The following is a 144179-nucleotide window of genomic DNA, read 5'->3' as shown; positions in this document are numbered from 1 at the left end:
GTGTTTCTTTTAATTTCGTTTCCACTCTTAAAGGTTTTAATTGTGATGTGCGCCCCAAACTCTTCTCAAGTCTTCCCTTCCAATAGGGCATTACTTATTTATTTACTTTTTATTTTACAGTTTATTTATTTATTTATTTCGAGAGAGAGAGACAGTGCACAAGCAGGGGAGGGGCCGATAGAGGGAGAGAGGAGAATCCCAAGTAGCTTCCACACTGTCAGCACAGAGCCTGATACGGGACTTGAACTTACAAACCTTGAGATCATGACCTGAATGGAAATCAAGAGTTGGATGCTTAACTGACTGAGCCGCCCAGCTGCCCCAGTAGAGAATTACTTCTAATTGCCAGCATGAACTACTCCTGAAAAGTAAGCAAGCTAGACAGAAAGTAAGAGAGAGATTCACTTCCAAACCACTTCATAATTTTGTCAGTTTTTGGTTCTCCGTTTGGCAGATTTTGCCTGTTTACATGGACTTTTGTACATATAAACTAGGAATCTGTGTAAGAGCTTTGAAATACTATATCAGCGATATGTTTAGTGTTGTTTGAAGTCTGTATTGTAATGATGAGAAAAATGGGAATCGCTTAACTTCCCCTAATGAGTCATGTAATTGAAAATACACTCAATTTAAAAAAGTAAATATTGTCTTTGTTGCACATTTGCTATAAAATAAGCAAAGATGAGACAATATTCTTTTGGAGAGACTGAGTAGAAATTTCTCAATTACTTTGAATTTATTATCATTTCTTTCAAAAGAGATTTCAAGAGAAGAGCAATTTATTCAATCTTAAATTAACTGTGGGAAATACGGGCATAGATGCTTCTATGTACCCTATGGATACAGCAATATATGAATGCAAGATAAATGAAATCAACAGCAGGCTATTCTCAGTCTAATAGGTCCTTAATGAAGGCTCTTTGCATATGCATCAACTTCTTTTAAAGGACTATTTGGACGTTATATTTCTAGTCCTTGCAAAAGCTTGTCAAAAAGATTGTACAGCAATTTTTCAAAGGATCACTGAAAACAAAGTAAATAAGAAGTTGCCTGAAAGGTGAGACTCTTAATGGATGAACATTACATATGTTTGACTCCCGAGTAGAAACAATCATGACAATTCAGCATTTCAAAGCAAGCAGGGCTATTACTAAGGCTGAATTTAGATGGCGAAAATAAGAACAATCTTTATCTTGCCATAATTTAGATTAAAATACATGAATATTTCTCTTGGTGAGATAATTTATAATAAATGCTAGGAATGTGTGTTGATATTATTATTTTACTAAAACCTACTGAAAATAAAAGATGGAATATTAAAGACAAAACTTAACATGTATAATAACACAAGGTAATATTTTCTTCTCATTTTACAATAGTTACCTCAGAATTATGTTGTTGAGTATTTTGTAGATTATTATATTGAGAAATCTTTACATTTTGAACATAGATTTTTTTCTTTTTAATGTAGTATAAAAATAAAACCCTACCCTAAAATAGGAGATTTTAACTCTTTTCAGAAAAAATAAAAGGGAAAATCACATTGAAATCAATGATTGTTCAATCAGGAATTTCTGCATGGCAGTTACTGTATGGAATATCTGACAGTTATAAAATACACTATGCTTTGGGGCGCCTGGGTGGTTCCCTCGGTTAAGTGTCCGACTTCAACTCAGGTCATGATCTCAAGGTTCCTGAGTTTGAGACACCCCCCCCCCCCAGGGGATCTGTGCTGACAGTTCAGAGTCTGGAAACTGCTTTGGATTATGTGTCTCCCTCTCTCTCTGAGCCTCCTTGCTAGCACTCGCTCTCTCTCTCTCTCTCTCTCTCTCTCAAAAATAAACATGAAAAACAATTTTTTAAATATAAAATACACTCTGTTTTTTGTTCAAAGACCTAACAACCATCTTATTGAGCCTTATTATCACATTTACCTGAATCTACTCTTTTCTCTGAATACTAAATAGCTTAGGAAACAAATATTGTTTAATGATATAATTAGCCTAAACATTGCCCAACTTTCTAACACATTCATTGTAAAGCATATACAACCATACAGCATATACTAATCTCACAACAGGCATGACATTTTAGGAATGGGATAATTACTAAAAATCTGAGTGTAAAGTATCTTGATTTGCAAATACAATATTTACAAGAAAACAATTCTGCTGTTGCAGTATTGGACATGGAGTAACAAATAGTTTTTTTGTTTTTTTTTTTAATTAAGTTTACTTATTTATTTTGAGAGAAAGAGAGAGAGAGACAGCAGGGGAAGAGGAGAGAGAGAGGGAGATAGAGAGAATCCCTAGCGGGCTCCACACTGTCAGCACAGAGCCCCACATGGGGCTTGAACTCACGAATCTTGAGATCATGACCTGAGCCAAAGTCAAGAGTCAGACGCTTAATGGGCTGAGCCACCCAGGCACCCCAACCCATAGTTCTTTATAGAGCCAAAGCATTTTAAAGACTTTATTTTCTAAATCAGGGGTTGGAAAACGATGGCCAAATCCATCTTGCTGCCTGGTTTTGCAATATGTGTCAACTCTGTCTTGCTGCCTGGTTTTATAAATAAAGTTTTATTGGAACGCAACTATGATTGTCTGCTTATGTGTTGTGTATGGCTGCTTTCATGCTCTGGTGCAGAACTGAATTGTTGTAACAAAGACAATATTGCTGCTATGCCTAAAATATTTACTATCTGGCTTCTTATTGAAAGACTGTGCTTATCACCTTTCTAAATCATTATGGAACACTAAGGCAACATCAACAACAACACAGACCACCAAGGTTGAACTATTGTGTACTAGTATACCGATCAAAAAATCTTACCACATCGTTTATATTTTGTATTGCTTTGTAAAATTTATAGTCTGACTGAAGACTGAACATTTGTCTCTGTGTGACTTGGTATCTATCTTAAATTTTTCACTTTATTTTTTTAAGGTGATCTTTGTTAGTGAAGTCTTTGGATATATGCTGTGGAAGGTGGGATTATAATTTTTAAAATATGTGTAGTGTGTGTCATATTTATCCCCCCCCCCCCCACATATCCTTCCTTTATATACTGGAGACTTGAGATTTTGTTTTAAGAGGACCTTGTGAAAAACTTTCTATTAAGAACAAGGATACAAATCTGCTCAAAAATAATAAATTATTAATTTAAAATTCTTTTTTTTAAGATTTTATTTTTAAGTAATCTCTAAACCCAACATGGGGCTTAAACTCCCAACCCTGAGATCAAGAGTTGCATGCTCCTCTGACTGAGACAGCCAGACACCCCTTAAATTTCTCTATGTTGTTGTAAACAAGTCTCTAGAAATGATAGAAGAGTTAGAAAATATATGCTAATTGGATTTGCCATTGCCAACGGGATTTCCTATGAAGCTCTTCTCAATGGAGAACATAATAATCTCTCTATCATTCAATATAGGAAGAAGTGTTCAAAAAAGTGATACAGGAAATATCTCTGACATCTTCTTACTACAGCTTAAGGGTCAAAAAATAAATTCCTTGGCAAAAGCTAAAACATTTCTACATAGAGGGCATGTACTGAGCTGGCTAGTAATTAACATATATTTGTTTAGTTTGAATGCTTAAGTGAAAAGATTTTTCTGAGAAGAAAAAGATAAGTACAAGTAGTAACATTGGGTTGGGAGAGAAAATCTCAAGGCATTAGAATACTATTAAATATAAATAAGAAAGAGAGACTCAGAAAGGAAGGGTTATTGGAGAGACGTGAACAAAGAGCTGAATGTGGTAATGGTGGCAGGATGGAGTCTAACCAATTGTCCAGGAGCAGAACACCTTAGTCAGTGCATACTGGGGGCCCGAAATGAATACAACAAGACAAGGACAGACATGGAGGTACTTCCGCTGGGGTGTAAAAAAAACACATAAAAATAAAACATATTTTTATATTTCTTCACAGAGTTTTCTAGGCAAATTTCATTGCAATTGTCTTAACGGACAGACCTTTTAAGTTAAAGGGTGATTTGATGATCAGACATCTCTGAATAAACGTACCTCCCTGGAAGTAAGTGCCTATGTTTCAAGGGAAGATGAGTCTCGGAACCATGGAACCATTCCAGGGACTATAAATCCTGACATGCTGCTCCTATTCCCATCCTGTAAACATTTATTTTCATCTCATGGAGTGACATCCCAGGATTATTCTCTCTCTCTCTCTCTCTCTTTCATTTCATTCCCTTACAGCTATCACTCCCCTTTAGAAGCTCTCAGAGTTTCGACTTCAAGGATCATCACCTATATGGTCCAGAGATAACATACAAAATCTGATTTTCATCATATTGCCACAGAACAGAGAAGGGATTGGGTCAAGGAGAACCAGTGCATTAATGATAAGTAATATTTTTTTCTGTCCCTGCCTAAATTCTCCAATGTTTAAAATAATGTAAATACATATGGATATTGAAAATATATCTTATTTTTTCCCATAAATGAAGTCATGAGATCATGGTTTCAGAATGAGTTGGAGCTGGTAAAGTAGGAAGCTTAAGGTCAGACGTGTAGGCTTTCAACCTGGTACCCCATGGTGAGGGTGGGGATCACTCTTCTGGGACAGAGAGCTTCCTAGCACTTGAAAAGTTTTGGTGGAAGGTTAAAGTGCTCAGAGCTATACAGATTTGCAGATTTGCTCCAGCAGCACTCAGGCAGGAACTACAAATCTTAAAACCAGCTTACTCAGAGCGTTCACCATTTTCTTTTTCAGGGTGTATCTAGCATCGATTTGATAATTCTGTTTAGGTATATCGAAGACTGATTTGAATTAACCACTGTGTATAATCTGAAGTTTGCCTTCTGTGAAATGTCTTTTGTTCGTTATCGTCAATCAGAAATTTTGCCCCTTGAAATTGTTTCCTGTGATCCTTCAAATTTTGAAAATATCTTCCATGTCATTTAATAATGGGAGCTTAAATAATTAAAGCAACGACCTCATTTAAAAGACTCTCTCTCTACTGTTCAACCCACTTGGCCTTCAATTACATTCTAACTAACTTTGTCCTTTGCAATTTGGAAGTAATTATACTTTCTTCAGGAGACAGAAGCTACATAGGAGATTTTTGGCCCTGTTCCCATGTTCTTACCAAAGAGTAGTTTTTTCCACTTTTTTTCTTGTTTAAAGCTTCTCTTTTTAAATTTCCTGTTAACTTTTCATAAATTTCATACCATTAGTTAAGCTTTGGAAAATTATCCCTGAAGATCTGTGCCTTGCTTTTGATTTTATTCTTCATTCTTCTTCCTGTATTTGGTCAGGTCCTTTTAAAATCCTAGAGCTGCTTCTTTCCTATCCATGCCTCCTTCCTTTATCACAGAGCCAGCTTTTGCTTGCATTTTCTGAATTTTACTTTTTATTCTATTTGCAGTTTTATTTTCTGACCCTTTATTCTGTTTTAAACAATCAGACCGTAGAATAATTCCCAATTGCTGTCCAAACTTTTTGATACCCACTTTTCTAAATGTAAGCTAAATACCTGGTGAGGTTTTGTGTCCTCTGTCTTGTCTTCTATACATCCTTCATCAAAGAATCATGGCCACAACACATAATTTTTCTTCTTTGGGATTTAAGCGTTTATGATTCTTGGAGACTGATTTCCTATGTTTGCTCCTTATTGCCTATTCTGAAGTCTGCACTCAATTTAGCTGGGCACCATTTAACAGTGCACACTCCCTTCTCTCTGTGAGCTCTGTCATGCTGTCCCGTTCACTCATGACATTGAAATTGCCCAATGGTCCAAGTAAATTAACCAGATTTCCTTACTACAGGATTTTTGAGAGACTCTGATCCCTCAATGTGAAAGAGAGAGAGAGACTGTACCACAACATTTCCAAATATAGTAGAATAGCTCTTTCTTAGGGGAGCCAATTAGGTATCAGTGTTTGCCAAATTATAGCATGAGAAAGGACGATCTAGGTGTCTCTGGAGTAGGCCTTCTGTTAAAGCTAACCTTTGTAAATTTGCTGAAGTCTAAAAAACGATCACTTAGAAGTCTCTTTCATTTGTTGAGCATCTTTTAGTAACTATATTTTCATTCTTCTTTTATTATTGTGTTTTTAAAATTTCATGTGAGAAGTAAATTTACTCTAAAAACCTAAAAGAAAAGGCTCTTGGGGAAACTTCTTTTTGATTTCTGTGCTGGATTTTTTCATTTTGTATTTTTTACTTTGGAGACTTCATGTCTTTCCCATAAACATGAGAGTGGAGATGTACTCCTGACTGATATCCCTCCTTGTACCAGAAGGAGAAATTGGCACTTATCAGAAATACTTAGTTCCACAATCCATGATCTTAACTATACACAATGTAACTTAAAAATAATTATTTAATAGATCTCACTTATTTTAAAAGCCTCATTTATCCCAGAAAACAGAAAATGAATCTGCACACTTTGGGGTAAATTGAATCAATTCATATTCCTTCCTTCCTTCCTTCCTTCCTTCCTTCCTTCCTTCCTTCCTTCCTTCCCATTTTTTTAATGTTTATTCATTTTTTTGAGAGAAAGAAAGACAGAACACGAGTGGGAGAGGGGAAGAGAGAGAGGGAGACACAGAATCCGAAGCAGACTCCAGGCTCTGAGCTGTCAGCACAGAGCCCGACATGGGGCTTGAACCCACAAAGTACGAGATCATGACCTGAGCTGAAGTCGGACACTTAACTGACTGAGCCACCCAGGTGCCCCCCTTCCTTCCTTCCTTTCTTTTTAATTACTCACAGTTTAATTCAGTAGATTAGAATTTTATCTATACTTCTCCCTTCTCTGAATTGATTCCAGATTCTATGATGTGAGGAAACCTAGTCAATAATCTTGAAGTGACTGTGTATGTAAATTCCATGTCTTCTGAAATCTCTCAGTCTGCAGCCCTCTGGTCTCCACTCCAGGATTAGGTCCATCTCTTTTGCAAACTCTACCTTATTATACAAGTTAGGGTATATCCTCAATCATGTGATTTTGGGGAATCCATAAGTCCGTGCTTTAGCAACAATATAATCTTAAATGTTTATACTCTGTCAGTAAACTAGATCTTAAATGTTCTCACCACAAACAAGAAATGGTAATTACGTGATGGGACAGAGATTTTAGCTAAAGCTCAGGAGGTAATCATATTGCAATATATAAATATATTAAATCAACACTCTGTACAGTATAAACTTATACAATGATATATGTCAATTATAACTCAGTTAAAAAAATAAGGAATTAGTTTTGTCTTCATATTTTCCACGGAACGAGTTCCATTTCTTACTTCCTATGCCCTGTCTCTGAGTTCCCTGTCTTCTGTTGTATTCTCCCTGGTTTTCATCATTGTTCCTAGGGATGAGAATTATTGATTATTGCTTAAGATGTCCCAGATTGCCTTTCTGTGTGTACCAACACTTTTCTTTGTGACAGTTATTACCCATTTATTATATCTTCTCTCCTTTGCTTTGTGCATCTTACATTTAAAGCCATGAACTCGTGGAGAGATTGGCTTTATCAATACTCAAGTTCAGATCCTGTATAGCAGCTGACCTCTGACCCACAATCTCTGCAGCAACTAGCCTGGGAAGCCACCCCAGGACCTCCACAGCCCAGAACCACCCAGGCTTGATTAAAAACTGCTGGTTTCCATAAATGTTGCCCCCACTTCCAATTTAGGATTAACTAGAGAAAACGCAATACGCACTCCTAACCAATCACGTAAGATGTCCTGTTTCTTGTTAGCCTATTCCGGTGTCCCCCTGCCAACAATCATCAGTCAGGATAGAACTGACACCTTCTCTCTGTTTTTCTTTTTCTTTTTTTTTTTTTTTTTTTTCACTTTAAAGCTTCCCCACTTCCTCATTGCCTTTGGGACCTTGTAAAATGGAAGTGATGTGTGGCTGACTCCTTCGAACAGCAAGCTCCTAATCATTTTTTGCTTGTTCTCATCTGGGTGGTCTATTTTTTATTCCTATCTCAGATTCAGGATTCCAGCCCATCACAGACTGTGATGTCAATAATGGGGAACAGCACAGGTCAAGGGGGCAGTGGCTGAAGACCAGCTCCACTCAGTTTCCCTAATTTAGTGCTTTGGTTCTTGCCTTAATTTCCTATGGCCAAATGCTCGCTCTGCTACACAGTTTTAGAAAATGTATCTTGGTCTGAAAGGGCTTATGTCTGGCTCTCTTTTCTGTCCTGTTCGCTTCAGGACTGGAATTATGTTCTGCCTCCTTATCATTACAAGGACCGGCAATCAGTCTGAGTCCCACCTGCAGCGACTATATTTCATGTCCAGACTTCCCTGCAACTCACTTGCCTGATTACTTTGGATTTGAGAAAATACTCTTTTTGTGGAGACTTCTAATACTACCTTCCCTCCTATTTGGGAAGTTTGGCTACACCGTGGACTCTGAGAACACCTGCTTTTCCTTTGCAGATGTAGAGAATTTCACACTGAGTTAATAACCAGCCCTTTCAGGGTTTGCTCTTCAGTCATTCCCGTTTGTATCTTCTGATTTCGATTTTCCGGCTAAGCTGAATATCTGCTAGCTGAACAATGATATTTTCTGGTAATTCCTGACTCCCCAAGTATTTACATGTCCATTATATGGTTTTAACTTGACTTTACATTTCCTAAGTCCCATTATTTTTTTTTCTTGAGAGTTGGTCTATTACTTCTTGGCTTTACCATTTTGTTACTCCAATATGAAAGTATTCTTGCTTCCTGTTTGACGCGTTATAAGACGTACGATTAGCCCTTTATTCAGTTGCTCCTATAGCAATATAAACACTCTATGTATTAAAAACATTTTTCAACTTGAGATGGTGGTAGCAATCTCCATGCCAGGTATTAAAGGCATTCCTTATCATTAAATGTAACTAAATTATTGGCTATTAGCTTCTTCTCATTGAACCTGTCACAGGAAGGCAAGGTCATCTTGAGAATCTATAAAGTAAATACCAAAAGGTTGTGGTTTTAACCACAGAGAAGTTAGTAAAACTCAGTAGAAACAACATGATCTCTGTCATTTTTCTTGCCAAGTGCTCAATATACCTCTCTATATCACAATTTAAGCATTTATAGAAATAAGTCTGTTTCTTTTCTATGCTTAATGTTGACTTTCAGAAAAAAAAATATGCCCCATTTGACATTCCAAATGTTTTCTCTTGGCTGTATTGCACATTTATTCATGCAAGATACAAAGTTTCTGATGAATCATCTTGCTCTTGAACCAGATTACAAAACATTCATAAATTTGGCTTGGAGTTTGATATATGTTAATGGACAAGTGACATTATTCATCTTAAATAACCATAGATGTGAAACAATAATAAAAATAATTGTTACTTTAATATTATTATTGCAGACAGTGGGATGACTCAGTCCTTTGGGCACTGAGTCAACCCAGACAATTCCTCATGCATACAGCATCAGGAACACAAATTCTGTGAAAACCATCACCCCTCCGATGCATTCTTGTTCTCCTTTCTTAATGATGACCAGAAATGCAGAAATCTGTCATCATTGTCTTTCCCTTGTCTCCCTCCCATATCCTAGCCATCCCAAATATTTCTAACACATTCCAAGGGTCACTGGGAAAGGGCTTAATGTGTAGGTACTTCTAGATGGATTGGCCGCTAATGACTGATAATACTGTCTGTGGAATGGTGATAAGGTTTATCCAAAATATTTCTGTAGTAAGTAGGAAGCTTCTTCAGGCACTTTCTGGGAGGTGATGGGAATGAGATGAACAATGCTAGCCGTTTCCTCAGAGCTGTAAACATCACCAACATGGCTTTCAAAGATAGTTTTAATTTGTAAATCATTTATTGTTGAATGTAAATTAAAAATCAGATTGTTGATAGGAAATTATAAAGTAGATATGCATATGAATGCTAATGTAGTGCTTTTTAAACAGTTAGCATTCAGACGCAACGGGACTAGTGTAATTTAATGTCTTCAGACATCTATGCACATTTTTTATTGTGGATCAGTTCAAAATGTCTTAGCACACGAATCTCTATAATTATAAATCTTATTAAAATTCATCACCAAATGATTCTGAAATACTTTTTGTTCATTCCCTTTGAACTAAACAATTCTTCTCTATCTGATGGCAGGATAAGTGATTTCTATGTAAAAGTTTCCTCAAATAATATGCACTATTCTCAACTATAGGAAATTATAGATGCAAATAAATCACTTTCTGAAATTTCCCATTCTTTTGTTTTCCTAAGACAATTTCAGACTTGAAAAATAGCGTAATTTAAAGTGTCTGTCCACTTTTTCTGGGGTGTCACAGGTTTCCTGCTGATACTCACTTAAGCTTCAAAACTCAAAATGTTTCCTGGAACCTACTCATGATAGGATCACCATACACACACTTATTGACCTGGATATTTTTTTTTCCTTTGAAAATAAATGAGAAGCTTTATTGTGACATCTTCTGACTCAGGTACAGGGCCTGGCATAGAAAGTTCTAAATAAATATGTATGGAATGGAATTAGCAGCATAATAATGCTTCTAGTGAGATGTTTTCTACTTACTTTATCAATTGAATGCAATGAAATGTTTCCCCCTATAAACAAAGACTACCCAACTTTTTTTTTATTTACTTCTATTTGTTGATATGTATAATTATGTGTCTGATGGGTACACATAAATCATTTGTTTATAAGCCATGAGCATACACGGAGAGATTTTACTAGGAAACACATATTAATTCTGACTATGATTTTGAAATTGTGCAGTAGAGTTTGCTAATAACAATATTGTAAACAAAGCCTGGTTTAAGAATATAAGTAGCAGACATTGTTTAATTGTGGAAGCTAGAGATGTATCAACTTCAAAAGAATCTGGAACTTCTCAGGATGGGAACAGGAACACTGGAGGTGGGGAGGCAGAGAAAACTCCATAGCAATATTGCACAAGCGTCTTTTTGCGATCTCATTCAGATTTACCCAAACTTTACCTAGCTCTTCTTTTTCAGTAATAAAAAAAATTAGACCTTAAAGAGTGATATAAGATTAATAATACTTTTTACTTCATTTTTATTTTTCTTGACTCAAAACCTCTAGGAAAATAAGAGAAAAATATGCTTTGAGACTTAATTTTCTAAAAATTTACATAGTTTTGGAAGAGGGCACAGATTGGAAACAATATGGAGTGGCAATAATTAGATGTGGGAAAGATTCAAAATGTGCAAAGAATGGAGGCTGGTTCGAAAAGGATTGTGTGGGGACAAAACACAACTTAGATAACAAGAAACAAAGGAAATGTCATTACGGAGCAAAAGACCCAAACTCCTTGTGTTTGGTGATAAAATTTACTGAAAGTTGCAAATGATTCCTTCATTTTGTGTTGGATATATACAAATTAAGTCCCTGTGGGTGAACAAAACTTTCTGAAAATTATCCTGACTTCCCCTGACTTAATTTAGGCCATGGTAGAATATTCTATACCAATTTCATTACATAGCAAAATGTCTTGACTTAATTGAGCAGAAGTCAGGTAGAGAAGCCCTTCCTTCCTTCCTTTCCCCCTTTCCTTTCCTCTTCCATTCCTTCCTTCCTTTCTTCTTCTTCTTCCTTCCTTCCTTCCTTCCTTCCTTCCTTCCTTCCTTCCCCTTCCTTCCTTCCTTCCTTCCTTCCTTCCTTCCTTCCTTCCTTCCCCTTCCTTCCTTCCTTCCTTCCCCTTCCTTCCTTCCTTCCTTCCTTCCTTCCTTCCTTGTTCTTGATTTATCAAAACTAGTTTTGGTTAAAGTGTACATTTGAGATCCAGAATATGGAGTATAGAGCAACTACAATTTAGAAGAGGTGTGTGGAAAAGTTGATAATACCCGAGAAACCAAACCATGGACATTCAGCTCAGGATTTTCATCCTTTCACTCAGTGCCTTGAAGTGATTGGTTTTGTTTTGTTTTCTTTTTATTTTATATGTGTTTGTTTGCTATTTATACAATTTCTCCATATACAAGATTTCTTTCTGGATCATTGGTAAGTTCCACAGCCTTTTGAGCTATGCCCATAACATACTCGGGTTTTTAGGAACAACTGTGTGCAAACTTTTTCCAAGGTTTCATGAAGAATATAAAATTATTGCATTTGAACTGCTTAGAATTTAGTAAAGAAGATGGAAATAAGTCATATATTAGCAGGGGGAATATCTTGGGAATTCAATAATTCCCCTTTTTTCCCTCCAGTACACTGAGAATCCATATTGTATTACAGAAAGATCCGTAAGAGTCAATTTTACCTCACTGTGTATTTATAAAAATATTAGAGTTAACTGTCAGCATAAAGCTTTTTGCAAAGATGTAATTTAAGGAAAGTATTCTAACTTTGATCCAAACACACACATTATGGTAGTCAGTTCCCCCTTTGTGTTTTGTAGATCCAAACCCTGAGATCTGAGTGACAGAAAAGTTCTGCTTGCGCCTGTATTTGCGTTTCAGAAAACAAAGAATTCATTTAAAAAACATATGTCAAGAGCCAGAGCTAAATGATTTCTTTTTATGTTTGGCTCAGATTAAAATGGGTTTGAATGTAATAAAGACTCCTTTAATACCATATATTTCTATGCATGACTTTAAAGCCGTATTCAAAGCAATGAATAAACATTAGGGAATACAGACAATAAGGGAACGTAGACTATGGAACAGTAGTAATATCATTATGCTCCGGCTTCAGTCTTTGAGGAGAAATCAAATAGAAGGTATAGCTATGAGTTATTTAGAAAATCTAAACAGAAATTTTATAACTTGTTGGAATTTTAAAAATTGAATCTTCAATATTTTGATCATTTTAGCTATTATTTATCTTACATCTGTAAATCTATTTGTAGTACAATAAAATGAATTAGGTCCAAACAAAGAAGAATGTTAAAGAATGGTGCCAGTGAATTTAAGATTTTTACTTGGCTGAATAATAAAACTACTTAAGGTAGTCCGATGTTCAGAACATATACATTTGTATTCATTTCTTTCATCACCAGGAGCATTATATCTCAGATTTATGTTCAGCTGTAACATTAACGCTTTTTTCCATAAGAGTAGGTGTCTAGAAACAACGATAGGAAAGAAAAAAAAATCATTGATTTATGGGACAACAGCAACAGAAAACATCTAATGTTTATATGTTGGCCTTCATTTTCCTTTGATGTTTCAGGTTTGGAGTTGAAGGTATTTATTTTTATGCCATATGAAATGGTTACTCTTTGAAATATTCTGAATAGATCAAATAGTTCATTCCTTGAGGGCTCTTAGAAGTGGGGTTAGACACCTGGTATTTTAGAGTATCTAAGTTTTATGGGTTTTTTTTTTTTTTAATATTTTAAAGGTTATCTCAGCTCTAGCCTTAGATCCATTCATCCAACAAATATTTATCGAGTATGTAATTGGTAGTAGGAACATATTGACGGTGGATTCTGTGTTGACATTACTTATGTCTCTTTACAAACCCTTTTGTAAACTTATCCATCATATCCGTGATTGCTAGGCTCATTCTTTCAAGTCAATAGGCAATTAAATAAACTCATTTTTTTGAAACGATGTTAGGAAAAAAAATCTTTTGTCCTCCTCCACTAAATCTGCCCCTATATTCCAAATAAATAAACAGTATAGATTATCTAGATTCTTTGGCAAGTCAGAAAACAAATCAAAGTAGCTTAAACTAATGCGTGTGTGTGTGTGTGTGTGTGTGTGCATGCATGTACACAAGCAATTTGTTTTTGTTTCTGTTTTAAATACCTGATAATGGCCTTGCTGGATCCATTAACATTTATATTGGTCACTGTGATTGATCTTTTGTCTTGCTCCTGGTTTGGCTCTCCCTTTGGCTCACAGTTTTGGTCTCCACCCTCAACCCAGACTCTGTACCTGTTCCAATGGTTATATTCTCTCTTTCTGCACATAAACCTTCTCCAGTTGTCAACAAACATGATTGCGAGCTTGTGCTATCCCAACCTAAGGCCTCAGTGAAGAGAGATTATTTTTTCCACTGAACAGATAAAGAATAAAATCTCAAAGACTCGGTATTGATCTAGATGGAGTTTCATGCCCAGTCCTTGGATTTTGGTCAGTTACCTGGGACACTTTGTCTAGCCATGGACTGAGCACCCCTTCCCGTGGCCAAAGAGAATGGTAGTAACGTGATTAGCAACAATGCATAGCATAAGTTAAAAAAAAAAATAGTTGCCTAATTGAAGTGGGCAATTTGGTTACCAGAATAAAAGGGTTATGTCTTAAACTGGATACATCAGAAACAGACCCTGGGATCAGGTTTTGGACTGTGTCTTTTACCTGGGAAGATGTTTTTACCTGCAGAGGCAGAGAGGCCATAACAAATTGGCCCCGTGACAGGATTCTAGACACCACCCTCCCACCACTATGGGCCTTACTTCTCTTGCTGTGATTTGCTAATCTGCTTTATGGTAAGGATCAGCCGCAGCTTGTGCTTTGAGCTGTGTTTCTTTGTGCTGCATTGTTGAGTTCTACCCCAAGAGCTATTACAGATTTAGTCACACCTAAGGCCAGCGCTCTGAAATTACTTGGCACTTGGGTACAGGAATATGGGGCTGGAGCCTTCCTTGAAGTGATCCTGGTTGTATGTCTCAGCTCAAACCTGCCTCCTGTGTTTTCAAATGAAATGGTGACTGATGCTTGGCTCAGGGGAAAATTCCACCTGTGACAAGTTTTTTGTGCGATTCAGTCAGGTGTTGGCACCTGATTTACAGGGACTCCGAGGAAAGGAGCTATGACAGGTAGGAGATATAGGCCCATTGGGTGATCCCTTACGAAGGGGAAGTCGTTGGAGTGCAGAGACAGAGCGAAAAGAGAAGCAAGAACAGAGAAGGGAGGAAAGGTGCCTATTAAGTGGCATGGTGAGACCCCTCCTCTTAACTGCATAAATATACTTAAATATGCCACTGCCAACACTTCTGTCACCATAAAGGTCCTGGTCCTCAGGGTTCTGCAGATGAATGGTCTTGGCACACCTGTGGTACAGCAAAGAGGCTAACTCAAACCCAGCTTAGGCCTGGGGCTTTATACCTTTTAAAGTCTCACTGCGGTAAGAAGGTACCTAACCTGATAACCCTGACCTGTGGGCTCCCAGAGGGAGAAAATTATAAAGCTGAGTGGAGTAGAGAGGATCACCTTGGAGTTTATCTAGTGATTGAAAAAAAAGAAGGAGAAAGAGACAGAAATGAATAAGAAATAGTAAGGCACCTGGATACAGGGGAAGGAAACAATGAAAACAACCACAAAAAGACTGAAGCAAATATCCACAATTTGTCCCAATTGGAAATTCAAATTAAAAAAAAAAATTATGCACAACAAAAAGACAAACGAGTGCTGAATGGGTTTTGCACCTCTGTCAGATAGGTTTTGAATTAACTTTAACATCTGCAGAAAATACACTAACTGAAGACCTTCATGGTCAATACTGGGACTCACATGAAAGTTACACCTGGAGATTCCACTGGATTTAATCAGAATGCCATCAATTAACCTAAAGGAGTCACTAGATGTATAAGAGAGGACAAATAGAGATGCCTCTTTGGTACTATTGCCTTCCTCAAATTTCCTGTAGTCACAGCATCCACTGCCCTAAAATATCACATAGAGGGTGCAGATACTATGACTTAATGAATAATAAATTAAAATTAAATTAGGTTTTTGGCAGTTATAAATTGGCTTGACAAAACGAGACCCCATGGAGCTTACCTCCCAGCTAAAGTAGTTAATGTGGTCTAATATAAATTACACAGAGTTGTCAGAGTTTGAAACTAATATAACACCACACACATATGTGTTCTATATATATGTTTTTTCTCTATGTATGTGTGTGTTCTTATATTCTATGCATATAGAATATAGATATGTTCTCTATATATTCTATAATCTATATATTCTATATAATCTATATATTCTATATAGAATCTTCTATATAGATTTTATGTATTCTATATATGATAGATAGCTATCTATGTTCTATATAGATATATAGAATCTATATATGATCTTACGTTATAGGCATATATATATATATATATACACACACACACACACACACACACAGACTGATCTGTGAAGGGATGACTATTTCTACTTCTTCTTCATTTAACAACCCAAATCCGCTTACTTTTAAACCTGGAAAAAAATGAATGGTGCTTCAAAGTGGATTACCTCAAACCGAATGTCGTAGAATCCATTAAGGTCACCGTACCCAATATTATTCAAATTACTGTTTCCTTCCAGTTAGAAGCCGTTAAACATTTTACTGTCATGTATTTGGCTAATATGTTCTCTTCAGTGCTTATTTTAACAACCTCTTAGCTGCGAGTTGCTCTCGTCCCCGAAAGTATACAGCGCACCTTAGTAGGCTCCCAGAGGCCTACCTGAGTAGCTTCACCAGCGTGCACAAACTCCTCAGGAAAGATTTGAACGACATCTGTCTTTCTCCAGGGGCGTAGATGTGATGTGACATGAATGATGTCTTCCTCTAAGAGACCTACTTGACACACTTGTTAAGGATAGGCTCACAAAAGAGCCTACAAAAGGAGGGTGAAACCATTGCTCCACATACAGTGCAAGTTTCTTTCCTCCCAAGTTCCTGGCAAGGTTGTGGATGGAAGGGTGACACTGTCACGAAACAGCCGGGGACCCTCTAAGGATCCACACTGTGATCCAGGCACTTAGTCAACAGAACTTTCACCTCCTGGGGCAGAGAGATAGAGAGAGAGAGACAGAGAGGGAATCCCAAGCAGGCCCAACACAGGGCTCGCTCCCAAACTGTGAGACTGTGAACTGAGCCAAAATCAAGAGCCCAATGCTCACCCAACTGAGCCAGTAAGTCTTTGTCAATAAGGTCAGTCCCAATGGGGTGAATCTGTTTAGAGTCTCTGAAACACAGTTGTTAAGGATTGCCTCCTTCTTTACCAACTATGTTCTCCTTCACTAGCATCCAGTTCAGAATCTTTCCTTAGGACCCCAGTCCCTCCATGTTTAATTGAGTATGAGGTTGTTAGCAACTCTGACCAATTTATACACTTCACAAACTTTACAACCTTCAGAAAGAGACACATTTGCACCGTAGAATCTTAGTGAAACTGCTCTAAAGCACTTTATTATCGCTAACAATCACCCCATTGATACATCGTCCCAAGGTCAGGCAGCCTTACACTCGCATCAAGTGTAAGGAAGTGAGAGATCTCATTTCATTTCATCTTGTATTCACCTAAATTGTTGGGGTTAGTGGAATGACCCAGAAATTATTTCCAAGGAAATTTGGATATACAAAACTTGACATTTTGTTTTAGAATTTTAGAACTAAATTTTTATTTTGGACCTTTCCATAGAATTAACAACATTACCTCCTCTGAGATCAACCAGAGGCTGGACCCCTTTTGGACATGAAAGAGTTGAATAAATGCTGAATGCTGCCATAATTTAAAACTTTTGAATAGAAAGGAATTGACAATGAGCAAATCATAGTTTGTCTCTGATAAGATATTCTAAACATGTGAAAACATAGAACTTTTGTCTGTTCTTTAAAATTACCCAGAAAGACAATGTGCCACGGTGGTATGACACGTGGGCATAGAGTGCAGATGTCTGTGTTGTACCATGGAATTCACGGCTAAATTGTGGTGGAAAACATGTACAAGTTAGTTAACAATTTTAGTCCATTTTTTTTCATAAAACTAATATTTCATCTGAGGAATACTTAATTTTCTTTCACATTTATCAGATTCAACCATACGCATTAAGGAGTCATTCCTGCGTTTAGAATTTGATTTTCTAAAAAGATAAAGATGATGTGAGTAGAGCACTTTTGAGGTCAGAAATAATCTCTATGACTTAAGAAAGATGCAACACAAGTTGCCAAATCTAGGTGATGGGCAACAGCTAATCATCCAGTGGCCTGTGGTGGGAAGGACATTTTGATATATGTAGCAGAAAATGGTGCCATGAATAACCAGGGGCATCCGCCATGCTAGTGGTGCCTGAGAAAAGGGGACAGGCTGGGAGGGACTGGCCATACAGATGTCACTTATTAGATTTCCCTGGTGAAGATGAATAAACTGTTCAGGGACACAAACAACAAATATGATCCATTAAGGGAAAAGTGGATAGGGGAGAATGATTTTAGTTATTTCCATCGACCAAGCGTAATAAGTAGTAGTTTACTCCCAAATTTCTCATTAGTGTCTGTGAAAATTCTGAGAAGACAAACAGAACCACTCTTTTCTTATAATATGAATACTAGAAATTTCTCCAGTTATTGTTTTGTTTTGGTCTTGAAAGAAAAGGTAATTTCATGCTCATCAAAATTTCTCATTTCTGCAAGTTTACGATTTGAATGTGCTCGTGTGCGTGCATGCGTGTGTGTGTCTGAAGGTTGGAACCCAATTTTTTACGTTCCTCACTCCTGCGGGCATCACGTAAATTCAGTAAGACTCAGCAGGCTTCCCAAGCCATCCCTAGTTTTTCTTGCAGTTTGGTGTTTAATCAAAGGATCCAATGGCCTTATGCAAATTGAAAACAATTTCGAAAATGCCATATGGCAACCCCTGCTACATCAAGGTTTTGAGCTACAGTGGGTAATAAGATCTCTGTCAGAAAGGAAAGAAACATTCGTCATGTTTGGGATGATGTGAAAATTGGGGAGCACTGAGGTGGGAAAATAAAAGGGTGCAAGAATGGGCAAGAATGATACTGTAACAGAAGGGATGGTCCCTTGGAGTGGAGTTAGCTGCTGTGTTACCTTTCACAAATATCAAAAAAGCCCATGTTGTCAGAGTGGGAGAAGGATTTATTCATTTTTCGGGCTTTTTCACACATCATAATTAATAAAATAGGCTATTTTGATTATGATTATAGACGAGGTTTACGAAATTCAGCTTCTTGGTGCCTGTTTAATTTCTTAAGGAAAAAATATATGTCATAATGTTGTTTTTTTAATGTTTTATTTATTTTTGAGAGAGAGAGCGTGAGCAGGGGAGGGGCAGAGAGAAGGAGACACAGAATCCGAAGCAGGTTCTAGGCTCTGAGCTGTCAGCACAGAGCCCAACGCGGGGCTCGAACTCACAAACCGTGAGATCAGGAACTGAGCTGAAGTCGGAAAGATGCCCAACCCACTGGGCCACCCAGGTGCCCCAAATGCGATCATGTTTAAATCAACAGAATGCAGGCTTCAAAAGTCCCGGGGTGGGGCGCCTGGGTGGCGCAGTCGGTGAAGCGTCCGACTTCAGCCAGGTCACGATCTCGCGGTCCGTGAGTTCGAGCCCCGCGTCGGGCTCTGGGCTGATGGCTCAGAGCCTGGAGCCTGTTTCCGATTCTGTGTCTCCCACTCTCTCTGCCCCTCCCCCGTTCATGCTCTGTCTCTCTCTGTCCCAAAAATAAATAAACTTTGAAAAAAAAAAAAAGTCCCGGGGTGGGTGTGGGGGGTGCAAACTGCAGTTGTACTCATGCTGAACAAAGAGTAGTCGTCTAGCCGGGTCTGTACCTTTCACCATGGTCAGAGCTACATGATCCTCGGGAGGCAAGCGTGTGCTCATGGTTTCTAATTATAGCAGTTCGAAAAACATGGAAAGACAGTTTTTAAGTTTTTTTTTCTTTCCTCCTCAACCCTAGGTATAATAATGACTTAGGAACTCGTGCAGAACATTTATTGTAAGTCTTTGAGCACGGTTTTGTGGTGTTGGCTTGAATCTCTGGAATATTTCCCTTGCAATTTTGAGGTTTGGGCAATTATACAGCTCCAGATGGCACATGCTTGCCCTACAGGCGTGAGGCTCTCTGTCAATGGAGCGAATGCTGAAGCGATTGCATAGTCATGGATATTTCACGTCTTTTCACATCACCTTGTAAGCTGTTTAGAATCATGAACACCAATAAGCAGTCAACTTAAAAAAAAAATAAATAAGTGGGAGCCAATCAAAAGAAATGATCTGTTTCATACTATAAAAAGGAGCTCAATTAAGTTGTGTTCCATCGAGGGAGCATAGACTTAATTGTAAGTAGGTGAAAATAGTTCAAATTGGCGGTCCTCTGTACCGGCACAGGAATTGAGGGGCTTAGCCTTCTCACTCATACACTGATGGCTTTAAATAGGAATGGCTTAGCAACTTAATAAATTATGGCTTTCACATGGAACATATCTGTGTTTACAAGCAAGAGGGACAGGGGAAAATAAAAAATTCTGCACAGAGCACATAACATTTTGGAGTGGCCAATGTGAAGTTCATGGCATGACACAGATGTTTTGAAAATAGGATATTTTATATGATGTGAAAAAAAACACTGATCTCTTCTTGAATTATGAAATGATTGAGTTTTATTATTTCCATTAGCTTCACCTCTCCTCCGTGATTAGCTCCTTTGTAAAGTCTACTATTATTGAAAGCTTTGCATACTGTGCGATATTTTTTCTCTTGGCGATATATTATCATTTATCAATCACTTATCAATTTAAAAATCTCAAGTCTTAATGGATTATAGTAATTTAATATTGTAGTCATATCCTATATTGATTTAATTTTAGTTTTTACCCTTTAAATAATGTGGAAAAATGCAGGTACTACATGGCAAGATCACTTGTCCTAATGTTATGCAGGGATCTTGCTATAATACTTCATGAGTTTCTTAAAACCATGTGGTCATTTATGAATGATGGTACCTCTTATAGAATGTGAAATCTTGTATCCAGGTAAGAAAGATTTCAAAACAAATATTAAGTATTCCCTTTGTAAAAACAAAATGCTGTACATAGTTGAAATGTTAGGAATATTTTAATTTTTCTTCCTAATTTTATAATAGTAGACAGAGTTAGTAGCTGGTCGCTACTCAAAAAGACACCACTGAATATTGAAAGTCAATCATCTGAAAAACTGGGTTAAAATCTATTTCACTATTGAACTTGGACAGCTCGCGTGCTCATTTGAAAAAGAACAGCGATGTAAGCAAAATAAGGCTGTTGTCATATCTTGACAAGTTCAACAAATTAGCAATAGAAAATGGACTCAATCGCAAATTGTGAACCTACTTGAAAATGATGCCATATTGTCAGAGCCCTCAGCACCTGGCAGCGTGAAATGAAAACCCTCTCTGCATAAAGGCACCTTTTTTTCCCAATCTGAAGCGAACTCCACCAATAATTTTTCTAGGACAATAAGCATCAATAGTCATTTGCATTTACCTACATGTTTTTCTCATCCTCTTACTCTTCCTTCCTTTCTCATCTTCCAGCTTCTACCCGGGGTTCTGTTCTTTGTGCTGAAGAAAACCCATAGTATTTTTTTTTTTTTAACGTTGTCTTACGGTGGCTTATGTTGTCTGTGTGGGCCTCCAACTGAAGAGAAGAGTTTTGTTTTGATGACAACAGGTGAGAGATACTATTGAGAAGGTCTAGCACACATGTAACTGGATTATTAACAGAGGGAAGGTAGAGAAAGAAGAGAAGTACAATTTGAAGAGACAAAAACTAAGAACTTGCTAAATAAAATTCATGACAGGTATCAATATACGTGTTCACAAAGATCTGTAAACCCTTTAACAGGATAAATAAAAATAATTTTACCTGGGCAAAATACAGAATGCAATTAAAATGCCGAGAAGGCAAATACTTACATTTTTAACTATGCATAGCAGTAAAACTCATGTGCGTGTTTGTTCAGAATGTTGCAGGAAGCCCCCTCCTAGCTGGTTCTGAGTCCGCCCTTCGCTATCAAACAGGTGAGCCTCTTTCCAAATCTGTTCTCTTTTCTATAACCCAGCCGCACTGATAGTCTCTTCTCTTTACCTTACACTTTCCTCAGTAGACTCTTATATAGACACTAGATAGATATACATGCCTTTCCCAGTGATTTTTAATCACTAAATTCATATTTTCTCTTTGAAATGCAAATCGTTTGTGGGAATCTCAGGCAGAAACTAACAATTAAATTAATATGGCACACCCACTGTTACTGCTTTTCTCATCTTGCTTATGCATTCTCTTTTGAAAAAACTAAAGCAGACTTGAAAAATGGCACTCATCAGGATAATATACCACGGATTTTAGTCGTAGTTCCGGAAGCATAACCACTAGAAATCTTTTCTGAACACACAGTATTTCTTATGGGTGCACCCACTTTCTCCTTTTTCTTGATTTAAACAAAATAATGTTTATTTATTCTGGAGAGAGAGAGATAGAGAGAGAGAGAATGAGCAGAGGAGGGGAAAAGAGAGAGAGGGAGACACAGAATCTGAAGCAGCTTCCAAACTGTCAGCACAGAGCCCAACATGGGGCTTGAACTCGTGAACCATGAGATCATGACCTGAGCTGAAGCTGGAAGCTTAACTGACTGAGCCACTCAGGCACCCCTCCTTTTTCTTGATTTACCTTTAGCCCTGTTCTCATCTTTCTTCAGTATACGTAGAGTAAGAACACAAGCTCTTCTGAAGACCTACGAAGTAGAGGATGGTAGGTGTGAATTACAATAGAGCAGATAACGACAAGGTTATAAAATTGTGAAAAAAAACCCAGTCCTTAGCAAGATACCTATTTGAATATATAAAATTGGTAATTCATAGGTGTTTGAAATGCTTCTTTTAAGAAAGACAATAGGAGAGGTAACTATATATAGATGATCGTGCCAATATAGTATCGTGTAATATATATTAGGACATGGCCGCTAACTCAAATGCGGTTAATTCTGAACATAATTTTCTGCATAGTTTTAATATCACATCATTCATATTCTCTTCCATCCCTGTCCAAATCTTCTTAAATGTGTTTTTTTTATTTTTACTTTCTTTTAAATGTTTTAATGTTTACTTATTTCTGAGAAAGAGAGAGAGGGGGGCGGAGGGGCAGAGAAAAAGGAAAACAGAACCCGAAGTAGGCTTCAGGCTCCATGATGTCAGCACACAGACGGACGCGGGGCTCGAACCCACAAAGTGTGGGATCATGACCCGGGCCAAAGTCAGCTGCCCAACCGAGCCACCCAGATGCCCCTACATGTGTTTGTTTGCTTTTAAAGTTTATTTTGAGAGAGTGAGAGCAAGCACGCGCGGTGGAGGGGTAAAGAGAGAAGGAGAGAGAGAGAATCCCAAGCAGGCTCTGAGCTGTCAGTGCAGAGCCAGATGCAGGGCTCTAACTCACAAACCGTGACATCATGACTTGAGCCAAAATCACGAGTGGGACACTTAACTGACTGAGCCACCCAGGTGCCCCTGCTTTTTGGTTTATTTTTTACATTTTTTTAATGCTAAATTTGAGTATTCAATAACCACATTAGTGACCAGAACTTAGCACAAAATTTAGCTTCAAAATATATTGGATTCTAAACTTATTTGCAAAGTTCAATCAAACTATGTAAAATTAACGCAGAGAGTGAAAAATGACAAGCATCAATATGGTAAGATTTAAAATTGAGTAACGGCCAGAGTTGAAAAGTGGCCAGTGCAGACAAAGAATTTCAGGTTTATGCCAATCCAACCATGATCAAGCTGGTAAAGTATTTATATATTTTCAGACAGTTTAGCCCCTGCTCTATGCCATCAGTGAACCCGTCATTCAAAGTGCTTGCCCAGGACTTGTCCACAGTCCGTTACTGCATAGGACACATCTGTAAATGGAGGGTGACTGTAGGAGACACATGGGATCTTTGAGGTTCTCTCTAGGGATGGAAGAGCCCTAGGCTTTACAGGGTCTTTTTTTTTTTTTTTTTTTTTTTTTTTTTTAACATTTATTTATTCTTGGGACAGAGAGAGACAGAGCATGAACGGGGGAGGGGCAGAGAGAGAGGGAGACACAGAATCGGAAACAGGCTCCAGGCTCTGAGCCATCAGCCCAGAGCCCGACGCGGGGCTCGAACTCACGGACCGCGAGATCGTGACCTGGCTGAAGTCGGACGCTTAACCGACTGTGCCACCCAAGCGCCCCTACAGGGTCTTTTTTTATTACCTCCCCCACATTTCACTTCCACTTTATATTAACAATTAATCGAAACTCACAGGTTGAGTGATTATGAACAGGAACAAAAAACTTTATCAATTTTACCTACCAGTGCAATGAATTTTATTTATGAAAATAAGAACTAAATATAGATTGTGCCAAGCAAATTGTAAATTATATGTAAATTCCTGCAAGTAAAGCAGGGCATTAGGTAACAAAGGGGATGCACTTTACAGACAGACTTTTTCTCTTAGGAAATGTGGTTAATATCTGAGGTATGGAAACTTGAAGGGAATCATAAAATGTATACTAGCTTATAGTGCTTCAAACACTTGTAAACCTCCCAAAATCTATTAATGCACCTCATGTTTATTGATTACATAGCTAAGGAGCATGCTCAGCCAGATTTATTGAATAGTAAATAAATCAAATTAATTTTAATAGGGGTTACCTATTAACCATTTCTCCTGACTATGATTTTCAGAGCCCAGCACACAGGTATCAGTGATGACACACGATTGTATAAGATTACCATCTTTTGTGCAGGACTGACCCCAAGGACAGAAGTGGGCACCAAGGGTTTGCATATCAACCTGAAATCAAGGCTGTCTGAAGGTAACCTTCTTGGAGAGGTTCTCATGCCTGAGTTTCCAATAAATCTTCAATCATTTAGGAAAAATAAATATGAATTTTGCAAAGTCCCAATTGAATCAGATATGTGTTACCTGGGAGCATTTTCAGCAATATTATTTTCATTTTCCACATTATTTACAGAGCCCCTGGGCATAGAAGAAATGAAATACAAGGCAAATGAGTTTTAGAATAGATTTAGGGTATGGCAATACTAAAGCCTCCTGAAGGCTCTGAGTTAGGAGTAGTTTTGTAAGGAGACAGGAATGTTGGGAGGGCACTTTGGTTTTTGAAAGGTCATTAAGGGAAAGTTTTATGTTGGTTAGACACATAGAATACAATTCAGAAAGACCTGAGAAAATGCTAAATGCACTGAATCCTCACAAAACAGATACAAAAATGTTAAAATCAGGCACATTACCTTAAGCTGAACACTGGCATACTTGTAATAAACTTGTACGTTGATTTTATTTATGAATTTTATGCATAAAATACGAAAGTCTTATTTAACAGTGTCTAGTTTGACTCACAATGATTTATGAACCAATGACATTTCCCAAAATTGAAAATGTTATAATCAAATATTATTTCAGAGTGACTAAAGATTTAAATTCATTATGTATCTGGATTACATGATATAGTTTTTTTCTTTAATTTTTTAACTATTATTAATTTTTTGAGAGACAGAGAGAGACAGAGCGTGAGTGGGGAAGGGCAGAGATAGAGGGAGACACAGAATCTGAAGCAGGCTCCAGGCTCCGTGCTGTCAGCACAGAGCCTGATCATGGGGCTTGAACTTATGAACCGTGAGATCATTCATGACCTGAGCCGAAGTGGGCCACTTAACCGACTGAATCGCCCAGGCACACCTACGTGATACAGTTTGGAGAAATTCATATGTCATTCTTTAATTGATTTTTGAATAATCTCACATTTTTTCTTCCCCTACAAATTGAAGAGTTTACAAGCTAGGATTCTTTGTCAAAAAGCTAAATATATTATTTCTATATTAGATTAGGTCATAAATCGTATAAGGTCAGATATGGTTCTTCTCAAATGTGACTGCTTTATTTAAGCCAACTTGTATTAGAGACATTTTGGTTAGGGGTGAAGGGTTTATTTTAGATTGAATGTTATGATTGTTGCTAAAATTTACAATGTATTATGCTATGGTTATATATTAAATACATAATGTATTGTTTTATGTATGTCTTAATATGTAAAGATGACTTAAATCTAGGAAAATCCAGGAAAGCATTTTTAGTCTATACCACTCGAATCAATATTTATTTTGGTGTTCAGAGTTTTTTATTTCAGTCATGATTTTTTTTTAGGCAAAGCAACTTGTCCAGTAAACAGCCATATTCAAATGAGTTTAAGTATGTGTTCCTTTTTTTTTTTTTTTTTTAGCACTTGTTCATTTTAGAGAGACAGAACGTGAGCAGTTGATGGGAAGAGAGAGAGAGAGGGAGGAGAGACACCAAATCTGAAGCAGGTTCCAGGCTCTGAGTTGTTAGCACAGAGCCCAACATGGGGCTCGAACTCACAAGTCATGAGATCGTGACCTGAGCCCAAGTCAGATGCTTAACCAACTAAGCCACCCAGACACCCCTACGTAAGTGTTCTTGGAGTTTTGAGTAAGCTTTTGTTTATTTATTTATTTATTGATTGATTGATTGATGAGAATTATAATACGTAATGAACAATATCCCAACAAGAGCAAAAGTGAACAAATATGTTAGGCTATCTTCTGGATGGATGGAACACATCAACATGAATCTTATTTCACCTTCTAATTAAGAAATAGCACATTGTAGAAAAAAGGACAAAAGTTAGTTTTCATTCTGGTAGGACAGGTTTTTCCATTTGCTCTTACCTTCGGTTTATCATGGGTCTTCGAAGTTCTTTATTCTGGCTGAATTTCTCGTCAACCAGCCCATCCTTCCCGCCTCTAAACTCCTCCTGTACTGCTGTGGGCCTGAACTGTTTCCAAAATGGCCACAGACGCCACTGAAGTTACCATTCTAGATATGCGTTAGCTTTTGCTAGCGATGTGTTCCCATTGATATTTAGAAGATGGAAGGACTAATGAGTGAGAGCTCACTCATGTCTGCACACAGAGAAGGATGTTTGCACACAGTGCATGCCACATTCCACACTGTAACCATCAGTGCTTGGTGGTCTGCTGTGAGAAGTGACAGCAGGGACAGGTGCCAACATCTGGCTCCGACCACTATGATGTCCAGTGGTGTGGCCCCTGTACTTTTTACTTCTCCAGCCAATACAGAAGTGCCTTGTATCTAACTATTTGGCTATCCTTTGGCTGTATATCTTTTATCTATGTTTTTCTTCTGCTGAATTATTTTAAAGTGAATTCCAGATCACTTTTCCCCTGAATAGTTTAGCTTTAATTCTATAAAATTAGACCATTTTCTGATATAGCCAAATGAACATTTCTGCACTTAAAAGATTACAATTCCTTAATATTATCATATACTTTATGGAAATGTCCATAATGTTTGTCTTAAAAGGGGTATTTTTACAGTTGATTTGTTCAAATCAGCATCCCAAAATACGGGAAACTTGTGATTTTTTTATTGTCTCTTAAATGTCCTTCAATCTAGAATAGAGTATTGACATGAAAAATAAAGGGTCCCCACCCTTCATTTTTCACGTCATTATTGTGTTGAAGACTCAGCTGGTCGTCTACCTCCCTGTCTCAGTGGGTTTGCTTGGTCCCTTATGTTGTCATTTGAGTTGTTCCTCTGTCCGCATGTCTTCTGTAAACTGGAGGTTCTAGTTTGTGTATGTAGAGAGAGTTTTTTTTTTTTAATTTCTTTGAGATAATCAAGGGGAAGCATTAATTTGACAATTGGCTATTGGTCTTATGGGGCTGGGATTCAGGATAGACGTTATCGGCATATAAACAACGATCGAATCCATGGTAATAGACCCAATTCCTTAGAAAAACATACAGATAGAAAATTGCAAAGGGAAATTTGCATGGAACCAGGGAAACTCCATTGTTTACAGTGAAGATAGAGAAAAGAGGGGGGCTTGCGTGGCTCAGTCAGTTAAGCGACCAACTCTGGATTTCTGCTCAGGTCAGGTCATGATCCCGGGGTTGTGGGATCAAACTCCACATTGGGCTCTGCACCGAGTGTGGAGTCTCTCTCTCTCTCTCTTTCCCTCTGCCCCTTCTTGCTTGCACACACTTTCACTCTATAAAATAAAAAAAAATATTAAAAAGATGAGAAAAGACATAATGTAAAATATATTCTGAAGATGTAAAAAAAAAGAAGAAAACCTGGAGAATATCTCCACAGACCATGTGAACTGCTGAATACTGTTTCATGCTCTACAAGTTCTGTTCAAGATCTGAACAAAAAAGTGCACTTTAGGCAGAGCAACATGGAGATCACTTTTTCCCAGGGTGAGAACTGTTTCAGGCCACATAGGAGAGAAGCTTAATGAAAAAAATGGAAATACTGTAATCTGAGAAAATACAGTGAAAACAACTTCTTCAAAAATTTTAGTTCTGATTAGGGAGAGGAGGAATAGGTGAAGAACTTATGGGACTTTTCTTTAAATGGAAGAGGAGTAAGCATACATAAATGGTGGATGGGAAGGATGTGTTAGAGAAGACGTCAGGTATTCAGAAGTAATAGCTGAGAATTTCTTTTGAAAGATTTTTGAAATAATTCTATGGAATATAATGGTATCTTAATCCTAGGTAGACATAATAGCCATAGAGATGAAAAGAAAGAGAGAGGATGGTCAATGAACACAAATGACAGTAATAATAAATATAACAATGGTAACATTTGCACAGCAGTGTTCTAATATTTGTATACCATCTTTAATAATGGTTTCAAAGACTACTTGTACTTAACACATATTTGCCACAGGAGGCAAAATAGTGTCCTGTAAGAAAGAATTTGAAGCCAGGCCCATCCAGCTTCATTACCTGGTTTTTGCAATAACCACTGAATGCTGTACATTTATAGATTTGAAGATTTGTGTGACAAAGATTTATGATTTTTTTTTTGCCTTGTGAATAAGTGAGTCCATTTGCTGACAAAATGAAATGGAGGCTGAATTTTAAAACCAGTGGAAATGGTGGAAAACAGGAACGTGAACTTCCCAAACACACATATTCATCACACTGGAAGTTTGGTGGTCATGAATTTATAAGACAATTTTATTTTTTTCCAAGAGTGGCTGAGATAAAAGAACGGAGAAAATAGTACTTTGGAATCATCCTATTTTACATTCCCATGGTGAATGAGAAGGAAAATGGGACCAGGTAATTAAGACTGTTGGCAAGACAGCAGTTGAAAACATGAAGCATGTGATCTAAATTTACAAGATTTATGTGTCCAGGCTGCATAGGGATAAGATATGAAGGCTAGAAGAGGCTAATGGAGACAGAGAGAATTTTTCAAAAAGGCTCAGTGGAATGCCTCTCCTGATCAGAGTGAAGAATAGTGTGGCTGAACAAGCAGGCTGAAAGAATAGCATAAAGGGAAGGGTAAGAATAACAAAATGATGAAAGTAACAATGTTTAATAATAGAAATGGCTGGGCACCTGGCTGGCTCAGTCTGTACAGCATGCAACTTTTGATCTTGGGATTGTAAATTCATGCCCCGTGTTGGGTGTAAATCTATCTATCTAATATATCTATCGATAATGTATCTATCGATCGATTGATCGATCGATCGATAGATATACACACACATTTATATATACATTTACGTAAATGGCTAAATGGCTAACGTTTATTTATTTCTTACTATCTGCAAAATTGTCAGACAAGGTGATTGACATTAAATTATTTCATATATGCAGAAAATTCAATGTATGGTCATGAGGGACATTCACTAAGAGGAGGTGATGGGAAAGACAAGCCAGGGAAAAAGGACCTGGATGTAACTGGTCAGCCATGACCCATATTGAAGTCTGGTAGAATTGTGGTAGGATTTGTTGAGGAAAGGACAACTTCCCGTCATTGTGTTCAAAGATTGGAGATGGGAGGATGTTAACAGAGCCAGAGTCACGATTCTCTAACACATCCTGGCACCATGTTTGTCCATTCATGGCATGCATTCTTCCCCCTACAAATATGACTTTGGCGGGGCGCCTGGGTGCTCAGTCAGTTAAGCGTCCGACTTCGGCTCAGGTCATGATTTCACGGTCCGGTCCAGGAGTTCGAGCCCCGCGTCGGGCTCTGTGCTGACAGCTCAGAGCCTGGAGCCTGCTTCGGATTCTGTGTCTCCCTGTCTCTCTGCCCTCCTCTTCTCATGCTCTGTCTCTTGAGAGCTCTGTCTCTCAAAAATAAATAAAAACATTAAAAAATAAAAAAAAACATAAATACGAGTTTGGGTTCATGTATTTCTGGCACAATTCATTATATAGCAGTACTTACACTTTGCTGTTGTTGTTATTGTTGTTGTCCTTTAAATTTAGATCTTTAGAATGACAATCAAAACGTGTGCGGAATGAAAATGTTTAGGGAAGTTAACTTAACGCTCAAATGAAGAACAGTGAACTATTTTGAACTACAAATGACATATAGAACGGCAGCCTTGGGATCTCTAGTCTCATCTCCCAGCGGAATTAATGGCATACATGACATGTGATTAAGAGTATTATCTCTGTCCTGATAATATTTACATTCTCTTCCATTATTGGCCTTCATTATTCATTGATCTTTCTCTGTCTTCCACAGTCTGTGTCAGAAGAGTTAGTTTAATTGTTGTAAGGCATTTTTAGTAGCTGCCAGCTGTGGAGTTGGTCTGCAGTTGTTCAAAAAGAAACTCGAAGTTCACAGCCCTTACCCACTCATTCTATAGCTTTAGTTAATGTTGTTTCTAATTGCACAGTTACAGAATACAATGTAAAACCTTATGGTGGTTTACTACCCTCCATTTACTCTATAAACAATTCTTCCTACAGCTGACTTTTAACTAGGAATGCCACCCAAGTAGTTAGACAAGATTATACATACTTGTGAATAGTTTGTTTCGATTCAGAGAACAACCTGAACTCTAGCCTGGAAGTATCTTTCCCTATGTGAAGTCATTTACTCTGTATCACCTTCTATTACCTGCAGGCAACTACTCATTTTATGACCCCTTGAAGCACATCCCTTCAATCCCAAACTCTGAAACTCAGTAGAACCAAAATAAAACCCTCACCACCTACACAGGCTGCTTCGGCCTCCCTCCTAAGAGCTGTCACTACCCTAGAAACCAGGCAGCACCTTCACAATGCATATCAGATTACACTATGAACATCTTTTTAAAAATTTTTTTTAATGTTTATTCATTTTTGATAGAGACAGAGTGCGAGTGGGAGAGGGGCAGAGAGAGAGGGAGACACAGAATCGGAAGCAGGCTCCAGCCCCTGAGCGGTCAGCACAGAGCCTGACACAGGGCTCGAACCCATGCACTGTGAGATCATGACCTGAGCCGAAGTCGGACACTTAAGCACTGACTGAGCCACCCAGGCGCCCCTTACACTATGAACATCTTAAAATCCTCAAGTGTGCTGTTGCAATCACTCACATCATAGTCGATGAGTTGGCTCATGCTTACCTTTCTGATGTTCGTTCTGTAATGGTTTTCTTTCTCTCCCTTAAACATGTTATGCTTCCAATTCTTAGAGGTTTGCAAAAATTGGTCCCATCCTTTGGAACTCTTTTACCACAGACCTCCTACATGGCTATTTTCATTATTTAAGTCCCAAGCCAAATGATATCTTCTCGTGATGCCTTCCCTGTCTGCCACATAGAAATTGACTTCACCCATACTGCCCTGATGCCTCTTTCCTTTGCCCCCCCTTTATTTCTCTTCATAGAATTTGTATGACTAAAGGTAATATTAGTTATAGGTTTATTGACTACGTATTCCAACTGGAAGATAAGTATGGTCAGTGACACTTTCTGACTAGTTTATCACGATCTTCCAAAAGCATACGACAAAGCTTATCACACAGTATGTGTTCAATAAATACTTGAATGAATGAATGGATGACCAATATGTGTGGATTACTTTGTGATTCAGAAGCTAAATAAGTGTAAAAAAACCTTGAAATCACAATTTCTTTTATAATAAATTGATATGTTTTTGCGTTTTACAATTGAATAGGAGGTGTATGTCAGGTATGACCATGCCATGATTAGTATAGAATTTGATAGCATTATAATCACTCCTTTAAACAAACAAAAAAATCCATCTAAATATAAAGTGATAATAGAATGTATTAAATGCTTTCAAAATCAGTCTATGTTACCAGTTTCCATTTATAGGACAGATACTGGAGCTTTACAATCACATGTGCTTTGGTGCAAAAGAAATGCTAGGTTGGTAGGCCATGTGGGTGTTCAGGCATGTGCACAATCCTTTTTTCCCCTTTATGGCTGTGACAAAGAGCTAGGCTTATTTCCAAATGGACATATTTGAGTTATGAAGCACTCCACAATCTATTCTGAAAAACATCACTTAAATATTTATGAAACCACACAGGGTTTTAAAAAGCTGTGGTTAAGAATTTTAACCTATTCTCTTTATTATGAAATATTTCAGACATAAAAAGTATGATGCATAGCATAAAAAAAATCCATGCATCTAACTCCCAGCTTAAAAAAACAAAAATTATAAATGGACAGAAGGCCTAATGCATACTCCTTCACAATCACAACCTTTCTCTAGCCCCTAAAGTGCAGGCATTATTCTGAATCTGGTACATTTCATTCCCATTCTACTCTTAAAATTTTACTACCTATGCTTATCATATTGTTTTACATTCTTTTAGACTCTTTGTGTATACTTCAAATCGCTTTTGTTTTTTTGCTCAAAAATTTCATACATATTGATAAATGGAGGTGCACTCCATTCACTTCTAATAAAGCTTAGAGTTCTAGGTCATTGCAACTACAGGTATCCCCCACTCTTCACTTTCTGCCATTTTGCTTTTATAAGAGACTTACGTCGGTATCTGGTTTTGCCTACTTAAAGTAAACCCAAAGAAGATTTTTCCTTTTCACGCACAAAAAAGGTGAAAAACATCAAGCGTATGTTTCCCAGGGAGCCATTACAGAGGCAAACCATCCTGAGCAGCGAGAGCGACGCCACCTAGCTTCTTCCCCGGGAACTACACCCCTATTTCACCTTTAAGTCATCTGAGCTTTGAACTGTCTGTGAACATCTGTGTTTTATCTCGCCTGATTTTGGGCATCCGTTAGCAAGATGTGTCCTAAAGTATCAAAGAAGCCTCAGATAGATCCTAAGATAGATGATTTTTTGGGTCTGGGAACACTGACAAATTTTTCCTTATAAACTAATGGTAAGTACTTCTTTGGTTTACACCATTTCGGTTAATGAAGGGTTTCATAGGGAACCCTCTTCTTTCGGATAGCGGGGGGGGGGGGGGGGGGTGGCTGGAGTAAACGTTACCTACTTTTATAATGAAATATTAATGAACATCTAGATTACTTGCAATTTTCTTGGTTATAATAATGCTGCTATGTTCCAATCGCATGCCCGAGAGTTTCTCTTGGATACACATCTAGAAATGGGATCTTCACATGACATTTCTGATTGTTTTCCAAAGTGATTGTCCAATTTACGCCTTTATCAAAAAATGTAATAGATCTGTTTGTTCCTCCACATTCTTGGGAAAGGTGTTATTTTAAAGTCTTTAATTTTTTTTTTTCCTATCTGAAGAATTTCAAATGTATCAAATGTATTCAATGTATTCAAATGGCTCAGTCAGTTAAGCGTCCGGCTTTAGCTCAGGTCATCATCTCATTGTTTGGGAGTTCAAGCCCCATATCCTGCTTTCCACTGACAGGAGCCTGCTTCAGATCCTTTCTCTCCCTGTCTCTCTGCCCCTTCCTTGCTCACGTGCTGTCTCTCTCTCTCTCTCAAAAATATACATTTAAAAACCAAACAAACAAAAAACAAATGTATCTCTGTAATTTTAATTCTTACTATCCTTATTACCCATGAAGGTATTATTTTCATGGTCATTGGCATTTTGTTTCTCTCACTATAAATTGCACATGTATGTATTGTCCTTAATTCTATGTTGGATTATATATATTTTATATTAGTTTATAAAAGTTTTTTTATATTTTTTTGAACAGCAATGTTTTGTTCAGTAGTATTTTATGTATCACTTGGTCTGTGATTTGTCTTCATTTTTAAGGTATTTTTGAATGAACAAAATTTTGTTTTAGTACAATGGAATTAAATTCAACAATGCTTTTTTGTTCTCACTATACTCCTTAACAAATTCTTATGTATCTTGTCATAAAGACAAGCCCATGATAATATAATTGAAATTGATTTTGGGTGGGGTGTGAGATAATTCAGTGTTTCTCATATGCCTAATGAACTGATTTACTTTCTCTCATTGACAATGCCTCTTTCTCATGTTTCATTAAAGTATGTATACATACATATGACGATATACTTTGGTGTTTTTTACTGTTTCTATTTGTCTAGGTATTTATCCTTGTACAAACCAATGCTTTGATACATATGTCTATGTATGTAGACATACGATTAGTCTTGATGTCTAGATGGATATATCATGTAGCATTAATTTCTCTTCAATATTGTCTTTGGTATTTTGAGTTCTTTGCTTTCCCATATAAATTTAAAAATCAACTTATTGAATCCTGCTGAAATGCAACACAACAAATGAAAACAAAACTCCCTAATGGGATTTTGACTGAAAATATATTAACTTGAGAAACAGTGTTTCTTTGCTTGTGTTAAACTTTTGTTTCAGATACATTTAAAAATGTGTTTCAGTAGTTTTATATATGTTGGGTATATTTCTTCATATGAAATTTATTTCCTTTAAATAGTTGCATTTTGTTTTTATATTTATTTTATATTGATTTATGCATATGGATATATATACAGTATTCACTGTACTATCTTGTTATTTTCAATTATATGTCTGTATATTTTCAGTTTTCTTTTTTTTTTTTAATTTTTTTTTCAACGTTTTTTATTTATTCTTGGGACAGAGAGAGACAGAGCATGAACGGGGGACCGGCAGAGAGAGAGGGAGACACAGAATCGGAAACAGGCTCCAGGCTCCGAGCCATCAGCCCAGAGCCTGACGCCGGGCTCGAACTCACAGACCGCGAGATCATTACCTGGCTGAAGTCCGACGCTTAACCGACTGTGCCACCCAGGCGCCCCTATTTTCAGTTTTCTATCAATGACCATATTTTATGTCACTAATTATTGTTCATTTGTAATTTCCTAATGTTGACATTCTGACATTAGTTGTTTATTTTCACTGTGCTCCCTTATGACATTAGCACACCTTTGCAGAGTGATTGTGGTTTAAGGTAGTCAGTAATGATTCCTGACTTTTAAGGTCAGTTTCTAACACACTACGACAAGCTGTGACACAATGCAATTAAATACAATATCTGTATATCACTTAGTAGAGTGCATCAATGAAACAATTTTCTTATAATACTATTTTTCTAAGAATGTTTTACATTGCTGTCTTTCTTTTCCTTTTTCTTTTTTTTGTAAATCACGAATTGGAGAGGAATTTTATTCAATTGTTCCTCCTGCAGTATTATCATGGACACAGGGATTTTCCTCCTTTATCTTATTAATATGCTGAATAATGGCAATAAATTTTCTAATAATGAAACATCCTTAAATTTATATGACTTTTGTCACTTTAAAATACAAGTTACAAGATACATTTTATTAATATTGTATTTACATTTATTGCTTCTGAGTTATTGAATGAAATTAGCCTTTGATATTCTTTTATTAAAGTCTCTTTGTATGATTTTCATATTAATATTGTTTGAGACATAGAAGGAGTTGGGAAGTATTCCCTCTTTATAGTCAACGGTAGAATTTTTAATACTTTGGATTTGTCTCTTCCTTAAATGGTTAATAGAATTTTCCTGGTTTATTTTACAAGCCTGATCTTGTACATGGTTATTTTAATTTTGGTAGATTTTATTTTATTGTATTAATGTTTACTTACTTTTGAGAGAGAGAGAGAGGGAGGGAGAAAGACAGAGCATGAGCAGGAGAGGGACAGAGAGAGAGGGAGACGCAGAATCCGAAACAGCCTCCAGACTCTGAGCCATCAGCACAGAGCCCGAGGTGGGGCTCAAACCCACGAACCACCAGATCAAGACCTGAGCCAAAGTCAGATGCTTAACTGACTAAGCCACCCAGGAGCCCCATAATTTTGGTAGATTTTAAACTACTGCTTCAATTTATTTCTTCTTGGGTCATTTTGACTGTGTTAGAGTTTTCTATAAGTTTTTTTCATGCCGTCATATGATATGCAGATTTCCTGTAGATTTGATCGCAAAATTAGTGTTGTTTTCATCTCCACTGTTATTCTACCTGTATCCATTTTCTTCCTTAAAATGATTTTAGTGCCTTCTTTCTGGCTCTCTTTTCTAAAAATAAATCTTAGGATGTATTTCGATTATATTTGTCTCAAAGAATCTCATTTTGGTTTTATGAATGCTGGTTTTATTGGATTGTAAAGTAATTGAGTTTATTCTTTATTTGTGGGAGTATACTCGGGCTTGTTTTAAAGTGTGTCCTTCCAGAAACAATCTAGCTATCTAAAAATGTATTATTTTGGGGGTCACCTAGGTGGCTGGGTTAAGCATCAAACTCTTGGTTTCGGCTCAGGTCATAATCTCGTGATTTCATGAGTTCAAGCTCTGCGTTGAGCACAAAGCCTGCTTGGAATTCTCTACCTCCCTTCTCTCTCTGCCCCTCCCCCACTCACACTGCCCCTGTCTCTCTCAAAATAAACAAACTAAAAAAAAATGTAGGCCCTTGTAGGTGTGTGTGTGTGTCTTTTTCTTTCTCCCTTCCTTCCTTCCTTCCTTTCTTTCTTTCTTTCTTTCTTTCTTTCTTTCTAATTAAAAAAAAGTTTCAGTGTTTATTTTGAGAAAGAGAGAGAGAGAGAGAGAGAGAGAGAATCCCAAGCAGGCTCCACACTGTCAGCTCAAAGCCTGACCTGGGGCTCAGTCTCAGGAACTGTGGGATCATGACCTGAGCCAAAATCAAGAGTCGGATGCTTAACTTGACTGAGCAACCCAGGCACCCTTTGTGTATCTTTTTAAACTCAACAAGCTTGAGGGCAGACATAAATACTTTTTTTCTTTACATTGTAGACAGAGCTCATCAGAGTAATTTTCTTTCTGCTGACTAGATTTAGTCTACCTTTATACTAGAAAGGGAGCCCTTGAAGCTTTCTGGTTTATCTGGGGCATTGATTATATTGTAATGTGGGATTATATCTTCGGTCTTCTGGCAGACATTAAACCTCAAATCGTAAGTTATAGAGATCGAGAAATTTCCAAAGAGCAGCCGAAGAGTGAAAATATTCTCTCTATGTGTGGTTTTTGGCTCTTATTTTTTGGACTACAGCAATTTCTCATACTTTTATTGTAACCTTCCCTGTTCATTTAAAAGATGTTTTCATATCTTTCCTACATTTGTGTGCCTTGTAGGAGAATATTTACATCAAATCACTGAGCATGTTGCTAAAACTTGCACTCAGCCTACACTTAAATATTAGGCTTAATTTTTTTTTTTTAATGTTGATTTATTTTTGAGAGAGAGAAGAAGATAGACCACAAACAGGGGCAGAGAGAGAGGGAGACACAGAATCCAAAGCAGGTTCCAGGCTCTAAGCTGTCAGCACAGAGCCTGACACGTGGCTCAAACTCACAAGTCACTGACATTATGAGCTGAGCCAAAGCTGGATGGAGGCTTAACTGACCAAGCCACCCAGGCACCCCTTAGGCTTTTTTTTTCCTTAGATAAATAAATATGAAATGGCAAACATCAATAACACTCAAAATTTATATTTTAGCTAGGTACTTTTAAAATAATGGGCATTAAAAAATAAATAAAATAAAATAATGGGCATTATTCCCCAATGTGCATTTATTTTATTTTATTCCTTTACAATTTTTGCCTTCAGATAACGTTCTAATTTTCAACCAATCTGTGATTTTCAACCTTTCATATTAAACTTCATAGTTAAACTTAGGTTCACTTTATCTCATTTAAGACATGTTTACGGCTTTAGTCTCAGCATATTTTATATTATACAAACACACATATACACAAGCACTCCCACTCAGGGTTTTATTTACATGCACTATCAGATTATGCATCGCACTGATATTTCTGAGAATTTGATAACCTATCATTCAGCTGGTGCATTTTGTGATATGCACTTGCCACATACATTTGTATCATTGCCTCTGTTTTGCATTTATAACTGAAGCTTTTATCCATATGCCATTCTACTTTAAATGCCAGAAGTATTCAGAACACGGAACCCCTGTGGCCTAGTGCTGTTGTGTTTTATATGATTAAAGATAGTTGTTTATAACTTGTGCTTATTAACCTTTCATCCACACAGCTCTTCAGTCATTGTAGAAGTCTGACACCGGGGATTTGATCATGTCTTACATATTTTCAGCATCACAAATGCAATAGAATATGGCCATTATAAACTGGCTTCCACGTGATATTAGAAAATTCCTACATTTGCATCCATTTTTTTTTATTCATGCCAAGTTTTCTTCTTACACACATCCATAATTGTCAATGTGAAATTCGCCTCGTCTACAAACAAGTTCACTTTGCTACAGTAACACGTTGTTTTTTTTAAAACTTCACGCCTATCTCCAATCTTTGGTGAGAGGGCAGGTTTACTTTCGTACTGATTTGCAGAGCCTGCTTTCTTTATTATTGCTCCGAGAGTTTTCAAACTGTCATGCTCAAGTGTACTCAAGCCAAGTGTGGCTGTGTCCCCAAAGATTCTGCTGCGATATACCTGAGGTGTGGCACATTCATCTTCATTCTTAACAAACATTGAGATTTTTCAGCTACTGATTTGTCATGCTGACCCAACACTGTGCAAAAATGGAAGAGAAATCCTGTAACGGATAGGGGCTTCAGCTGAAATTTAGCGAAGGCTGCCAGAGCAGTTAATGCACGCAACACTGGAAAAACCCACTGAATAGCCGCCGCTCCCTGGAAATTTACCAATCTCACATTTCTATTTTAGTTTGAAATATTCTAGATTAGCACAGTCATAAACAGATTCTGTACTCATGTTGCTTATAGCGTTATTCTGTTTTCTCAGTGGTTATTCTCACTTAAGCAACAATATGGCAGGCATGAACTTCATAAAAACAAATACAACTTTTAAAATATGCAAAAGTTAAATACTAACTTTGAATAGATATCTAAATTAGCATTTAAGAGGATAACAATCCATTTTGAAAGCAATAGAGGCTATGACTTTATTTGTTTTCAATAGTTTTTAAAGCAGCCAATGTATACTTTAAATGATATAATTATATACAATGAATTTGAATATAAGGAATCAATTTTCCATTTGCTTCAGAAAAACTGAGTATAAAACCAAAATAACAACAACACCAACAACAAAAATCAACCTATTATATAAGGTAATATCTTGCAGGGATTATTATTTGAGGCAGAGGATGAGCCCTAACAGTTTTCCATCTGTCAAGCTGTTACTTCCAAAATGGCTTTACAGCCTTCTCCCAAACTTCTTATTTCTTCCTCAAAATATACTATGGGAATTTGTAAAGAAATCGCCTTACCCAGCCAATGTGGTTATACTTTTAAGGATGCTACTATAGACTGAATGTTTAGGTCCCTCCAAACTTCATGTTTGAAAGCCTACCCCCCAGTGCAGTGGTATTAGGAGGCGGGGCCTTTGGGAGATGATTAGATCCTGAAGGTACACCCCTCATGAGTGGGATTAGTATCCCTATGAAAAAGACCCAAGAGGGGTGGCTGGGTGGCTCAGTTGGTTAAGGATCCGACTTCGGCTCAGGTGATGATCCCACAGCTGGAGAGTTCAAGCCCCGCACAGGGCTCTGTGCTGACAGCTCAGAGCCCGGAGCTTGCTTTGGATTCTGTGTCTCTTTCTGCCTCTCTCCCACTCACGCTCTGCCTCTCTGTCTCTCTCAAAAATAAACATTAAAATAAATTAAAAAAAATAAAATAAAAGACTCCAGAGAGCTCAACCCATGAGGGCACAGCCAAAAGACTGCGTCTATGAACCAAGAAGTGGGTCTTGCCAGATACCCAATGTGGCTGTGCCTTGATCTTGGGCTTCTCATCCTTCAGATCTGTGAAATATGAATTTGTGTGACGAGCCACCAGTTTATGGTGTTCTGTTATAACTACTCCCAAATCAGTGCTAGTTCCACTAAAACGTACAGCCTTTTTACATTAATTGGATGTTAACCTATCAAGCTACCCCACCCGGTTTAATTGTAGTCTGTTGAACATGAAGGTCTGTGAGCTCCAGGGTATTTTAGTTGATTAAAAACGAAATGAAACAAAACAAAACAAACAAACAAGCAAACAAAAACAACAACAGGCAAGCACAACCAAAAATACCCAAACAAACAAAAACAAAAAAAAAACAAAAAACCCACTAAAACCAAAGCCTAAATAAAACAGTGTTTCTTTTCTTCTCTTTGATAACTGCACTCATTTTATTTGGTTGTAAACTTGAACTTCAATGGATGTGAAGTCATGAATATAAACAATGATAACATGCTTCTAAGATATAATGAGAACATATTTTTGTTGACGGAACCTCATGATGTCACATTGTATCACACTGAAGCTGTGAGGAATCGCCATCCTATTTTGTAAGTCTTGATTTGGTCTTCACATACTATGGCAAAGGCATTTTAAGATGACAAATGAATAGACTGTAACGACACTCAGGATCTGCATGCAATAGTCCTGTGTAATTGAGTTAAGCCAAATTCAAGGTCGGAAAACAATGTATATATATTCCTGTTCATCTTGGCTCTTGCAGCCTGCCTGGCTGTCAGGCTTAATTCTTTTCAGTCATCCTCAGCTCACCTTAGTGTCTTGGGGAGAAAAAAAAAAGTGCGTAAAAAATAAGATTTCATTTGGAGAAAGAAAAAAAGAACAAAAGGCCTGCAGTGATAATACCATCATGTTGAGCTCCTGTCATATGCGTTAAGATCCTTTGTCGGCATTTATGGTAGAGGTCGGTGTCGGGAAAAATAGACTTCAAATCTTTGTAAATTAATCTCTGTGGAGTATCCCAAATTCTGCTTGGCAGGTTTGAAACACAGCTTGGCAAAATGATTCCTCCTTATGTTTGTAACACTGAACATTAATTCAAAACATATAAAGACTCCAAATGGTAACATCTACATGCTTGCCATCAAAAGATTGTATTTGTCTCTTTGCTCTGAAAGCGTATCTTTACCTTAATGAGAAAATACATTTTTTTTCCCAGTAGCTAAGCATGTTGGCTTATGTACCTAGAAGCAATGTCTACTGCTTCTGTACTGTGGTTATAATGCACACATTTTGATTTAATAGAATAAAACCTTAGATCTTACATATATCATATAAAAATCGAGGGTACAAATAATTGAGGAAGTTAGTACCTAATTCTGTATCCTTTTTTTTTTTATCACATACACTTACAAAAACTTTATAACAATGCAAATAACCTTGTATCTTTTAAATACTATGGAAATCCTAGTACTAAACTGATAAGAATAATAGAACTATGAGGAAATGCAATTAAAAAATTACTTTTACTATATATTTAGTTATAGTATTATTGCTATTTATAAAACTGTATCTCCTTAAGAATATAGAATATTGTTTTTAATTATAATTAATTTAGGCTGTAAAAGTAGTTTTTTGATTTAACCAACAAATAATCTATAAAATTAGTTCATCTAATACTCTTATAAGACTTCACATCCTATGATCTTTGACCTTGCAATACCGTTTCCTTGACTTCACTACCTTTCTTCCATCAGATGTCAGATCAAGGGGAACCTATTCATTTTTTAGGTAGAATCATCTACTCTGTAGCCAGGTGCAGGAATTGGCAAAACCATGGAGTAAATATTTCTTTTCTGATACTGGCTACGTTATAATACTACTTAGGCAATCAGCTAAAATGTGCATAAAATGTAGTGGTGTATCACAGCATATTCCTGTTTTCTTTTTTAATAAATTTATTTTTAAAGAAGAATCAACATTAGCAATAATGTATTTCTAGTTGAGGTAGATATAATAATTTTCTTTTCTTTTAAAAAAATTTTTTTAAGTTTATTTATTTTCAGAGAGAGACAAGGAGAAAGCAGGTGGGGGAGGAGCAGAGAAGGAGAGACAGAATCCCAAGAAGGCTTTTCACTGACAGAGGGGATGGAACTCACAAACCATGAGATCGTGACTTGAGCCAAGATCAAGAGTCAGAGGCTTAACCGACTGAACCACCCAGGGAACCCTGTAATAATTTTCTTTATACAACCATTATTACTTTTGCTCTTTATTCCCGCAGTCAAAGAAAAAAATCTATAGAAAATACATTTTAGAGATCAATGCTGTATGATTCTTAATGTAAATGAGCCAACATAATGAAGTGTATAAAATATTATTGTGTGGAATATTATGGGAAAAAAATGACAAGATACACTTCACGGTACACGATAGTTAAATGAGTCATTCTGCCTTGGTAAATAAATGTGTCTCTCATCCCTATCCTTGAAGACTTTATTTGGGAGAATGTTTTGAGCTTTTATGATTATAAAAGCATCATCTTGAGCTTAAAAATTTTATTTCTTTATTTAATTCATCATTGAAAGTTTAAACAAAACAAATGCCGTCTGATGTCTATTTTATAATTTTCTATCAGAGCTAACAAGCAGGGGACAGCACTTTAAATTTTCCAGAGAATGAGATCATCAGGCTGCATGTAAGACAGTACTGCTAAACACAGAACAAAATGCCATCCCTTCTAGGACTATTACACTCAAAAAAGAAAAGAAGAGAAGAGAAAAAGGAAAGGAAAGGAAAGGGAGGAAAAGAGAGGAGAAGAGAGGAGAGAAAAGGAAAGGAAAAGAAAAGAAAAAAGAAGAGAAGAGAAAAGAAAAGAAAAAAAAAGAAAAAAGAAAGAAAAGGAAAAAAAGGAATAAAAAACAGTTGCATTCTACATGCATATTTTTCACAAATATAAATGAGGATGTTCTTCAAAAATGCAAAGCAATCAAAGCACAAAATTCTAAGCAGAAACAGACAGGAATAGAGACGGGACATGTAAACATGTATGTTACAGAACACAGCAATTCTGGAACGGGAATGTAAAGATGAGGTGTTTCTGCTGGGAGCCTTGAAAGCTGAGTTGGATTTAACAGGGGAACAATGTGGTCCGCTGCCGTGAGAAGTTACATTGTCCTTTACAGAGCAGTTATTAGTTTTAGCTGAGCCTATGTAGTTCCATATGAATATTGTGTGCATACCAAAAACCTTTGGTCTTCAAAGCATGCTATGACTTTACTTTAAAGCAAAATCTAGGAGAAAAATATGTAACTTTAAAATTAAATGTGGAAGAAACAAGGCCGAAACGCTGGGTGGCCTGACTGGAGTGTTAGTGCATTCTTGTCAATTTTCCTGAAAGTATTTGTGAAACTAAGCATTTCAGAGGAACCATTTTTGATCTTAATCTTTTCATTGTCTGATGCTAAAGTCTACCTCCCCATATAGAAAAATTACAGTTTTATGCTGTGGTTCCCTGATTGTCAATTATGTTTATGTTTTCTTTAAAACTAGGGGCGCCTGGGTGGCGCAGTCGGTTAAGCGTCCGACTTCAGCCAGGTCAAGATCTCGCGGTCCGTGAGTTCGAGCCCCGCGTCAGGCTCTGGGCTGATGGCTCAGAGCCTGGAGCCTGTTTCCGATTCTGTGTCTCCCTCTCTCTCTGCCCCTCCCCCGTTCATGCTCTGTCTCTCTCTGTCCCAAAAATAAATAAACGTTGAAAAAAAAAAAACAACTATATTTCTAGTAGGAATGCTTATCATTTTTTTATTGATTGTAGAATTTCTTTATGTATTATATTCTGGGTACTAACACTTTCTTCCTTACGTGTATCCAAACATAGTATCTTAGTTCTTGGCTTATCTTTGTCTTATTGTAAATTTGGATGAACAGAGGCTTCCAGTCTAAATATATTATTTAATTTATCTTTTGTAGTTTTGTTTTTCTATCTAGGGAAATCTCTCTCTACTCAAAGCTGAGGACAGTGGTCTCCTATATGTACTTCTACATGTTTTAAAGTTTTCCTTGCATATTTAGCGACCTAGAAAAATTTTTTTGGTATTGTTTAAAATGCAAACAAAGAGTAAATTATTTTTCACAGGGCAAATTAGCTATTCTGTTATCTTATCATAAGTTGTCCCTGTTTCATATATCAAATTTCCATTTACGTATTGGTCTGTTTCTGTAGGCTCTAAACTGTTTCAATGTTCAATTTGTTTATGTTCTTATTATACTCTTCTCTCCTGTGGCAACACTAAGATTATGGATTCTTAGTGCCCGGTGGAAAATGAAACATTTGCTGGAAAGTCACACAGATAGTAAAAACCAACACTGTCATCAAGGAGAACTGTAAGTGAGGCTCAGTATTATTCTGTTTGATCTCCAGATTCTTTGAATAAACCTTCCTTTCATCCAACAGTGCATTTTTAATCAAAACTTGGTGTAAGAATGTTTCCAGACACAGGAGAATGTTTTAGTCAGGAAAGCAAAGAACTATTCTCTAGGAGAGTCAAGACCCTTCATGGCAAGAAATGCAACTCTTCAGATCTGATTTATCCATTCAAAGCAGGGAAGGTCAAGGTCATTACAGGATCATGTAGGAATTTAGAAATAGTACATGTCGGAGCACATTTTAGCTCCTGGTCCAAGAGCAGAAGAGACAACTTAAAGCACCAAACTAAATAAAACTTCCATGCCCTGCAAAGTGTGCAGGAGGCAACCTTTGCCTCTCTACTTTCAAGATGGCACCTGTCATGATACAGAATGCCTTTTACTCTCTAAAGGTTGAAATGGTAGGCATAAGGAAAATATTTAAAAAATTGTTTCTGACCAGGGATGTGGCAATATCTGCCCTGTTAAATTATATCATGAGTTGGATTATTCTTTTCAGCGTATCAAAATATCTCCCATGTTAAACAAACAAAAAATCAGTAAACCAACCCACCGCACGAGTGAATAAGCAATGAGTTAAAAAAAGCCCAAAACTTTTCTTGACCACATCAACCTCTATCCACTGTCCCCATTTCTCTCTCCCTCCGTCTGTGAGGAGTTTCACAGAGTTGGTCCATACTGGCCGTCTCCTCCTCTTTGTATTCTCCCTTAACTGAATTTTAATCAGGCTTTTCCCCACTACTCCAGTGAAAATTCATTCCCATACCGATGTCACCAATGGATGTTAGTATGACATTGCCATGCCCACTAGCTGATCTTTAACCATAGTTGATAAAGGCGATCTCCTCTGTTTCCTGAGGTATTTTCTTAACTTTGTTTCTATGACACCACCTTCTCCTGATTCTACTTTTCTTTTCGCTCCTTTTCAGTCCTCATTGCGAGGTCCTCCACCTCTCAGAAGTGCTCTTCTGCCATATTATTTGCTACTGGTTGTATCAGCCAGTCACATGACCTTGAATGGAATCTTTCTGAGTGGGAGGAGTCACAGCTGCCCCGAATCTATCCGGGGCCTCAGGTGGGTATTTTCATTCCTATATTCAGATCCTCTTTTTCCTTCTTTAGCTATAATATTCCTTCCCATTCAGTAAAACCTTTTAAACATTTCTGTCCAATGTATCACTAGAATGTAGATTTCTCTTGTCAGTCAATCCTGGATTTATTAGATTTCAATGAGGTAACTTAGTACTTAATGCAAAATTAAACTTATGGAAGTAAAAACGTATATATGTATATGTATATGGGTATTATATAAACACAGTTATTGAAATTCTGAAATTATATCAAACTATTTTAACAATCATATTGCTCTTAATATAAAAAAAAACATTTTAAAAACATTCTTCCAGTGTATGGTAAACTTAGTTTATGATTAATAGGCACAGTGGGCATGTGGTAATCTCACATGTTTGAGATGCAAACACCGTGTTTCCACTACCCACGACTCATTTTTGAACCTAACGTCCAGAGGTTCTAGAATAGCTTTCTAAATTGCTCACCGAATCACCAATAAAAGGACAGAAGGTAACTTCATAGACATAACTTATAAATTTATGATATTTCAAATATGTACTGGTTACCTTCTATGGGAAACATTAATGCTCATACCTTTAAACAAAAATAGAGTTATTTCCACGCATATAAATTGACAAATTACTTTTTGGCACCTCTAATTTACAGCCGTCCTCGTATAAAAGTGAGAAATGTGAATGTCTCTTTCTTCCTACTTTTGAATCTACATACAGATTAATCTCCCTGCTAAGTAGAGTTATCAATCATTCATGCCTCTAAATGTCAAACACTAAGAGCACAGCACACAGTACGATTTATTCTTTTGTTGTCTAAAATAAAATGAATTTTATCGCTTTGAAGAAAAGAAAAGAAAACATTTTAAAATAGCATTTCTCAGTTTAAGAAATCACTGAGGCATAGGATTATTTCTAACACAATAGAGTGAGTCTTTCTCCAAAAAGCGATGTATAGGGGGATTTAAACATAGATTAGTTCTTTTTAGATAATGTTTTATTATGGAAAATAAAGTTTGCATTTTGATACTGAGACTACTTGCACATCTTGATCATTCTCTTATCTTTCACTTACTTATGTTTACATTATAATAATGAATATATATAGTTCTTTGTTCTTTCCTACAGATAAAATTTGGCAACTATCTTATTGCTTCTGCAACTAATGATGCAGGCTAGTTTTATTTGGATGTTTTAAGCAACCAAATAGGAGCTCATCAAGGGTTTAGCATTTTACCGATTTGTCAGTTCAAGCAACTGTCTTTTATCCCCGGCCTCAGAGAGTTCTGTTAATACCGTATGAGACAAAAATATCAAGCTCTTTTTATTTTTTAGTTTTTTAAAATGCTTATTTATTTTTGAGAGAGAGACAGAGTGTGAGCAGGGGAGGGGCAGAGAGAGTGGGAGACACAGAACCCGAAGCGGGATCCGGGCTCTGAGCTGTCAGCACAGAGCCTGACATGGGGCTGACATGGGGCTCGAACCCATGAACTCTGAGATCATGACCCGAGCTGAAGTCAGACACTAGATTGACTGAGTCACCCGAGTATCCCCAACATATCAAGCTTTTGATTATTGTGGTTCTTAAAGAGGCCACAACAGTTTTCGCTAGGAAATAATAGTTTGCTAAATTAGGAGGGCATTTGTTGCGGTGAGCACTGGGTATTATATGTAAGTGATGAATCACTAAATTCTACTCCTGAAACCAATATTACACTACATGTGAACTAACTAGAACTTAAATAAAAACTTGAAACAAAAAAATAGTTTGATACATTTGACAATTTAACCTTATTTTTTTCCCTTTTCATTTATTTATTTTTAATTTATAACCAAATTAGTTGGCATATAATGGAATAATGATTTCAGAAGTAAAATCTGGTGATTCATCCCCTGTATGTGACACTCAGTGCTCATCCCAACAAATGTCTTCCTTAATGCCCCTTGCCCATTTAGCCCATCCCTCCTTCAGCAACCCTCAGTTTGTTCCCTATATATAAGTCTCTTATGTTTTGTCCCCCTCCCTGTTTTTATATTATTTTCGCTTCCCTTATGATCATCTGTTTTACATCTTAAATTCCACAAATGAGTAAAGTCATATGTTTGTCATTCTCTGACTGACTAATTTTGCTTAGCATAATACACTCTAATTCCATCCACATTGTTGCAAATGGCAAGATTTTATTCTTCTTGATTGCTGAACAATACTCCATTGTATATATATGTATATATGTATACATCTATATATATGTAGTAGATATAGATATAGATATAGATATAGATATAGATATAGATCTACCACAACTTCTTTATCCATTCATCTGTCAATGGACATTTGGGCTCTTTCCATACTTTGGCTATTGTTGATAGTGTTGCTATAAACATTGGGGTGCATGTGCCCCTTTGAAACAGCACACCTGTATCCTTTGGATAAATACCTAGTAGTGCAACTGCAGGGTCATAGTGTAGTTCTATTTTTAACTTTTTGAGGACCTCCATACTGTTTTCTACAGTGGCTGAACCAGTTTGCATTCCTACCAGCAGTGCAAAAGGGTTCCTCTTTCTCAGCATCCTCACCAACATCCGTTGTTGCCTGAGTTGTTAATTTTAGCCATTCTGACAGGTGTAAGGTGATATCTCCTTGTGGTTTTGTTTGTATTTCCTTGATGATGAGTGATGTTGAGCATTTTTTCATGTGTCTGTTAGCCACCTGGATGTCTTTGGAAAAGTGTCTGTTCATGTCTTTTGCCCATGTCTCACGGGATTATTTGTTTTTTTGGGTGTTGAGTTTGATAAGTTCTTTATAGATTTTGGATACTAACCCTTCATTTGATATGTCATTTGCAAATACTTCTCCCATTCTGTTGGATGCCTTTTAGTTTTGCTGATTGTTTCCTTCATCGTGCAGAAGCTTTTTTATTGACGAGGTCCCAATAGTTCATTTTTGCTTTTGTTTCCCCAGTCTCTGGAGATGTGTAGAGTAAGAAGTTGCTGTGGCCGAGGTCAAAGAGGTTTTGGCCTGAATTCTCCTCTAGGATGTTGATGGCTTCCTGTCTTACATTTAGGTATTTCATTCATTTTGAATTTATTTTTGTGTATGATGTAAGAAAGTGGTCCAGGTTCAATATTCTGCAGGTCACTGTCCAGTTTTCCCAACATCATTTGCTGAAGAGACTGTCTACATTCCATTGGATATTCTTTTCTGCTTTGTCAAAGGTTAGTTGCCTATATGTTTGTGGGTCCATTTCTGGGTTCTCTATTCTGTTCCATTGATGTTAGTGTCTGTTTTCGTGCCAGTACCATACTGTCTTGATGATTACAGCTTTGTAATACAGCTTGAAGTCTGGGATTGTGATGCCTCCAGCTTTGGTTTTGCTTTTTCAGGATTGCTGTGGCTATTTGTGGTCTTTTCTGGTTCCACACAAATTTTAGGATTGTTTGTTCTAGCTTTGTGAAGATGCTGGTGTTATTATCATAAGGGTTGCATGGAATATATAGATTGCTTTGGGTACTATTGACATTTTAACAATATTTGTTCTTCCTATCCAGGAGCATGGAATCTTTTTCCATTTTTTTGTGTCTTCTTCAATTTCTTTCATAAGCTTCCTATAGTTTTCAGTGTATAGATTTTTCACCTCTTTTGTTAGGTTTATTCCTAGGTATTTTGTGGTTTTTGGTGCAATTGTAAATGGGATCAGTTCCTTGATCCTCATTCTGTTGCTTCATTATTTGTGTATAGAAATGCAACCAATTTTTACACTGATTTTACATCCTGCGACTTTGCTGAATTCATGGATCAGTTCTAGCAGGTTTTTTTGGTAGAATCTTTTGGGTTGTCCACATAGAATATCATGTTGTCCTCAAAGAGTGAAAGTTTGACATTCTCCTTGCCGATTTGGATGCATATTATTCCTTTGTGTTGTCTGATTGCTGAGGCTAAGACTTCCAATACTATGTTAAATAACAGTGGCAAGAGTGGACATTTCTGTCATGTTCCTGACCTTAGGGGGAAAGCTCTAACTTTTTCCCCGTTGAGGATGATATGACTTTCATATATGACTTTTATGACTTTGAGGTATGACCCTTCTCTCTGCACTTTCTTGAGGGTTTTTATCAAGAAAGGATGCTGTATTTTGTCAAATGCTTTCCCTGTATCTATTGAGAGTCGTGTGGTTCTTTTCCTTTCTTTTATTGATGTGATGTATCACATTGATTGTTTTGCGGATATTGAACCAGTCCTGCATCCCAGGTATAAATCCTACCTGAATGTGGTGAATAATTCTGTTAATGTATTTCTGGATCCAGTTGACTACTATCTTGGTGAGAATTTTTGCATCCATGTTCATCAGGGAAATTATTGTGTCGTTCTCCTTTTAGTGGGATCTTTGTCTGGTTTTGGAATCAAGACATTGCTGGCTTCATAGAATGAGTTTGGAAGTTTTCCTTCCATTTCTATTTTTTGGAACAGCTTCAAAAGAATAGGTGTCAACTGTTCTTTAAATGTTTGGTAGAATTCCCCTGGAAAGCCATTTGGTGCTGGACTTCTGTTTGTTGGGAGATTTGTGATTGCTAATTCAATTTCCTTACTGGTTATGGATCTGTTCAAATTTTCTATTTCTTCCTGCTTCAGTTTGGGTAATTTATGTTTCTAGGAATTTGTCCATTTCTTCCAGGTTGCGCGCTCTCTCTCTCTCTCTCTCTCTATATATATATATATATATATCTTATTATTTGTTATATTTCTGCAGTGTTGGTTGTGATGTCTCTTCTTTCATTCTTGATTTTATTTATTTGGGTCCTTTCCTTTTAATTTTTGCTCCAACTGGCTAGGGGTTTATCAATTGTGTTAATTCTTTCAAAGAATCAACTCCTGGTTTCATTTATCTGTTCTATTGTTTTTGTTTTGTTTTGGTAGCATTGATTTCTGTTCTAATCTTTATAATTTTCCATCTTCTGCTAGTTGGGGTTTTATTTGCTGTTCTTTTTTCCAGCTCTTTAAGGTGTAAGGTTAGGTTGTGTATCTGAGACCTTTCTTCCTCTTTTAGGAATGCCTGGATTGCTATATACTTCCCTCTTATGACCCCCTTTGCTGCATCCCAGAGGTTTTGGGCCATGGTGTTATCATTTTTCATTGGCTTCCGTGTACTTTTTAATTTCCTCTTTAATTTCTTGGTTAACCCATTCATTTTTTAGTAGGATGTTCCTTAATCTCCAAGTAGTTGTTGTCTTTCCAAATTTTTTCTTGTGGTTAATTTCAAGTTTCATAGTGGTTTGGTCTGAAAATATACACAGTATACGATCTGTATACAATCTTTTTGTACTTGTTGAGGGTTGATCTGTTCCCAGTATGTGATCTATTATGGAGAATATTCCATGTGCACTCGAAAAAATGTGTATTCTGTTGCTTTAGGATGAAATATTCTGAATATGTCTGTTAAGTCCATCTGGTGCAGTATGTCATTCAAAGTCACTGTTTCCTTGTTGATTTTCAGCTTAGATGATCTGTATTACACCTATTGCTGTAAGTGGGGTGTAGAAGTCTCTTGCTATTATGATATTATTGTCAGTGAGTTTCTTTATGTTTGTGATTAATTGATTTATAATTTTGGTGTACTACATTGGGGACATAAATGTTTACAATTGTTAGATCTTCTTTGTGGATAGACCCCTTAATTATGATACAACATCCTTCTTCATCTTTTGTTACAGTCTTTATTTTAAAATCTTGATTGATATAAGTATGGCTACTCCAGCTTTCTTTTAGCAAACATTACCATGATAGATGGCTCTCCATTTCCTTACTTTCAATCTGAAGGTGTTTTTAGGTCTAACATGGGTTTCTTGTAAACACCATATAGATGGAACTTGTTCTTTTATCCATTCTGTTACCCTGTGTCTTTTGATTGGAGCATTTAGTCCATTGACATTTAGAGTGAGTATTGAAAGATATGAATTTATTGCCATTGTGTTGCCTGTAGAGTGGGAGTTTCTGGTGATGTTCTCTTGTCATTTCTATCTTTTTTGCTTTTGTTCTTTTTTGTTTTGTTTCATCTTTTCTCCCCTCAGAGAGTCTGTCTTAAAATTTCTTGCAAGGATGGTTTAATGGTCATGAACTCCTTTAGTTTCTGTTTCTCTAGGAAACTCTTTATCTATCCTTCTATTTTGAATGACAGCTTTGCCAAGTAAAGAATTCTTAGCTGCATATTTTTTTCTTATTCAGCACATTTCTTTCTGGCCTGCCAAGTTTCTGTGAATAGGTCTGTTGTGAACCTGATTTGTCTTCCCTTATAGATTAAGGAACTCCCCCCCCTCCCTTTCTGCTTTCATAATTCTTTCCTTGTTGGTGTATTGTGTGAACTTGACTATGATATGCCTTGTTGATGGTCAGTTTTTGTTGAATCTGGTGGGAGTTCTCTGTGCTTCCTGGATTTTGATTTCTGTGTTTTTCCCCAGGTAAGGAAAATTTTCCGCTATGATTTACTTACAGAAACTTTCTACCCCTTTTACTCTCTCTTCATCTTCTGGGAACCCCATGATTCAGATGTTATTCCTTTTTAATGAGCCACTGAGTTGTCTAATTCTTATATTGTGCTCTTTTGCCTTAGATTCCCTCTTTCCCTGCTTCATTATTCTCCATAATTTTGTCTTCTATATTACTGATTTGCTGTTCTGCTTCATCCTTCCTTGCCACTGTGACATCCATTCAAAATTATATCTCAGTTATAGTATTTTTAATTTTGTCCTGACTAGATTTTACTTCTTTCATCTCTGTAGAAAGGAATTCTTTGCTTTTTTCAACCCCATCTAGTATTCTTATTATCATGATTCTAAATTCCAGTTCAGATATCTTACTTGTGTCTACATTAATTAAGTCCCTGGCTGTCATTTCTTTCTGTTCTTTCTTTTGGGGTGAAATCCTTCTTTTCATCATTTTGGAGGAAGAAAAAGAATTAATAAAAAAAAAGAAATTAAAATTGAAAAATTTAAAACAACACAAATAATCAAATAAAGGAAGCTAGATCCTAGGTTTTGGTCTGGTTGTTTTGGTGTTTTGGTCTGGTTGTTGAAAGAAGCTTGATTGAATGGAGGAAAAAAAGGAAAGAAAAAAAAGAAAAACAAAGTAAGGAAAAGTTTAAAAATAAAAAAAAAATATATATATGTACAATAAAATGGAATAAAATGAAATGAAAGTAAAATATATCAATTTATAAAAAGAGTTTAAAATATAGCAAAATTTTAAAAAATTTTATAAAAATAGAAAATAAAAATAATTTTTTCTCTTTCTGTATCCAAGAATAAGAAAAAGAAATATAAATGAATAGATGGACCAGTGAACAGAATGAAATCCTATGAAATTACATCCAGTTTCCCCTAGTAGTCAAACTGTGAAGCACTTTATTTTTTTTTATTTATTTTTTTTTTATTTTTTTTTCAACGTTTATTTATTTTTGGGACAGAGAGAGACAGAGCATGAACGGGGGAGGAGCAGAGAGAGAGGGAGACACAGAATCGGAATCAGGCTCCAGGCTCTGAGCCATCAGCCCAGAGCCTGATGCGGGGCTCGAACTCACGGACCGCGAGATCGTGACCTGGCTGAGGTCGGATGCTTAACCGACTGCGCCACCCAGGCGCCCCACTGTGAAGCACTTTATAGTCCATACACTAAGCAGGTGGACAAATCCTACTGGATTTGTCATCTCTAGGGCTTGGTTGGTGCAGTTGGATGGAGCTTAGTGTAACGGCTCCGTTTTCCCCTAGGTGTCACTATGTTACTTATTGGTGTGGATAGGTGTGGTGTGTGTGTGTGTGTGTGTGTGTGTGTGTGTGTGTGTACGTATGCATGCGTTCAGGCACAGGAGAGGTGAAAATGGTATTACCTAGCTTCCCAGTCTTTAGTCTCAGAATTCTACTCTCACCGACCAGCTATCAGGCACCCCTCCTTTGTCTCTGACTTCTCTCCACTCCCTGCTTCTACACTGTCCACGACCAAGCCATCTGCCTGCCAGGTGGCACCTCTCTCCCAAATTTTAACTCAGATGGGGCAGTGTTTCCAAACCCCTCACCCCTGAGGGCCCTGTGGCTTGACACAACTCTGACTTGCCATCAGGAACGCTTACACAACCACACTGCTACAGAGGTCCAGAGACTGCATCTGGGTGCCAGCCCGCCCCAGAAAAAGTTCATGCAATCCTGTAACAACAGCAGGTCAGGGATTATGGAAAATCACAACACAAAACTGATGCCCGGCTTCACTGCACCCTAGCATCCTTGTTACAGCACCAGCAAACGTAACTGTTTTCTGGGGTCCGTTGGGACCTTTTCCTATCATGAGGCTGCACAGCCTCTACCAGTTGTCTTCCCAGCAGGTGAACTGCTTCTCTCTGTGTGGCCTGAGGACCCCCCGGAACTCACTGCTCCTGGGGATCCGCCTTTCCCACGAGATGACTGCCAGGTACTGAGCTGCAGAAATTCTGACTTTGCACTCCCCTGTTTAGAGAGTCCTAATGGTATTGAAACCCTCTCTTTTCTCCCTTTCTTGTTCAGTCCCTTGTGGGTGTTTTTACTCTTTCTCTTTAGCTGCTTTCAGGGGGAGTGCTTTTCCTGTACTCTCTCCCCTGTCTCTGCCCTCTCTCTGCAAGCAAAAACAGCTCCCTCCCTTCCATAGCTTCTCTCTCCCTCAGTTCACCTATCCATGCCACATTCCTGCTGAGTTCTATGGCTCAAGTTATGAAGTTTGTTGTGTTAATCCTCAGGGCAATTTTCTAGACGTGCAAGATGGTTTGTTGCTGATCTAGTTGCATTTCAGGGTTGACAGAAGCAGGGAACTCCATCCTGGCCCTCCTCGACAACTTACCTTTAACATGAATAATTATATTCTTTCTTCATTTCATTTTGTTTTGCTTCAGTATTATACGATAGTATTACTTACTACCATTTTTCCTGTAGGGACAATCTTATACAAACTGTGCCTAATTTTTTTTTCTTTATATTTTCAAAATAGATTGATGAAATTATTAGTTTTATGGTTATCTAGACTGAAAAGGAGAGTTCGATCATATTAGAACCTTCTTTTTGTTATTTCCATTTGTTATTTCCATTCTTGGTGAATGGAAAATATCTGATGTAGCATAGTCTTGTACATCAAAATGGCTCACGTCGCGATCCCATCTGAAATGGGAAAATCTTGACTAACAGCTTGGAAGCTTTCTGATTCACAATAGAACAAGCAAAGGTCCAACTCAGGTATGTTTCTTGACATTCTGGGTTGACATTCTGGCATAAAACTTGGATCTGATACAAGAGGAACAAGCACTTACTTCCTACAAGGACGGACAGCTGGTGTGGCAAAATAATAGGAATAAATTATTGATTCAGAAAAACAAATGGAACCATAATGAAGGCACTTCTCTCATAACACTGGTTTGCTTCTTAAGCTAAGCTACTGCAGTCATGCATGCAAACAAAATCTGATTGCCAGTCCTGAAAAAATAAAACATACCTCTCTTTCATGCTTTTCCGATCGGTGACATTATATTACCTACTTGGTTGTCTTCATAGAGTTCTTGGGTTAAGGTTTAAAATGATTGGGGTAATATTTTAAAAGCCAGGAAGCTATTTGTAATAATGCCCATAGTTAAAGGCTGTCATTTGGCTTTGTCACTGATTGCTTGGCACTAATTTACTGAAATCTGCCTCAGTAAGTACTCTGCTAAATCTCCTCCATTATGATCTCACTTCAACCTCATCATAACCCACCAGTACAGACTATGTTATTTACATTTTTCAGATAAGAAACTATATGTTGTTAAGTGAAATAACTTCCCTCTGAATGTGAAAATTCCCGAAGCGGTATCACTCCAAACAGTTAACAGCTATGTCATTACTATCGTTACCTTCATTACAATACAGAAAATGTCAGAGAAGAGGCTCCACCCAGTCCTGCTGATCTCTTCTGCCATGAGGTGTCAAACCCTAGGCTGGCTGGTCTGCTCCACGTCTCTGCAAGACACACATTGCCAACACCACAGGCTTTTCAGTCAACCTGAAGATTTTGGATGGCCAACCACTCTTCTGTGTCCCCTGACATGATTCCAGGCTCCCCACACCTTTCTGTCCATCTGTTAGAGCTTCTCCCTCTTAGCAACACAACAGTACATCCTCATCACCATCAAGCAGGAAAGAGAACCCAGAACAGATACAGCACCCCCCCCTTTTTTTTGCTGTATTTTCCAATGGTTTTAACCCATGCTTTACCACTTAAGAAGATTTTTGTTGAACTTTAGTCTGTGTATTCATTTATACAAGGAGTTATTGGCCATATTTTATGCATAAGGCTCTGTGCTATACAGTGATTAGGCAAAACAGATACATTTCCTTTCTTATAAAGCTTGCAATTTACTAGGGAAGAAAGTCTTTTTACAGCAAATAACACTTTTCATTATAAAAGAGTGGCTTCAAGTAGAAAAGCAATTCAGAATGTTATTCACCTCTCAAATGCAAAAAAAAAAAAAAAAACAAAAAACAAAAAACAAAAAAACAAGCCATAATATTGAAAAAGAGGTCTTTCCTTGTCTTGCTATTTTCTTTTTCTTTTTTTAATTTTTTTAACGTCTATTTATTTTTGAGACAGAGAGAGAGCATGAGCAGGGGAAGGTCAGAGAGAGGGAGACACAGAATCTGAAGCAGGCTCCAGGCTCTGAACTGTCAGCACAGAGCCCAACGCGGGGCTTGAACTCACGGACCGCAAGATCATGACCTGAGCTGAAGTCGGACGCTTAGCCAACTCAGCCACACAGGCGCCCCTCTTGTGCCACTTTGAGAATCCCTACAATTAGACTGTGAGGTCTTGCATGCAAGGGGCTATACTTAACCAGTTTTGTATCCAGCATTCCTTAAGTTATTAGAAAATAATTACCTAAAGTTTCTGTCAAGTTTTAAGTGTTTACAGCTGTACAGGAACATCATGTGTTCATGACTGTGATAAAATCTGACATATAATTCAATCACTAAATAAGCTTAGTTTTTTAATAGTATATTTATATTTATATTATATAAATATATATTGTATATATTTATTTTCTATAAATATTTTATATAAATATAATAGTATATTTATTTCAACATTCCATATGTGGCTGCTGAGTAGATAATATTGTTGACCTACATACTCCACAGAAGATCATGGTGAAAGGTAGGGACAGGGTATTATTTGTTCCGTCTTAATTAGGACTTTTTTTCCAATAATCTCATCACATGTTTTGGATTTGTTAAAGGAATGGAACGAAGATACATTATGCATGAACCCAAATCAACATATGTGAAAGTAAAACACTTTCATAGAATTAATTGCACATGGATAACTTTGAATTGGAATTATATTAAAAGATTCTTAAGCTGAAAAATGATTAATATCATGTACAAACAAGACCAAAACCTGTTAGGTGGAACATAACCTAAGCACTGATGATCTGTAGTTAACACTAACCATAAATAGGAGTGCAGCAGTGAGAAATTAATTTTGAAAAGTCAATTCTCATGTACTCAAAGCTGATGGTACTGTAGCTCATTTGTATAAAGTTTACAGAACAGCTTATTATTCACTGTGTAATACTCAAAATGCACGTTTCCAAAACTAGAGGGTCTAAAAGTTGCAGTTACATGTTTAAACTCTGGCTCTGCTGTTTAATCATTGTGTGACCTTAAGGCAATAAACAGCAATTGATTTAAAATTTGAGCAAATATATTAAAATATAGATTTGTAGGAAAAAAACAAATCCCACTTGAGGAAATATACAAGAGACACAACTAAAACAGACTGATAAAGAAAGAGTAAAGTTTCTAATATAGAAGGAGTTTCTTCATAATAGTGCTACAGTTTTTACATTCACTTATTAAGCATGTGATGTGGCTTCAACATGTCAGAAGATACTGTTAGGAAAATAGACACAGACTTAAAATAATTGTAAGATAACTTTGCATATCTTTGGCCTTTGACAGAGAAAACAGTAAAGAAATGATAAGATGTACTCAAAGAAAATGAATTGTTTGCAGATAAGAGACACATTTTTCATAGTCTGGATCCTCTATGCCTTGTTTTTGAACATCACTTGTTAAAATAAAAAAGATAATCAAGAAAACTTAAAATTCAGCAAACCAGAAATAGTCAAGCTGCAATGTTCTTATAAAAATTCAGTGAAGGTTGATCCTAGCTACAAAATATAAAGGACAAATAAAAGCAACAAAAATACCAAGAAATACCTCAATCGTGAAAGAATTTTTATATAATTATTTTGGATCAAAGAGAAAACAAAAATATGATTACAGAATATTTTGAAACTAACAATACGGTGGAACTACTACAAATAAAAACTAATAAAGCCCATGTAACGAACAAATACGCTTAGTGTGAGCTTTTTATATAAAATTAGTGTACCTACAACACATTAAATGGTGAGTGAAGTTTGTGCGAGTCAAAGCTCATATGCCATCAAATGTCTTCTTTGGTTTTTAAATGTTGTTTTTAATTTTTTTAATGTTTATTTATTTTTGAGAGAGAGACGGAGTGTGAGTGGGGGAGGGCCAGGGAGAAAGGGAGACAGAATCCAAAGCTGTCAGCACAGAGCCCGACGCAGGGCTTGAACCCACGAACTGTGAGATCATGACCTGAGCCGAAGTCGGATGCTTAAACAACTGAGCCACCCAGACACCCCCCAAATGTCTTTTTTAAAGATGATTTTGTTTTTGTAAGTAATGCTTCTCAAGTTTTAAAAACACGTTTCATAAACCTAATAGTTAATTAAATTATAGAAAGTTAAAAAAGCTGAATATGTTTGGTTTCTATTTAGAATGTTTGAATTCATACATGTAATACATACATACAGATATTACTAAAGGTAAATGCAAGTGATTTAAAACTGGTTCAAAGTCTACTCTGATTCAAAATCTTGAGGAAGGCTGGGTGGCTCAGTCGTTTAAGTGTCCAACTCTTGATTTCAGCTCAGGTCATGAGGGCTCCATGTTGCAATCCTGCTTGGGATTGTCTCTCTTTCCCTCTCTCTGCCACTCCCATGCTGTTCTCTCTCTTTCTCTCTCTCTCTCTGTCTCTGTCTCTCTCTCTCAAAATAAATAAACTTTATAAAATAAAGTACAATTTTGAAAATTGTTCAGTTGAAAATAAGTAAATTGAAAAATTACGTTGAAAGTGTCACGTATTTAGAGGGGGAGATCTTCCAGGCTCAGGACTCTGTGGATATATTATTTTAAGAAAAAGAAAGCTATGATTCAAGCAAAACCATTTCATATTTCAATAGGTAGAAAAAAGCATACTGCAGTCTCACTTAACTACAGCTCTCCATCTCATCCATAAGAATATTAGGAGTTATTTTATAAATGCATTTCAGAAGTCAAGATTGAAAATGTCAGGCTCATTTTAGTATTTCAACCTTAACAAAAGAAACATTACTTTCGTTATGCATAGCTTAATCAGTGAAACAGCCATTAATATACCATCACCATTTAATTATTGATGTTAATGGTCTATTAATATATGGCAATCATTTAATTATTTATCCTTTTCTAAACTACTTATTTACCCAATCTCAGTTTCTAAAATGGAACTTTAAAAAATGAGACATTTTTGTATTATATCTTGGGAATTTTCTTCCCAATATCCATTAATTCTGTAAGTATCCCAGACTTGTTGGGTGTTCTTCATGATTATTTTTGTCCTTTTTCCAGCACTGGGGAAATAATTTATCTTTTATTTGAAGCTTGGCCCAGCTGAAGGGGCAAGGAGGCTATAGGAGTGTGTGACACATCAAAATGTCAACCAAAAAGGCTAAAAAAATTTGAAAGAACATATTCAATAAGCCATATAATTCTATATTAAAGAAAAAACAGGAAAAAGCATTCTGTTCTGTATTGCAAGTTACAGAAAACGAAAGCTCCATAAAAATCATATTTTCTGATGGAAATGTAAGAAAGCACAAATTCTCACATGAGGCACATCAAGATCAATATTCACAGTGTCAAGGTAAAAAATAGTAAAGGTTTATCAAAAGGTTGTAAAACATAAGTCTCACATTCATTTAAGGTTCTCAGATTACTTATTGTGGAGAAAAGATTTCTAGCCCTTTTACCGAGCACCCCCCTTAGATATTATGCTAGCGTTACCTTCGTGTCTAAATCAAATATTGACTTCTGCCACACTATAAATCATCGTACAAATCCTCACCTTCCTCAAGCAATTATTGCATTCCTTATTTCTGAATTCCCATATTGTATAAATCTATAGTCTGTAGTATTTTTTCAAACACATAATGACTACTTTAAAGTCATACTTGATGTTCCTATAATCTGAAGCCTCTATATATGATTTTACATTGTGTGTTATTTTAGCTTTCGATCACATTTCTGGTTTCTTTATATAGTTGTTTTTTTTGTTTTGTTTTGTTTTGTTTTTGATTTTTTTTTTTTTTTTTTTTTTTTTTGCTTGGGTAACTGATATTGTGAAAAGAATGATTTTGAAAATGATTTCATTTCCCTGGACCCATGCTCCCTAAACTGCGAGCTCAAACTGGAACAAGTTCATGGTATTGTCATGATTATTTTGAAAATCTACCACACAGGAACTTCTGATAGATGATCCACAAATTACTAGTTTGAAGTAGTTCACAGCTTAAACATTAAATATCACTCATTAGTTCTAATGTTTTTGTGGAGCTCAGCTTTTATTAGTTGCCACGAAAAAAATGGTATTGCATGAAAATCAGAAAAACAAAGCAACAGCAAGATGTTGTTCAAACTGATTCCAAGGTTTAAAAAATGTGCTGACCCCCACAAGGACACCATATTATTAGTACATAATAATAGTATGTAATATTATTTATTCAACACATGAATCTGCAGCGAAACATATTTAGTCTATAGCATGTATCCCGTACATAGATTTTTTAAAATGAGGAATTGATATTCAATGTGCATAAAGTTTCAATGATACAAGATGAATAATTTCTAGAGATCTGCTGTACGACATAGTGCATATAGTTATCAACACAGTACTGTACTCTTAAAATATGTCAAGAAGATTGTTCTCATGTTAAGTGTTCTTCTCTTGCCCATACACGCAAACACACACAAACACAAATACAAAAGAACCCAAGGGATTTGGGAGGTAATAGATGTTTAGTACTTTGACTCTGGTAATGGTATCATGGGTGTATGCATACATCCAAACTCATTAAAATGTATACATTAAATATGTGAAAGTTTTAGTATCTCAATTATATCTCAATAAAGCTCAGAAAGAAAGAAAAAAGAAAGTGGATTAACCCCTGAACAACCATAAAAATAAAATGAAAATAACTTTGTCAATACATTTAAAATTTAGAGGAAACATCCAACTCATAGAAAAACACAAGCCACCAAACTCGCCCTTCCAAAAAGGTAAATATTTGTAAAATTATTAAACAAATTGAATCTGCATTTAAAAAATCTTCCCAGAAAGTTATCTTCATGTCAATTCTTCTGATCTCTTTCAAATATTTAAGTAAGACAACATTCATATTACATAAAATTATTCTAGAGAAAAGAGAAAATGGGAGTAATTGTCAATTTATTTTATGAGGTTATCATGTTCTTGTAACAAAACTGAAGATTTTACATTAAAAAATATAAGCTAATGTGCTAATAAATAGCATTTAAAAATGCTTAAAGGAAATACTAGCTTATCTAGTTAATACCATTAAATGAATAAAATTTATTGGCTAATTTGTGTTACAGAAATCCAAAATTAGTATGACCTTTGAAAATTAATAAATAAAATCCATTACATTGACAGAATAGAGGGAACATTTTTGAGCATCACTATAGATGGAAAGAAGGCATTTGATAGAATTAAATGTTAATTCTTCATAAATATTTATTTACATAACAAATGGTGTGAAATTAATGTACAACAAATATCATCCTTAAAGACGAAGCGTGAAAATCTTCCCTTTAAAATCCATACCATTGTTTTTTTTTTTTTTTTTCAGTTTTGTATTGGATATCCTAGCAAGCGTAATACAATGAGAGACTCCCATACTCAGAGATTCCGACTGAATTGGTTGGGGGTGTGCCTTCAATGTTGGAATTTATAACTGTTTCCCCAGACCAGTCTACTGTAAGCCATGATCTAGAGTCATGGCATTATAATCTGTCATTCCTGGGATCAGGAGAAACGTAAAAAGTGATTGACTGGGCCCTTCTTGTTTTCCTTACACCTGTCTTCTAGGCTGTCTCTAAGTTCCTCTTTGCTTTTACTACTAAGGGAACTCACCCTAGCACTCTGATCAAGGTGCTATGGCAAAGCTGAGAAGAAAATACAGTTCATGCCAATGCATCGGTTCACATCAGTCTTACACACAATGTTCCTTTTATTTTCATGTTTTCCTTCACTTGTTCCTTGAGATTGACTATGTGGAAGGAGTGAGCTCCCTTGGTCACTAATGGTTCAGCATTTTGGAAGGAACGTGGATGTCTAATTCCAGACTAATGTGTAGGAATTATAAATTGTCACAGAGATGTCTCAATATTTGGTAATTAGCATTAACAAGTCACTAATGTACCTGTGTTTTCTTTGGAAATTTCTTATTTTTAAAATTTTACCTTCTCATTTCTCATCTTTTAATCCATCCATAAGTGTTTCTAATATGTTGTATTTTGCAATAAAGGAATTAATGTGAAGATATCTGATTATTTGTTAAAAAATAGGTCTTTGAGTTTAGACAAATTTCTATTCTTGATGTTAGCAAAGAACACCTTTGAAAGCTGGATGCTAATTTGTTAAAAAAAACTACAGACAAAAGACCTCATTTTTCTCCCTTATTCCAGATGATTTAATTCAACTATATTTATGGTATTTGAAAATTATATTGAAAATATATAGTTATTTTTATTCTAGTGATATGTAATTCTTCATAAACATATCAGTGTCAAATTGTAATTAGCAAACAAATAATTACAAGTGATATATGTAACATTTTCAAAATTAAGTAAACCAGAGAAGATAATTTTCAATCTAAGTGGATTATTATAGATCAAAATGATTGAAATGTAAAGATTACAAAGTCTAATTAAAGATAATTTAACTTGTAATGGCCTACCTACAATTTGAGAAGAAAACTAATTAAAGTGAGAAATATTAGCATTAAGATGCTTTTATAGAAGATTAATTTGTTCTAGTTGTTTTGATCTGTTTATTTTAACTTTGCCCAGTATTACTTAAAAAGAGCAGTTACCTTCAAGCTGTTTGATAATAACAGATGTTTAAGTGTTTAAACCTTCAGATAAAATACCAGATGATCAAATGTCACAATAAATTTATTAGAAATGACTAGATTTTAGTTCCATAGCTAAGAAAATCATTTAAGGTGATACAAATAATTAAGCTTTCATTCTGTATTAGCTATAAGAAACCTTTGGAATTTCCAAATGCTCCTTTACAATGAATCTTACATAAACTTATTTTCCCTTTACTTTATGGAAATAACAGCCCATCAAAGGACATCTTCTCTGAAGAATTAGGGCTTACCTTTACATGATGCCTCTTTGACCTTAATATTATTGAACCATGAGAATTTAAGGGGCTTGGTTAAGATGGGAATGTAGTTTTCCTATCTGGAAACGCCACATTAAAAAAAAGTAATGAGTTAACTCTTCTATGAAGCAGCTAAATGAGCGGAATCTTAGCAACCTCTGATTTCATTGCACACGCTATTAAGTGCATCCTACTAGGAATTACCTTCCTCACTGTCGGACTCATGGAGTTGTGATTTCCTGTCTGTTCACCATGTCTCAAAGTTGATATAAACGCATATCATCAGGGGGCACCTGGGTGACTCAGTTAAGCATTCGACTTTTAGTGTCAGCTCAGGTCAGGATCTCATGGTTCATGGGACTGAGCCTCACATCGGGCTCTATGCTGACAGTGTGTGGAGCCTGCTTGGAATTCTCTCCCTCTCTTATTCTCTCTCTCTCTCTTTCTCCCCCAAATAAGTAAATAGACATTTTTCAGAAAGACTCATAAAAAACACATATCATTAGTATATATCATTAGTATTTTTTAGGTGTCGAGAGGACCTTGTGCCATGGTGCTGGAGTTTAAATAATTGCTAATTAAATTAAAATTGTTTTAAAGAATGCCTTTTCACTTAAAAAAATCTGAGAATTTACAGGGATGCCTGGGTGGCTCAGTTGTTTAAGTGTCTGTTAGTTTTGGCTCAGGTTATGATCTCACCATTGAGAGTTTGAGCCCTGCTTTGGGCTCCGCGCTGATGGTGCAGTGCTTACTTGAGATTTCTCTCTCCCTCTCTCTCTGCCTCTCTCCTGCTCACTCTCTCTGTCTCTTTCTCAAAATAAATAAATAAACTAAAAAAAATCTGAGAATGTACAGATTACAAAACAAAAGGAAAGACCCAAATCAAGAGCCAAGTGAGCAGTAGTTAAAACAAGTCACTAAGACACTTATTGATTTAACAAATGATTATTAATATATTATTAATGTATTATATTAATTATATATATTATATTATATTAATCAATTATATATAATATATTATATTATAATATAAGGCAGGCACAGGTTACATGCTTATTTCTGATGAAATGGCCTCTGTGCCATAATCTTTGGAGTTTTTGAAATGTGATACTATTGTAACAACAAAAAGAAATAACCCATTTGATTCAATCACAAGCTTGATGATGGAACCAGATCCTGTCTATTAAGCATTTAATCTGCAGTTAGCATGTCCTTGGTATTGATATATTGTTTCCAGGCCACTGATTAATTGATCAACCTAAAATCAATTATCTTGGGGTAATTTCCATTTATATGTCCCATTATACCTCCAATGCTGGCATATCCCAACTTGAACTTGCTGTTGGGCCAATGTCACCCTACGTCTTCTCCCTGTTTTCTGCATCCACCTGATCAAAGTGTGCATTGAGGACCAGCATCATCTAAATGCTTCCTAGAAATGCACATTAGGCATGGTCCAGGTCTAATGAGTCAGAATCTGTATTTTAGCAATATCCCCCAAAACGGAGAATCACCAACATATATCTAAATGAATGGCACGAACATCATCCAACTATAAAACCCAGAATCATAGGTGTGTCTGGTCCTTGACACTGCCTCCTGCTTTTCTGCTTTGTCTATTCAATCACCTCATTCTGTTAATCCTACATATTATCCATTATCTTACTTTCTTCTCTACAACTGACAAAATCTATTCTCTTCCCTTCATTTTTCACCTCCACTGCCATAATCCTAATTGAAGACAGAACACATTTACCAGATAAACTAGTTTCTACTGATTTTCTTGATGTCAGGATTTCCACTCTCTCAACTTCTTCTATGCACATCAATCACAGTGGTCTTCAAATGTGTATCTGGTGTTGTCTCCTTCAGATCAGAATATCCTACTGGCAACCCATTGCTCTTAGGCTCATGAAAAGAGTTCACAGGGGCGCCTGGGTGGCGCAGTCGGTTAAGCGTCCGACTTCAGCCAGGTCACGATCTCGCGGTCCGTGAGTTCGAGCCCCGCGTCGGGCTCTGGGCTGATGGCTCAGAGCCTGGAGCCTGTTTCCGATTCTGTGTCTCCCTCTCTCTCTGCCCCTCCCCCGTTCATGCTCTGTCTCTCTCTGTCCCAAAAATAAATAAACGCTGAAAAAAAAAAAATTAAAAAAAAAAAAAAAAAAAAAAAAAAAAAAAAAGAGTTCACAATATGGCCTTTGAGTTCCTACTGGATCTGGCATCTGCCTGCCACTCTACTCCACTCCTTTCTTTGATCCAGCCTCACCATTGTCCCTCCACAGTGGCCTTCATCCAATGCCTTGCAAGTATAAAACTTTTTCCCACATCAGGATGTGTGTGTGTGTGTGTGTGTGTGTGTGTGTGTGGGTGGGTGTGGGTGTGTTTCCCCCAGAGAACACTCTTCTCTGCTCATAACCAACTTACTCAAATTCATTCTTCGTCTACCAATAAAATGTAAAATTTTCACAAAAGATTTCTCTAGTCCCAAGTACAAAAATGAAAAAATACACACAAAAAATTATTCTGATATGTGTAACAACACACTGGACTTTTATTTTCACATATGTTAAAGGATTCGTGATTGAATATTTGTCTCCCTAGCCAAAGGTAAACTTTCTGATGATAATGTTGCTTCACCGTTGTCTCCCCCATGCCTAGTACAGCACCTTAAATATAGCACTCTCTGTCCACAATTTAGACATAGGAATTGTACTTTTCTGTATTATTTTATTTAATTTCAATTATTTTATTTTTCAAAATCAGATGCAGAACCTAAATATCCGTTCCTTGTAACCCAACTATCCTACCAGTGCTTCCTAGGGTCACATTTTAGTTCTGGAAGGAATGTATGGTTCCAAAACATCTTAGGGAGAAGCAGTTATTTTTTTCTCCTTGAATGTCCACTATGGACTAAGAAATCCGGTCTTTTTGGTCAGTGATCCACAAAGACAGACATGAAAGGGTGTATCAATGTTGACCATCTGGATCCATCCCTCTGGTTGCTGTCTCTGCTCCTTCAACACCAGGCTTGGAGAATCAGAATCATTTGTTACTTTGTTTTCAAACCATAGCATAGATCTGTCTCTGAGGATATATAGCACTTGGTGCTTGGGCTCACCATGTCCTTTGCTCCCCAGTGTCTTGCTAAGGTACCCCCAGAACCTACACTAGTGTCATTGGTTTTGACATAGGGGTACAATGGAATCAGGGATCAGAGGCAGTAGGGAGCAGAGCTCCTGGATCATTTGCCAACAATCAAACTCTCTCTTCTACCCATCTTTTCCTTCCCCCAGAACATCAGGGAATCTTAACTTTCTCTCCGATCTGAAAAATGAGTAGAAATTGCTGTTCTGAACTGTTTCTTTTATGTCTCCCCATTTCCCTTAGTACATTAAATTTTACAAAACAAATTAGACTCTCTGTTTCTCTCTGCTTTGTTCTGTTTTTCCACCACTTAAAATTAAACACAACCAAAATACACTGGAAAGGCTTTCTCTGCCTCTCTAAATAAGAAAAAATTACTTAATCAGTGAAATAGTAAATAAATTGTCTTAACCTCTAAGGAGGTTCTAAATGACCCAGGGAGTTACATGTTGTAAGGGTTTCGGACGTCATTTTTCATTCTCCCGTGTTGGTCGGCTACAGGAGAAATCTCCTTCTATTACAGAAATTTCATTTTCTCTCAGTTGGCTTACTGCCTGTATCAATGACTGATTTAAAAGGCAAGGAACAGAACTATCAGCACAACTTTCCTTTACAAGCAAGAAGCGTTATATGTGACATTTATTTTAAGCCTGTGGCCTGGTTTTTAACTGATATGTTCTATTCGTTCAGGTCTGTTAACCGGAGACTCTTCTAATTTTCGTGGTCACTCTAAAATGACCTCCTCAAACTGGGACACATTTAATAAATTAATGCAGTATATGGAAGCAAAATTGTCACAACCGCAATTGTTCACAGTGAAAAGAAATACTGATGAACGTGTTTCCTTTTATGAGCACTGCATAGGTAAATCACTAAAGCTTTCAAGATACACAAATACCTGTGCGGTGCACATAGATGCACATATCTGCGCATTTCTACAGTAATGTGCAAGTCAGAAGGGGAAATTGATAAGGCTATGTAACTCTAATGGGTACATAGTAGGTTAAGATTCTTAACTTGTAATATATGTTCCCACTTAAATATTTAATTCTCTTTTCTTTTTTGTTTTAAAGGTTATTTTAAATTCTGTCCCCTATGTATTTGACTTCCTCATGAATGGATAATGCTAAGAAAATGTTCTAACTGATGTAATTAGCAGCCAGTGCCCAATGTACGGCAATAAAAGCTGCTCTAAATTAGTCACCAGGGTCACACATCGCCCCCTTGAGTGCATGGCATAAAACTCAACATTTCATCTCTTTATTAAAAGATTCTCTGGGGTTAGAGAAGCATATTAAAAATTACTTTATTAAAGATGTTTTTAGTCTACCTAATGTGTTTTACCAATCTAAAAATGCAAAGAAAAAATTTAAAAAAATACTTTGTATATCGTTAGATGCATTAAAAGCACAGTAAAATGTAATTCAATTAATATTTATTGAGCAACTGTTATGCATAAGAGATTCTTTTACGCCCTGTATAGACTTTCAAAACAATGTTTTGTTTCCCATCTTGAAAGTCTTGTAATCTAACAGCGAAAAAAGAGGAATAATAGCTTACAGGAGTTTAGGCATGCTGTAGTTTAGGTAAGACCAAAAAGCCACCGAGACAGAAGAAAATAAGATATATTCCCACAGGTGTCCAGGAAAGCATTTCGGCTTTAGAATGTGTTGTTTTCATGAAGCTGATGTTTTCTGATTTTCTAACTCTTGGATTTACTATTAAATTTTTTTTTCAACGTTTTTATTTATTTTTGGGACAGAGAGAGACAGAGCATGAACGGGGGAGGGGCAGAGAGAGAGGGAGACACAGAATCGGAAACAGGCTCCAGGCTCCGAGCCACCAGCCCAGAGCCCGACGCGGGGCTCGAACTCACGCACTGCGAGATCGTGACCTGGCTGAAGTCGGACGCTTAACCGACTGCGCCACCCAGGCGCCCCATTGGATTTACTATTTATAGCTCATAGGAGCCTTGTAATAAATCCTTATGTTCTTTAAAAATACATAAAATATAGTAGACTTCTCTATACTCTTAAAAAGTTTTATCTCACGTGTTCCTTGCAAGTTTACTAATATGTACGATCTCTTTAGCACACGATATCAGAATTGTATCTGCAATGCCATGTGTCATGGCAGTGCTGTGAAAGTGGGCAAGAAATCCGTGGAAAATTGCTTTCTGATACATGTAATGTCATATACACATGCATGTTTGTGTCTATACATTATGTTGTGTATTTCTGAAAAATGCACTTATATTATGCCTTCCAAAATAATAATATATCTTAATTAACGTCTTCACACTCATTTTGCTAGCCTTACGTGTGCTATTATATATGCCAAAATACTTCCAAAATCGTGTTGTGTGTGTGCACACATGTGTGTGACTAAACAATGGAATCTTCTATAGCATAAATACAAACTATAGATACAAAGTAGATATAACATCTTTTAAGAAAAAATGGATATCTAATGGCACCTGGGTGGCTCAGTCGGTTAGGTGTCGGACTTCAGCTCAGGTCGTGATCTCATGGTTCGTGGGTTCGAGCCTCACATGGGGCTCTGTGCTGACCGCTCAGAGCCTGGAGCCCGCTTCGGATTCTGTGTCTCCCTCTCTCTCTGCCCCTCCCCCGCTCGCACTCTGTCTCTCTCTCTCTCTCTCTCAAAAATAAATAAACATTTAAAAAAAAAGAAGAAAAATGGCTACTAAACTTTAATTATGATAAATAGATCTACATTCTTTCAAATTTTACATTCAATGTCTTATTACATTTCTAATTTCAAGGTATAATATTATTGCTAGCACTCTTTAAAGAACAACTTTCAACAGTACTTAATTCTAGGACATTTGGTATAAATAGATTTGAAGTCACTCTGTTTATAAACTAGACAAGTAACGTGTCAGAAAAAGAAGCACAACTCTGGGAGAGGTGGACACAGGCTCAAGAAAATTCCCAAGTATGGAATATTCTCTGAATTCCTTGAATGTTCTCTGACTTGGAATTCAGATGATGCTATAGGAACCCTACTTGAACACATACATTGAAAAGAAAATAAATTACTAGTTTAGGAGGTACAGCTCTAAACACTTACAGTAATGATCAGCAAATCTGTGATTAGATAAGATGTGCCTTTTAGAAAATTACTTGACACATAATTATTCTGAAAATGTTGATCTACCAAAATGAAGGATCTTTTTTTATAGCCACTGAGTTACACAATCTCAACGCTGGAAAGAAACTTAAAATGCACTGATATTAGAATGAACATTGTTGAATACCCGGTATATATCTATCACATTATGGCTAATGAATTCATCAGCTTATTCTATATAGTTATTCACTGACCCTCCCAGCTTCCCTTGTCACTGTCCATCCCATCTAGGACAGCTTTTTTTCAAGCTGTCTTGTCATCTTTGTATTGAATGAAAATCGGTCTCCCTCTAATTTCCACATATGGGTCTGTTTTTATTATTTTGTTCTATTTCTTAATAAACTACGTATTGCAAAAATATGACTCAGTGTTTATTTAATAATTCTTTGTGAGCACCTTCTTGGGTTTTCTGTATGCTAATTTGACCTTCAGTTTATTATATTTTTATCAGAAGTCCATGACAAACAATATTTTTATTCTAGAGTCATGGAAACAAATATCTTAGGAAGTTGTTATAATGAAATGTGAAGAGATGACTATATCATTATTTTTGGAAATCAATACACAGGACTGTAAATTATTTATCAACATGTTGTGAAATACCTTTGTGTCTACCATTTTAATGTTTGTATAATAACACATACACAGACACAAATTATTGCCCTGATGGAAAGGAAAAATGCCAACCAGCATCCATCATGGTATCATAAATGTAATCTAGGAACAAATTTGCTGTTGACACACTACCAGTGACCGACTTTTCCTGACAATCCATGGATCTTGTGATACAGACATTATTGATAGTCTCTCATTCTGCAAAAGTACACGTAAAAAATAACTAGGCTTATGAAAAAAAATGACATTGTAATGGACCATTCAAGACTTAGGCTCCTTTGAGATCAGTCCACTATAGAACGACTTCCAAAGATATTATTAAAAGAATTAAAAGGCAAGTCACATTGTAGGTAAAGGAATTTTAATACATGTATATGGCTAAATATTCATATCCATAATCTGTAAAATCTTCTGCTCTCTATTTATTTGATAGACAACTCAGAAAACAGGCAAAAGACTTGGAAAGTTACCTCCTAAAAGAAGGTAGGAGAAATAGCCAATAAATAAATCTAAAGTCGCTCACCTTCATTAGTCATTAGAGAAATGTACATTATAATGACATGATTTTAACTAAAAAGAAAAGACATAAAGTACAAAGTATTAAAAAGAATCTTGAGCAATTAGATTTTACACACATGGCTGGTAGAGTATGATTTTGGAAAATTATCTGGCAGTATCTACCAAAGTTTAACAAATCCATGTCCCATGACTAGAAGTTTAGCTGCTGAGTGCTAACTCAGGAAAAGTGCTTGTAGATAGTCACCAATAACGTGTACATGAAGACCCATTAACAATAGAATGGGGAATAAATGAGAATACTTTAGCACGAAGAAATACGGTAGAGCCTGTGCCTGAACGAAATGCTGATTCATGGAACAATATAGATGAAACTCAGAATCATAATGTTGAAAGAAAGAAGCCAGACACAAAAGTAAAATGCCATGTGATCACTTTTTTATAAAATTCATAAATAGTACAACTATACTTTGTAGTCAGAAGTTACGAACATGAGTAACCTTGGAAGAGGGCAGTGACTAGAAATTTCTCTAGTACTGGCAATATTCTATTTCATCCACCTGGATTCTAGGTACACAGCTATGTTCAAGTTACAAAACTTCAGCAAGCCAAATTCTGCAATTTTGTATGTGTGGTACTTAAATATAATATACTACGTATTATTATATTATTATGGTATATTATTAATATATATTAAAGGTAGTTTGAAAGTACCTCGAAGGAATGGGGCTAAAGGAAGGATTGAGGCTGATATGGGAACCCAAATGAAACATGAATATTGGAAAGACGTGTACAAGATGTATCCCAAGACAGGACATCGTGCCACAGAGAAAGGTCATTGTATGACTTTCCACTGAGTGCTGCTGTGGTCTGCTGCTGATTCAGTCACTAGGCATGTCATTACACTCACGTGTTAGGGAAAAGCATGACTTAATGTGGACAACTTGCATACAAGTCTGACGTTAGGAAAGAGGAGAATAATGCCAGACCTATTTTTCATTCATAAGATGAGTTTATTATCTGTCCTGACTTATTGAAGTCACTTTAAACCGATGTTTTATATATCAGTGAATGTGGGCCAGCTAAGAGGGTGGAGATAACCACCGCCGAATTGGTCAAATTGAACATTCAAAATTGCAGCAGAAATTATTCTGGATTCGAAAGGGGCTCTGTAATAAGCTTTGTAGATTTGGAGCTTGGAGGAGGGACTTAAACAAAATTGCTCAAATAAAAATAAAGCCACCTTCGGTCTTTGTGATATATGGTTCGTGTGAGGTTGGAATAATTAACATTAAAAGAAGCAGAGTGGTGTTTTAGGTAAGGAATAGCCTTTTAGATTGTTCAAACAGGGGTGTGGGCTCTAGCTAGATCTGCAGCTTCTTCGCACTGTGGATTTGATGCAACGTTTAAATGTATATAAAGATAATATATAATGGTAAAGTGCCTGGCACAACGCCTAGCCCATGACTGGTAGCCAGTGGAAGGAAGATGTCAGACAGATGAAGCCCTTGACAGTGTTGGCCACCTGGCTGCTGGTTGCTCAGTCTTTGCTGTTCTTCTTCCGAGAAGTGTCGGTCGACATCCTGACATGCGTGGGTGGCCCTCTATCATTTTTTATTACTTGGGAGACGGGACAAATATCGATGACACTGATCCCTGACCTGTTCATTTTTCATCTACGTATAAGATCTTTAAAATGTGGACTTTTGTTTAAATTATTGATTCAGCATGTAACTTACGTCTTGAGAGAGAAAAATGTTCTTGATATATTTGGATGATTAAATGGCTCTTTATTTGCTGATACAATACTCATCGGTAGCACATGGACTTTCTCAACTAGTGTACAAAGAATGCGTAAAAATTTTTAAATGGGTAAAATAGATTTTACATGTGAAGGCTTCACAAATTCCATATTCTGTATGACGATGAGTGTGCTTTGTTCACTTATGATCTCCTGTTGGCATCACGGTGTTATCTCAGATATGGGAAGCTGTGAAGTTTCCTGTTTCTTTCTATTTGTCCTACAGAGCTAGCCCTCTTTAGGATATAAAGATGAAGCAAACCACTGTGACTGAAATCAATTCTGAGCTATAAAAGCCAACAGGTCTCCTTAAACGGCAATTTTTTCTTCTCCTTGTCAGTCTACAAAACCGTGGAAGATTGCAGTTAAACATCGTTCTTGGTCATCTTAAGAGATGTCATAGCGTCTCGCATTATATATCGTTCTAGTCAATTCACTGCAGTCATCTCTGTCACTACAAAGCTCACCCTTGGAAAAGAAAAATGTAGGTCAAACCTGCTCGTATTACATACACACAATTGGTTTCTTTAAATGTATGTTGCATAGCTAGAATGAATGGGACAGCTATCCTGTGGCATAGGCAGTGACATATGTATCTCAGTTCCTTATTGTGTCTCTTCGACATGGGACATCACTTGTAGAATAAGGATGAGCACAGATTCGACCATTTGAAGACAAAGTGGCAGTACTGTTTATCTTTTTAACATAATGCCGAGAATAATATAAAATATCAATATTGAATCTCTTAAGCATGTGACTTGACAGATAAGCTTATTTTCTTTTTATGGCTTAACAGAAACAGATGGCTCATAATAGTCAGCTGAGATAAGTGTGTGTTTTCCTTCTGATGTTATGATGGTATTTCTATTATATGATTATATGTTCTCAAGAAAGTAGGCACCAAGTACAACCAAACATAAAGCATAAACCTTAAGTTATGCAAACCTATAATAAAAAATATGTATGATTGGCCTCACTAAGAAATTTGATTCCTTTTTCAGTCTATTTCCAGCATGACAGAAGTAAAAGCAGTAAATGTACTTTCCGACATGCTCCTAGAGCATCGCAAATGACTATAAACACCTAATGATTTTTTAAGCCAAACCTTTACTCCATATGTTTACTATTTTCAAATTAAATTTCACAAAGCTTAAATACGCTTTTTTCATATATATATATATGAGGTTGTGTACCTTGAGAGAATTTTTATAGATAATGCATGCATAGTTCTGCATCTGTATTCCGGTGCATGATTAAGCTGCATACACACATTTAACAGTTCTTGCAAAAGAAAAACGTTTAAGGGTTAAATGATCCAGCAACACCAGTTACTCAATCAGGAGAAGGCGTAGAATCAGAAAATCATATGAATGTGAGTAAAATGTGAGGAAATCTGTGTCCTTTTAAAAGTTGGAGCTCTAACACCAAGGGGGGAGTTTCCTAGTATAGTTATGGGTTCCCTGTATTTAAGGAAATGTTTATCTTTTAAATAGATACATTTTTGCATGCATAAGTTACCTCTTATACCTTAAATAACTTATATAAGCTGAACTGCAGAAATGAACAGATAATTAAGATATTCTTAGGATTCTTTACATTTATTTTTTTTTTAATGTTTACCTATTTTTGAGACAGAGAGAGAGGCAGAGTGCAAACGGAGGAGGGGCAGAGAGAGAGAGCGAGACACAGAATCTGAAGCAGGCTCCAGGCTCTGAGCTGTCAGCACAGAGCCGGACACAGGGCTTGAACTCCCCCACCGTGAGATCATGACCTGAGCTGAAGTCGGATGCTTAACCGACTGAGCCACCTAGGTGCCCCAGGATTCTTTACATTTAAGACTTTTACAATAGCATCAGCATTAAGAAGGAATGAGAATATGTGAAGGAGTTATACTTTTTCTTTCTTTTTTTTTTTTCATATGGGGAAATATGTAAGGAAGCTGTAATAAATTGATTAGAGTAAGTGTAAATGGTGGTGCATGAAACCATAAATAAAGCACACTATCACAAGAGCTTAAATTTCATATATTGTATTGGTTATAGCTGAAAAACAAAAAAATGGGTATTATAGATTTCCATCCCTCGAAATCTGTTAGGTCACACCATTAATCCCTCCATTTGTGTTGTTTGAATGTAAAATGCAAGTGCTTCAAGTTTGAAGATACTTTTTTGTGTGTATTAAAGAAAGCAAGGACATAGGGGGATGAAAAAGAGAGAAAACCATAAAGCAGATATTTAACTATGGAGAACAAACTGAGGGTTGCTGGCGGGGAGAGGTGGGCAGGAAATGGGCTGAATGGGTGGGTGATGGGTGTTGTATGCAAGTGATGAGTCTCTCAGTTCTACATCTGAAACTAATATTACACTGTATGTTAACTAACTGGAATTTAAATAAAAACTTGAAACAAAAAAAAAAGAAAAGAAAACCAGGACAAACAAATATATTTGACTTCCAGAAGCTAACCAGTCTTTAGGAATGTGAAGTACATACTTACTGGTCTTAGATTTCTTACTCTTTAGTATAGATTTGTAGATGGCAGACTAAAAACTTTTCCCTATTTATCCCTCCAGATATGCCTTTGGTTCTAGAAACTCAAGTTTTGAATCTTTTTCTTTTAAGCCATTGGAGTCTCTCTTTAGAATATCCAGAATTGTGAACCTGATTTTTTTTTTAATTTTAAAGCACAATGTAAGATCTGTAACACTCATTTTATTATTTTCTTCCATGATGGTATATATTCTCCTGGGTTTTATTTAGTGCTGGGCTAAGTGTGAAAAAAGTAAATATGCTCTATAAAAAAATATTGTCATTCTTAAAAGAAGGTTGTATGTTACTAAGAAAGTAAGAACCTACAGTTATGTTTCTAATGCCTTGCAACATTTATAATATTGCAATGGAGAAAATGTAAAATGAAAGGATGCCAGAAGTTTCCTTTTCACTTATTTATTTATTTACTTTCTTCTTTTATTTGTTTATTTATTTTTGCTGTGCATTCTCAATTGTCTGATTGTGGTAGCTTTTACCCTGCCATCTATGTTGTCTGCCCTGCCATCAAGAATATTGCATTTAGTATTTATCTGAGGTGAACTGAAGACCAAATGTATCTTATATTTGAATAGGACACAAACTTGTCTGACCTTCCAATGAATACACTGAAAAAACATAAATATCTAAATTAGTGAAGAGATGCTCTGTGTATTTAAATAGGAAAACTCAATATAAGAAATTGTGAATTCCTTCCAAATTGATTTATCAGTTCAGTGATATCTACTGAAAATGTCCTATAGAGCTTTATACAGAAATTGACAAGCCTATTATGAAACTCATGTAAGAGCCCAAATGGTCAAGGAGAACATCAAAGGCAGATTTGTAAGGGAACAAAACAGAATGACTAACCCTGACAAATACCAGATGAATTCCAACACTATAGGTGTTGAGACAATATATTAAAAAGTTTAAAAAGGAGGCTCCCGGTTGGCTCAGTTGGTTGAGTGTCTGACTTCAGCTCAGGTCATGATCTCACAGTTTGGGAGTTCAAGCCCTTCATCAGGTTCTCTGCTGTCAGCATAGAGCCTGCTCTGTCCCTCCCCACTTGTTCTCTTTCTCTCTCTCTCTCAAAATAAATAAACTTAAAACAAGTTTGAGAAGAAAGGAAGTGAATTTATTAATATTTGCATTATGAAAGAGATAAAGAGAAATATCTGTGACTCTCACCATACAATAACTTTCTTCTAAACCATCTGCCACTTTTTAAATAATATGTTGTTTTTAATTTATTTTATTTATGGGGCACCTGGATGGTTCAGTCCGGTAAGCATCTGACTTCAGATCAGGTCATAATCTTGCTGTCTGTGAGTTCGAGACCCACATCGGGCTCTGTGCTGACAGCTCAGAGCCTATAGTTTGCTTCGGATTCTGTGGTTCCCTCTCTCTCTCCCCCTCCCCTGTTCATGCTCTGTCTCTGTCTCAAAAATAAATAAACATTAGAAATTAGTTAAATATTTTATTTTATTTATTTTAAAAATTTTATTTGTGTATTTTGTCATGGTCTCACAATTGCAATTCCATCCTTTGGCCAGTATGAATGTCACATCGGCAGATCTGGTTGCATCGAGTAACAGTCAGACTTGCCTTCATTTTCAATCACACAGACTCTATGTGCATTTTAATCCCTGCTCTGTACCCATTACCTAACACAATGTCTTCCATATGTTTTAACCAAAGTACTTATTTTGACCATGTATTCTCAATACATTCTTAAGTAAAAAGTATATTTAATTTACTCCACGATTTAGATGCTGAAAAATGTAGATGGCTTTAGTCAGAAACAACAGATTCTGCATTTTCTCATCACGGAAAGTGTATCTGCTCACATATAATAACATTTCGATATATCTATTAAGATTTTGGAACGTGGTGGAAACAATGAAAAACCTCTTTCCCATTACAGGGGAATGTATTTGTATACACACACATATATATTTACACATACATATTTCTATATACATACACATTATCTCTAGATATCTGTGTTACCTGTACCTTTATCTGTATCTGTATTTGTATCTACCTTATGCCTCATTGCCAACATGTTGCTTGTTTTATTACCCTTAAAAATAGTTGTTTTATTTCCCTAATACATATGCAGTGAATGATCTGAAAAAAAAAATATGTTTTGAAGCAAATATATGGGCTGCTGGTTAGATTCTATTTCTGACCTAGGTTGTGTTCATTTCATATTTCAGTGAGGTGTACATTTAAGATTTGTGCACATTTTTTTGGGTTTGAGATACTTTACTAAATAGGTTGAAAAACATGAGCTTGTTCCTGCAGAAGGAAATGTAAGTTAGAATTCCAATCTATGCACCAAAGGGAAGTGCTCTGGAGAAGAAATAAATGGAAACAAAATAAAATGTTTGATTTGTCTTATTTTTAATTTGTCTACAAAGATGATGAGTCCGGCTCTGTGCCACGAAGAATCTCATGAGTCATGTGGCAGGCCTGGCCATGGGCAGTTACAAGGCTTTCCCTGGCAGGCCTTAGGGGGGATCTGCCTCCCCAGTATAACTGGGGCACAGCCAGCGCAGCGGGTCCTGGAAGGAGGTCAGAGAATCAGCCGGCCCTGGCCCTCCAGGCGCTCATGCGTGTCTGCATTTCCAGTCCACATGTCCCCAAGCAGAGGCCTCTCTTTGGGATCACTCTCCCTGAAGTCTTTCCCAGGCATCTCTGCTGAGACTTTCTTGTCTGGGGTCTTGAAGATGTTGTTCTCCATTCTGACTCAACGCCCATTACTTTCCTCTCCTAATTCCTCCTCCCATCTCTTCCCTGGGTCTAGGTCTATAGGTTGTAGAAGCCTTCTTCTTGGAGGTCTCTTGGCAGTATAATGATCCCCTGCTCCCCCAACTGTGTTGTTACATCTGGTCCCCCCCACCCCCTTGTCGCCATTCTGTGGGGGAAACAGAAGGGAGGATTGCAGGATCCAGGTCCTTCTCCTACTTTTCCTCTTTTTTATACCATTGCAGTGAGTGAATAAAGAATTCATTTGTTTTCAGGTACACCTGGGAGGTTCAGTCAGTTAGGGGTCCTATTCTTGATTTCGGCTCAGGTCATGATCTCCCCTTTTGTGAATAGGAGCTCTGCATCTGGCTCTGAGCTGATAGTGCAGACACTGCTTGGGATTCTCTCTCTCTTTCCCTCTCTCTCTCTTTGCCCCTCCCCAGCTCTCTCTGTCTCAAAAAATAAATACACTACAAACAATAACAACAACAACAACAACAACAACTTATTTCAGTGTGGCTTATTGTCTTAATTGACCAGCTTAACACCAGGAAGCTCAGATCTTTTGACAAATAGCTATTAAAATAATAATAGCAACAATGTATTGGTTGATTGTAGCACATGGAGGCATGAAATGAATGACAGTAATATCCCAAGGAACAAGAGGCAGGAATTAGCAATCCTCAACTCTAAGCGACCTGCGTTCCATGTGAAGCAGAATATTGTTACGTGATACTGGATTTAGATTAGTTTAAAAAGTATATTGTAAACTCGAAGGCAACCACTAGTTTTTTAAAAGAAGTATAACTGATACCCTAAGAGAAGAAGCAGAATGAAATTATATAATGCTCAATAGAAACCAGAGGATATAAGAAAAGGGAAAAAAACAGACAAACCAAATTCAAGAAATAAAAAGCAGTTTCAAATATGATATTTATCTAACTATATCAATAACCACTTACATGTGCGTAACCTAAGTGCACATTCACAGTAAGACTGAGAGTGTCAGAGTGGGAAAAAAGACAAGACCCAATTATTTGTTGTCTACGAAATACATTTTAAGTATGAAGACACAGGCTCAAAGTGAAGGAATGGAGAGAGGTAGGCCACGTTAATACCAATGAAATGAAAGTTTGAATGTTAATACTAATTTCAGACAAAGCAGACTTCAAAACTAGGAGGATTGACAGGGAAGAAGGAGGGCCACTTTGGAATGAAGGTGTCAGTCTTCTAAAATTTTTTTATTTATTTATTTAGAGAGAGACAGAGACAGAGTGAGCGTGAAAGGGGCAGAGAGGGAGAAAGAGAATCCCAAACAGGCTCTGCACTGTCAGCCCAGAGCCCAATGTGGGGCTCGAACTCATGAAACCTGAGATCATGACCTGACCCAAAACCGAGAGTTGGACACTTCACCGATTGAATCACCCAGGCACCCCGAAGGTGTCAGTCCTAAGAAGGCATAACAATCCGAAATGTGTGTAAACCTAATGTAATGAATATCAAAATAATAAAAAAATTAACGAACATCAAAATAAATGGGGAAAATCTAGAACTGAAAGGAGAAATTGACAAATGCCATGTTATAGTTCAAGACTTCAACACCCACTGTTAGCTATTTGTAAATCAAATAGGCAGAAAATCAGTGAGGATAAAGCTGACCCGAAAAACAATATCAATCAACTTAATATAATTGACATTTAGAGATTGCTCTATCTAACAACAGCAATATATATATATATATATATATATATATATATATATATTTTTTTTTTTTTTTTCCAGTTCACAAGTTTGTTGACAAGTTTAATGGGTGAAGACTTTGGGGATATTGGGATGGAATATACATTTTGCATGTGGAACCGGCATAAGTTTTTGGAGACAAGAGGAGAGCGTTTACTAGGCAGAAAAATGACTCCCCTACTGGGGTCTAAGATCTAGTGCCTGAAACCTGTGAATATGTTATCTTACATGGGAAAAGATATTTTGTAGATGTGGTAAAAGTGACTATCTTGAGATGGGAAGTTTATCCTGGATTATCCAAAGATACAAGATACCAAAATTCACATACAGAGACATACATAAACTGAATAGTCCTATATTTATTTAAAAATTAATTAATAAGTAGGAGCCTTCCAAGAGAGTTCCAAGCCTACATGAATTTACTAATGAATTCTACTAAATATTTAATGAAGGAATGATACTGATTCTCCACAATCTCTTCTAGAATAGAAGCTGAGATCATACTAACTCATTCAATGAAGCAAGCATCACCCTAAAAACACAGTTGGATAAAAATTTTACAAAAAAGAAAAACTACAGATTTGTTATCTTTCATAAACACAGTTGCAAAAATTCTCAACCAAATATTAGCAAATAAATTTCAACAATGTATGAAAAAGTTGTAAACCATGGTCAAGTGGAATTTATTCTAGGTGCTAAAAACTGGTTAAACTCAGATAAATCAGTTAATGCCATCTACCACATCAATAAATCAAATAAGACAAACTATGTGATCAGACAAATTATCACAATAAAAGCCCATTCAACACCTATCTGAATGTAACACCCATTCATAATGAAAACTCTCAGCAAACTAGGAACAGACAGAAGTATACTCAACTTGAAAAAATAAAATCCACATTAAAAGTCACAGCTGAAATTATGATTAGGAATAAAATAAGAATACTCTATCTTTCTACAGCTAGTGAATATCTAACAGGAAGTCTTTGGAGTTGCAAATGAAAAGAAAATGTGTACAGTCTTGGAAGGAATAAATACAATTGTCTTTGTTCGTAGATGACATGATTGTTTATGTACAACATCACGAAGAAAAATCTAGATTAAATGAGCATGCATAGTATGGTTACAAGATGCAAGATATAATAGCTGCCATAACAAAATATCAAACATCAGATGACTTAAAACAACAGACACTTATTGTTCCATAATTCTGGAAGCTAAAATTCTGAATTCAATGTGCCAGTAGAGCCATGTTCTTCTGAAAATTCTAGAAGAGAATACCTTGCCTCTTCTAGCTTCTGAAGCTTGCAAGCTATGCCCAGACTTCCTTGGCTCATACAGGCATCGGAACAGTCACATGGCAGTCACGTGGCCTCTTCAGTGTATGTTATCATGGTATTCCTTCTATTTGTGACTGTAAAACCAAATTCCTCCCTTTTATAAGGACATCAGTCATGTAGGATTAAGGCACACCTAATCTCATTTTAACTTAATTATCTCTGTAAAGACCTTATTTCCAAATAAGATCACATTCTGAGGTACTGGGAATATTTTGGAGGGAACATGATTCAACTCCTTACACAAGGTTAACATTCAAAGTCAATTGTTTGTCTTTTTGCCAGCAATGAAAAATTTGAATTTGAATTTAAAATTAGACTCTGAAATTAAAAATACCATTTACAGCAACACCAAAAATGAAATATATAGATGTTACATATTTGAAGAATATGTTGGATCTATATGATCTAAAAGAAAATCTAAGTGGAAGAGATAGTCCATGTTCATGGACTGGAAGATAACAATATTGTAAAATTATCAACTCTTCCCATCTTGATCTATATATCCAGTAGAATCCATTCAAAATCACAGCAAGCTATTTTGTAGATACTGATTCTGTGTTAATGTGTAAAAGCAAAGATGGAGGATAGCTAACACATTACTGAAAAAAGAACAAAGTTGGAAGGCACTCACTACCCAATTTCTCCCATTCCTAACCATATCGTGTTGGCAAAAATAGAAACATATAGATCAATAGAACAGAATTGAGAGCCTACAAATAGATCCATACCAATATAGTCAACTGATCTTTAACAAAGGAGCAAAAGAGATTTAATGAAGAAAGGATATAGTCTTCTTAACAAAGCTAGAGGTAACTAAAATACCCTTCAATAGGTGAATTGAGCTATGGTACATCCATAAGGAATGTTATTCAGTGATAAAAATAAATGAGCTATCAAGCCTTGAAAAACTAAGTTTGCATTTTAAGTACACATTGCTAAACAAAAGAATACAGTCTGAAAAGCCTGAATACTGTATGATTCTAATTACATGACATTTTGGAAAAGGCAAATCTACAGAGACAGAAAGAGAGATCAAAATTTCAGAGATGGAGGGGAAGATAAATAGGCAAAGCAAAAGGGATTTTTTAGGGTAGTGAAACTATTCAGTATGATACTATAATTGTGGCTATATGACAGTATGCATTTGTCAAAATCCACTGAAATTTTCATCACCAGGTATGAAATGTAATATTGACAAATGAAAAAAATCATTTAGGATGTCAGGAGAATCTCGAGATAGAGTGCAAAATGTGATAGGATAATCTAACTGTATTGTAAATATATGAAACAATCTCACTGGAGGAAGTGGGGGGGGACCTGCTAACCTAAGTGAGTTTGAAATGAACCGAGTCAGAAAGACTAAAGGCAAAATGAACAAATGAACAAAAAGCTGTACATTAACACCGTACTCTTGTTTATAAAGGTGTTTCCTAAGACAGAACCAGGTAACAATTTCTTATTGGTAATGCTATTCATGCATATATGACATTGGATTGGATAGTTAATAGTAGGAGCCAAGTTTCTCATTATTGCAGTGGGAGTTACACACAAGTAAGGGGAGGAGGCTAGAAGAATCCACATGGAATGGATTTGAGTTTGATCTCATGTTTAGCTTAATATGGCTATGAATATTTTCTTATAGAAATACAGGTTTATGTTGATATATGCAATGGTGTATACATGCATATATTTTCTTGTTCTGTCTACTGAGAGAGCCCAGAAACAATGAAAATATCTAATATCTCCTGAAAAGTATTAGAGCCTTGACTGATTCTAGAAATTGGACAAGATGTATACCAGATGAGCCTGGGACATCTTTATTGCCAGAAAATAATACAATACTTAAAGGGGTGTCTGGGTGGCTCAGTTCGTTGAGCACCCAACTTCAGCTCAGGTCATGATCTCGCAGTCTGTGGGTTCGAGCACTGTGTCGGGCTCTGTGCTGACAGCTCAGAGCCCAGAGCCTTCATTGGATTCTGTGCCTCTCTCTCTCTGCCCTTCCCCCGCTTGTGCTCACATGCTCTCTCTCTCTCTCTCTCTCTCTCTCCCTCTCTCTCTCAAATAAATAAACATTAAAAATATTTTTAAATGCTTAAAAACAAAACCCACAATGATGAAGATATGTCAAAGGGACATATGAGACAAATGAAAGATGTGCCAATGGCCAAATCTGAAACAATTTAAATTGCAAAATAAAAAAAAAATAGTATTATGACCAACAGTATAAATATTTATGTGCCTATACTGTTATAAATAACTGACTGAATAAGTAAATGCAGGAGAGAGAATAGACAAAATTCTCCTGCTTAAGAATTCCAAATAATTTATGTAGATACTCCACTCTCAGGAAGGTAGATATAGTTCCCCACGCTTTAATTGTGGAATGCACATAGTGACTTCCTTTCAAAGACCATAGTATGGGGGTGCCTGGGTGGCTCAGTCAGTTAAGTGTCTGACTTCAGCTCAGGTCATGATCTCACAGTTTGTGAGTTTGAGCCCCGCATCAGGCTCTGGGCTGCCAGCTCAGAGCCTGGAGTGTGGTTCAGATTCTGTGTCTCCCTCTCCCTCTTCCCCTCCCCAGCTCGTGCTCTGTCTCGCTCTGTATCAAAAATAAATATACATTAAAAAAGTTAAAGCAAAACAAAGACCACAGTACAGAAAGGGGCAAATGGGAAAGAGCAGCTTTCCTGTAGAGAAACCTAACATCACCTCATGTAGGTGATCAAGGTCAATATGAACAGTGGTGACTCATGTTGATAGTCTGTCTTCTTGGTAGGATGCGATGAGAATGGCACTTTCCCTCTGGTCTTTCTACCAAAACCCCAAACTCCAGTGCAGTCATGAGACAAATGTCAGACGAATCCCAATAGAGGAACATTCTAAAAATTACCTGACCAATGCTCCTGAAAGTGGACCAAATCATCGAAACAAGGAAAGCCTGAAAAATTGCCAAAGCCAAGAGGATCCTAAGAAGACATGATGATGATTTGTAATGTATGATCTTGAATGGGATCACAGGACAGAAAAAGAGCATTAAGTAAAAACCAGGAAAATCTGAATAAAATATGGCCTTTACTTAATACAAATGTACCAACATTGGTTCATCAATTGTAAAAAAAACCAAAAAACAAAAAACAAAACAAACAAACAAACAAAACCTAAAACAAAAACAAACAAAAAAACCCTGTACCATAGTAATGTAAAAGGTTAACAATAGGGAAATCAGAGAGGGGTATGTGCAACTCTGTAATGCTTTTGCGGAGTTTTTGTAAATCTAAAACCATTCTACAATAAAACATTTATTTACAAGTACAAAAAACCCACAAACAACCATGGTATATCTTTACAGGTATATGAAATCAACAGCATACATTTTGATTCATATGCCGTGGCTCTTAATTCTTCTGCAACAGAGTAAAGATTCCAAAGTCTTCATGAAGATAGGAAAACAACAAAAGAGAAAGTGAGTGCTGTGTCATGGAGAGAAACACCACGACCACAACCACACAACAGCGATTCAGCTCTTAGCCCACCTTTGTTGGTTTTTTTTTTTTCCACTCTGTTGAATCTCACTTTCCCGTAAATGCTCTGAGTATTTCTTTCTTATAGACACTGTCATTAACATGATGCACGTAAGGCCCTTGCGGTAGGGCTTAACCCAGGGTAAATGAGAAATATATGGTAGCAATTATAATTATCAAAGGCACTAAAATTATTCTACTAAATGCAGTCCTTGTAACCGCTTCATGATGACGCAGTACATAATCACAAGGCAAGATGTAAAATTCAGACTCAGTGTTGGTCTCAGTGAATTTCATAACGCAAACAACTTTAGTTTTTGGAAGCCCACCCCTTTGTGACTTTACCTTGAAAACTTGGTGTTAGATTTACTTTTCTATTTCTCAATCCTACAGATGCTTTAGGATATTTTTTTCAAGAGGACATGCTGAGCCATAAAGGTGTTGGCAATGCCGTGTGACATGGGGCTGGCACTGAGGTGTGATTCCAGCAGATTAAAGGTTGGTTGGGACATCGGGCGAATATTCGCAAGCTTCAGGGTTCACAATGATGGGACGCCACCGGGAGACAACACCACAGAAAAGAAATCGTCAGTCTTGTGAAGAGTAGTGATTGCAGTGGGGCAGATAGGGAGCACCATGTGGGGAAGATGGATAATTTGGGAGTAGAAGGACATGAAAGGATACTTAGGAAACCTATGCGTTTATAGTGCGATGCTATGGTGTCCTCCTCCCCCTGGCCAGTCCTGCCCATCCCCTCCCCCACAGTTGATATGTTGAGATTCTACTGTGATGGCTTTTGGAGGTGGGCCTTTGGGAAGTGGTTGGGTCAAGAGTACGTAGACTTTATGAATGGAATGAGTGCTCATAGAAGTGAGACCCCAGAGATCTCCCTCACCCCTTCCACCTCGTGAGGACCCAGTGAGAAGTTAGTAGTCTACCACCCCGAAGAGGGCCTTCAGAAGAACCTGGTCATGCTGGCACCCTGAACTCGGACTTCCAGCCTCCAGACTGAGAGAAATAAATTTCTGTTTGAGAGCTACTGAGTGTGTGGTATTTTGTTATAGCAGTCTGAATGTACTAAGATGAAAATAGAAATTGTTTTGCAAAAGCAAACAAAAAACACTTGCAAGTTGGTTGTATTGAGGGGAATTTGATATACAGAAATGTGCAGATGAGTGAAGTATGTGAATAAATTTGAATGACTGTTTTTAATAGAGCCATATTTTTATTTCCAACTAATGCCAAAAATGGCAGGAAGTATCCTCTTAGCTTGACTAAGCTTTAGTCAGGCTCCTTCCTGACTCTAGGCCTTCAATCTCCCTTCTCTTAGATAATTTACTGTAGAAAATTCCTAATTGTACATTTTCTCTGCGCTCCTCTGAGATTAAAACAACAACAACAACAACAACAACAATGTAAGCCTCTCGTTAGTGTTACATCTCAGGGTTGTCTTTCTCTCTGACTAAATCATCAGGAAAAAGAATCCCCATATTTCCCAGTCTCTGTGGGAAGGTAGGAGCCTGATCTCAACCAATGCCTGCTGCAGGTTTTAAAACCAGTTAGTTATCTAACACAAATGGCTTTCCATCTCCCCATCACTCTGATCTGAAACACTCACTGCCACTCATTTCCACAGAGTAGAGCCAAGACTCAGTTCTGGCTTTTCTGCCCACGGTCATGACCTAAAGTTGTCTTTGCCGCTTGTTTAACTTGGTCTGGTGTATTTTTTTTTTTTCACACTGGGAATATTTTGATGATGGATGTAGCAAATGCCATAATTTGGTATTGCTGACAGTATATAGGAACAGAGATCTGAATTCCAATTCTGAGTATAGAGTTTTCTAGTTTTTGGCCCACAGCAATTGACTTGTACTTTCCGAACTTCAAGATTTTTGGTGTAAAATGGATTGTGGGTCAATATAGTTTATTTGTACTTTTTAATGCTTTTTTCCTCCTTGGGAAAAAACCTTGTATTCCTCCTCACCCGTTATTCTTCTTGGCAGGGCAGAAATTCTTTCTAACACTTTGATTTCTTCTTTTATGGAAGGTATTATGTCTCATACGAAAAACGATTCCTGGCTTTCTACCACTGAATTCATGAGTTAGTATGTAGCAGATATTTGTGGAATATGTTTGTTTTTCACTAAAAGACGATGCTGAAGTTGCTTTGACTTGTTTCTGTAAAAGACTGCCCTAAAGAGGAAATATGGTCTAAGATTATTCAGTTTGATGCCAAAAAGCTGCCATTGGCCTCAAAACAGGTTTCTCTCCTGTCGCAGCTACACAACCCAAAGGAATGAAATAAGGAAATGCTGTTTCTGTCCCACAGACTAGATGAGAACACCCTACTGTGGAAAGAAGAGATTCTGGATACAAGGTTTCGTGATGTGTGAGCCTTTGTGGTTGTTACTCTCAACAGATAAGTGGCCGAGTTTTCGTGTCAATATTCAGTATGCATAGGGAAAAATTATGTTCCAGAAAGCTCGACAAAAAAGAAGAAGCAAAGATTAAGGAAGACAGAATGAAGGAGGAGCTGCTGAAAGAAAGGAAGAAAGGGAGAGAGAGAGAGAGAGAAAAGAGAATAAGGAATATTTCCTCATCAATGAATTATTGGAGCATATAGATCGAGGTGTGCACAAAGAACATTAATTAGAAAAAAAGTGTTGATTACATTTGGTATGGTTCTAAAAATAATATCTGATAGCCTGGCATAAAAGACTTACTGAGGTGAAAGAGGAAAATCACAGCCTTGCGAGGGTTGATTGGCGAGTGAATTCCCTCTGCCGGCAGGTGAACAGTTGGTCACCCACATAAATCCTCTGGGCTCCTTCGTACAACGCCTGTATTCTTCCCAAAGTGCAGCTTTCCTTCATTTTGTGCTTCTTATTACCGTCTATATTTCACTACAGGGTATTTGTGGGCTTTTTAAGAAATGAAATTTAAATTCAAGAATATACTAGAGAAGAAATTGCATCATTCTCTCCACTAATAACATGCTTTAAGATCCTTTCCTCTCTCTTTCTAAGCAATGAGCCAAATTTAGAGCACCTGGTCTTATCGTCGGGAACCTGGGATAATATCAGGAGTGAGAGGGTAATCATGAAAAATGCTTCTATTTCTTTTTTCAAGCTTACTTTTGGTAAAGGTATAAAAGAGAAGAGAAAAGAGATAACAGTATTTTCATTCACTGGGCCTATTCCTTCAGAAACAATTTTGTGTATTTGCTCTATTTTCAACCTATTTTTTCTTCCAGGAGACAACTTTGCTGAAATAGGTTTCTTTTTTCAAAAGAAAAAAAATTGGCTTATTATCGTTATTTTTAAATAGAATGCCTCTTTTATTGTACGTGATCATCAGTAGTAATAGGAGCTCCGGAAAAGTGTGGTCTTGTGATAATGAACAATATATTCTAGTGGGGAGTTAAAGTGTCTTCTGGAACCACAATTGCTCCCTTTGCAATTTTATATTGTAAATTAATTTTGATGCTTTTCTCAGCTTGGAATTTAGGCGATGCATTTATTTCGAGGACTCCCAATGCACTAACCCAGAAATGTGTAAACCATTTATGTAAGGTGCCTAAGATAGAATGATAATGAAAATTCCCCAAATTAGGTTTTTTTCTTTCCATTAAGGAACATATATATTGGACCTTAAGGAAACATATATGAGCAAATAAGCAATAATGCTTTGGCTACGTGAATGTAAAGGATCTGTTTTATTTACTTTGTGTGGTATGTGTTGCTAATGGACCCACAATGGTTTGTTGGTCTTGTTGTCTCGAAAAAGGAAAGTTAAATGAGCCAATGAGCTCATTAAATTTATTTGTTGTACTTGTGTGTATGAAGTAGTATTAATGTGTGTGCACTCGCTTTCTTATTATCTTCAAGGATTTATCTTTCATCAAGTCTATATGGTTTATATGATGGCTATAAAAAATGCCTTGCCTATTTAAGTAGAATTGCCCACTGGACAATATTCTTCCCTGCAAATCTTCGAAATTTAGATGGAGAATAATCCATCGTGATACTATACAACTCCTTGGCCCAAATAATGCCTGAAAAGTGTATGTTTGCTTTTCTCTGATTCTATTATAGGTTGTTTCTTTTAATGATTTTGAATTTAGTATATTCTAATCATAACATTCAAAATTGTGTTGCTGAAATTATTTGGCTCACTGTATATTTTTCTAATGAAAGTTTATATATGGAAATCATTTTAATATGTCATCATCAAAATAATAGCTTTATTTTTTCACTGCACAACATAACTTGTGGTAACTCAGAATCATTTCCATTATGTTTCATCGACATTTAAATACAATTTAATAACACTTGAATATTTATGTGAACTTTAAAAAACTGAAGATTTAAGCAGAGCTGAAAAGGAATATTTAGACAGCATTTCAAAATACTTATATTAACATTAACAAGATTTATCTTTCACTCAGCAAAATGCGCTAGAATGTAATTTTTGGCAAATAAAAACAATAAAAAATATCATCTCCCTTAAAGCTTCATGTTAAGACTCTCTGGGCAAACCAAGCCATGTGTTGAGTAAACTACTCAGGTGTTGCATGTATTAAATTTCTGTTGTCCCAAATGAAATTGTAGTTATTTTTCTATTATTTCCTAGGGAAGTTGGTGCTGGCTGTTTCAAATGCGGAAATTCCTATGGAGAAACGCCTCTATGATTTCAGAATATTTGCTACTTCATCTCTGACCAAGAATAAATAAGCAATTACTGATGATGATACATTCTAAAAGACTAAAATATATAGGTGAAATATCAGGTGTTCCTACCTTCTCTGCACCAAGTCTTTAGAGAATAAGTCATTCTGGTATCATACAGAATGTGAAGGAACAATGACAGTAGACAAGTAGAGGGGCTTCCAAAATTCTGGCAAGGGGAGACCACTGTGACTGAACAGAGTAAGGTTCAACGGTGCAGAGAAATCAGCAAAGGTTGAAGCCCAGTTAGGCCTCAATGAATTGCCCAAATATCACACTCTCATGTTGTTGACATAAAGACTCTGTTGGGACGGTATGAAGCAAAAGTCTCAGGCGTATCTGAATCTTTGGAAAGCCATCACTGCTACCACCCCTCATCACAATAATAATTATTTTAAATACCTTTATAGCATTACATAACTTTTTTTCTATACCTCATGAGAACCCATCACTTTGTTCTACTGTTACCTTCTTATAATGAAAAAAAAAAAAAAAAGAGGTAAAAGGTGTAAATTCACATGGACGTTAAGTGATAGAATCAACCTTTGGTACCAGGCAGAGTAGCTCTGCATTCCATGTTCATAAACATCATGTGTCTCATGATTACAGATACATAAGAAGTTCTTGAGGGAAATATATGTGCAGAAAATAATAGTAAAGTGAGGCAAAGTGACACATTGTCTCCACAAGATGCTTTGTTCTAATCCCTAGGAGGGACGCCAATAACTTTCTTCAGCACCATGACTATAATGTTTGCTTGACCTACTTAGACTAAATGCAAACAATGTTTATTTTACTTATTTGTCCCCTAACGAAGTTAAATTTGCCATCATAATAAAAGGAAAAACTATCATTTATAATGAAACAGGAGGAGACTTGACCTTTGCCAGCAACTCTGAGTTTAAAATTGCACATGACCATTGTATTCGTTTTTGCAAAACCTTTTTTGGATAAAACACACTAAAAGCTGACAATGATTACCATTTCTAAGTTAAGAATTTACATTTTTCAGTAGGTCTATATGTTAAAGTATAATAATAAACCACGGCTGAAGGCTAAAATTGTTTTTTTCTCTTGAAACAGTATTGTCTGCTACCTAAAAAAATAATTTTACTTGAAAATCAGTTCTTTTTTGCTAAGAGACTAATACAATAATCAACTATGGGTTAAACTAAGTGTTATAAATTATTAAGACCACTCCTTCACATCAACTACAAGAATAGTGGAACAAAACCAAAAATAAACCCAAGGTATTAGCACAGTATTATGCAAAATGCAGACACACTTTTTTATAACATTCAGATAATTTTAACTGTGACCTTAATTAAAAAAAATTCCCTTGCTCCCAAGTCAACATTTGTACACAAGGGAAATCTTCTTAAAGAATTTATTTGATCTGTTCAATAAGTGGATGATGATATTACTATGGAAGTACATTTTTTTTTTGCTCATTTTTTTGCTACATCTTAAACTTTTGTTCCTATCACCTCTGTAATGAAGGAATTATATTGAGAGAAGCTCACTATATTATTTGTATTGTACACATTCATAACGAACACTTTTGAGAAAAAAAAAACAAAGCGTGAAATATTTATGGAATGGATCTTAAAGTTTTTCAGATTTTCTTGAATGTGTACATTGAATTTACTTCATGGGGAAGCCAGTATATTTACTTCCATTTGAACTTCTTTGTCTCTCTAAAATTTAAATTTATCCAGAAAGAAAGGTGATTTCATACTGTTTTATCTCAATGTCTCAGTTTGAAGAATGTGTTTTTATTTTACACATAAAATCACAACAAACTCCAAATATATATTGGCTTACATGGGAAAAGTAATTTACAAAGTTGGGAAGAAACACAACAGAAGTGTGGACATATATTCAACAAAGGCATATAAGAGATTTTTCACAAGATGAATATTTATAATAAGTGATAAATTTTCTTCTAATATTCTTTCACCCTAGGGTAAATTTAAGAAGTAATATTATTATAATGAAATACTATTATAGCAGCAAAAATAAATTGAAACAACATGCTAACATTTGGAATTTAAAAAATATTGAGGGAAACAATGAAGAAACAAAAGAGAATATACTTTATAATTCTCTCTTTCTCTCTCTCTTTCTCTGTCTCTCTCTTTCTCTCTCTCTCTCTCTATATATATATATGTATATATATGTGTGTGTGTATATATATATATATATATATATATATATATATATATGTTTATATTTATATTGCTCAAAACAGAGGTCAGGATTGTGGTTCCACTGGGAAACAGTGTATCTGACATAATGGTAATATTCCATTTCTTGATTTGAAATTTAGTTACTCAGATTTATACAAAGTGACAAAAAAATTCAAAGTCTGTACTTTTGTTTATTTTTCTGCATGTATGTTTTGAAAAGTTGACAGTAGAGAGCTCCATTATTTGATTATTTCACTTTTATTATTAAATAGTCTATTAAACCATTATTTAAATTTTTCAAATCATGATAAATTCATCGAAAGCCATGTGTATCATCTTCTAAGGCAAACAAAGATATAGTACTTTTAGGAGAAAATAATACATTTATTTGTAAGACATAATTACCCCGGTATGATAATGGTCAGAAGCAGCTTTGGGAGGCAGAAAGAGTAGGTAACAAATACTAAACTAGGCTGTGGAAATTTGCCAGAAAGCACCAAACAATTCCGAATATTCCAAGAAAATGTGCAATATTCTCACTACTTCTGAGGAATTTGGCCTTCTAAGAACCACAGTTGCTGCCCATTGGATTTTGGGGAATATATATATTTGCAGGGAGTGGCTGCTGTCTATAGCCTGCCAGACCCAAATTCTAAGAATGTGGGGGAGGATTTTGTATACTAACAGAGTGTGTTTCATTATAGCTATTACATGTCCATCTTCCCTGCAATATGAAAACCATTTTTCTGTAATAAAAAAACAAGGTAATATGAGAAACACAATTATTTTGTTAGTGTCTAATGTAATTTTCGGTAGCATTTTCCTTTATCCTTTGAACACTTGTCAACAAGTGTTTACAAACAAATTGGGGCATAGATAAACACAGCTGACATTGAAAGCCACACTACCTAAACTTGAGTGTTTCCAGTGTCCTGCAGATCAGACCTCCACCAGCCAGGCTCTTCCCAATTCAGGGAAATCTGACCACTAACAAACTTTATCTCCCTGGTGAGATTTGCTTGCTAGCTTTGTGTTCCCATTATTTTGTTTACAAAAGTTTAATGACTTTCATCACATTATATGTAATTAATTTTGACATATTTTGCTCCTGTTATAATGAAGTCTCCAGTGCCTTGCAAATATTAGCTTCTCCATAAACGTTTGTTTGTGATTGCCCTAATGATACATGTTGAAGTAGACTCCTAGTTTTTTTCTCTCAACGCCTCTATGGAATAGCAACCATGGAAAAAAACAATGATGGCCTAAGAATTTAAAGCTTTAGACCGCATTTCAGGTGGTGTTAATTCTGACAACCCACCTTGCTCACTTAGAGTAACTGTTAACCATGATCAGTGAGACCAGCAGGCTCAATTTCATGTGAAAATGCATAAAAAAATACAGCTTTGAGTTTTTAGCACTTTCAAACAATAAGGAGGTTTCGCACAAATGACAAACCTTCCAGAAATAAGTCAATTATAAAGTTCTAGTTTTCTATTTCCACTCTCGAGCGTGTATGTCCAAATCAAATGAAAACTAGTGGCAAACAAGCTGACTTCATTCCCATTCTCATTAATTGCAATGACATCACCTCTGGTTACAAATGGTATGGAATTTCTTTACTGGTGCTGGCCTGCTCTTTGGTGCCTCTTCTGCGAATTCTTATTTGTTTTAAAATTCAGCGTAAGTGAAACTAGGTAATATACCCTCTCATTGTGTTTAGCATATTGCTAAATTCATTTCTTGAAATATTTGTTAAATTGCAATATTGTTAAGAGGAAATATAGATAATAAATATTTTAATTTGAACAACAAATAGAGTCTCTATTTATAGACAGTAAGCTAAAACTTTGGTCTTTTAACATCTTCGCAGCAAATAACTTAGAGGTAAGTCATAGTATTGTATTGTCAGCACATTGTATTGTTTGTTAATCTAATGTTGCCAGACTCATTGTTATGTTTAAATCTCTTTTTCATACTTTCTCATACTTTAGTCCCACCACCAAAGCAATAAAGCCTAATTTTTTTGACAATTATGTTTAGGGTTATAGTATCTGGTGACTTTCTTTTTTGCTAGAAAATATAAAGAAAACAGTCATTATATATAACTGTGCCTAAAATAAAATAAAATAAAATAAAATAAAATAAAATAGTGTACCTAATAAAGTTTCCATGTACGGTGGTCATTGTTAAATGCAGTTTGTTTTAGAGAGGGACATTTTTCTGTTTCCCAATTGATATACATTTGGGGAAAATATTCATTGCATGGTCTTATTCAGAAGTTGCAATTATCTATCTATCTATCTATCTATCTATCTATCTATGACTTTATGTACATAATCTCCTTGAAAATTCTTGTTTTTGTCCTTTCTTACTTAGTTGTGCTCTCAGTCGCCATCACATCATTAGTGAAGATTTTTGTATCAATGCCCTGTCCTAAAGCTATTTTGAATAATTTGTTCCTTATGCAAATAATCATTTTAGCTTGGGTAAATTTAAGGAATTATAGGTATTTATCAAAACAATGGTGGTAATTTGTGGTAATAGCTAGCAATTAAAGAGATAATATAGCACAGAATGGAGATGGCCTGTTTACTTATTATTCATCTAAAAAGGAATACATTCTCTGGAATCAAAGCCAATGTACATCTCGAAATATTTAGACCTGAACTAAGCCCCCCAGTTATGAAATAATGTATAAAAAAGAGACCAGATCCAGATTTATTAGGAGGGATGAAATGTTTATATACTTCCCTAAGAAAATTTAATCTAATGGACACAGCCCCTTCAAACCTACCTTGGCTAAATATAAGATTATATCATTTATTGGAGTTTAAAACGAAATGAAAAAATCTAATTTGTATACTAATTATCAATATTCTTCATCTAAGGCCGAACAGTATGGCATAAATAAAAAGCAACAAACAAACAAACAAATAAGAGATCAGTCTGCAGAAAAAGCCCCATGGCAGCATCATTTCTCCAATACTAATGTAGAAAATAAGAAGCATCCATTAACTGCTTCAGTGATATAAATATTCATGTGTCTATCCCCATTCAGTCATTTAATCTTAACAGATTCAGAGAAGAGAGCCAAACATTGAAATGATTAACATATGATCAATAGAACTTGTCATAAAAATAACGAGAGTAGGTGATGTATTACAAACTGGATTTATCCAGAAAACTACCTGAAGTGTCTAAAGATCAGGATGTCTAAAGAAAAATATTAGCCACCATGTCTAAAAGAGAGACTGTAACATGTCAACAAAGGAGCATTATTAAAATAGATTGAATTTTGAAAAATGAGTGACGTAGTGAATTTTAACAATTCAAAGTGAATAATGGATGATAATCTTTCTTTTTTCTGTAAATCCCAGCAAAATGACAGAAAAATAATAAACTAAAAAAGCAAGAAACTTCAGAATTTTAAAAATAAAAGAAAGAGAAGACAAAAGAAGTCAATAATGTGAAGAAAATTTTGAATCCAGGAAGTAGACACATGTGCGATATCTGACTTAGCAGGAGAGAGGAAGAAAAAAATCTAAGTCTGTAGACAAATTTTAGGAACGAAGTCTCTGTCCACTTCAGATCCCTAAACTATCTCAGGAATTAGCAACAGACATCTCTAATTTATGGCTATGATAATGATGAGGTTTTGGGTTTATGGTGAGGGTTTGGAGCCCATGGCCATGAAGACATCTTTGGTGCAAAGAAAAGGTGATTTTATTAAAGCATGAGGACGGGACCTATGGACAGAAAGAGCTACACTGGGGTTGTGAAGAGTGATTATATACCTTCAGGTTGGGAGGGGATTAGAGACAGCCTGAGTCTCTGAGGAATTTTGGAAACAAGGTTTCCAGGACCTTGAGGAGCTAGCTCTTGTTAGGAAGATGTCATTTATTACTGTTTAGTAAAACCTCAGTCATAAGATCCTTCAGATGTATCAGTTGCCAACATACACTTGGAGGTTAAAGATAATGGAGATTCGCAAAGGAATTTTTATGTGTTCAAGGAGACCCACAGGATCCTGGTGGGGTGGGGGGGCAGGGGGCAGGATGTCAGGATAATGGAAAGCCAAGATTCCCTTTTGCTTCTGACATAGGGTCACCACTGAACTCCTAGAGGAAGGTCACTCTGCCTGGTTCAAGGACTTGTCAATGGGCTGTAGGCAGTAAGGGAATTTAGTTTTTATTTGCTTTTGTTTTCCACGTCACCATGGCAAGCACTTACACTCCCTTACATCTTGATGAGGGTGATATTAGGGCTCCAGGGAACGGAGTCCTTAGGGTTCTGGAGATTATGCTATGGATAAGATTGCCTTTTTCTTGCAGTTACTAAGTTATCAGTAAACTGAAGGAGACTCCTGTCCCACATTACTGTGATCTCTGTCAGTCAACCATTTTGTTTTCTTTATTTTCCTTTGTTCTTGGGCAGCCAGGAGTGTCCAAGGAATATCACACATATCCCACCTGGAGGAGGGGGGTGTGGTGCTGTTAACCTCTACTTTGCCCTCAGCTTGCCCCCACCAATAAGACTCAACAAATGAATGAATGCGTAAATAAATAACTGGTTTTAAAAATGGTAATAACGAACCCTTAGATCTACGTCATTTCACCTTTCTTGCATAGGCAATAAAACATACTTTTCTTCCTAGCAGAAAACAAACTTAAATTTGCTCTTTGGATGAGATGAAGTCAATAGCTTGGGATTTAGGAAACCAGCTGAGGGTTAGATAAGGTATCTATTAAAAACGAAGTGTTAAATAAAAATGTGTAGACTCAATGGTGAGATTCTTTGGCCCTCTGCTTCTTCTTGCTCTCAGAATGTTGCCATCTGGCTTTAAACTATCTGCACCAGCACCCCAGGCAGAAATATAGATAATTCCTTTCAAGGGAAACTCATAAGCTCAAAGGAAAACACTGAGCCAGACGATGGGGATTTTTACAATGAAAATATAAACTCTCAGCAGCACCTGCTGTAGGAGACAAGAAATGAAAATCTATTTATCCAAATGGATAAATGCAGGCATCGGGTAAGTTATTTTTCGATGAATACACATAGAAAATAAACATATATGAGCAATTCAATGAATAATCCTGAGCTTATCAGCTGGACAATGTCCATTCTAGCTGAACCCTGATTCCCCAATGTGCCACCACTGTGAGTGCAGTTAGCGTTCCTCACTTTAGTATTAATCGTTTACCTTTTACTTTATACTTTTTACCCTAAATTAATATATCTAGGTTTGGTCTGATGTTGAACTTTAAAAAAAATGGGGTGCTATGTCATTCGCTCCCAACATTGTGTGTGTACTTTTATGTTCACGTGTCCTATTCATCATGCTACTGCATGTAATTAGTCTTTCGCTTGCATTGAGGTACCATTCCATTTTGTGAAAATACAAGGATCTATTTTATTTGATTTCATTGTCGTCAGTTATTCCATTGCAAACAGTGCTACTGTGAACATTTATTATGTGTCTTCTAGTGTAGTTGTACAAAAATTTCCCGAGAGTATTTGTGTCAGAGTGGAAACGCTATGATGGGGAAGTGCTTCTTCAAATCTGCCACATAATGAAAAACTGGTTTTGAATTCTGTGTACACATCTGAATTCTAAGAGAGTATATGAATGACGTAAGAATTATTTTCCTCCAAACTCTGACCGATACTTACTTTCACAAGCTTTTTCACTTTTTTGCCAATCTTGATATTTGTGTGGCGTTATCGCTTGTAACTTGAATTTGCATTTTCCTGATTATTAAATAGGATGAACATATTCTTATAGGTTTGCGTGGTCATTTGGATACCTTATTTTATGAAGTTCTTAATAAAGTATTTCAAACAATTTTCTATAGAGTTTTTTGGCTTTTTCACACTGATTAATGGATTTCTTCATATAATTTGAATAAGAACTTACAACAGAGGTCAGCAACTTTTTCTGTAAAAGTCCAAATAGTAAATATTTTAGGCTTTGTGGCCAAGAGGCAAAAGCAAGCATACTATGTGGGTACCTAAAGGTTGAAAACAACGTTTCCAAAATTTTCTGTTGATGAAATTAAAATGTAGTAAAGAATACCTGAGCATTTTTTTTTGTAATGTAGTTCATTAATGAGAAGAATTGAATTATTTCCCTTGGGATAACATCGCACTTTTTATGTCAAAGCCTGAACACTGAGATACAGTGAGGACACTAAAAAGTCCCCAAAGTTTCTCTGACATGAATTCCTAAAAACGAGTGATTTTTGTAATTGTGATTTTTACAGTTTGAAAACGGCTACCCACGTGCTCATCTCAAATATGAAAATCTATTTTCCACTGATTAGTTTCTCTTACTAGTCGGAACCGTCATTCTCCAATTCACCCAAGTTATAAACTTGGCGGTCAACTTTGAAACCTGCCTGTCAGTCACCTCCTGCATTCAGTCATCCTTATTCTACTTTGCCATCATGAGGACTCAGGCAGTATCCTACGGCAATGACTTTGTGGGCTTTCTGGCCCCTTGTCTTAGACCCTTTCATACCACCTTCTATATAAGGTGCATGATTATTCTGAATCAGTTGTAAGTTTGATGCTGTTGTGCCCTTGCTTTCATATTTACATGTGAAAAGCCACACTCCATGGCAGAGCATGTCGGCCACACAAGGGTCTGGCCCTTTTCCACTTGCCCATCACAACACTGCCGTCTATGTGTTTCAACACTACCAGACTCCTTGAATAAAATTCACATAGTTCGATTCTCTTCCTCAGTTCTACGACTTTGCTTACGTTACCCTGGAAGCCAGGAATGCCTGACTTGGACACCTGCTATCATTTGCCTGTTTTCCGGTCACTCTTTAAAATTTAGATTGTATTCTAACGCTTCCAGGAATGTTAACATGATTCCTTTTTGTTTGCCTAGATGCCTCATCATTTATTACCATATCTGTGTGTACCTGACGCATTATCTGTCTCCCTTTCACACTGTGAAAACTGTAAGGACAGGACAATGTAATATGTGGCTGTATTCAGAGGACCCTTTATAGTGTCTTAGATATAGTAAGGCTTAATAAATATTTATTGGACTAAATGAATTGGATGGAGCCTAAGAATAAATGTTTTTTGAAATGGTTTATAGATTCAGTTTCAACCTGAACATTACAAAACAGAGTACTTTTAAATTTTTGCATTATAAAACAGGTTTTAGCTATACTTCACATTATCTGAGGCTTCGTATTTCTCTGGGAATTTCTCCAGTTCCCTAGATCTCCCACTGAGATTTTTTTTCTTATCAAATAAAAGCAAATGTTTTCTTCTCCTTACGTCAAGGAGGTTAAAGAACTGGAGACCTCAATTCAATAGCCCGTTTTTTCCTAAGAAAATTAAGTTTCGTGATGCATTGGCGCTCCTTCCTTTCTTATCAAAGTGCTTTCACACACTATGCAAACTTTTGCAATACTTTCTAAGCATTAAACTTTGCTTATAATTTTTTTAATGTTTATTTATTATTTTTGAGAGAGAGACAGAGTGCAAGTGGGAGAGGGGCAGAGAGAGTGGGAGACAGAATCTGAAGCAGGCTCCAGGCTTTGTGTTGTCAGCACAGAGCCCCCTGTGGGGCTCAAACTCAGGAACTGTGAGATCATGACCTGAGCTGAAGTCAAACGCTTAACCGACTGAGCCATCCAGGCACCCCTAAACTTTGCTTATAAAAGTGTAATGGCGAGAGCGCCTGGGTGGCTCAGTGGGTTCAGCTGCCGGTTCAGGTCATGATTTCACGGAGCCTTGCATCAGGCTCAGTGATGAGCATGGTGGAGCTTGCTTCGGATTCTCTTTCCCTCTCTGTGCCCCTCTCCCATTCACTTTTTTTCCCTCTCTCTCTGTCTCTCTCTCAAAAATAAATACATAAATCAAAACATTAAAATAAAAAGTGAAGTGGCCGAATCTTGTCCGAGTCATAATAGTCTCAAAAAGAACCCACTTCCCATTTGATATTGATCATTTGATCAATTCATTTGATTCATTCAATTCAAAATCCTTTGATCCTGATTCTTACTTATGTACATCGTCAGAAGAGGAGCTAGACAATGGGACAAAACCAAAATTGAACCGAAGTGACTTGTGATGCCCAGAAAGGCAGCTGGAAGACGTCTAACCAAGTGCTTTAAATTAAAACTTCCCCTACAAATGTGTTAACATAAAATTTCCCCCTGAAAATGTTGCTTATTTTATTATAATGTGTGTGTCTTTTGTTGTGTCTTCCAATTATTTGCTATTCATTATCACCAGTATCAATATAAAAATAAGTCATAACAGCTAATATTCATTCAGCACTTGCTCAATTAATTCACTTAACATATGTTAACACATCAAATCATCATTGAAACCCAAGAAAACAGGTGCTATTATCAACTTGGCTTTAATAAGCAAGAAGCTTAAAGCAAATATCATTAAATTTCCCAAGATTTCACAGCTAGTAACAAATCATAACTGTTTTCTCCTACATGTCAAAGTAGTATCTTCTAGAAAAAATACATACTGCAGAGACCTCACCAACCTGCTTATTATTTTACTGAAAGGCCTAGCAGAATGTTACGTACACAATCACTGCTAAATAAATATTTGTTCAATGCATCTAACATTTGAAATTCATTTTGAATGGGCCTTAGGCTTTAGGAGATAGTTTAATATGATGAATATGTTTGGTGTTAGGACCAGAACAAAAACAATGCACCTTTAATATAGATAAAAAGAGTTTTGGAGGACACAGGAAATGAATCAAGTATTTTAGTAGTGGCAGACATATGGTAAAAAATTCCATTCAGTTCAGCAAACATTTAGTGAATACTTGTTATGTGTCTGGCATTGCTCTCAGTGCTTTGGATTAGGAGAAGGAAAGGCCCATAAGGGGCTTACTTTCCACTAGGGAAGACAAACATGCAAATGCATGAGTATGCTACAACATCATCACTGCTGTCGTGGTGACTTTAAAATGTTATAGAATTACAAATAAGGTAGAATTCATTTGACCAGAATAGGTAAAATGATGTGCAAAGCCACAGAATGGAGGAGCCATTAAACAGAAAGACATCAAATAGACAAGAGGATGTGGAATAATATTCCACTTAAAAAGAACAGCATGAGCTTTTTTCCAAAATGATTTAAAAGTGCATGATTTAGCTGTGGAACAGAGAAGGTGTGACAAGAGCTGAAAATAAATAAAGTATCTGTTTTAGCACTGTGAATGGCATCCTTTGAGCACACTGAAGGTAGTGCAAGATTTAAACACTATGATTTGTGTATTAGAAGTCCATAGTGGATGTTGGGAACGTTAAATGGGAAAAGGGAGGTTAGAGATAAAAGATGATTCATCGATATCAGTAGTGTGGGCTGCATGATAGGGGCTTGGAAAAATAGGCAAAATTGTCTCACCTTAGCTAGACCAAGAGAAAAAGAGGGAAGATTGAAATAAAATTAGAAATGAAAGAAGAAACTTTACAAATGATACCACAGAAATATAAAAAATCATGAGAATGCCATTATACAACAAAAAAATGAATGACCTGGAAGACCTGTTCATTCTTTTATCTTCATTCATACATTGTGTATGGCGGTTTACACACTACAATGATAAAGTTGAGTGATTGCCACAGAGACGATATGGCCTATAATGATTAAAATATTTAATATCTGCCCTGTATAGAGAAAAGTTTTCAATCCTTGCTATAAAGAGTTATTATGAACTGAGGGGGAAAAGTGCTGTAATTTATGAAGGCTTATTTTACTCTTTATTTGTTCTTCAGGAGGACGTTCTACATTGCTTTCCAATATACATGAGAATCTTGCCAAATCATAAAATATCACTTGTAAAGAACAATGGAGGGTCTCAGAGGTTTGCCCTGCTTGCAAACTATAAAGTTAATCTACCAGTTTCATGGATGCTGAGAGAAAACATGGGTCAGAGACAAAGGACTTCATTTTATGGCATAAAAGAGTGTTTGCGTTGGCTCTCCTTCCCCCTCAAGGCTCCATGGGGCAATGTGGATTCCCCAGGAGGATACTGTGTACAAAGTGGGTTTGTATTACAGCTGAAGATCTTTAAGCTGAGGGAATCACCCTCATTTATGATGGGCTACAACTTACCTAGACCCTCATCAAGATGGGAGATCTTTATTATTCTAGACAGCAAAACAACTCTCCCTCTGCCCTAAAGGAAGACAATTTCTGTCTTATTTTTCCAGGCTGATTACTATACAAACATTATCAAAAGGTTGCCTGGAATAAAAGCTATAACGGTGAGTGCCTCTGTTCTTAACACATGTGCAAACATGACAGACCTGTGGAGAATCATCTCCCGACAGCAATCAAATAAAAAATATTTTTAATTGTGTCTCTAAACAAACTGTTTTGGGTATACACATAACCACACTTTATATTTTTCTCACAAAGCTTTTGTATTACCTGTGTGCTGATGAGTGGGTTTATGTGCTTATATAACTTTACACAAGAATTAACACATTTGACTGAGGTCTCTTCTTTGATGGTTCTTTGTGAAAAGAACTTCCTACAAGGTTATTGAAGGCAAAAATACATTAAGGGGCATATCATAGAAAGCCCATTGAAATAAAAGACTAATTGAAATAATTGCCTTATTAAAGCCATTAAAGGAAAATTCTGCATTGAAAAAGATATAAGTGCCTCACTGGCTAAAAGATATTGCCATCAATCCAATGACAGATTTTTCCAGGCCAGACCGCCTATGTTAGCATTATCGTTGCCTTCTCCATGCAACTAGGCTCACCCCCAACACAACCTGCTCATTATTGCAACTATTTGCTTCCCTATAGGCTTTTTTCTCAGCTGTGATGCTGGAGGAAATACAAACTGTGACATCACGCCATTTTTCTTGATAAAAACATTATTTCTGAAACATAGATTTTGACATCTCTAATAATCTTTTATGTTGCTTACAAGACCTTAATCACAAGTTATGACAGTCAGACACTTCCTGCCCATTCAGAGGAGATTTTCACTTGGGTTGTCATAGCAAATAGAGGCTTTGATATTCATGACTATGCTGTGAATTTGTCATGCTTTTGATTCTTTTTTATTTTAGGCAATGCTTGTTATGTTTCAAGCTTTCTACAGATGATACACAATTATCTTTAACTGTGTGTAGGAGACAATAAAAATGAAAACATAATAAAATGTCAAATGCATTCATCTGACTCTAATAATTAATGGTGCTCTGCCTACACAAGCAAATATCAAAGCAAACGTAATGTTCCATTTCAGTTGGGAGAAAACAAATTAACCAATTTATGAGAAAATTTCATTTGGAGTTATACCTGAGAATAATGTAAAAATAAAGACTCTTCTAAATCTATTTCATCACTGTATCCCAATGACTAGAAAAACACCCATCACTTAGTAGAAAATCAGTACACAATTTTTTTTTTTGATTAATGAATACAAACAGAAATGCTATCAAAGGTCGAAGACCAGGTTTAAAAAGCAACAATTATTTCTATTTTTTCCTCTCTGAAAACTTTCCTGAAAAGGCACTTATGTTTTGTAAAATGGAATGAAAAGAACATATACAAAGGGATTTATTCACAATGGTGTATACACAGCCCACATATATTTACATTGGATATATGACTAAACTAATTTCCTTTAAACAAAATACACCCACACACATGAATTCAAAGTAGAAAAGCATAACTTATATTTTTCAATTTGTGCTGAGAAGTTATACGTGGTCTACTTTTTCTTAAATTTATTTTGGTCTTTTCATCTTGATATACTCTCACTTTCATTGATGCTTTAATAATCAGCTATTTAAACTTGTCTTTAATTTGTTCTTTTTAATTTAATCAAAGTTGTTGTTTTTTAAAATTTTTCCACAGTAATTATACTTTTCTAGCAAAATTGAAATTTATTTTAAACTGTAATTTAATTTCTGCTAATACCTTACCCTGGACATTACAAAGTAATTGATACAATAAAGGTACTTAAGTGATACGTGTTGATGTAAAACTAATGTCTTAAAAGTTTCTCAATGTGTTATTTTGATTAAAAAATAAACAAATATATGACAGAGCTGGGAGGACCTATATTTCCTCCCTAAGAATTCTATATTTGTTTATTTTCATCCTAACATATAAAATTTTAAATGTTTTAAAATTTAGCATACTATTTGAATCAAAATGCTATATTTTCTTACATTTAGGACTATTTCCAAAATATTTACAGTTGTTAACATAAATAACACTGCAACAGACATCTTTGAAAAATATATTTTATTTCTCCATGTATTTTTTTCTGGCTATTTCTTGCCATGAACACCCCTATTTCCCTGCCTCTTTCACTTTGTTAGTCATGCATTGTTATGCTTGTTTGTTTTTTATCTAGAAATCATGTCCTTCTTGCCTAGAACATTTTCTCATATTATTTGTGCATAAGCAAGCTGGGGGAAAGACTTTAAAGAATGCTCCAAACCTCTGTCAAAAATTTGCATATAATAACAGATATCTATCTATCTATCTATCTATCCATCTATCTATCTATCTATCTCTATCTATCTATCTCTATCTATAGAGATATAGATAGAGATAGATAGATATTTCTATGCCCGTATCAGATGATGAGGTTTTAGGAGAAACAATATTTTAAAAGTTAGTAGATTGTATTTGTTAGTAAGTTTTAGGAATGTAGAAAGTAATAATGCATTAGAAAATTCATATGAAGTGATGCAATGTTCTTCAAAATTATTTGTATTTCTCAAAATACTAATAAAAAGCAGAAACAAAACAGTGAAAACTAGGAAGAAACCATGCCCAAGGGTTGAAAAAAATCAATATAAAGACAGAGAGAGGTCATATAGTCTGGTGAATATTATATTGAACTAGCACAGATACTCCTTAGCAATAAACAAATAAGATTAAAAATCGCTGCTCAAACAGGAGCTGGTAAATGGGTTGGAAAGCGAAAACTGTGGTTCCAGTGTAACTTTTTAAAATTATTTTAGATGTGAAATATATGCCTTCAAATTAGTTTGGAAACTGGTATGTTTGAATAGATTGCATATTCAGGCCACATAAAACTGAAGTTATATATCTGTGAACAAAAATTTGATGAAAACAATGAAATTTCCCTGGATTTTTATAAAACAACAGATTTACATTTGGGGGACATAAAGCTTGACTTCCCTATTTATGTAGTAGAGAAATCACATAATTATCAGGTTAAAGACTAACTAAATAAGAATTTTATTTGCAGAGAAGCAACCCACAGAATGAGAGGAGTACTATTGGCTAAATCCATGATATAAGAAATTCATCAAATGAGGATGTGTCTCAAGATCAAAAGTAGTGTAGCGAGTGTATATAACAGGCACTTTAGGGCTTCAACTCTTGCTACTTACTATATAGCTGTTGGTAATAATAGATGAGTTTGAAGTTGCTCTTTGCTATGATTTACATATTAAAAAGCCAACTGGAATTATAGATCACCATATCACAAGTGGACTACCACAGGCTATACTGGATATGTGTGTTGTTACTGTTTTCCCCTCTTTACCCAGGAGAGAATTTAGCAGTGGCTTCAAGGTATAAGTAGGAGCCAAAACTCAGCAACGCACACCAGATAAACCTGTTGTGGGAACAAAATGGATCTATTTTAACAGCTCCCTAGAGTTTCTGAAGTTTTCAGCAACATAATCTTGACGGTGTCGTAATTGAATCCCAACATATAAGAAATATGGTTACGGAGAGGTTATTTTATAAAGTAAAAGGCGTGCGATCACGTTTTGTTTGTAGATTATTTTACGCTACTTATATACAATAAAGCAAGATTATGGGTTCATTTAGACCATAAAAGAATAGAAAATGGTTTCTGGCAAAAGGTTGCTTTTGTACCGTGGTGAAGTATATAATGAAAATATTAAAGAAATGGTTTTTTTCTATAGAAACAGACTCCGATGCTCTAGGTATTAATAATAATCTCAAACAAATAAAACTGAAGTTAGCTGGAACATGTCAGTAGATGCTAATGATAATAAATATTCTTGGAGTGCCTGGGTGGCTCAGTTAAGTGTCCAACTTCGGCTCAGGTCATGGCTCATGGTTCCTAATTCGAGACTTGCATCAGGCTCTGTGCTGAGAGCTTGGAGCCTGGAGCCTGCTTCAGATTCTGTGTCTCCCTCTCTCTCTGTCCCTCCCCCCTGCCTCTTTCTCTCTTTCTCTCTCTCTCTCTCAAAAATAAATAAATATTAAAAAATAAAAAATACAAACAATAAATATTCTCTTATTACCAGGCATGACACAATGCTTTCACGATCTTCTTGTTCTTATCTCCCAGCATCTCAATGAAGAGGGTACTATATTCATGCCTAATTTCCTCATTAGGGTTGTTTGTGGTTATGAAACCAAGTATCAGATCTTCGATCTAAACTTGCTTTGACTGATTTCAAAACAAATGACTTTAAATCACTTAAGTATTGGCAAACTCTTACTGCAAAAGGTCACATAGTAAATATCTTCACACTACCTGTCCATATGGTCAAGGTCACAAGTACACCACAATTGGAGTGAGAAAGGAGTCACAGACAATACCAAAGGAATGACCTTAGCTTTTCAATATCCAATATACAAAAAGATTATGGTTTCAGGTAGGGGTAGAGTTAACCTTATGGCCATAGTTTGTCAACTTCTATACAATATCATTTTTTTTTTCTGCTTCTAATTCGTATATGTGCATAATGATGTTTTCTTATAGTATCTCTAAATAGAAAACTGAAATTAAAAAAAAATATTATCTGGAAACGTCAAGATATGTAGAAAAGCAAACTTGGTAATTTAAGGCAAAGGTGGATGTTGATATTTTAAACAAATAAATAAGCAAATATTCAAAGTTGGGCTCGATCCTAGCTCTGTAGTTCCTTCATGTTACTTAAGTTCTTTAAGCCTCAAATTTCCATAAATTGGAGGTTATTTAATATACCTTGGAGGATTGCTGTGAATAACAAATTATTCTGTAAGATTCATTCTCTGTGTGATTATTTAATAAATATGATACTTTGTCCACCTAAAGGGTTAATAAAATATACTATCAATATATTTGTTTCCAATATTTCAATAATTAATATAGATAGTGATTTTTCATATTAAAAAGTTTGTCATGAGGGTGTGTGGGTGGTTACATTGGTTAAGCATCTGACTCTTGATTTTAGCTCAGATCATTATCTCATGGTTCATGAGATCCAGCCCAGCATCAGGCTCTGTGCTGAGAGCTCAGAGCCTGCTTAGAATTCTCTCTCTCCGTTTCTCTCTGCCTCTCCCTGTTTGTTCACCTGCTCTCTCTCTATCAAAATAAATAAATAAACTGAAAAATGTGTCAACTATCAATAAATATTAAAATTTATTTCTCCACCTAGGATAATATGATACAAAATACATTTCAGGTGTTACACATCAGATATGTTGTAAAGAAATGTCTGTGATAATCAGAGAAATTGTAAATGTGCATATAGAATGCAAAATTTTGATTCATATTCAAATATCAGTGTTCAGATATCAAATCAAAAGATTCAATAATCCATATCGTTCTCAACACATGAATTATAGCACACTTTATTTACACAGGTACTATTTCTACTATAACTGTGGCACATTGTAGACCATTTAGGATATTCCAAAAGTTATAAAGAAAAATAATTCTGGGCACCTGGGTGGCTCAGTTAGTTAAGAGTCTGGCTCTCGGTTTCGGCTCAGGTCATGATCTCACTAGTTCATGAGATCATGAACTCCACCTTGGGCTCTGTGATGACAGTGTGGAGCCTGCTTGGGATTCCCTCTCTCTCTCTCTCTCTCTCTGCCCCTCCCTTGCTCTCTCTTTCTCTCTCTCTCTCTGCCCCTCCCCTGCTTGCGCTCTCTTTCTCTCAAAATTAATAAATAAACTTAAAAAAATAATTTTATAAAGGCTACATATAGAAAGAACATTACTTAAATTTTTATGTTTATTTTCGAAATTTCCATATATGTATATCTGTCTACATGCAAGCTTGTGTGCATGTGTATGTGTTTTGTGTGAGATGCATAAATATGTGTGTTTGTATATAGCCATGGATATACTTATAGATCCATTTTAAAAGATAGCTTCTATATTTTAATACAAATTGTTAAAAGCTTTACCTTTTTTCTTTTAACATCATTAGAATTAATATTTTTAGACATCTCAGTAACATATAAGTTAAAGAAATGATGAAAGGCAACAGACAAAATTCTCCCTCAAAGATCAAGCCTGCAGAATAATTAAACTCAGAGATAAGAAAGAAGGAGTTTTAAAACTAAGTGACAAAAACACCAGCTGTTTGTGTTAAAGGCTCTCACTCTGGGTGCCGTGAAGTAAACATGTACATCTCTAAGTGGGAAATGGAAATGTGCAGGATTTCACTGACTTTGGAAATGTTTGGACTCAGTTGGGAATGAGATTAATGACTTTGTGAAATCAAAGCATGCAACACAATCCAGCTGGGTACTGACTCAGCTGATTAACCAGCAGAGTCGAAGAAATGGCATATAGTTGAATTATGATTGCTTGCCTTCACGGCCATAAAAAATAACAAGAATAAATGTTCAAACCCTTACACTGGCAAAGGGATTCGAGGTAAAAAAGAAATGGCGTATCAATGCATGAATGTGTGAATCAAGCTTCGATCATATTAAACGTTCATTTGTAAGACTGTGTGTGTGTGCATGCAGGCACGTGGGTGTGTGTGAGTGTGAGGGAGAGACAGAGACAGAGACAGAGACAGAGCGAGAGACCGTAGAGTTGTGTACGTTTGAGTGACTCCAGGCGGTATTGTGGACATAGAAGTAAATTATTTTCGATAAAAAAAGGTTCCCCTCATAATTTTTCTCTAAGCTATTACTGAATGTTAAAACACACAGAGAGGAAAAAATTCAGAAAAACCTCTCACCCAGGGGCACACATCGATTGGAAGTTAGTCTCTCAAAATCGTATCACTTCCAATGTAGCCAAATTGGAATTACAAAATAATAAAAAGATTTAGGAAGCCCTTCATTCAGTAAAGAGAAGATCTACTATTTGATGTGCTATGCGATCTTCGGAGGCTATTTCTGTTCCCGTTGCAAAGGATAGGGTTGGTGATGCACCTGTAACCTTCTCATCCTGTTCAGTCGGGAAAGAAGGCGTGACCTAGTCAAATTCTCTCAGTTACCTTCTTGTAACCAGGCCTTCAGTAAACGCATAAATGCTATTTCTAACCGGAAGGGCAATACAGAGTCCGTATCAGTGACATGCTCTTAGCTATATGCACAGATTTCTTCAGGCATAGCTAGCTGAAGAACATTCAGTTCAGTCCGTAATTAATGACATATAAAATTATGTTCTATAAAATTACTCATTCTGTGTCACATATCCTCAGGCATTGCTCAAAATAAACCCAGCGTGGTTTACCCTAATGTGAGAAAAGAAATAGCTGATGGTCTCAAATTACTTTAAGGGAAAACTACTCAGTCTTTGCCATACAATTGCCTGCATCATTTATTTTTATTGTGTTTTATTATTTTATTTACTTATATCCAAGGTAGTTAACTTACGGTGTAGTATTGGTTTCAGGAGTAGAATTTAGTGACTCATCTCTTACATATAACACCCGCTGCTCATCCCAACAAGTGCCCTCAATGCCCGTCCCCCATTTAGCCCATCCCCCACTTAACACCCTTCCAGAAACCCTCCCGTCATTCTCTGCATTTAAGAGTCCCTTATGGTTTGCCCCCCTCTCTGTTTTGATCTTATTTTTCCTTCCCTTCCCCTAGGTTCATCTGTTGTTTTTTTTTAATTTCACAGATGAGTGAAATCATATATTTGTCTTTCTCTGACTGACTTATTTCACTTAGCATAATACCCTCCAGTTTCATCCACATTGTTGCAAATGGCAAGATTTCATTCTTTTTGATCAGCAAGTAATATCCCATGGTGTGTATGTCTTTATCCATTCATCCACCGATGGACATTTGGGCTCCTTCCATAATTTGGCTATTGTTGATAGTGTTGCTATAAATATTGGGGTACATGTGCCCCTTCGAATAAGCATTTTTGAATCCTTTGGGTAAATAGCTAGTAGTACAATTGCTGGGTCGTAGGGTAGTTCTATTTTTAATTTTTGAGGAATCTCCCTACCGTTTTCCAGGATGGCCGTACCAGTTTGCATGCCCACCGACGGTGCTAGAAGGTTCCCCTTTCTCTGCATCCTCACCAACACCTGTTGTTTCCTGAGTTGTTAATTGTAGCCATTCGGACTGGCGTGAGGTGCTATCTCATTGCAGTTCTGATTTGCATTTCCCTGATGATGAGTGACGTTGAACACCTTTTCAAGGGTTTGTGAGCCCTCTGGATGCCTTCTTTGGAAAAGTATCTGTCTTCTGCCCACTTCTTCAGTGTATTATTTAAATCACTAACAAAATCTGCTACCAAATGCAATTCCCCATTTGTGTGAATCTGATTCGTTCATTGAACCTTTATTACCAAAAATTGGCACTATGAACATGACTGTGTTTTCAACTCGTGATTCCTAATTGTTAAGACACTTTTTTTTGACGAGAAAATAAAAATGATGGAAACATGTGATGAGGAATCGGTGACTGGATGGCTCCCTATCCATTCTTGGTGTGAGGTGGTGAAAGGAGACAAGGCTTAACAAGGAATTTGGAGAAAAGTGAATTTGACCCTGAGAATTGGCTACCTGGATTGACACAGAAAGTATAGCATAAAGAAAGTGAGCAAAAAAACTCTTGTCCCCTCTCTGTCGCTAACAGCCCAGATAAGAGCTTGCAGCTCAATTTCTAAAGATAAAGTTGGGGTGACGAGAGATAGAAGAAATAAGACATGTTTTTCTGGTTAATGGAAAGAATCCTCATGTATCTTTAGCCACCTTGGAAGACAGGGTATTTAAAAAAAATTTTAATGTTTATTTATTTTTGAGAGACAGAGAGAGAGAGAGAGAGAGAGAGCACGGAGGAGCAGGGGAGGGGCAGAGAGAGAGAGACAGAGTCTGAAGCAGGGTCCAGGCTCTGAGCTGTCGTGGCTTAAATCCATGAACTGGGAGATCACGACCTGAGCCGAAGTCAGAAGCTCAACCAACTGAGCCACCCAGGCGCCCCAAGGAAGACAGTGTATTAAATCACAGAGTGGGTCAATTATGATCATTGATTACCTGAAAGATTATGTACGTAAGAGTCACGGCTAGTCAACTAAAAGACATAAAATGAAACCAAAACAAAACCAGAAACCACAAAGTGTTCTGTTAACAGTTGGAACTTTTACAGAGAAGTGCCAATAGAAGCTTGATGATAATTTGCTACAAGCATTGATCAGAATATATGTCACATATCAAATCTGAACTAGGAAATTCACATGTAAATATATCTCACTCAATTCGCTATGGTGATCTAATCGTCCACACCATTCGTGTTTTGGCCCCTTTCTCGTATTTGCAACCCAGAAGGCATAGAGTCAAGTTGAAACACCCTTCACTGATAAAACCCTTTGGCGGCTCCCCGCTTATTTCCTTGTAACCCACGTAACGTATTACATTGATTTCATTATCTATCTCCTTTTTGGAATGTAAACCTCAAGGCAGGCAATTTTAGTTTCTTTAGTTTGCTAATGTGTTTCAAATGTCTCCAATGGTACTTGGAACATAGCAGTTATCCAATATTTGCTGAATAAGTTTATTCATTAATGAATGATGATTCCAGTTAAGGTGTTTAGACTAACTTTGGTTAATAAAAGCATAATCAAAAGTGAGAAGACTACGGTACTTTATGTAATACAAATACTTATAGATACATTCATTGTTCAGTCTTACAATAAATGATTACACATTTGATAATTTTTTGTGAAAATATACCGTTATCCTGGTATGCGCTAGCCATTTTTTTGGGCATTTTGCAGCAAATATCGATTGCATCAAGTAAAATTAAAATATGTGCACATTTTTAATATTTAATTATACTAAATTACTAATTAAACATTTAATATTTGATAGCTTTTAAATAAGAAAAACATAATACTCTTCTATATATGTTCAATTATATCAATTGACTGACATATGATGCAAATATAATTTGTGATTTAATTTTTAATTATAATTACAACACTCTGGGAATGATTTTACAATGGGTTTAATGCCAGAGGGTTGTTTGTTTTCTCAGCAGCATATATTAAATTTGAAGTTAATCATGATGTGTTTTACTGACTAATTTATCTTAAGAAAGAGACACTAATTGTCTTGAAATTCAATTTATTTACCATAGATTGAATATCCTCAGCGTATTGTTTTGATCGGAATTCTTACATGATCCATAAGGGTATATTAGTAAGAAAATATGGGTAAATTCGATTCGAATCACACACTTCTTCAGAAGAGTGGTCCGTATAATTTTAAGACTATGTCCCTGTTGTCGCATGCTTTTCTGTGGGAGCATCAGACGGGATAGAGGACCCGTACCTTGTCACATGCAAACCATGCTAATGAGGGTTGGTAAAAAGGGAGAAAAGATGGTATGAATAAATATTACGTCAGCCTCATTCACTCCAACGTTATACCTTTTGTGGTCGACACTGAAGGTTCTGTTCTGCGTACAAAAATGTGTGAACGCCCAAATTCTAATCAGAGAAGAGAAAGTGATAGATTGGGAATTCTTACATTCGTGTTTGTCTCTTGCTGATTTTAGGCATGGGTCCGTGAGGGACTATCATCATCAACCCCTTTGCAGTCACGGATCAGGGATGATGCCTCCAATTCCAGCTGTAAAACAAGTAAAAACTTTTTCTAATGCTTGGCACCTTTTCCTGTGTCCGATGTAGTCACCAATTCAAACTGTCTCCGATTTGTTTGGGATTTTGTGCAGGAGAGGAAATGGCAGGAGGGAGAGTGCTGACCTGTAGTCCTAGCGTTGGTTTGAAAACAGTTTTTCCCACTGTCTCATTACGTGGAGGCCTTTCTTCCTTCATTGCCAGCCCGCGCCGTTCTGCTGTACCTCCCTGCATCAGTGACAGATTTCGGCAGGAAAGCTGCAGGTTCACTGCCTTATTGAACCGCATCAGCTCACTACTGGTGCAACGGAATTATCTTTTCAATTGTCAATCATTTCCTAGCTCGTCTGAACAAAGAAAAGATGAATTTACAACCCCACTGTCGAGTATTTTTTAAATAAACAGGCATAGGTTGGTGCTATGTTATCTCTAATATTGAGTATATTTTAAAAAATATTTTAGTGTTTATTTGTTTTTGAGAGAGACAGAGAGTGTGAGCGGGGGAGGGACAGAGAGAGAGGGAGACACAGAATCCAAAGCAGGCTCCAGGCTCAGAGCGGTCAGCACAGAGCCCGATGCGGGGCTCGAACCCATGAACCGTGAGATCATGACCTGAGCCGAAGTTGGCCTCTTAACCGACTGAGCCACCCAGGCACCCCAGGCACCCCTCTAATATTGAGTCCGTTAACGGAACATGTTGTTTTGTTTTGTTTGTAGAAATCATTTCGGTTTTTAAAGGTCGCCTCTATAAGTTATGATTTGCACTTATAAAGTGCTCCTGGGGGGGCGCCTGGGTGGCGCAGTCGGTTAAGCGTCCGACTTCAGCCAGGTCACGATCTCGCGGTCCGTGAGTTCGAGCCCCGCGTCGGGCTCTGGGCTGATGGCTCAGAGCCTGGAGCCTGTTTCCGATTCTGTGTCTCCCTCTCTCTCTGCCCCTCCCCCGTTCATGCTCTGTCTCTCTCTGTCCCAAAAATAAATAAACGTTGAAAAAAAAAATTAAAAAAAAAAAAAATAAAGTGCTCCTGGGAATGAAAAGGAATTTTTAGGGAGGAGAAAAATTTGATATTTATAGGAATGTGTCTAGTGGCCACTTACTAATAGGTAATGGAGACTGAGACAAATCAGGGATGACTTTTTTGATGGAAAAACATAGTAAAGGCTGTGTTTGAGGAAAACACTAATTCATTAGTTGCAAGATGGAGGGGATAAGGCAGCATCCGTAGTAAATTGCTACAGGAAATTTCAGGAGAAGTTTGAAGCAGATGTTATCCGTTTGCTAGGGCTGGCACCAAATGCCACAGACTGGGTAGTTTAAAGATCAGAAATCTATTTTCTCAAAGTTCTGGAGACGTAAAATCCAAAATCAGGGTTCCAGCAGGGTCCATTTCCTCCGAAGCCTCTGTACTGGCTTGCAGATGGCCACTTTCTTGTTGCCTCTTCACATGGCCACCTGTCCCTCTGTGTGTGTATGTCCTGTGTCTCTCAATGCGTCCTCTTGGCCCTGATACACCCATCACACCGGGTTAGGGTCCATCCTGTGGGTCTCATTTTAACTTAATCATCTCTTGAAAGGTCCTGTCTCCAACCAAGTCACATTCTGAAGTACAGGAGGTTTCATAAGAAACCTTCAACATGCATGAACTTGGTGGGAGGCAAGCCCATGACACCCCTGGGAGGCTGTGATGGCTTTTGTGAGCGTCTTCTTTTTAATTATGTCTTTTTTTCCTGTCACAGTTTGGAAGACACTGAAATTGTGTTGTTCTTTCTTAGACTGGTGTGTGTGTGCGTGCACGCGCATGAGGGTGTGTGTGTGTGTGTGTGTGTGTGTGTGTGCACGTTTCCTTCTCAGTTGTTTTCCATTGGCATCCTGTGATGAGCAACAGAGTATTTAGTGAATAACTTCTTTTTCATATTATTTTCCCTTTTTTCTTGCTTGTGATTTGAAATACAGCCTTTTTACATTCGGTGAATAACAATCAGCAAGCATATTCGACTTCTCAGATATTCTACCTACGGTCCCCATGGTTTCTGGAAAGTTGTCCTGTATCCAGACTGTCAAGTATAGTTATAAAAGTACCAAAAATCAGCATTTTGCCTTCATGCCCTTGTTACCCATATTAAATTTGCAAAAACAACCCTAATGTTCACATTTCTCTACTTGTTCCTGTTTGGTTTTCCAAGTCTAGTAGCTTCCTCCAGAAAAGATCATACAAACAAGATTCTTTGAGTTTTGGTGACATCAACACAGTTTGTCGGGGGCCTTTATATGTGGAAATACTTTCTGCAACACATATTTTCTCTCCTTTGAGTGCCCTTTAACTATTACTTCGTTATTTAGTCTCCTGACACTAAGTGTTGTTGAAAGTCTGCTGACAATCTCATTTCTTTTTCTTTTGAGGTGAATTAATCATTCTGTCTGAATGCCTCAAGGGATTATGCTTTTTTTTTTCCTTAAAGCTCAGGATATTTTCAAAAGATATGTATTTGTATTGTTTGGTTTTGGTCACCTTCCCTGATGTATGCCCTATGACCCTTCCAAGAAGTACTTTCAACTTGGTTTTATTTTTTCCAAATTTTTTATTAAACTAAAATGTATATACTTTGTTCTTTTCCATTTTTTGTTTTCTTCTTTAGAAACTATTATCTTACATATATTGTTTCCTCCTTGTTCATTTCTACATGTTTACGTTCTTCTGAGCATTTTTAATTGTCTTCTCCCCTCTGATTTTTAAATTACCCCCTTTTTATCTTCTGTTTCTTTTAAGTCAACGTATGTGATGCTTATTTCCTGTTTCTTTCCGTAAAAGACTAAAGTTTAGTCTTTATTTCTAAAATAGTTTATTTTGTCCCTGTTTTTGTACTTTTTTCCTATCATCCATTTTTCTAACTCTGGCTTATGTTCCCTTATTATTATTATTTTCCGTTATATTTGTTTTGTTCGCTTTTATGAGAAATAGGTTATGCTGAACTTATTGGAGGGTGGACACAGTAGCTTTTCCAATATTATGGCTCTAGAACTAATTTTCTCCTTTTTAATGTTTGTGAAATATATTTCTTCTTATTTATTTATTTTTCTACTAAAATTTTTTTTTAATGCTTATTTTTGAGAGAGAGAGACTGAGTGCAAACAGGGGAGGGGCAGAGAGAGGGAGACACAAAATCTGAAGCAGGCTCCAGGCTCCGAGCTGTCAGAACAGAGTCAGACACGGGGCTTGAACTCACAAACTGTGAGATCATGACCTGAAATGTATTTGGTCAGCCATAGACAACAAAGATTAGTAGTGGTGACTGGAGCCTCCCCTGCTCTTCGTTCCACTTTTCTATTTTTCTTTGGTCATAAACCAACAGGTCGCCTCACAAATTTACCATATCTAGGAAAGTTGTCACGCATGTGTAAGGATCAGTATTTTAAAAGATACAAATGCTGTTTTGCTGCCAGGGAATCTTTGGTTTACAAAAAGAAACCAAAGATTTATGAGTGTATAGGAATAGTTCTGTGCATAAATATATATTCCCAATAGTATTATATTATGGGCTTGATGAATAGAGATGTTCTCCCAAGAACGTTAAGCTAGTTTCAAGTGAGTGTATAGACTACTGGTCTTGCCTAATTATTTCTAGTATCCATCACCAGGAGTTACATATAATGTATGGATTCTTAGGTGAGAAAGTGAGCTTTGGTGCTAACCAGTGTTCTAGGAAATGCAAAAGATAGTGTGAGGTTAAAAACCACTCTGATTTATTTTTTTGATTGTAGGTCCTAATTTCAGAGACTGAGCCTTGATAAAATAGTTTTAAATAAGAACCTAGTCTTTAAAAATCATGAGTTACATATGTGGATCCTGAGAAACTCAACAGAAGACCAGGGGGGAGGAGAAAGGGGAAAAAGGAATAAAAGTTACAGAGAGGGAAGGAGGCAAAGCATAAGAGACTCTTAAATATTGAGAATAAACTGAGGGTTGATGGGGGTGGGGGAGAGGGGAAAGTAGGTGATGGGCATTGAGGAGGGCACCTGTTGGGATGAGCACTGGGTGTTGTATGAAAACCAAGGTGACAATAAATGTCATCTATAAAATAAATAAATGAATAAAAATAAAAATCATGAGTTAGCCATAGCCTCGACTATATTATTAACCAAACTAAATATATTTTATAACAGTTGTAATAGGTGACTTCATAATAACTATTAGAAAATTTAGTTTATTCAGAAATGAGAGTTCTCTTATTGTTCTGGGTTTCTTTTTCTTTTTTTTTATTGATTTGAATATCAGAAAACAGCACAAGCTGTTAATGGGCTCTCTTGGGAAAGAGCCTCTGCCATTTGGGCAGAGACGTAAACAGAAGACGTATTTTCCTGCTTCTTATTAATGCAGACTGGGTGGTCTTAGAACAGTTTTCATCCAAAGTATTAATTCTTTCCTCTTTGCCATTTCTAAGATTCTTTGATTCAATAAATTTAATATGCCCTTATGTGTGTTTAAAAACACATTTCCACACACTTGCAGATTTTCAGCGAGGTAACTATAAGATTTAAAGTTTTCAACTTTGGCATTAAAACATAATTAATCTTGGGGCGCCTGGGTGGCGCAGTCGGTTAAGCGTCCGACTTCAGCCAGGTCACGATCTCGCGGTCCGTGAGTTCGAGCCCCGCATCAGGCTCTGGGCTGATGGCTCAGAGCCTGGAGCCTGTTTCCGATTCTGTGTCTCCCTCTCTCTCTGCTCCTCCCCCGTTCATGCTCTGTCTCTCTCTGTCCCAAAAATAAATAAACGTTGAAAAAAAAAAAAAACAAAAACATAATTAATCTTATTAGTATCTTATAATTACTTCATATATCACATTGAATTTGCCATCTTAATTTTTGTTTTACTAAGTGCTAATCTACTTTTTATAGACAAGAATGTGCAAATAAAAACAGCATTTGTGACCTGGTAACTTGGGGCAGTTTTTTTTTAATTAATTTTTTTAAGTTTCTTTATTTATTGAGATAGATAGAGGTGGGGAGGGGGGAGAGGAAGAGCACAAGGGAGGAGCAGAGAAAGAGGGAAAGAGGGAATCCCAGGCAGGCTCCATGCATCAGTGCAGAGCCCAACGCAGGGCTCTAATCCACAAACCATCAGATCATGACCTGAGCCAAAATCCAGAGTCAGATGCTTAACCAATGGAGTCACCTACGAGCCTCTGGAGCAGATTATCTTTAAATCTAATCTCCATAGAAATAATCTAGGTCACCTAAATTGCCCATTTATTTATCCAATCATAAATTAGTCAATAAAAGCTCTTGGAAATACTGTTTAGTTGACATTACAGAGCTATTTCTGTTGATGTTGGAATATCATCACAGAAATGACATTCAAAAATTTACTTAGAAAGTTTAAGTTCAGTGTAAGTAAAAGTGATTGCATCATTGCCACAGTCCAGAAGATCTTATTGTTTATCATGATACAGTGTTGGTAAACACATACGTTTATATTATGGTAGTGTTGAATATTTTGGAAAAAAAGTGATAACTTATCTGAACCATGAACTCAAGATGTGAACTTTTTTTGTCTTTTTACAAAAGAAAACACGGGGTTCAGACGTGGTAAGTGGGTTGCCAGAGCCAGCCCCAAAACTAAGTGCGAGAGCTCAGATTCCGACTCCAGCTGCCTGGCTCCAGAGCTGGAATCTCTTAGGCTTTCCTGCAGGGTCCTTCCCACGTCCGTTCTCTTTATTTTATTTTATTTTATTTTATTTTATTTTATTTTATTTTTCAACGTTTATTTATTTTTGGGACAGAGAGAGACAGAGCATGAACAGGGGAGGGGCAGAGAGAGAGGGAGACACAGAATCGGAAACAGGCTCCAGGCTCCGAGCCGTCAGCCCAGAGCCCGACGCGGGGCTCGAACTCTCAGACCACGAGATCGTGACCTGGCTGAAGTCGGACGCTTAACCGACTGAGCCACCCAGGCACCCCGCCACGTCCGTTCTCTGATCGTCTCCGTATTACAGGTAGGATACCTGCGACAAGAAGGCAGAGCATGATCTGTTCAACCTTAACTGAGAACGTGAACGTTGAGCACATCAAAATTTTTGCTTCTCTGAACGTATCCAGGAATATCCATGAAAGTGCTTTAAGTATGAATTTTAGGGATGCAAAAAACACGTAACAAGCAGGTATATTTAAAAATAGGGAATCTGTGAACCGTGGGGATGAATAAGAGACAAGGAGGTAGATAGATCGGTACACAGAGAGAAACATAGACATAGTTACTAAACAATACATCAATTTCTCTTTCAAGCAGTATCATACCACTTTGTATATAAGCTAATCAATTACAGCAGAGCATTTTCACTGCCTTCCACACACACTTTGTCCTATTTTCTATGCTTAACTAGGTCTATTTCTTCTCTTAATTATTGTTTAATTATGGGTCACATTGAGTTGGAGAAGCACAATCAAATAACGGCAGTTGTAGTAGCAGCCACAGCAGCGCATTTGCTACTTCCCAGGACTTGTGAGTGGTTTTCATGCACTTAATAACTGAACGCAACAACCGACGAAGTAGTGTCCTTATCATCTTCGTTTTGCACCTGAAGGCACCATGGCACAGAAAGTCAGGCACATTTTTCATGCTTGTGCGGTTAGTAAACGGCAGGTGTGGACTACATACCCGGGGGATGAGGCTCCAAAGCAGTTTTTCTTTTGTTTTTCCTTCTTTTTTCTCTTGAAATCGAAGTGTAATTGACTCACAATGTTATATTAGCTTTAGCTGCACAATGCAGTGATTCCACATCTCTATGGATTATGTTATGCTCACAAGTGTAGATACAATCTGTCACCATACAATGCAATTATCATATCATTGACTATATTTTCTATGCTGTGTCTTTTATCCAGATAACTAGTTCCATTCCTGGAAGCCTGTATTTCCCTCTCCCCTTCACCCATGTTGTCCGCCCCCCATCCCTTCTCCTCTGGCGACCATCAGTTCTTTCTCTTCTTATTTATGGGTCTGTTTCTGCTCTGTGTTTGTTTCTTTGTTTGTTCTCCTGCTTTGTTTTTCAGATTTTACATATAAGTAAAATCATCCAGTATTTGTCCCCCTCTGTCTGACATATTTCCCTTACCGTAATACTCTCAGCAAAGGTATGTTTTACCTTTTGCCCTGATACATCACCGACAGTAAAGTTATGATAACCCTGTCAGTAAGAATCACTGTAGCAGAGTCTGACCATCCATCCTTGTGACTTTGGATAAGTCATTTGCCTTCATTAGACCTTAGTGTTCTCATGTAAATTTTTATGAGTGCTATGGTCTGATGAACTTTAGGTTCCCTTGTAGCTATATTATTCGATGCATGTATATCCCTCCTACAGTGTTAATTTTTTAATTTGGAACTACTCAAGCCTACCTTGAATGATTGGAGTCCTATAAAAAAAAAAAAAAAGTCCTAAATAACTGAATGTCTCAGGATTCAGGGGACTATTGTCACTGCTTATAGTTCCTAACAAACTAAAAAAGTTGCCAAGACACACAAATTGCAGAGAACAATACGAAGCTGCAACCAGGTGAAAGGAGATTGGAATGAAAACGGAAATTGCACAGCCCCTTTAGTGATAAAGGAGGACTCTGCTTCTTTGTCTTCTCCTTTTCCTCTGGTCCTTCTCCTCTTCTCCCGCCTTCTCTTTCTTCCCCTCCCTTTTTTTCCTCTTCCTTTCCTTGTCCCACTGCTTCTTCTGCCTCATTCCCTTCCCGCTAAAGAAATTCTAATGGGAATTATGGGGATATATCTAGAACCGAGAAGTCAGGCCAACAATTCTGCCACCGACTAGAGGTGAATTCAGAAGTGGATGAGAAGGTAAAAGACAATCCAAGAATGTTCTATTTAACCCACTTATTCCTCTTTACATCCACGATGACTTCATGTAACAAAGTTAAGTTTGCGACACATTTATTTTTGGGTTTATTATATCAGAGATTTGTTTATCGGTTCAATTATTTATTTATAATTTTCCATCATTTTCCCAAATTTGTCAATAATAGTGAAGCTAAGTGTTTTGTCAGTGCCTAGAAATAAAGTATAATTTTGGGGCGCCTGGGTGGCGCAGTCGGTTAAGCGTCCGACTTCAGCCAGGTAGCGATCTCGCGGTCCGTGAGTTTGAGCCCCGCGTCAGGCTCTGGGCTGATGGCTCGGAGCCTGGAGCCTGTTTCCGATTCTGTGTCTCCCACTCTCTCTGCCCCTCCCCCGTTCATGCTCTGTCTCTCTCTGTCCCAAAAATAAAATAAACGTTGAAAAAAAAATTAAAAAAAAAAAAGAAAAAAAAAAGAAATAAAGTATAATTTTGAAGGTTTTTTTTTAAATAAAATTTCCTAAACTTAAAATCTGGATGTATCTTCTTTTCTCCTAATTGTGTATGCATTATTATAACAGATAATGTGCACTGGGTGATTTGGTTCACCTAACGTTTGTACATAGATGAGCTATTTTGATCCAGCATGTTTTATATAACATGTTTAAGTTATTTAATATTTTAGTATATGTGCTGCTGAAGCGAGCACAGTTATTTAAAATTTTAAAAGAAAATACATAAATAAAAGTTTAGAATGTAAAAAGAAACATGTTTCCTTCCTCACAGTTAAGTGAATTAGAAGTTAACATATGCAAATGCATAGTGCTAAAAAATCCTCTTTAATATTATTATTTGATTATTAATAACTTTGAATGTTTCACACATTATCCCAATTTTTCCACCTATCATTTATTTACCTTCTTTGGTACCTATTTCATAACCACTATGCAATCAACAAGAAAATACAGACTGTTATCTCAACGAACATTGCATTTTGGGTTTCATAACAAGTATAAGCCTTTTAATCACAAATTACAGAATATGGCTTATCGGTTCTGTTTTCCATTTAGTTTCTGAAATCAAAATACGAGAGGAAATAAAGGAGCATTGAGGATTAGGACGTTTTTCAAACAGCTATGTATAATGACAAAGGGGTACTTGCACGGTTGTAAAGCTATTTATCAACCACTAAAATGTCCCTGAGCTGTTAATTATCGAGGACAGTTATTTCTCGAGCAAAACATGCCTCATTAGAATGACAAGAGATGGATGTTGTCATAAGACACTTCCTTCTTTTGAGCCCTATCAGCCAATATTGTCTTTGGCAAGAATGTTAATGGCAAGTAGAAATTGTGTTCAATAGCTGCTCTCTCTGTTATTTTATTTAGCATTTGGACATCACAATTTAGAGACTGAAAGTTTATATTGTCTTAAGAATATTTATTTGAAAACTCACATGGATTTCAGAAGGAAAGGACAAATTATATTATTTAAGGCTTTAAGACTTATTGCCTACCTATATTTTGTTGCTGTTAATAACAACAACAGAACTGTTAGTTTTCTTTACCCTCTTGCCTTGTTAAGACCCCTAGCTGGAGGTCTGGGAAGAAAGTTTTATTATTGCCACTGTCTTGGTCCAGTCTTCCAGGTTTTCAGGGGAACTAGGATTCTTTCTGGGAATCTTATAAATGTTGGATGTCTTGCCATTTCTCACAGGTCTCTAAGGCTTGGTCCATTTTTTTTTTTTTTACATTCTGTTTTCTCTCTGTTCAGATTGGATAGAGTCTATTAATTTACCTACAAATTTACTGCTTTGATCCTGTATTATCTCAACTCTAGTTTTGAGCCCATCCAGTGAGTTTTTGATTCTTGTCCTTGTATTTTTGAGTTTTACAATCTCCATTCAGTTTTTCTTATAACTTTTATTTCTTTGCTGAAAATTGGGTATTTTCATTTTTAATAGAAATTATTTCCATGGTACTTGCTGGGTCCTTGCTATGTTGGGGTTCTTTGTGGCATTGCCATCCACTGCCTGGTATCCTTGTGTTGGGGAGGCAAATCTCAGGCCTACAACAATGAAGGGTTTTTTTCTGCTCCTGAGGGCTAATTGTGTAAAATCTCCCTTTCTGTTCCCACACAATATCTCTGGGAGGAGAGTACTCTAAGTACTCAGTACTTCAACCGTGGTGACTGAAGTCACTTTCCTCGTCAGGGATTTTTGTGGTGGGATGCCACTTGCCAATGGTCCCCACCCTGCAATGTCTCCCCCTTTTCTAGGTTATTTATTTATTTACTTATTTTTATTTTTTTTTTTAATTTTTTTTCAACGTTTATTTATTTTTGGGACAGAGAGAGACAGAGCATGAATGGGGGAGGGGCAGAGAGAGAGGGAGACACAGAATCGGAAACAGGCTCCAGGCTCTGAGCCATCAGCCCAGAGCCCGACGCGGGGCTGGAACTCACGGACCACGAGATCGTGACCTGGCTGAAGTCGGACGCTCAACCGACTGCGCCACCCAGGTGCCCCAATTTACTTATTTTTAGAGACAGTGAGAACACGTGTGCATGAGCAGGGGAAGAGCAAAGAGAGAGAGAGAGAGGGAGAGAGAGAATCTCAAAGGGCTCAATCTCAAGAACACCAAGATCATGACCTGAGCTGAAATCAAGAGATGGACGCTTAACCAACTGAGTCACCCAGATGCCCCTACCCTGCCCTGCCCCTTGATGGGGATAGCGAGGGGCTGGGGCCTCAGTCTGATAGAGAAGTCATGCACCCCCTGGTGGCTGATCACCGAAAGTGTTTCCCATTGTTTTTCCTTTCTGGTTCTAAAGCTCCCACCTGATGGTGTTGGCTGGACCCCATTTTTTCTGGAAAAGAAATAAACTTACTTGGGCCGCCTTTTTTTTTCTAAATTGATATTCAAGAAATACTAGGATGGAGTCTTCTTTCCCTTTTGTGAGGAAGGGTTTATACTTGTGCTTAGTGAGAAAGAACAGGGAGAGGTGAGTTTATGCCATTTTGTCTGGATCAAAAGAGCTATCTTTTTACAAGATTTAAAATATGAATAGATGTTTTTTAAGCAACCAACTAGCTCCCTTCATGAAATCATGTCAATATCCTCTATGAAGAGAGTGAAAACAACATAGAAAGAGGAGCAATATTTTATGAGTCCATGAACATCATAGACTTAATTCCTTAACCATGGATCTGAATATTTTTCCTTGAGCACCTCACTAAATTCAATGATGCTTCCTGAATTGACTCAGGTATGGAACCCATAACTCAGTCTATTTATCAGGGTAGCACAAGGAACTGCCTTTTAATTCCCTACAGCATGGTTGTGTTTAACCAGTAATATAATAAAATATAAGGATAACAAAAGGGATAACAATAAGCTAGTAATTCACAACTGGGTCTTTTTTCAGTTAGTTCCAGAAGCTCGTAGAACCAAACCCATATTTTTAGAAGGCTGCTTTCTAATAGTTCCAGAAATCCTTCTGATTTACTATTTAATCTATCTAGTTTGAACAGTAACTATCTTCCTCTTCTATTGGAAGTTATTATAATAAAATACCATTATATTTTTATATTTATTTAAAATAATATTTTTATATTTATTTCCTTATTGAGCTACAACAAACATAAATTAAGTAGTAAAGGGCAGTAACCTTTGTTTGGCTTGATGATTGTGTGTGCATGTGTGTGTGTGAATGTGTGTGCGTGTGTGTGTGTGTGCGCGTGCGGTGGTACACCGATGTAACTTCTGCTAGAGCAAGACAGATGCATCATTCTGTTTCCTTGTGTCGCTTTCATTCTAAGCCTACTCCCACAAAAGTGACCATTATTCTGACTCTAACAGAAGTCTTATAAGTTTATATAAGTGAAGTCATACAATACATATTAGTTGTGTCTTGCTTGTTTCACTCAACCCGATATATGCAGATTAATCTATCTTTTTGCTCATGTTGGAATTCTTTTTATCTGGATAGTTCTCTCTTCTAAGCATATAAAATGATTTAGTTACCCATATTCTGTTTTTCAATTCATATTCTATTTTATGCACATTTGAGTTGCTTTCTGATTGTAGCTCCGATTATGCATGAATATTACTTACAGTGGGTAAGAATGCAGTCAAATGAAGCTCTAAATTTCAGTGCACCACCTATGTAACCGCTATAAGTTTGATTCTATAATTTGTGTATGTATGTGTGCACACATACACACACAAATACTTCTACACAGTGCCTGAAATGTATCATACTGTCAATAAATACCCTACTTCTTTTTCTTCCTTTTCTGCTTACTTTGGAGGTTTCTAAATGACATGGTACAAGTATTATGTGTTTTAGGGGTTCCAAAAGTAGCGTGTATGTACCATAGCAAAAAAAAATGCTATTCTACATTTATTTTTGAAATTCATAATCTGGAGGAATTATTTTATTAAGCCTCGAATGGTTATTTCTTACAAAGCTAAACATAGTCTTGTGAAACCATCCAGCAATCACACTTCCAGCTTTTCTACTCCAATGAGATGAACACTTATATCCTTTATATAAACCGGAACATGAATGTTTATAGCAGGTTTATTCATAATTGCAGACAGCTAGAAGCATGTATGATGTTTATCAATAGGTGAATTGATAAACAAACTGTGGTAGAGACACAATAGAATAATTTTCAGTGATCAAAAAAAAATTAGCTCTCAAACTATGAAAAAATACGGAGGCACCTCAAACACACATTGTTAAGTGAAGTAAGCTAGTCTGAATAGAATGCATGCTATATGACTCTGGCAAAACTATAGAGATAGTAAAAGGTCAATGGTTGCCTGAGGCTCAGCAGGAGGCAAGGAGGGATGAACACAGGGAATTTTTAAGACAGTAAAACTCTCTTTATGACACTGCAATTGTGGAAACATGACATTATGCATCAGTCAGACACATAGCACTTTATAACACATAGAATGAACCCTCGTGTAAATTATGGACTCTGTCAATAACAGTGACTTAACCAATTGCAGGCAATGTATCACACCAATGGAAGATAGAGAAAAGTGGTGAAGAGACAAGTATGAGAACTCTCTAGACTCTTCCTGGTCAGCTTTTCTAAAACTAAAAGCCTAAAACTGCTTCAAAAAATCCTGTTAATGAAAATATCAGCTGAATGTGTAGACTTGTATAGTTGTCCTTCACTGTGGAAATGAAGACTTGAAACATTGACATAATCCATCTGCAGGAATAGAGAGTGAAATATTAATTAAAATGCCCATAAGGAGAATAATATTGTGGCCCAAATCAATTAGGTAGACAAAATGTTGTCAACCTCAGAGTATACAATTTGTAAATGTGTGGTATGAATGTACTATCTATCACTTCATTTAACTGTCAATACTTTTATGCTTTTAACTACATTGATGTCCCCTCCCCCCCGCCCAGGGTAATCAAGTACACTTTACAAGTATTAGAGCTCCTTGAGCCCATATCTATTTATAAGAGATGGGGCAATAATATCAATTTCTTATAATTTAATTTCACCTTTTATTTATTCACATTTTAAAGGTTTTATTTATTTAAGTAATCTCAACACGCAAGATGGAGCTCAACCTCACGACCCTGAGACCAAGAGTCACATTCTTCCGATTGATCCAGCCAGGTGACCCTAGTTTCAACTTTTATTTTTTTTTTTTTTTTTTAGTTTCAACTTTTAAATAAAGATTTTGCTTGTCTTATCTAAAACTACTTTTCTCAAGCAAATGCCACACTTTGCACAAAAACTTCATATCATGACATCGTTACTATTTGCATAGTATTTTAGGATGCCTACATTAAAGTGGTTTTTAACCTATTGGTCATTACTATTACTATTTACGTGGGGGGTGGGGCGCCTGAGTGGCTCAGCCAGTTGAACACGTGACTCTTTTGATTTTGGCTCAGATCATGATCTCACCGCTTGTGAGACTGAGCCCCACATAGGGCTCTGCTCGGACACTGTAGAGCCTGCTTGGGATACTCTCCCTCTCTCTCTCTCTCTCCCCACTCCCCTTGCTTGTTCTTTCGCCCTCAAAATAAATAAATAAATAAATAAATAAATAAATAAATAAATGATGGACTTGGCAGTTCTTAAGTCTTTACCACGAGACACTAATTCCACAGGCAGTAGCTTTCCTGTTTATTTAGCTTATGTAGAAAGTCAGGTTGTGAAAAGCGATGAGGGGCACAACAGGTAATAGAGCTTAGACTAACTTCGTAATGATAACTTGATGGCCCTAAATAACAATCATTTTTTAAAAGTAAAGCTGTAAGGTAAGATCCTGAAACAATAAAAATCATGTTTTATAAATTAATTTATCTTTAACACTCTTCAAGGTAGATGGGAGACGCAAAAGAGGTATTTTCTATGGGATGAGAAACTTCTTCGACTCCACATACGGATGAAGCTAAGGCAATTTATTAAACGATAATTAACACCAATGATGTGCATTATAATGAAAGCTAATTTTGTCACGTGTGAAGTACTGTCAGCAATAAATCCTAAAAGAAGCCAAAGACTGGAGAAATTCATGTGACCCCAGGAATATTTTTGGAAGTTTTGTATTAAGGCTGAAGTGAAGGGAGAGCCTTAAATGTGCTCACCTTTCACTTAAATGTTCAACGACTGAAGTCTTTTTGGTGGGTTTCCCTGCTATTGATGTGTCTTTATTCAAGACCTCTCTTTAACTTCACCCCACACCACTGTGTTTCTCCTCTCTCTCTCTCCCTACCTCTGTCATCCTTTTCCTATAAAATAAATAAATAAATATCCTATTCCTGTGAAAACTAATAGGTTTCCAAATCATTAGGATTGGTGTTTCTCCTCATTGGAAGATTTTACATCTCAAAATATCTGGCCCCTTATGATATTGCAGTGCACGTGTTCATCTATTGTTACCTGTCGCTGTGTTTATAGACGTGGAAACTGAAGGAGAATCCTTAAGAAGGCATCAGTCTATACTGGCCATAAATGCTTTTTGAATTTATTTCCAACACGCATCACGAAGTCATGGTTGCCAAACTTTTTGACAATGGTCCACTGGATGCCAAACATCCAGAGGTCCAATCCATTTTCACTGTCTGTTGGTAGGAAATAAGCAAAAATGAAGTATCATGGAACAAGTGATATTGCTCAGTTTTGAATATCTGCTTTAATTTCAGTTTGAATTTTAAATCACAACTGTTAGAAAAAATATCCCAAAAATAACAGTTTGAACATTTATCAATACCTAGGGTTAAGCAAATTTAAAAGAATTAAGTTTAATGAATTTATCAGTATTTTATTATACAGGAAAAAAAATCACAAAAATTCAAAACTATGACAAACCTGAGAGAAAGTTATGCTGCACTAATAGCAAATCCCTCCCAAATTTATGAGACGTATTTCCATTCTTTGTATGTTGGTATTTGTGTCTATACATAGTTTTCGATATGTGTTTTGGGGACTGCTAGATATTGCATGGCAGAAAGTTATCTCTGTATGAAAAAGTCCTCAGTAAACCTAGTTGATTTAGTCAGTTTAATTTTGAAGGTCTAATTTTAATATTGTGTTTTAACAAGTCATTGACAGTCTTTAGTTATATTTAAACTTAGACGGAGAAATTACATATTCATTCATTCATAACTCATGCCATAACGAGATTGACCGTAATATACAGAGACCCTTGGGTCTTTTTTATAAATGATGCATTGAAGACAAGATTTAGTGTGGCATGGGGAAACTTTCCATGATTTGGCCCTTTGACATCATCGTTTTTACCTTGCAACTTTCTGCTCAATATCATTATTTTTCTCACAAGTAAAACTAGTTTGTTTGTTGTGTGCATTATTCTATTCATATTCTTTTTAACTTGCTCGTGCTGTTTCCTGTTCCTTTAATATGTCTGCCAACTTTTTTTGCATAAATAATTCAAAACTTTCATACTCATCTATCCAACTCTGTCTTGTCTAGCAGTCTTTCATGTATGAAACTTCGCAATTCACCTACAGTTCCCTATGGATACCTTTTGGGTTCTTAGTATATTCATTTTTTTTTAATTTTTTTTTTTTTCATATTTAAGAGAGAGAGACAGACAGAGGCAGAGCACGAGCAGGGGAGGGGCAGAGAGATGGAGGCAGAATCTGAAGCAGGCTCCAGGCTCTCAGCTGTTAGCACAGAGCCCGATGCGCGGCTGGAACTCAAAAGCAGTGACATCATGACCTGAGCTGAAGTAGGGTGCCTAAGCAACTGAGCCACCCAGGTGCCCAGGGTTTTTACTATATTCAAATGGTTTGGTCACTCTGTTTGAAAAAGAGTCCCCGATCCTCTACACTTTTACTCTAATTTCTCCTCATTCTACTCTGTCCCTGCCCACGTATCTTAAATATATTTTTGAATCTCAAATATACATAAAATAATGAAAAGGACATTCAAGGGCTTTGAGTAAGTATCGAGTTTTTTAAATTAGATATTCTTATTTAGATGTAGCTTACATGTAGCTTTGTGATAAATTACAAATTATTTAATTTGCTCTAAGAAATAAGAAACTGTTCAAAACTTGGCCATTTTTGTTCTTAACACGTGATGTTGAGTTCTTGCACCAATGCCAAGATTTTTATTTATTTATGTTCATTTCACACAATTTCATTTTGCTTCATTGCAAGGGGAAGTTAAACACTACATCTCACCCCACTGAATGGCTTGAGACCTTGTTCTTTAATATAGGAGCAGCATGGAAAAGTTACTTGAGAAACTGGAAAAGCAATCCTTACAGTTTCAAACACTGACAACTTCCACTGCATCTAATGGTGTTCCATGACTATTTTTGCATCTAAATGATTTTAAAAGGGTGTTCCCTTTGAAATATGAGATTATAATTTATCTAACCATATTTTGCTGGGAAGTCAAACACCAACAATTCTTCTTACGTTAATTTGTATCTTTTTTTTTCCCAATTGATATCATGTAAATTTATGTTGACCCCAGAAAAGATAATTACGTATCTTTTCCCCTATGAAATAATGACTGAAAATGTTTCTCTCTCTTACTTCCATTTTGCAAGGGATTGAAAGGGATTGAAGGGATTAACACTGGTGTGAGGAGCTGACAGAGTTTGGGGATGGCCACCGACAGTCTGGAACCTGAGCCAAGAATACTGTGTTTCACTTAATAGAAGCAGGAAGATTATAGTAAGTCTGGTGGGGCATGTCCACCGCAATCCTAGGAAGCTGTAATTTAAAGGAAATAATTACAATGGCATTAGAAATAAATACAAGTACAAGGGTTTTCATTGTTAACAATAACTTCAGCGTTATCAGGGTCAGGTCTGGATACACTTGCTATCCAACATAGCTGAAGTTTTCACCGATGGCATTGGTGATGATTTAGGTTCATGCAACAGGGTGACAGTTTAGTGGTTTCAAAGAGCATTGTCTTTACAGCCTGGGTTATCAAACTTATTTTTTTTTTATGTATTCGAACTTATTTTTTTGCATGTATTCAGATGTTTGTTAAAGTAATTAAATTAAAATAAAGCTTCTGAATCTTAGCTTGATCTAATACTAGAACAGCTTGAGAAGAAAAGTCTTCATTCTTTGTGTCTGGGGATCAGGATGGTTCACTTCAATACAGATATGGCTTAGCCTTCCATCTGGGCATGAAGGCTTATCTCCACCATATGCTTAACTTTGTGCAATTAAGAATAAAGAAATGTTCTCACTTGTAGAAAACATTCAGCATAATTATGCCATGTGGCTTTCCTTTCAAGATCCTTATTTAGTAGCGTTAACAAATATATTACTTCCTCTTTAATTAGGAAGTAAGGTTTGAACATTATTGGTGACGAAGAGGCAAGAGCATATTTTCAAATTACTGTTCTCAGATCAATAATAACAGAATTTCTCTCAAAACATACAAAGCTGGTTGTTTAAGCAGTTAATGGTTTTATTATTTTTTCTCATTATAACTGTTGACGCTCTCATTTGCTTCTTTGAACATGGACTTTTCTTGTTAAATTTCTATCATCATGTGTTTTAGTATCATTTGCTTTCAAGGATGATTAAAAAGTTAAATGAATACTGTAGAGGGGTTTTGGCAGTGAAGGCCATAAAGATGTACATAACTGTGAAGCTAATTTCTGCTCAGTGTCGTATGTTGGCCAGCTAGAGATATTTTTCCTGAGTCAATGTAGCAATGAAATGGAAGAAAAGAAAATTCCATCATCATTAAGGAAAAATAGTGTAGTTTCCTATCTTCTCTCTGACTCATTAAGAATGCCCTTCTCCCACTCATTTTTACATCTACCTACTTTAAATCCCTTAAAGTCTTTACTGGGTGCACTAGTAAAACCTAATAAATCCAGGTTACTTATTTAGTCAAGCTTGAGGGCATACAGGGATTGCATTTCCCAAGTCTATATTATATACCAACGAGAACTTTTTGTTACCATGGGAGGGTCTCTGTCTAGATCTTAGGCACTTGGTGTCAGTTGGGTAGGCACATTGAGACTGGAGAAGAGTGACAGAATTTTTGTTTCAGAGATGAGTTTGATTATTTTCAGTTCTAGTTTTAAACTGTGCCGAAACCTGAGCTACAAATCCACAATTTCATTAAAGTATAATACTTTACATATGTTAAATTATTTATATTACATTGTTAGCGTATTATATAGAATTCACAAAAGTATTCCAAGCATTCCACACCATGATATAACATTTCTATTCTAAATGTTTTCAATGACTGCATTTCTCTGTAAGGAATTTAAAGCTTTGTAGAAGTTTTCTAAATTTCGAATCCAATCTATGGACGTCAATAGAATGACAAAACAGAGTATCAACTTCTATGAATTCTCATATTTCATGATCAATATTAATATTTATCCAGCTTCCTAGCTGAAAATTATTCATATTTCAAGTGAGCATTTATAGAAAAATGACTGCAAGAGTTTTCTGTGTTTTTGCCTCACTCACTTATAGACAAAACAATAATTGACTGAAGAACGTGAAAATTGAATACTTAACAAAATACAATATTTTACCACAAAACATAGACCCAATTGTCAGGGACTATTTCCTGGGCTTTTTAGATTCTTACTTTTAAACAATGTTATGAATGAGACATTACTCAAATAGCAATACAGAAATGTCCTATTAAGTAGTGGCAATTGAATACATCTATGATGAATACTAAGAAAATAAATTTTAAAAATGTATTCAGATGTTTGTTAAAGTATTTGAAAGGGAAATTTTTCTTGAGAGTGAATATTATCTGTAGGCAAACTATAAAGCAAATCGTTTGAATTTGTGCATTAGTTAATGAGCTTGGATAGGGTTTTCTAAGGAGCAGCTTTTAATTTAAATGCTAAGATGTTTTTCGCTGATATCGGTGGAGTCATTTAACATGTATTAATTAAATAATCATATGTAAAGCACTTAACCATTTTCAAGGCATGCCCATGACTGCAGATCCTGATACTTAATATATGACTATTGTCTATAACAGTTTACTAAGAGAGAAAGGTGGTTACAAAATGCTTATTACGTTAATTATAAAATTATTATTCTTTTAATAAGAGGCAATGTGTATCATGAAAAAAAGGATGCAAAAAGGAGCACAGACAAGGGAGATATTAACTCAGAATAACAAAAAGCTCCAGAAATGAAGAGATTTGGCTGAGTCCTGAGGGATGAATGAGAGTTTGCAGTTAGAAAAGCCTTCCGTGGGCAGTGGCCAGGGAGGTTGCTACTGCTGCATAACAAATCATCACAAAGATAACTAAACAATGCTTATTTATTATGTCAAAGTTCTGTAGAACAGAAGTCTGGGGCGCCTGGGTGGCTCAGTTGGTTCAGCGTCCAACTGGATCTTGGCTCATGTCATGATCTCACAGTCGGTGAGTTCGAGCCTGCTTGGGATTCTGTCTCTCACTCTCTGCCCTTCTCTCTCTCTCTCTCTCTCTCTCTCTCTCAAAATAAACAAACTGTAACTACAGCAGCAGTGACAACAACGACAACAACAAAAAGAACAGAGGTCTGGGTGGGCTCTGATGGATTCTCTGTTTAAGGTCACACAAGACCAATGTCAGGTATCAGCCAGACTGAACTCTTCTCTGGAAGCTTTGGAGAAGAATCTGCTTCCAAGCTCCTTGTGATTGTAAGGCTGAGATTGCTTGCAATTCCTAAAGGCCAAGCTTCAGTTCTTAAACATGGTTTCTCCATCTTCAAGCCAGCAGTACTGCATTGATGTGTGTGTGTGTGTGTGTGTGTGTGTGTGTGTGTGTGTGCTTTGAAGATCTCTGACTTTGCTTATTTTGGCCATTTGGGGGAAAAAATTCTGCTTTTGAAGAACACATGCAATTAGATGAAACCCACCTGAAAATCCCTCTTTGATCAATTCAATGTCAACTAATTAATAACTTTAATTTCATCTTCCAAATCCTTTTGGCTGTATTCCATAATCATAGGCATTACACCTAGGGTAAAAGTCATGGAGGCCATCTTAAAACTCTGCTTAACACACATGAGAAACAAAGAAAGCATGAAGATTAAAAGACTAACATTGCAAGCTTATTTGAATAGTTATGAATAACTTGTTGAGCATCCTTCTGAATTTGTTAGGCAGGGTTGATTAGGCTGTGGAGAGACAAAAGAAAAATCAAAGCTTGGAAAGAAGTAAACAACTCTTGACGGCTCTCCATACTTTATACCAGGCTTCGGGTTACTTTGAGATGGACTTCAACTATAAGCAGAGAGAACTGAGATTATCAGAGACCAAGGGTCTAAAATAGCTCTGCTTTCGAAAGCGAATAATGTCAAGCTTAAGGAGATCAAAGAGGTGAAGCACTCAATATGTTTTGTTTATCTCTTCTAATCAACTTTTAAAATGTTGAAGTAGTACATAAAACAAAACAAAACAAAACATTGTTTTAAAATAATGGGAGCAGCCAGTTGCTTTCAGGGAATTAAACATTGACATACCATTTTTCAGGATACTGAAAACACGTAAAATGTGATATTGTGTTGGCAAATGTATCAATTAATTAATAAACAAAAATGAATCAATCAACACAATGAATAAATTAAGCTCGCAGGAACACAAGTGATAAATTCATTAATCATTAATAATTCTGTACCCAATTATAATGTGTGGGTTTTTTCCCACGCCACCAAGGGAATTCTGAAATACCAACTGGGTGTCCTGCAATTCAACTAGATCGGACACTGTCGAACAGCAGATCTCATAGGTTGAGAGCACAGTCCTACAAAATCACCCTCCCTCCCACTTCAGATACCATGTTAAGTCCAGGTTGTCACCTGTGCTTCTGACTAATTACCTATAGATCAGAGGTTCCAATGACGCCTTCTTGGTTTTAATTTTCTAAAGAGGCTCACAGAACTCAGCAAAATGTTTTACTTACTGGATTACTGGCTTATTATAAAAGGACATAACTCAGAAACAGCTAAAGAGAAGAGATGCATAGGGCATAGTATGGGGGAAGGGCACACAACTTCCATCATCTTCGAGCATGCCACCCTTCTATATCTCCGTGTGTTCACCAACCCAGAGCTCTCTGAACCCCAATCCTTTTGGTGCTCCTGGAGGCTTCATTACATAGGCATTGTTGATTAAATTATTAGCCATTGGTGACTGATTCAACCTCCAGCCTCTCTCCACTCCCAAAGGGTCAGGGATGGGACAGAAAATTCCAATACTCTAAATACAGGTTTGGCTCCTTTGTCAAGACAATCTCATTAACATAACAAAAGACACGGGCCCAAGTGGCCTCATTAACATAACAAAAGGCGCTTTTGTAGGTCTTCTCTTCTAAAATTCCAAGGGTTTTAGGATCTTGTCAGACACCAGAATTAAGACCAAATATATATTTTTTATTATAAGTCGTGATAATCACAGTCATGATGAATGGAAGTGGTACCAGAGAGTAGAATGAGCAAATAAATTGATTGCTTTGAAAGCAGACGAGCTCATACACCTCAATTTATGTATTGGGGCTTGATATCAATGTGCAAAAAACTTTACTGATAAAGACGTTTACCATTTTTAGATGCTTACATATATTTTGACCACTAAAACACAGTAAAAATTAATAGATTATGACAACTGACTTTTTAAAAAAATTAATACGATCCCTAGACTGTTAGGTATGGGTAAATGCTGGAATTGCAATTGATCCAAGCATGTGTAAAATTCACTCATAATAGGATTGTGAGAAAGACATGTTTATTGCATAAAGATGCAGTTGGTCCCTAGAATTGCTTGGACTCCTGAAAGAGGAATGCTAATCATTAGATTTACTTAAACATAGGCTGTAATTTCAAAAGAAATTTCTCTTATAGCATTACTAAGTATTATAGTTTACCTTCAACTTTAAAGTCTCAATAGTATTGGTTTCATCAAGATAAGTACAGTTTCTATTATATAATGAATGTTTTTGATGACAGGGTTCTAATTAAAGTTATATAGACAAATTAAAATTATGATCTCAATCTACTAAAATATATTAATGGGGTAAGTGTAGATTCCAGTACTTGTGGTTTAGAAAATAGTAAATCCACAACAAGAGTATAAAAAGAACACGTGCAAATTAAATCATTGGTGATTTGTTGAAAATTACGGCAATTTTTGCTGGTTTGTTCCTATGGTTCACTGCTTCACCTCCTTCAGGTTTTTCTGAATGAGTCACAGGGCATTACCTGTCTACCCTTCATAAAATCACAAACCTTCATCTCCCCATTCCAATCCAAGTTTCCATCCATCTTCTCTGGGTAATTTTTTCATAAAGTTTATCATCTACTACAAAATTATAAAGTGCATATATTAATCATCTTTATCACCCATCTGCACTCACATCCACACACCAGAACAGATTTCATTACTGCAGAAGTTGGTGTTTTGTTTACATTGACAGGCACATAGTAGAAAGTAAGTATTAACTGAGTGATAAAGAATGGATTACTAATACATATATATATATATATATATATACATATATATATATATATATATATATATATATATATATATAGTACTTGATTGCCTTTGCCCTAAAGTAAGACATTCATCAACTTGGTTTTAGCCAAAAAAAAAAAAAAATGAATAATCTAGGAATATTACATAGTGAACAACTAAAAGTAGTAATTCTGTTTATGTGTGAAATCTGATTTGTCAGAAGATATATACTATACCTACTTTTAAACACTTCTTGCATAAAAATAGGGCAGAACCATTAAATTATTATACTTGGTTGGAGGCCAAAATTGTAGAAATTAGGTAGAAATATTCACAATGCTTGTTTTGCCCTACTACAAAGAGAAATCTTTAGAGTTTTAGAGTTTTCTGGAAATGGAAAGAATTGCTTTAGGATAGTTTCTATCCCTTTTCACTGAAATTGTTTGGAAAATCATTTATTTGAGATATTTCAATGGGCTTAATGCACAGGTTTACCTGAGCTTTCAAACCTTGAGATTCTCCAGGACAAAAAGGTCTTATGGCTAAGAATAAAGTACAAAAATCATGATCAAGACTCAGAATATACAGTAAAAATGTCTGGTTAAACATTACAGTGGAATTATTGTTATAATAACATTAAATTGATTATAATTTTCAAGTGTGAGAAAATAACATTTAACAATATAATAAAAGTGAATAGCTACTCACCATAGATGTTTTCTGAAATGGCTTATTCAGGCACTCTCAGATACATGTTTTAAAAAAAGAAAAAAATGAACACTGTACATACTGCTACCCAATGATGCAAAAGCAAGAAAGCAACAGGGCCAGTTTTTTTTCCTTGCTAAAATGACTTTTATCTTATGTACCAAATACATACGTTTTAATTTAATTTTTTGAACTTTTCATAAAATTACACTATATTCGATTGAAATGAGAACATAGTAAAGAGACATAAAGATGGGAATTAAGAGGATCCTAGTCAAGATTTTGTTTTTTCATGTAAGACCATGAAAAATTAGCTTTCATGAGATTCATAAACTTGCTTTGTAAAATGAAAAGTTCAGGTTAGAGTCATCTAGGAGTCCTCTTACCTCTTGGAACGTTTACTCAACGAACACATGAAATTAAATATACAGCTGCAATATTGTGATTTATATAAATATGTATATAGTCTTCATCCATGGTTCCTGGCTCACAACTCTGACACCCTTGGAATTTCCTGAGCAAGAAGAATAATGGGAGCATCTTTTGTCGTAATATTTGGTCTCTTGTCCTCAGTTCCCAAAGTTACTTTAGAGCCACAAGAATGTAATGAGTGTCTTATTATTCATCACATGCCCTTTCCACCATAACTGGGTATATAATGAAGGGTATATAATGAATTGACTTTTGGATAAGGATAGGGGCTGGTAGCCAGGGGAATCAACAAAGAATAGAGGGTTGGAACTTTCAAGATCACCATCTGATTTTTGGAGATGAGAAGGAGATTAGAATTTTGCTTCAATCATCAGTGGCCATTGAGCTAATCAATCATGCCTGTTTAATGAAGCCTCCATAAAAAGCCCAAAGGGTGGGGTTTCAAAGAGCTTCTGTGTTGGGGAAACATTCCCTTCCATATGCCACTCTGCTGGGTCCTAAACTCTATAGGACAAAAGCTCCTCTGTTCAGCACCTTGCCCTATGTATCTCTTCATTTGGCTGTTCATCCTTTTCCTTTAATATCCTTCGTAATAAACTTTGTAATCTAGTAAGTGGGTTTCCTTACTTTTGTGATGTGCTCTAGCAAATTATTTAAACCCAAAGAAGGGGTCATAGATACTTCTGATTTATAGCCAGTGGGTCATCAGTAGAAGTCATAACCTGAGTTTACAATTGGCAACTTAAATGGAAGAGAGGGCAGTCTTGTCAGCCTGATCATTTTTCCTGTGGAATCTCATGCTATTTCTGGGTAGATAGTGTCAGAATTGACTTGAATTGTAAGACATCCGGCTGGTGTTTCTAACATTTTTGGTGGTGGTAGGGGGGTGGGGGGAACCCTGTTTATATTGGAATTGGGTAAAGAGCCCATATTAGCAAGTAACCTTTCTGAAACTCCTTTTAAAAATCTGTAAATTTTTGGAATTGGACTAAAATAACCCCTAGACTATGTATCAATTCTAAAGCTGGAAAACTACTGTATTTCCAATATTTAAATACTTTGGGTTTTCATAGTAGATTATTAATCATTTTAAAGGTTTTCATAATTTGCTTTGTATAAAATGATGCCATTTTAGAGTACTAAAAGCGTGTCCATCACTTTAAATAGTGTTCTTTAATTCATATCATCTGTAAGAAAATAGTCTTAAAAGCAGTTGCAGTTGTATGATAATAAATCAAGCAAAGTTGGGGAAACAATTTCTTTTTTTGACCCTGGGATCATGACCTGAGCCGAAATCAAGAGTAGGATGCTCAACTGAGTGAGTCACCCAGGCGCCCCAGAGGAAACAACTTTCGTTCAATGTCTTTTACAGATAAAGTTCTGTTCTTAAGCACCTTACATTCTTTGTATTGTCTTCAGGACAGCATGGCAAAGTGGGTGTACATATGGCACATTTATTACATGAGGAACTCTAGAGATTTATTCACTTGATTTTACATGAAATGTGAGCATATTATAAATGGAAATAATTCTAAAGTTTAGGTTCTAAAACTTATCGAATATAATTGATCTAATCTGACCTTTCTTTAGAGTAAGAATCTGCTTTTAAAGAAATGTCTATTTCTATCTGAGTATCTATCCAAGTATAACTTTGACTCCCCCAGAAACGTAACTGCTAATAGCCTATGATTAGTAGTCTTACCAATGGTATTGGATGAAAGCCTTATCAACATCAGAGTCGATTAACATATTTTATACCTTACATGTATTATATACTGTACTCTTACAAGAAAGTAAGCTAGAGAAAAAAAAGTCAAGCAAATATTTTGTTTGTTTGTTATATTTTTTATTTTTTTTATTTTTTTTATTTTTTGAGAAGGAGAGAGTGCAAGCAGGGGAGAGGCAGAAGGAAAGAGAGAGATCCTAGAGTAGACTGTTATATAACATTACATAATGTTAGAAAACATCATGTAAAAAGCAAGTTAAACCTGTTATTTTAAAACATAAGTGAATGCGTGCATTTAGTTATATTTGAAAGTGAATGGATAGAGTCAAAACGAATTTGGAGGTAGTCTGTGGGGTAGGTTCAAGAGGATGGTAAACTTAAAGTTAATTGACCTAGTCAAATTACTGACGGATGATGGTTATATATCATTATACATCTTGCAAACCTACAGAATATATAACAACCAAGAGGAAACCCAAAGGCAAAACATGGATGCTTATGATGTAGATTTACCCTTGGTAATAAAAAAAGTACCATCTAGCGAATGATGTTGTTAATGGGAGAGACTATGCTTGTGTTGGGGAAAGGTTGAGAAGTCTCTCAATCTTTCTGTGAACCTAAAACTGCTTAAAAAAAATAAGTCTTTGTTTTTTTTTTTTAAAAATAAAAAAGTCCTGATAAATTTATGGAAAAAAAAACCATATAGAACATATTTGTTGAAATAAGCTCAAAAATATATAAAACATGCTACAAACTGGCTATAGGGTATATGTTTTTGTTTTTACCTTAGAACGTAATCAGTAATGCTAAACATAGCTATTCAGAACTAAGCAAAATAAAGCAAAACTAAACTAATTTTCTCTCTCAGAAGTATTTATTGGGTACTAGTCTGTTGTTCCCCAACTGCAGTAGAGAAATTCTGGTACGCAAACATGTTTTACATTTTTGCCTTTGTCACATTTACAATGTTCCCATTGACCAAGCCAGTGCACGTGGCAGAGCCTGTAATCAGTGTGCATGGTGTCTCCCTAAGGGTGTGGCTCAAGGGAAGAAGTTATGGCAAGCAGTTTGTCAACAGCCTATCATAGCTGCCTGCAAAACGTAAGGAGAGCTACAGAACTCTGCTTCCCTATGAATTTTGGCAGGTGTTTTTACGTGGCCTTTACAAAACCTTACTGACATCGTAGGCTCAGGGAATCTTCAGGAGTTTAAATCCTTGCATGTATATGCTCTCCTAGGTCTTCAGGACCCTGACCGTTATCTGTTCACTGGGTCAGATTAGAAGGTCATCAGTATTACAGGTCAATGTGATATTTTGTAACCTGGAAATATATTATCCTGGAGAGCAGAAGAGTCAACATTGTCTTGAGGCAAGGCAGTGAAGCTATGGCTGTCCTTATCGTGAAGTGGCAAAGTGGTACTAACCCTCCTGATGAAAGAAAACATTTGCCAACTCATTGCCACACCTAAGGCTATTTTTCTTCCCCAGGAGAGTCCAGCATCTGCCATGGTCCATTTGTTTTCTGCAGAGATAGGTGGGTGAAGCTCAGTAAGTCTGGCCTCTTCTTGACATTTCCGTACTTAGGTGAAATACAGGACACGTTAAACAGTGCAGCCTGAAGTATTGGGGTGTTAACCCTCCATGGAGTGACGTTTGACCCATGAGAAGTAAAAGACGATAGGGAGCTACTCAGCTAAATCCTGTCTTCTTTCTCCTTCCTATATAGCTCTTCTCAGATGCGGTATGTGTGGAGCTTGTCTGAAGACATCCTTCGAGGCAAAAAGACACATCTGTGGTGTTAGTTCACACCTCGTGAGGCAGTAGACTCCAAGGTAACAAATCACCTTGCGTTTCTTCCATCATTCTCTGCCTCATTTTTCTTTGTCCTCACTTTCATTGACCTGAATTTTCATCTCTCAAATAAAGCATCAGTGATTTATCTTCGCCTCAGGCTGCGTTTCCTGGATCCTTGGGATATTGTCAATTTAAAAAATGTGAAAGCTGAGAAGAGACCAAAGGTTGCCCAATAATTATGTCTACATGTCACAGGCATGGCATGTTGTTGGTTCAAAATGGATTTCCTTTTTGTCTTTCACAGAGTTCAAGAACTGGCCATCTGTTTTGTGAGACACTTTCCTTATACCCCAAATACATTGTTGATACTCAACTCCTTAAGCCCATTTTCACCTGCCCCTGCTCTGTGTTGAATCCCACCACATAATCATCCCTGACTTTCCTCTTTCTCACCCAGGAAAATCCTTCATCACTTCATGACATGACTTCAAATTTTTTTTTAATTTTTTTTTAACATTTGTTTATTTTTAAGACAGAGAGAGACAGAGCATGAGCAGGGGAGGGGCAGAGAGGGAGACACAGAATCCGAAGCAGGCTCCAGGCTCTGAGCTGTCAGCACAGAGCCCAACGCAGGGGCTCGAACTCACAAACAGCAAGAACATGACCTGAACTGAAGTCAGGCTCTTTACCAACTGAGCCACCAGGGCGCCTCAAGAATGATTTTAAAATGGATTCAAAGACCTTATAGACAGGTGGAGGTTGACTGCTCACAATACCTATGTGTATTAATCAATAATATGCATATTATTGGATAAAGTAATATTTATTTTAATTATTAATTATTCAAAATTGAATTTTGATTTTGTGACAGTATTTAATTGGATAGTGAACTTCTGCTATTAACCATATGACTGGAAAAGAAAAAAAACAGGTTATTCAACTATATAATATATTATTGGATCTAATTTTGATCTAAGTCAGTGGAACAGTTTTCTCTATTACCCATATTGTCTCTTAGGATGAATTATCAAACTACCTTCTTATACATACAGTTGATCATTCAATAACATGGGGGGAAAGGGTGCCACCCCCACAGAGTAAAATATCTGAGTATAACTTTTGACTCCCCAGAAACTTAACTACTAATAGCCTATTGTTGATTGAAGCCTTACCGATACCAGAGTTGATTAACACATATTTTGTATGTTACATGTATTGTATACTGTAGTCTTACAGGTAAGTAAGCTAGAGAAAAAAAAAGTCAAGAAAATCTTTTTTTTTTTTTTTTTTTTTTTTTTTTTGAGTGGGAGAGACTGCAAACAGGGGAGGGGCAGAAGGAGAGAGAAAGAGAATCTTAAGCGTGGAGCTCAGTCTCCCAATGGTGAGATCATGACCTGAGCCAAAATCAAGAGTTAGATGCTTAACCAACTGAGTCACCCGGATGCCCCAAGAAAATCGTTTTCAAGAGAAAATACATTTACAGCACTTTATTTATTAAAAAAAAAAATCCACCTGCAAATGGACCCATGCAGTCCAAATCCGTGTTGTTCAAGGGTTAACTGCACTGTGAAATATGAATACAACTGGTGAAAGAAATTTTGTCAGATCATCCTGTTATGCAGTCTACCACTTTTAAACAGCAGATGAATAATGGACATATGATAAACTACACATATTTAAACGATTTGATAAATTTTATATATGTAGACACCTGAAAAATCATGATCACAATCAAGATAATAAATTTAGTATCAATATCAGTCTTCTAATGCCACTTTGTAACCCTCTCTGAGATCCATAATCTATCCCCCACAGGAAATCAATGATGCACTTTATAGCTATAACTTAGTATTTTCTAGAATTTTCTATAAATGGACAAATAGATTATATGCTCTTTCACAAAGTAAAATTATTTTGAGATTTATCCATATTGTTGCCTGTACGAATATTTCAGTTTTTAAAATCTGAATAGCATTCCATTGTATGAATATGCCATACATTTTTTATCTATTCATTGGTTTATAGAATTTCAGAGTCATTCCATTTTTGTAATATAACACATAAAATGGCAATGAACTTTTGTTTGCATGTCTTTGTATGAAAATATTTTGTCTCCCTTGGATATAGACCTAGGAGTGGAGTTGTTAGATCATACGTAGATGGTCTTTTCTTTTTTAAGAAACTAAAATGTTTTCTGAGGTGGTGTAACAATTTATATTCCTGCCCCCAGAGAATAAGAGTTCCAGTTTTTCTACATCCTTACTAGTACCTGATGTAGTCTGGCTTTTGATTTATAGCATTTCTAATAAATTTGCAGTGATATATCATTGTAATTTTAACTTGCAGTTTTTAATAAGTGATGATGGCCATCTTTCCATGTCCTTATTTGTTATCCAGATATATCTTTTTTTTGCGGGGGGGAAGCAGTGTCTACTCAAATCAAATGCCAAATTTTAAATGGGTATCTCTTTTCCTACTACTGAATTTTGAGAGTTCCTTCTATACTCTAGACACAAGTCCTCTATTAGACATAAAATGTGCAAACATTTTCTCTAGTCTATGACATGTATTTTCAATGTTTCACAGCTTCTTCTAAAAACAGAATTTTTAAATTTATCAGTGTGCTCTTTTATGAATTATGCTTTGTAAATCTAAAAAAAAACCTTAGCCTAATTCAAGGATATATGATGCTCGGTATAACAAATGCCACCCACCACTAGAAGTGCTATTTTTGTCTCATTGTCGAGGCAATACATTTTAAAATATTCTACCTTATATTCTAGCTTATATACAGCTGACCCTTGAACAACATGGGAATTAGGTTACTGACCCTGGTACAATTGAAAGTCTGTGTATAACTTCTGACTCCCTCAAAACTTCACTACCAATAGCTTACTATTGATTGGAAGCCTAACCAATAACATAAACAGTCAATACTGTTATTGACAATGTGGATATACAAGATAATACACATATCTTGTGTATTATATGTATTCTATACTATATTCTCACAATAAAGATAAGCCAGAGAAAAGAAAATATTATGAAGAAAATCATAAAAAATTATTTTCAAGAGAAAATATATTTATAGTACTGCACTGTTTTTATCAGAAAAAAATTACTTATAATTGGACTGGCACTGTTCAAAGCAATGTTGAGGGATCAGCTGTAACCTCTGTCACACGTGCCATACTGAAATTGGGGGTACTTTTTTTGTTGTTTTTAGAGTAGGGAGGAAGGATGTTTGCTCTAGCTAGTTCACACAATATGAGTAACTGTTGTGTCCCAAAGGCGACAAGGTTATGAGTGATGGCTCTCTTGATTCTCTTCTAATTCGGTTATTCCCTCTCTGGTCAAATTCATAACTCTGGCAAAAATAAGGGGAAGGAAGAACAATTTAGCAGTAGTCCAAAGGAATTTTTCCATCACCAAGGCGATTCCCAAAAGGGCAAGGATTTCGACCATCCACAGTAGCTCGTTCCCAGTTTGCCTATGGGCAGCAGTGCAAGAAAATATGAAAGAAAACAGTTGAAGAGCCACAGGCTTTGTTACCTGCATCAATATCTATAAACATTGTGGGAGGTAACAGGTGCACACCCTGTAAGAACCCTGAAGAACGTGACATCTTTTCTTGACATTTTTTTTTCAAATTTTTTCCTATTGACTTGGATATTATGGGGACAAACTACCCTAATTTCCTTCCAGAATATTCACCCAATTTTGACCTAGTTAGTTATGAATCACTCTGCTTTTAATAATAGTTTTATTGATTTCCTATTTTTTCATTATACTGTGGGATCCATCATCAGAGAAGTCAGGAGGGCTTCATGACTGATTTCAGCTTTCTTTAGAATCATAACATCGTCTTGGTTGGCAATGACGGTCTCTCGCATATCTGGTGTTTTGTAAAAGACAGAATACAATATTATTTGGTTTTCCTTATTTTAGAGACATGGAAATTAAGAACAAATAAATACCTTTGGTTCTTTACTGTTCGTCATTTTACAATTATCTTCCATAAATGCAGAACTTCATAATTATAGAAAGTCACAGCGACGAGGCTTGAAAATCACTCTGTTGTTAAATTTAACCAAAGAATGTTGCAGGCTCAGTAAAGCACAGGTAAGAAAGGATTTATATAACAGAAATTTTGGCAAAAAGAGGTGGAACAATTTTCTCTTTTCTAAGGAGGCACTATCATGCAGGACCCTGTGCAACTATCATTAGAAGGCTCCCCACTAGGGGATTATTAGTTCTGACAAGGTTTTTCCTCCTATTTCAGAGACAGAATCAGATCTGCTGAAAGCATAGATATATTCACTCTGTCCGCAGAGGAGAAAAAATATTTTCTACCAAAACTCAGTTTTATGAAAACTGAATTTCTACTGTTAATAGACATTGCAAACAGCAGAACTCTTGACTATTTCTCTGTAGGGGAAAGTCATCCGGCTGGGTAAGGATCTGCGTGGGTGCCTTGTACAGCACCTGTTAAGGGTCCTTACAAATGCACAACCAGAAGAACCCAAGAACTTAGTGGTCACGGACCACGTGTCTCTCTTGAGCTGCCGGCCACCATCTGTGCATGGTGCCAGGGATCCTTATTCCTCACAGCTTATATATCATTCTGTGTTTCTTAAATCACTTGAGACAGGCAGTGTGCATCACTCTTAGAACAAATGTTTGCTGTTTATTCCTTCTGGACACTTTCTTCCAAAGTGCTGCAGACTCTTCACCCTTGGAACATCAGCTTCATCTTATGAAGCCTCAAAAATCAACATTTGGGCCTTTTATTTATTTATTTTGTTATGTTTTTATTTATTTTTGAGAGAGAGACAGAGACAGCGTTGTGAGTGGGGAGGGGCAGAGAGAGAGAGGGAGACACAGAATCTGAAATAGGCTCCAGGCTCTGAGCTGTTAGCATAGAGGCCAATACGGGGCTCGAACCCACAGATGGCAACAAGATCACGACCTGAGCTGAAGTCCAATGTGCAACCGACTGAGCCCCCCCGGCGCCCCAACATTTGGACCTTTTAACATTTAACTGAGCCGTGCTGAAGCAAACACATTCACAGGTACTTTATTCTAAATTCCT

Source organism: Puma concolor, chromosome D3, assembly GCF_028749965.1.
Source record: "Puma concolor isolate L17-30 chromosome D3, mPumCon1.1.hap2, whole genome shotgun sequence".
Classification (NCBI taxonomy): Eukaryota; Metazoa; Chordata; class Mammalia; order Carnivora; family Felidae; genus Puma; species Puma concolor.
Note: the sequence above shows the minus strand (reverse complement) of the source record.